The 144,179-nt window shown below is 36.0% G+C and overlaps 1 protein-coding gene across 3 annotated transcripts; it reads right to left on the reverse strand.

Moving 5' to 3' along the window:
* Positions 1 to 7,706: 7,706 nt before the first annotated feature.
* LOC142342794 (uncharacterized) lies at positions 7,707 to 77,556 on the reverse strand. Of its 3 annotated transcripts, XM_075394372.1 has the most exons (19): positions 77,259 to 77,556; positions 76,872 to 77,002; positions 76,404 to 76,531; positions 75,742 to 75,907; positions 74,317 to 74,461; positions 73,804 to 73,878; positions 73,277 to 73,356; positions 65,880 to 65,894; positions 64,936 to 65,279; positions 64,330 to 64,661; positions 58,624 to 58,906; positions 54,657 to 54,873; positions 54,092 to 54,148; positions 53,174 to 53,261; positions 52,664 to 52,735; positions 32,094 to 32,243; positions 28,982 to 29,407; positions 15,827 to 15,925; positions 7,707 to 8,052 (listed from the first exon to the last, which is right to left on the reverse strand). In XM_075394372.1, exons 1-19 carry the CDS (start codon positions 77,523 to 77,525, stop codon positions 7,744 to 7,746), a joined length of 3,384 nt encoding a protein of 1,127 aa, XP_075250487.1. In that variant the 5' UTR covers positions 77,526 to 77,556; the 3' UTR covers positions 7,707 to 7,743. The 3 variants fall into 3 exon arrangements, with proteins under 3 accessions (XP_075250487.1, XP_075250495.1, XP_075250503.1); XM_075394380.1 differs by lacking the exon at positions 65,880 to 65,894; XM_075394388.1 differs by lacking the exon at positions 32,094 to 32,243.
* Between the last annotated feature and the right edge of the window lie 66,623 nt (positions 77,557 to 144,179).

Here is a 144,179-nt window from a genome sequence, read left to right on the forward strand (position 1 = left end):
GGTGTTTTTGCTTGACTTCATAAATTTGTTTTGCGATTTGTTCAAGCGACTTGACGAACTCGGACATCACATTAGGCCCACTTTTGATATCGAAGAAGTAAGGTTCGACTTCATTGAGTGCAACAAAAAGCAAAGCATAGCTACAGGGTTTGTGTTCTTCGATTGCGCGTGTTACCGTGTTCTGAGTATTGGTTCTGTTTTCCGCAACTGGTTCAATTATTGACTCCAGATCAAAAAATCCTACTATCGGCGCAAACCAACGAGCTTGCAAGTTTTTAAATTCAAAGTTTTGCTGCTCGGCTTTTGGCATTTTGATAATTGCTTGACAATTTTCATGACAAATTTGCTCAAGCTTCTCAAGTCGGCTCAAAGTTGAGCTCACGTGAAAACAGTTGCGGCACAAATGGTTGTCCATGCGGAGTTTTATCTGTTTATATTTGTGCACTAATCCTTTAATGTTGGTAATTAGCACATAGTGATGCATCGATCCATCACTTAGCATTAGTAGGTCAAGGTTGAAGTCTGACTTCTGATTTTTTGATATACGGAACGGTATCAGTTTACCGTTTGAATGTCTAAAAACATTTACACGAACCTGATTTAGTTGCTCGAATTTTTCGAATTGGTGAAAAGACATCGGCATTAGAAATTCGCCAACTGGTTGTTTGGCTGCCGGGTTTTCTGGACTGTACATGATGGGGTTTGTTTTTTGCCTCCATGACGCATTTTCGGGTACGAGTGGTGGTCCAAAGCTTTTGTGGCACTGAGCTGTGAAGCAGTACAGGAAACATTTTTCATCTGATCGGTTACGGATATTCAGCAGGTATTGACATCTAGCTAGCTCAGTGGGCAAGGCTAAATAGGAGGAAGCAGCTATTGGTTTCGACCTTACCAAACGAATCTCAACGTTTTCAATATTGTCAACGGTCCATCCACTCCCATGCGATGCAAAGTTGTTGAGTGAGATCAACATTTGCTCAACCATTTCTGCGAACGAGTTGTTGGTCAATCCGACGAAACCTATGCGTTGCATTTTTGAGTTGATGTAAATTTTTATTCGATCTGGTCGACTATTTATGTTTTCATCGCTCGATGGTTTAGTCAGTTGAACCATGACGCAAAATTGAATTTTTTGAGCATGGTTCTGAGTGTTCAGTTCCACGATGTTGTCTATTTCTGCGCGCTTGCTGCGCATAAAGCTCAGGAGATCAATTTCGTTTGCACCGACTGGAAAATCATATGTTTTCAGCACTCCACTGAAGGTAGTAAACCAGAACTTTGGTTGTTTTCTAATTCTGCGTCCCACACCGGAAGTCCGTGAGTTTTGGTCATATGTTCCATGTACTTTAGATTGTTTTCGAAAAAATTTTTGCAGTACAAGCAATACCGGGGCCTGGTTGAGTTATGTTGCTGTCTCATGTGGGTTTCAAGTTCGACAACTTTTTCATTTGTGAAACCGCATTCATCGCAAATAAACGAATTTGTAACTACATACTGTTTGTGTACTGTTTTCATATGTCTTCTTAGGCTACGTTTATCTGAAAGCGTTCGATGACAGATTTTACAATCGATGGGATTCATTTTTATTGGTCAAAATTCAAAAGTTTTTGGAAACACTAGCCAAAGGGTAAAAACTGTGGACCAAGCCTGAAGTTTTAAAAGTTTTAAGATATTTGAAACAAAAGCTGATGGAATTAATTTAGTCGTCTGTTAACAAAGTTAAGGATAAAAGCAAATGACAAAACTGAATGTTGGGGTGGCACTCAATTTTACAACTCTCTCATCCAATCAGAGTGCGCGTATTGTTTATTTACTTTTGCTGCTGAAAACTACTGCTCGGCAAACGTTTTGTTTATATTTGCAACTGAAAGCTACTTTTGAGTAAACAGTGGGCCTCTAGTCTCGCAGACCGTCGTGCCAATAACAGAGAGTCAACTGTTTACCTGGTTTTTGTTTGCTCAGTGAAGGTAATTCAATCTGCGGGGTTATTTGTTTACCCCAGTTTTCTTTTATCACTAGTACCGCGTACTAGTATCTGCTGGAAATTGTTTACTGATTGTTTGTCAAGATATGAAAATACCCAAGCGTCAGCTGGGTTCAATTCTACCCCCCTTTTTACTTTTGTTTATTTGCTTAATACATTGTTTCACCTACTCAATTTCAATGTCTGAATTTTTCTGCAACGCTTAATTCCTTCTCTCAAACATTCATGTTGTCTAATGTTGAGATGAATCATTAGTGAATATTAAATTAAGAACTAGTTTAATGAAGTAAACACAAAGTTCATACGTTGAACCTCAATAAACAGCCAAAAGAAAAAGTTCAATATGTACAATGAGTTCGACAAAAGTTTGTTTTGTTTAGAGTCGAGATAACTTGATCACCTTTTTGACTGAGCGTAACATTGATTCAACGGAGGAGTTTTCTCGACGCTGACGTCATCCGAAAAATTATTGGAAAGTAAAGGAAGACTTTTTTCCGGAGTTTTTATGTCACTAGGCGATTGAGATTGATCGAAATTCCAAAAATCTGATATCTGCTCAACTTCTTCCACGGATTCCAGAATCTGATTGAAAAATTTTGATTCTCTCACTTTTTTCAACTCCTCTGTCTGCAAATTTACGTAGTGGTTTCTCGAACTTTTTTAATGCAACTTTATTGATTGGTACAACTCCAGAGAGTACGTTCATTGCACAGTCACTCAAAAACCAAATGAAATCGCCCTCATGTAATGTTTTCATTCGAGCAGTGTTCTCATTCCTTTTATTTACCCATTGCTTGAGCATACGCAAATGTTTCTTTTTCATTTGTAATTGTTGTAATGACTGCTTCAGGGGACGAAATGTAAAAAATTGAAGGATCCGGTCCAATAAGTTGCGATGAAAAGCGTAAACCCTGGCTGGTTTTTGGGTCGAGATCAATTATCAAATGTCCAAAGAGCTCCGCGGTTGCTAGTTTATATGCTTCTTTTATAAGTTCGAGACTATTCAACTGTTTTTGCAAGATACTCAATTTGTTGAATGTCACGTAGAGACTTGAATAATATTATGTGTGTTGTATTCTGATCAATTGTTCTGGACCATTTGCTTTGATGGAACAAATTACGTTTGATGTATACAACATGTAATTTACGATGACGTCCTGAGGGGGCTATTTTTACAAATTCTTTGTCGTTGAAGATTTCTTCACATGAATCGTCATATATAAGCAGACAATGCGATAGATTTTTTGTTATATCCAAGCCTGAGTAATTTAGAAACTCAATCCCTGGTATAACTCGTTGCATATCTTTGAAAAGTGGTTGGAACTCTTTGTAAAAATAAAAATTTTCTCAAAGCGTGGATAAAAGGTTGAACCTTTTAGCATTCGAAACAAGTTATGTTTTACCACAACCACTCGGTCCTACAACTGACATGAATACCCTGTCATGTGTGAGAATAACTTTGTTCATAGTTTGGGATTAGGTAAAATGTAACCAACTAAACTTGATAAGAGAGCAATCCAAATTGATTTCTCTTCACAGCTTTCTGATAATAGAAAGAGCATAGAGAAGCAAAGAACGATCATAAAGACAATGATACTCACTTGAACAAAAAATATTACTTCGGACCTAGGCACTGTTGAATTTGAACAACAACGCCATGGGGGCCTCTCCTTGTTGTTTACATCAAAAACTAAATTACTGATACCGGTGTCCGCCTCGTCTCTTTGATTCATTAGAGCGAAATAATTGAAAAATGAATTGAAACAAGAATGATATAAAATGATAAATGTTACAATATACCAGAACTCAAACAAATTGAAACCTTTTATACGACTTTTTATCTCCCGTTTATAACAAACAGTTGATGAGTCATTTTCCTCGAACGATGGTTGATTGAAGACTTTTTCAACTTCGGGGTGTTCCGAGACATATAACCGCAACTCATTCGGCATCTCATTAAGTGATAGCTCACGTTCTGGTGGTGTTTTTTTCAATCTAAATGGAGGAACTTTTTTGTCCGCCCATTGCTTCCAACGTGGGATTCGCTGCTGTTTGAGGGACTGCATAGGCTTCTGGTTTGTTTTGTTCATAGCCATAATTGAACTGATTCCGATGTTCTCGAGCTCTCTGTTTATTTTTTACGTACAGTTGGAAGTGATAGAAATTATCTATCACGGGAAGGAAAGCTGTAAAGCTATCTAGCTCGTCGGGAGAGAGTAATAGTTGCAAAATAACGTTTTGCTGCTGTGCTATAACGCGAGTTGTAACGAGGTTGTTGTGCAGCGTTTGGCCTATTGTTGAAATAATTCACTCGGTGCTGTTGATCACTTGAAATATTATTCTGTATTGGTGGAGAGGGATCCTGAACTCTGTTGAATATCACTATAGGCTGATCGTCAAGTGGAGTAAAGCAAGTGAATATCTTCAAGTTGTCTGAGAGATAGGTTGTTAAAGTTGCCGTGTCTTCTCTGTGCATCACATTGTGTCCACTGTGAAAATATTCTTGCTTTACGTTCTGCGCAGTGATTTGATAATTTTTCGTTTGTTGAACGAATGTTTGAACGAAGATAACAGGAGGGAACTTGTTCTTCTAATTTTATTTCTGAGATTCGGGGACAATTTAGATCCTCCAGATTATAAACAGTTTTTTGTAGAAGCTTACTGAGGAGCTCACACTTTTCAATACCTTTGGCAAAAAAGTTTTTCCTGGTGAACCGGAAACTAAAACTCAGACAGATTGTTTTCAAATCACAGTATGGTATATCACCTTCGTCCCAATCAAGACCATGTAGGTTGTTGGTCAGCGAAATAACAGTTTGTCTATCGTGTGCGGGTAAATCGGCGAATTTAAGTTGGGGTTCGAAAAATATTGTATCGTTGTAACTGGAACACAAACTGAGTTCTTTTATAATGAATCCAAGTGACTTGAGTTTGAAACCTTCGAGATCGAGGACAATTATATTTGTGGTTTTGCTGCCAAAATTTTCTAGCATTCCAATTCACGAAACGAATGTGAATAAAAAATTTTCACTGATAGAATGAATAATATTCCTGTCAAGTGTCCAAAAAGACAATTGTTTACTGATGAGTAACGGAAAGCGTAAACGTATCCAGGGCCATTGTTTCTGCAATCTTTTATAAATCCAGCGGCGTCATGCAATGCTGCATGAAGTCGTAACACTTTGCTGCGTTTCAGTAAAGGATCTAGTCTTGAATTATCAATTCCAATAAAACCACCATAGGGTCTAAATTTAAGTGCTATTTCTCCGTCAACTTCCGGATCTATCAAAGAACATGCTGCTACGAAATATAAGTGTCGATAAGATATATGAGTATAATTTATGTTACCTCTCAGTGATAAAACTTTATCATGAATGAGCTTAATGTCTTTTATTCCTATTGTATTCATTATTTACTGTTTACTGAATGTATGCGCTTCGAGTTTTCATTAATAAATCTTTCAATTCTGATTGGTTGTTAACTCGAATAACAAATCCAGCACTGTGATTGGTCAGTTTAGTTTGTTAAGTGCTGTGACCCTGAACATGTTTGGGCATGATCCGTTGACTCTCTACTTAATGTATCATTTATGATTTCATACATCTATTAACAGGTTAGCCATTTTATTGTTGTTTTCGCCAATTTATGTATGCATTTATGGACATAAGTGATTATGACCATAATTGTGTACATACTTAAGTGAAAACTTGTTTCCTTGTACAAATCTGGTTTTTTTAATCAATGTGTATGTATGTATGTATGTATGTATGTATGTATGTATGTATGTATGTATGTACGTATGTATGTATGTATGTATGTACGTACGTATGTATGTATGTATGTATGTATGTATGTATGTATGTGTGTGTGTATGTATGTATGTATGTATGTATGTATGTATGTATGTATGTATGTATGTATGTATGTGTGTGTGTATGTATGTATGTATGTATGTATGTATGTATGTATGTATGTATGTATGTGTGTGTGTATGTATGTATGTATGTATGTATGTATGTACTTATATATATATATATATATATATATATATATATATATATATATATATATATATATAATATCAAAAGTTTCCATTTTTGGTCAAAAAATCATTGGGGACATTTTTTGCAACGAGTTCGAAAACCAAAGTGTCCCACCCCGTTGTAGATGTGCATTGCAAAAATTGTCCGTCCCCCCCCCCGTTGAGGTTCTAGTCACTTTCCTTTACTACTAAGATGGCTCACTCAAAACTCTTGAGAGATTTGGAGGCAATCAAAATTTCCGAGAAAAAAAGATGTTCTAATATTGGAGTGGACTCTGACAACAACCCCTCCCTAAAAGCAAATCAAGGAATAAGTAGTCTTTGAAAATTCTAGAGACCAAAGATGTTGTCAGAGTCCACATTTCTTTCCCGTTGTGGGAGGAAAATAAGCACAGCATGCAATGCAACTAACAGGGATGACAAGCTATACCCTCTAAATTTATCAAGTGCCATACTCTAGTTTCAAATGCATCTATAGCAGGGCTCTCAAAAGTCGAAGTAAAAGGGGCAGCCATGCACCTTGTTTTGTAAAACGTACCCTCTTCTTCATCAGTTAATTAATCCTGCACTACGGACTATCAGTTAAACTAAATGTTTAATTGCAGACCACCCTAATACTTCGACTACTTCCAAATATAGTCACTGATGAAATTCACGTTGTTGAACAAATTTCTAATTTAAACTCGCCGCAGCAAGTCTGTGATTTCAGTTACCTGATATTTCAAATTGCGTCGGCAGGATTATAAGCTCCCCATCTTAAACAACCAGCCAAAAACAAAAACAATTTTCATCGGGTTAAACAAAAAAGAGGTTCAAGCGATAGAAAAGCGGCATTTTTCTGCAATTTCATTCTGCGATGTTCCTTCAATTTCAGTTATCCTTGTTTAAGAAAATTTTGGGTCAGGTTTGCTTCGATGCCACAGAAAAAAAAACAAATCGAACAATGTCAACAAAACAATATTGATCGAACACAATCTTTCCTTGCAATCATATACTATGGTCATAATAGAAAAACCCAAAACCAACCAGGAAAGAGGGGGAGGGATGAGGGGTGCTTATAGTTCTGCAATCTCAAGGAGAAGTCCCAGCATCAAATGGGTTTTAATGTCAAAATGTAAAAAATATCTTTATCCAAAAGTAAAACACGCCTTAAGGCGTCAATTGTGATTGAAATAAGGCAATTGCGATGATAATGATTATGAAGGAGAAAAGACTCCACAGATAGAATTCAGTCATCAACTTCCAAAGACCAAACATTAGTTTCTATACACTACAACTGAGTTCCTTTAACCGAATTTCTGCTGGACTATAATGGACTAACTTGTGAATGATCCGCATAGTTTGCAAACCGCTGATAGCTTAGTACCTTAGTTGAGATGTTTTTTATAGATCCAATTTAGATTAGACGAAAAAGGGAAGTCCTTAAAAGTACATCCCTATGAATAAATTGAGTTGAACATGATCTCTGCTTCAATCAGTACATTCAATTGCTTTTTGGCTAGCATCAATCACTAACTTCGAAGTAGAATTTTATATTAAAGATTTGTAGTTCACTATCACATTCGTTGTTGATTTTCAAGGAAAACTGACAAATACTTTTCGCTTGAAGGTCATTGGTCGACCAGATAAAGAATTTGATAGCACAAAGCTGCCCAAATCTACTCAAAAATGAAAGTCGGTAGTGGACCTCAGTTGTAATGCAGGCAACAGAGTGCCATTAAGTGTGAGAAGCACGATGATTTGTCAGGCGAGTTTCTGGTGGAGCTGAAGAGGGATGGCTAGGCGAGACACTGGCCGTGCTGCCAGTCGCGCCAAGGGTCGCACTAGTATCCAGTGTACTGGTTGAACCGCTTGGCCGAGGCGTGCGCCCTGATGGTATATTGTACTCTGATCTCACAAAATTGGCAAGTAGTCGAATAAGGGAGGCGTTCTCGGCGCGCACTTTGTGGTAGTTGCGCGATACTGTCTCGTAATCAGCTAACTGGACCTCTAGAGTCGACACTCTCTCACTCAGATCCACACGATCCTGCAAAATATGAACGAATGCTTGCTGACTCAAAATCTATTTGATGCTAAATCGAAATTCATCTCATCTAAAAATTTCTATGAAATCAACGATGTGAATAAACAAACAATCAACTTATAAAATTCGAGCCTACGATGAATTATCAATTGAAATAATGTTTACTTTATTAATTTTGTTTGCTAAAAAAAACTTTCATCAATTTGAACAGGGAAAAATTTGCTCTCAAGCGATAAATGTTTGCTAAACAAAAATCAATTATAACCGACAAACCTCCGACGAAGTCCTGTTGAAAAAATAAGGTTGGCACTTACCAACAGCCGGCTTCTGCCGGCTCGTTAGGTTAACTAAAGGTCTTCAAATGATGTGAATGGTGTTTATATAGGCCAATAGTAACTTTTAGGCCAAAACACAATTTATCAATAGAATATCACACAATTAAGGATTCATAATTTGAATGACCAAGAATTAGTTAAACATAATTTTAAAGTCTAGGAATTGAGAAAATTGTTACCATTGAATAATAGCTAAAAGAGTACCCAAAATTAGTAGGCTTGCTGATGTCACCAAATAAAATATCCCTTTTTTGGCATATTTTGTAAAAATTTAGATTTCAGTGGAAAGTCGATCCGTGGAAACTTAAAAAACTGAAAAATATAAAGTTGTTGCCACTGCGTATTCCTGTTAAACCTGCTGATGGAATATAGTTTGTCTTAATCAGAGGTCAAAATAAAAGAAACCATCAAAAAACTTCGAAAAACTAATTATTTGATGTTTTGCTTTCCACATTTCGTGCTATGATTGAGGGTTTGCGAGTTAAGAAAATGTTACCTGATTGTGCATTTTTTTATTTCTCTGTTTGTTTTCTGAGTTTCTCATTTCCATCTATCATGTAGAAAATTCTTTCAAATTCTGATTTTTGAATAATTCTTGATTTCTTTTTCATATGAAACGTTTGATGTTGTGTAATTTTTTGAGCGAGCAACATGCAGCGGTTTAAGTCAGGCGTTCATACAAGTTTTCCAATAACTAAGCTCTTTCAAAGCGCGATAAACAAGCAAATGCGCATAAAGTTGCAATGAAGTACTAATCTTTCTGTAGTGGTCTTCTTAAGTGCTAAACGTACTAAACCAAAAACCAGAAAAAAGTTTTCATCTTTTTCTCCGTTTTCTGAGATTCTTTGTTAAATGGCTCTTCATTTGGTGTTGCTCATAGTGGTGTTTTGCAAGCACAATGTTCCTGTATGGCCCAGTTGAAATTAGAGAACTTGATTGATTTTACGGGCCCATTTAAACCTTTTAAAAGCCTTCCCTACAGGTTTAAGTGCTGACTGTAGAAAACTGTGGCGATTTTCGTTGTTTTGTAAAAACTGTAAATATTCTGATTTATTGATTTTAAGGACCCATTTAAACTTTTTAAAGTCTTCCCTACAGGTTTATGTGCTGACTATAGCAGCAAAATAAGCTTTTGAAGACATTAACGTCAGAAACTGTGGATCCGTCTAGTAATTTTTGCACGTTTCGTAATTGTCGACACTTTTTGCATTTTCCCATGAAAAACTGATCAATTTTGGTTATTGATATTTGCGATCCAAAACAGAATGGTTAACTGAGTTATTAGTTAGAGTGTCTAATCTCCAAAAAAGTTTCGGAGTTTCTTCTGAACAAAATAAAGATGACTGAATCATTCGTCTCTGTGATTACCCAGCCTGACTTTTAAATCGCGTTATTATCCACGTCAAAAAATTCCGGCTTCGTTTCTGCTGATTACAATTCTTTCTCTTTTGCTAACGCTTGAAGCACATTGGGATTGAAACCGAGAGAAAAAAGAAGAGATAGAAATTGGCCGAGCATTCTATGATTCTTTTAGTGTCAAAAATTGTTCTAATTTGGTATGCAATTTCAATTAGATTCTAAAAGTACACTTAATTCAGGTCCTGAACTAAAAACACTCAAGCTTAAAACTGATGTCAGCAAGCAACCGCTCTAATGAACTTTGATAATCTAATGCACCATGACTTAATGACCAGGCTTTATCGATTGATGCCATTTGCTTTGATTTTCCTCCATTGACTCTGACCGTATACACTACATTGCTTAATTCAATTAGAAAGAAAATTTAAAAATCAATACAATTGAAACAGCGAGTGAGGTAAATCAGAAATCAAGCGTGAAAATCGTCACTTGTGTAAAACAAACAACGTCATCAAAAGTTGAAGCGAAATAAAAAAACATAGCAGGACAAGTTCTGACCTACAATTCAATTAATTTCAAACCTTTTAAAAGCTTCGCAACAAGTTTATGTGCTGACTATAGCAACAAAATAGCCTTTTCAAGACATTAACTTCAGAAACTGTAATTACATCTAGTAATTTTTGCACGGTTCGCAAATGTCGACACTTTTTGCATTTTCCCATGAAAATCTGATCAATTTTGGTTATTGATATTTGCGATCAAGAAAAGAAAGGTGACTGAGTTAATAATTAGAGTGTCTTATCTTCAAAAGTGTTTCGGAGTTTCTTCTGAACAGAATAAAAATGACAATCATTCGTCTCTGTGATTATCCAGCCGGACTTTTATTTCATCGCGTTATTATACGCGTCACTTTAAATTGCCGTCTTGGTTTCTGCTGATTCCAAGTCTTTTTCTGTTGCTAACACTTGATGCAAATTGGGATTGAAAGAGAAAGAAGAAAAAAGAAGATAGAAATTGACCGAACTTTCTTGATTTTTTAGTGTCAAAAATTGTTCAAATTTGGCGTGAAATTTCAATTAAATTCTAAACTATACTTAATTCAGCTTCAGAACTGAAAACTAGCAATCTTAATACTGATGTCAGCAAGCAACTCCTCTAATGAATTTTGATAACATAATGCACTATGACTTAATGACCTGGCTTTATCGATTTATGCCTTTTCTTTTGATTTTGCTCTTTTCACCGTATTCACATTGCTTAATCAATGCGAAAGAAAATTAGGAAACCAATCCATTGAAACAGCGAGTGTGGTAAGTCAGAAGTCAAGCGTGAAGATCGTGACTTGTGTAAAACGAAAAATAAAAATGTGATCGAAAGGTAGAGCGAATTGAAAAACATACGAGGACAAGTCCTGAACTAAAACTCAAACAAATTTGCATTGAATAAACAACACTAGAGTGCGAATGGAATATGAATGCATTGAAAAACCAACTAGAATAAAAAACAGGTGAAAAATATCGAAAAACAGTAAAAAATAAATGTCAAAAAGCTGCATGTGAGCAAAAAGACAAGCTAGAGATCAAATTTTGTTCAAACACCGAATTCTCACTCTACTTTAAAGTTTAAGTGAAAAATTTTCACACCGCAAAACCACTTGTTTTTTCACTCCACTTCCTGTTTCGGCGTGACCAAAAGCACTACTCTATTTTGACTTCAAAATCATAAAAATCTGAGCACAGATCATAGCCAGAAGACTCCGGAATGCACTCGAAGTATAACTTAACTTACGTCCCTGCTGGCCACTAACAAAAACCACTAGCAAAACCATTTACTTCATTAAGTCAATCAATTTGAAAAAGAAAAAACCAAATGGAAAGGAAAGAAAAGTGAAAACGTATTTTTAGCAATTTTTCACGTTACGACTCCACTAGGTTCTCTTTTACAGATTGTCAAATATAACTATTTCGTTTTTTGAACTCCATATGTTTAAAAACATACCCGGCAGATTGCTGGAAAATAGGCGCCAGTGAATCCCATAAACCGATTGCGATTGAAAAAAAAAGAAATTGAATTTGGTGCAAAAACAATGTAAAGTGTGTACTATGTTGACGTCATTCCGAAATTATGTTGGCCTACTTCTGAAGAAGGTGATACAAAGGCTATTATCAATGCCAAAAAGCATTAACATAGCCGGCAAATAGCCTCCGTTCACCAACTTGACGCACATTGGGATCGAAACAGAAGAAAAAAAGTAAGATAAACTGACAGAATTTTTCTGGTCGAAGCGTTCTTATTTTGTGTGTAAATTCTACATATTCGTTTATATTCTAAAAGTAAACTTTATTCAGCTTCTATACTGAAGTCAATTAAGCATAAAACTAATGCCATCTAGCAAACGCTTTAATGAACTTTGATAACCTAATGCATTATGACTTAATGGCCGCGCTTTATATGTTTCAATTGATTCTTCTCATTTTGCTCTTCTGACCTGGACCGTATTCACTACATTACGTAATTCAATACGTGAAAGAATTTAAAATGCATTCATTTGAAATAGTGAGTGAAATAAGTCAGCAGTCAAGCGTGAAAATCGTGACTTATTTCAAACAAAAACCGTGATCAGAAGGTAAAGCGAATTAAAACGGAGAGCGCCTAAATAATAGCCGTTGAGGCTGACGGCAACTATAAAAAATTGGTAACTAAGAAGTATATGAACAAAGTTCGAGTAGCGGGCATCTAAAATGGGGTTCAATGGGATTATCACCTTTCTATTTTTGATTTGGTTTTCAATTCTGAATATGTTTATTCTAGATATTGCAGCTCACAACACTTTAAACCGAATGAGAGAAAAAGAATAGCCTAGAGAAGTTTCAAAATGTAACGCAAATTATTGAAAAAGCTCTGACTTAAGGTAAATCAAAACAAATTGTATTCGACGAAGTAGAAAAAGTCCGCAAAATAAGCCGGCTAAGAAGATGATGGAGGATATCTAAAACCTAGTGATGCTTTTCGAAACTGAAAACAAAAGAAGATCAAGCCGAAAAGTACAAAATCTAAGAAAACTATTAACTTTTTCAATAATATTCTTTGAAACTTGTAGAGAATCAACACACCTTAGGAAGCAGTTCCTGCTTATTGGCTTCCTAAAATTTTTAAGAAAAAGTAGTAAACATAACCGACTAACGTCGGGCGAATTGCTCTCAAACGACCGGCGGGCGGTTGTCAGCACCTAGCCACTGTTTAGTGAGGTTAGCTTTCGCTTGATTGAAGAGGCGTGAGGCTAGGGTAATAGACGATATTATCACGCCACATAACAGCCGCTGAAGTCAACAAAAGAGTTAAGGAGAGAGAGAGAGACTGCGAGGTAAAACGTGAGCGAGAAAGAGAAGGAAAGAAACGCCAACCAACACACACACAGAGAGAAAGAGAGAGAGCTAGAAATTTTTTCCATGAGATTCTAGCCTTGTTAGTAACTAAATCATATAAACTGAAAGTGCAAAATTCAGAAGAAAACTTTCCACATTTCGCAGTGACGAAAATGTTCAAAGAACATTTTTTGCCTCTGGATTTTTGTCACGTAACCCATCTGCAAGACTTAAAAAGCTTCGTTGGCCAGTATTAATCGCTAAACTCAAAAAAGGACTCAAAAACTGAAAATAAAATGACAAAAATTTCAAAAAAATTGAAATAATCATAAGTTTTATTAAAAAATCGATAAAATTTGTGATATTAAAAAGTTCAAAACTATTCTATCGCAATAAAAATTGTTCAGTAACCTATTATCAAAGCCTATACGAGGTTTCTTGGGCTGGAAGAACTTAGATAATGACAAATTTTGAAAAATTTGAAAAAAAAATTCAAGTTTTATCCAACAATTGCTAAAAATCGTGATGTTCAAATGTTGAAAAACATTCTATTACCACTAGAAACTATGCAGCAACGTATTATCAAACCCTTCAGGAGGTTGTCTGAACCCTGAGGCTGAAAAATCTTGAATAATGAAAATATATGTCAAAAAAATTTAAAAATATAGCAATTTTTGTCAAAAAATGCTAAAATTCGTGATGTTTAAATCTTGAAAATGATTCCATTACTTCTAGAAACTACATAGTGACCTATTATTAAACCCTCGAGGAAGTTCCTTGGCTCTTGAGGCTGGATAAACCTAAAAAACGACAAAACCTTTTAAAAACATTGAAAAAATTTGCAAAATTTATCAAAAAGGCAAAAAATTCGCAAGGTTGAAATGTTGAAACCATTCTATTACCACTAGAAACTATTCAATAACCTATTATCAAATCCTAGAGTGGATTCCTTGACACCTAGGGCTGCTAGGGCTGAAAAAACTTAAAAAACTGACAAAAATTTTCAAAAATCTTGAAAAAAAATTGTGAAAATTAGTAAAAATTTGCGTTTTTAGCTAGCGGTTGTTCGTCAGTAGCTAGCCACGGGTGGGGGGAGGGTGCACGGGGGTGCCAATAGTGGGGGTGCCGGCGGTGGGGGGCAATAGTGGGGGAGGGGGTCAGCAGTGGGGGGGGTGGGGTCTTCAACCTCTAAGAACCGCTGTTCACACCATAAGTATAAGACTCCAAAACTGTTTGAGCTGAAACAGAGCTAAAAGGCTCTAAGAACACTTAATGCCCGCTGGGCGCTACCTGTTTATCCCGTTTTTGAGGACGAAAAGTCAAAAGCGTCAGACGAAAAATTGGTCAAGCGAAAAGTCGCATAAAAAAAAAGACCGACAGGACTAATATAATTGCTACAAACTTCGTTTGAGAGCAATTAAAAACTACAAAAAATAGCAATTTAATCATTTACTTTAGTGAAATAAAAATAAAACTTTAATTTTTTTTCATTACGCGACAATAAAATTATAACCAACCTTAATTAATTAATTGACTAATAAAAAAATTACACTGAAATGCAAAAAACAGTAAGCAGGCAAAAATACTTAAACAGAAAAATTGAGCAAAAAAACTGTCAAAAATCGCTGTTTTCAACTAAAATGAGCCTCAAATGATAATCACAATATCAAAAATGCATAAAAATCCACAAGAAAACCAAATCCAACCTAAACAAGTTCTCCGGACGCTCAGATTTGAAAAAAAAAAAGATTTAAAAAACGCTTAAAAATTGTCCAAAACAATTTCACAAAACTATCTTAAGATTGCATTAGAACTCTAATATGACGATTGACATGATCATAATAGCTCGCAAACAAACAATTATTTGTTAATATGGTTTAGAACAACCATTTTAGACAAAAAAGTAAAGTAAAAACTGTAAAAACTTCTTCAAAAAAGCCGAACGTGCTCAAATATTTCGCATCCTTAACAAAAACGTTTTTCACACCTACTTTTCTCGCAAAAATACAACATGAACTGAAAATCACTCTCTCTTCTCTCTGCTCTTTAATTCGTTCACCTGTTTGACCTAAACACTTAATTTTCACGTGCAAATTGAGTTTTAAATCATGTTTTAAATAGACTTCAAAAAAAATTATCGATCAAAAAAGACGCTCCATCAATACTCCTCTTCGAGCCGTAAAAAAGACAGCGCTCGATTCAATTCATATTCTTTGAATTGTATGAAAGGAGAGCACCTAAAAAATAGCCGATAAGAGGCTGTCGGCGGCTATTAACAAGGAGTACCAACAACAAATGCTTCCACTTTTTGAAATAATTGAAGTTCCAGTTTTATTCTATACAGGAGCAGCTCTACCACGTACTGCGATATTCGCAAAAATTGCACTGTTAAATGTAGATCACATGTAACACTAGTGTTAAAAATTCGAACTCACTTGTAAAATCTAAAAGGCAAATTCAATGGTGGATTAATGAAGACTTGCCAAAAGATCCTAATAATCAATTGGGAAAATTTCCAGAAGCTAACTACTGTTTCCGTTTTTCCTTCCATGTCACACCCGTTACTTCTGTGTTAGGCACGAAAAAATTTCTCATCTATTTGGAGAGTTCACTCTTGATAAATGAAATTATTTTCACCTTAATGAATTATTTTCTTTATTCCTTAATGAATTCTTAACACCTTAATGAATTAATTACACCATAAATGAATTTATTTACCTTCCTTTCCTTCTGCACCTCGTCCCATCTCGGCGAAGATCTGAAGAGACTCAGCTCATTGTTAAGGCGTTTCACCTCCGCCTCCAGGTAGGCCACGTGCTGAAAGGCACAAAGAGACATAAAATTACGCCAAAGCATTAGAAATATAAGCAGTTCAGGGGCCGATCAAATGGACGAGAGTATTGCTTCATCTCGAAAGATGCACGCACGACTATATAGTCTGTCCCAAAAGGTTGCAACGCAACCGATCATTCGAAAAACTAAAGACATGCAAATTAATATCAATGTACCGATTTATTTACGCTTTAAATATGACCTTTGAGCTCTTTCTAGAAGGATTGAAACGTCCGCTTGCAGTGCAATTTTATTACCCAATAAACTTTTGCGAAGAGAGAAATCCGTTTCAGTTGATCAATTAGTGCAAAGGTCTACCTCAAAAATAAAACTGGTGTGATCAAAATTGGCATGTGAGTACCGCTCCTATTATACATCTTCTCCGCAACACCCTATAAGTTTCAATCCGTTTCTACTAAATGAGACGAAGCAGGAAAAAAGCTGGAGAATCCAGATCATTATGTTGAGGGCCCTGACCGCACCTTTAAAACATTTAAGGCCTAATAAAGCAGCGCCATTTACATAATTTCCTTATAGTTAAGATATCCGCATCAATAAATTCCGCAAAAAATCAAAGATTCTGAGCAAAAATTCAAAGATTTTGAGCAAAAGTTCAAAGATTTTGAGCAAAAATTCAAAGATTTTGAGCAAAAATTCAAAGACTTTGAGCAAAAACTCAAAGATTTCGAGCAAAGATTCAAGATATGCAGAAAGCGGTTACATGCTAATTTTGTTACCTCGGATACCATAAAACTTTACCTCTGAACAGACAACATACAATTTTCGTAATTATGATAACCGATGTAGCAAAATGTCTATTGGAACACATCTACAGTTTGCAATAAACGAATGCATATCAAAAAAAGTTTTTCCCGATGTACTTAAAAAAGCTTATGTAACTCCAATTTACAAAAAAGTGATCCACTGGAAGCAGAGAACTACCGACCAATTTCAGTTACACCGACTCTTGCAAAAAATTTTGAAAGACTTTTGCTCCAGCAAAAGCTAGAACATGTTGAAAAGTATGAAATAATCAATAAAAATCAGTTTGGGTTTCTGAAAATAAAATCTTCGAATGATACAGTAATATCGTTGACAGAAACAGTGAACAGTTTGTTAGAAGAAAACGAAACCGTTGTCAGTATATTCTTGGATTTGACCAAAGCTTTTAACTCAATATCTCACAAAATTTTTCTCGAAAAAATAGCAAAATATGGATTTAGTACGGAATCAATTGCAATGCCAGAATCGTTTTTATCTAACAGAAAACAATGCGTAAAGAACAGAATTGAATATTCGAACTCGGTGACAATCAATCACGGAGTACCTCAAGGAACAGTTCTAGGACCTTTAATTTTTATGTATATCAACAATTTCCCAGAAAAAAAATGAAAAAAAGAGAGGACGTTTTACAGTTTGCAGATGACACATGCATTATTTGTCATTCCAAATCCAATGAAAATCTTTTATGCGAAATTAACAGTGTATTTGAAAATACTGACAGTTATATGAGGCAAAATAAGCTAACTTTAAACCGAGATAAAACAGAAATTGTGGTTTTTTCAAAAAATGGTGAATCAAAAATTGAACAATTTCATTATAATGGAATTTCCATAGAGCCAAAAACAAGTTTTCGTTATTTAGGTATATTGATTGATAACAATTTAAATTTTGATATTCAGCTAAACAAAACGTTAACAAAAATGGCAAATGCTATTAGGTCAATTTACTTAGTAAGACATTTTCTACCATTAAAAGCAAGAATCGGGCTTTTTAAATCACTTGTTTTGTCCCATCTCAATTTCAGTGCCATTTTCTTTCAATCGTTGTCGGTTATGTCACTTCAGAGAGTTAATAGACAAATAAATTGGGGAATAAAGGTTTGCCACCTGCGCAAAAAGTTTGACAGTGCAAGAGATCTATTATTGAAAGACAAAATATTACCAGCAGAGCTTTTCATTAAAACGTTTGTCTTCTTAAATTTTTTGACCTCCTCTCACAAAATAAAGAGAGCAGAGACCAAAAACTCCTCATTCAGGATTTTTGAAAAGTACGAATTGACCAAAAACTCCAGAACTCTCCAGTACTTTCCAAAAAATAAGTGCCATTCCAAATGGAGTGACAGGTCACTGATTAGAAATTTTTCTAGGAAGTGGAATAAATTGCCAATTGAAATCCGAAAAGAGAAAACTTAAAATAAATTTAAGGAAAAACTAAGCAGCGAAATGGTCAAACTGCATAAACGTGTTCCAATAGATAGACAAGTAAGAGGCTTTAGAAATTTGTTCTACTGAAGTATAAAGACCAAACTATTCATATATTTACGAGGCGATTTTGAAAATGTAAATATTTAACCAAACGTTTTTGTTGTGGTTATAACTTTAAATTTACATTTTTGAAGATTAAAAAAAATTATAAATACCCCCTTTGGTTTGGGAAAGAAATGAGAAATTTTGCGAAACAATTTAAGGTTTTCGTTTTTGCCATTTACACGGAAACGGGGAACATTGATACCTGAACAGTCAGCACAGTAGATCACATAATAGCGCAGACGCTATCAGAGAACTGCTTAGTCAGAACAATCTGTGAAAACAAATAAATTAGAAAACAAAAACTTTTTCCAAGTTTTTTTTTCGAAAAAAGTGACAAATTAAGCCTCGAGCAGTATTTTTTTGTAATTTTAAGCATGGCAGCACTTTTTACAAAAAGTAATGATTCATTTGCTTATATATCTATTCCTTATTTTTTAACCGCAGGGTGACATCGAAAGGACCTCTTGGCTTTAAAAAAAAATCCGGAAAAAATTGACTACATGTCAGCAAAAAGGGATTCGCTCGACTTCGATTCCCAGCTTTTACAAACTTCATTAGACTGTCCCTAAGATCAGAGCCACAGAATAGAGAACCAGCGAGAAGACTCAAGTTCAACCCTTCAGAACAAATTAGGACGATGGACTCTATCAACAAAACATTGGATGCACCAGCTCACATTTCTACGTGATTTCAATCTGACCATAGAGTTGCTCGCACCCAAAGAGCGGACTTAAGGGTAATATCATGACAGTTTCCAGGTCCGCTTGTCGTCATCAAAATAGACAAGAGTTGTTATCAAAAAAAGACGACTTTCTCAAGAGTAATAGTTTTGAAAGCTGATGTTTTTTGGTGCCTCTAACTCTTCAACACCTTATCAGGTGGTAGGATTTTGAGCCGAAGGGGCACAGAATCAAATGGGAGAAAACGAAAGATTTGCCTAAAACTGAATGGCCAAACAATCTGACCGGCTGAAATAATAAGTTACCCCCAAAAATGGAAAAGTTGGAAGGCGAATTAAGTCAGTTGGCGTCTTTTTGTTTATCTATGGCGTGCAATCGAGTTGCGCTCCCCCGCACCCCCTTACGGTGGGCATCTGTCGCGCGAAACCACGGACAGACATTTGTTAGACACGGACAGACTCTATTCAATAAACGCCTTTGCTCTAAACTGTGATCATAATAGAGAAACCAAAGAGCGGAATTCTGCTCTATTTCACATTTTGCAATCATTCTGCGGGACGCCCATTCTGTTAGAAACGCGTCTTCCTCATTTTATTCAAACTGAATAAATACGCTTTATGCTGTGCGTTACATGAAGTTGGTGGCTCTTGAAAGAATTCAGTGGTAATTTCCAAGAATTGTTACATTAGCCGTCAGCGCTGCTAACCTATAATGACAAGCGAGGTATAAATTGAGAGTTACCATGCATAAATGCAAAACAATGAACATAGACAGTAGCAATCTATATTATAAATTTCGGCTTATATTTATTTCCACTTTAAACTTGTTTTTTTTTAGTTGGGCAGTGAATAAAGAATGTTTATCTGGTAGTTTAGTATTTCAATGAAGTTATTTCGCTTTAAGCAACATTCGGCTTAAAGTTGGCAGTCGCAGTTATGGTACATTAAACGCATTGTAACACACCATCGAAAAATATTCTAGTAAGTATATTCAGAAGTGTATTATAGTTAAGTCTAGTATAGTAACAACTTGCGCATGCAAACAAGAGCACATTCTGGAACATTCGTACACGTTTGTTCTAGAATAATCTGAGTCGAATAGTATTTAAACCGACGACTTTCTTCTGCTTGTATTAACCACAATTTCAAACAATAACTACAATTTTATATTGCTTCACTCTGTCTCTTGTATTTGATCGTGAACCTCTTCAATCGAAAATCTATATTCATAATCGTATATCCAAAAATGTTATTGAGTAACATCTCAAACTCCGACTTACTCCCTCTGTTCTGGCAGCCACCAACAAATAGATGTCGACCAGCACTCGCAATTTATCGACCTCAATGCAGACCTTCCTTCGACGAATTATTGAAACCATATTTTCTGTCTATCGGTTGCAATTACAACGATTCCGACCTCTTTCAGTTATCAAAACCTCCTCAGCAAAACTTGGACACAGATGACTTGCACCTCCTGGGGCTCCGTGCGGCGAACAACCATTGGATTTCGGTTATCAACAGTCTAAACTTGGAGCCCGACAATCTCAAGGTTACACTAGACGAGGAAAAACGGGCTGTGACTGTTCAAGGCTCTGCAAAATGGCACAATCGAAACGGCTCACAGATGACCATGCGATCATTCCACAAACGATTCAAGATTCCCGAGAAAGTTGATATGCATACTCTGCGATCCAAAATGCTTCCAAATGGAAAAATTATTCTCATCGCTGATAAACAAAACAATCGGGATAACGACTTCATCGAAACATCTGTAGGGACGCGAAAAGAGCCCGAAAAAGTTTCATCGCAGAGTAACGCAAATTCAAGTACCGACAGAAAAGACCTTCAAGTTACAAGAAACGAAGAAGACACTAAATCTGCTCAGCAGCACCAGATCGACCAAGAGAGGGATAGCCATGAAGAGAACATGGAAATCGTAACAACACAAGACCCAAAAAACTCTGAAGAACAAATACAGCAAATTACTGACGTCGATCAAGGCGACTATGAAGCAAATATTCACACAACTGAGAACAAAGGAAAAGAAATGGAGTTTCCGCAATCAATACAATCAGTAGAGAATCTGCTGAAGCAGCCGATTGGTACCGAGTGGCCCAATATCGACTAAACTTTCTAATAAATTTCATTATAATTTTTTAATTAGTTCGTTGATATAATTCGTAGAATTTATATTCATTATTTATTAATTGAAATTTTTTTCTCAACTTTAATTTTTATAACAAACAGTAACATATAAAACAGGAAGAACAGCTGAAATAGTTCAAAAATACTCTCTTAAATACCTCACGTTGAAATACCTAATTTGAGTTTTGTTTTAAAGTACTAAGGCTCCACATATTTCACAAAACTATAGACTTAACTGACTTTGTGTTTGGATAGTTAAAGTGAATAGAGCAGTCAGACTTCCTTCTCACAAACTTCTAAGAATTCCTGGCCACAAAAGTGGTGCGGGTTGTTCGTTGGAGGAAGTCTGTCAACGTTACATGGATCTTGGGTTTTGGATTCTTGACACTTGGGTGTCAGAACCTAACCTTGATCAATGTAACGTACCACTTCCCTAAAACTAATCATGCAACACTTTTCGAAGCCTCTCAGTATGCTCTACATCAGTCAGGTAGATAAAATGCAAAACAATTTCAATATTTTTAGTTACTCTTTTTTTAATGTTTCGTTAAAAAAAGGTTTAGTTTTTTACTTGCTTTGTTGAGATTGGGATACTTAAATGGACTTAGTTGACTATTATTCATTTTCTGTAAAACAATGTTATTGGGGCAGCTTCAAGTGAACCAATTGGTTCCGTCTGCTGTCCTCTCTGTGCTTAATATATATATTAGACTTTGTGTTGCTAGTATTATTATTTTGCATCCGAGAAATAAATTCTTCTTCTTCTAAAACAATAATAGTAGACAAAGCTGATCGAGAAATCCGATTTCTCAAAACATCAATAAAATCTTGATCTAGCATTTAAAAAAATGCGTCGTTACTTTTTCCCACCTTGGGGGGATCGGGATGAGCTTCCACTTTATGTAACTATCAAAAAACAAAATAGAAAAGAAAACAAACTTTCTCAAAATAATGAATTTAAACTGGTGTTAAAAAATTAATTTTATTAATAAGATGCCTCCCTTCATCCACCAATGGGTAAAAGCTCTCAAATAACAGTTTAATTGTTTTCAAAGCCCTTACAGGGTAAAAAGGCATCACAGTAGGGAATCACATAACTGAGACCGTGCCTCAACGTGTACTTTTAATTTAATTCATAAGGCAAAAAAAAACATTTTTTGAGTAACGTATTTTCCATAACACATTTAACATTACCGTCCATGAAAAAAATAATAGTTACAAATAACAAAACGCAAGCAAATTAGCTTCGAAGAGGCAAAAATAAAAAAAATTCTGAGGTAAGACATTTTTTGAAATCTACATTTGACGATCACTCAACGAATACCTAAAAGAGTGCACTGCGACTGAATGCGAAGCACGAGACAGTACTGCAATTGACTGGCTGCATTAAACATAAACCGACAAATGTCGGAAGAATTGCTGTTGAACGATAGGCGAGGCAATTTAATTCATGGTCTTTAGTATAGATCAATATTTCTTTATGGGTGCAAAAAACCTCGACCCAACCCGGATGCGAACCACTGACCTCCCTATCCATAGCCACCCTCACTAACCACTGCACTACGAGTCAATTAATTTTCCTCTGCTGCAACCGATTTTATATTAGCAACAAGCTTTACTTCGGAGCACTAGTGATCACGCTTTCGATCATCATTTTTGAGTGAGTCGGTTTTTTTTTGTGCTTTTTTAAATGTTTTTCTTCAGTATTTTGCAAGTTCATATTACCCGACTCTTGGAGTTGTTTTTAGTATTCTACCGGTTGTTTTTAATTGCTCTTGAACGCAGCTCATAGCAATTATTGTAAACGTGTGTGTCTTTTTATGCAAATTTTTCGATTGACAATTTTGTGCTTTTCTTCTAGAACATTCTTTGACTTCTCAAGTGACTTTTTCACGCTTTCGATCATCATTTTTGAGTGAAAAAGTCACTTGAGAAGTCAAAGAATGTTCTAGAAGAAAAGCACAAAATTGTCAATCGAAAAATTTGCATAAAAAGACACACACGTTTACAATAATTGCTATGAGCTGCGTTCAAGAGCAATTAAAAACAACCGGTAGAATACTAAAAACAACTCCAAGAGTCGGGTAATATGAACTTGCAAAATACTGAAGAAAAACATTTAAAAAAGCACAAAAAAAACCGACTAACGTCGAGGGAATCGCTCGCAAACGACCGGCGAGCCGTTGGCTTTGGCATTAACCAGCCGGACTAAAAATACAACAGAACTAATTTGTTTGCTAGAAACTTCCTTTAAGAACAATTGAACAGAAATTTAATAACTTAATAAATACAGAGGGTTTTTAAATAATAGATACTTTTAGGTGGGGGATATGCTTCGCGTGAGTGTGAATGTGCGGTTGATGTGACTGGTTGGGTGAGGGCGGCTGGCGTGGGAGGGAGATAGGTTGGGCGCAGGTAGGTGGTTTGATGGGGTGAAGTAAATCTAAGGGTTGGTGTTGAGGGGTTGGGGACAAGAAGGGTGAACGAAGTTCGAAAATGGGGGGCGGGGGGGGGTACGACAGAGGTAGTGCGCGCTGAAGAGGTCACAACTTTATATGGCCATTTTACCCACAAAATGAACTTTCCACCTGGAATATAGCCAGCAGTTTCTAATTTATATGCACTAGAAACAAAGCTACTGTTAGTCAAATGTTGGAGAATAAACATAAGCCGACTAATGTCGGAAAAATTGCTGTCGAACGACAGGCGGGTGCAAAAACATTAGACCCCACCGGGATTCGAACCATTGCCCTCCCGCTTTAAAACCATTTGCACTACCGACTGTGATATTTGGCCCTGACTATTTCTCCGCTGCAACCAAATTTATTTTTAGCAACAAGAGTGAGAGCAATGAGATCCCTCAAAAATGAGGAACGAAAGCGTGAAAAGTCACTTGAGAAGTCAAAAAACGTTCTAGAAGAAAAGTGCAAAATGGTCAAGCGAAAAAATTGCACAAAAAAAGACCAACACGTTTACAATAAATGCTATGAACTTTGTTCAAGAGCAATTAAAAATTGTTGTCCGAAAGCAGAAGCGAACTTGCGAAGTGAACCAGGTCAAAGTTCAAGTCATGAACAAAATATGCTTCAGCTAAAGAAAAAACGTGTAGACTACCAATAATCTTTTTCTACTCATGAAAAGCTACAATCCTTAACAAAAATTTCTTTAAACTTAGATCGAGAGCAACAATAAACTTTTAAATAAACTGCTATTAACATAGCCGGCAGATTGCCGGAATAGCTGCGAAAGAATATACCTACGTGCCATATAATAGAGATAGAAACAGATACAGATCTAAATTGAAAAAAAAAATCGACGCCGCTCAAAAAACTAGGTAAAAAAATTTAGCGATAAATTAATAAAGCTTGCTAAAATTCATTCCGCAGAAGCCTCTTATTAGGGACCTTTACTGCACATATGAGTTCCTTCGACCTTAAACAAATTCAAATTAAACTTAAGTTTTAAAGCGCAAAAGTCATTTTATTGAGTGAGGAAAGTCACTTGTGATCAAAATCTAATCACGCAAAAAACGTTTGCTAAAGAGAGTGAGAAATGACGTCACGCGCGCAAACGCCGTTAGTGAGAGGAGGAAGTAATTCAGAAAATTTGACTTTTTCAGCTGCGCTGTGTGAACAAATGTAAAACGAAAAAAGCGTCAGACGACGAAACAAAAAAACATAGGACAAGTGCTGACGTACAATTCAAAGAATTTTCATTGACTAAACAAAAAAACTAGACCTTGAATGAACTTTGAATGGATTGGGAAAACCATTTAGAAAAAAATCCGATCCAAAAAATTGAAAAAACAGTAAAAACCAAAGTAAAAATGCCGCATGTGAACAAAAAACCACTAGCGAGAAAGCGAATTTTTGTTCAAACACCAATTCTCACTCTACTTTAAAATTAGAGCGAAAAAATTTCACGCCGCAAAACCACTCCCTTTTTCGCTCCATTTCGTGTTTCGGCGTGACCAAAATCACTACTCCAATTTGACTTCAAAAATCATGAAAATGTGTGAACAGATCTTAAAAAAAAACATAGCAGGACAAGTCCTGACGTACAATTCAAAGAATTTTCATTGACTAAACAGAAAACTATACCTAGAAAAAAAAGTAAAAATTAAAGTGAAAACTAGACCAAGAACGGACTATGAATGGATTGGGAAAACCATTTAGAAAATCCGAACCAAAAAATCGAAAAAGTTGTAAACATACCCGGCAGATTGCCGGAAAATAGCCGCCGTTGATTCCAATAAGCATGATTGGGATTGAAATAACAGAAGATATTGAAAAAGATTTTTGTACAAAAACATTTTTTTAAGTCCGATTTATTTTGATGGCATTTCGTAGTTGAACATACTTCTGTTTCTTAGAGAGAGGCTACAGGGGCTACTATCAATAACAATAAGCATTAGAGAGAGGTAACTAATACTTATAGGAACGACGTTCAAATAGCGGGCATCTAAAATTGGGCTTTATGGGTTTATCCCGTTTCTATTTCTGACTTCAATTTTTTATACTGACTCTGTTCATTTTGAATTGCTTTGCTGAGCAACTGATGTTCAAAATCACTTTTAGCAGAATGAGAGAAGAGAGAAACTAGCCTAGAGAAGTCAAAAAGATTTCACGCAAAATGTTGAAAAGGCGGCAAAATGAGGTAAAGCGAAAATTTTTTTATTCGACGAAGTAAAAAAAAATAGGAGCGCTATAATTGCCGGCTGAGAAGATGAGGGCGGCTATTAAAAATCAAAGTGAAATTGCCGCATGTGAACAAAAAACCACTAGCGAGAAAGCGATTTTTTGTTCAAACCCCGTTTTCTCACTCTACTTTAAATTTAGAGCGAAAAAATTTCACGCCGCAAAACCACTCGCTTTTTCGCTCCACTTCCTGTTTCGGCGTGACCAAAATCACTACTCCAATTTGACTTCAAAAATCATGAAAATGTGTGAACAGATCTTAAAAAAAAAGACAGCGCCCCAATACAATTCAAATTCTTTGAATTGTAAAAAGACAGCGCCCCAATACAATTCAAATTCTTTGAATTGTAAAAACCAAGAGCACCGCAATATAGCTACGCTCAGCTTACAGCTTCGCAGCTATAAAAACAATAAACTCTTTCCAAAAGTTGCCTTTTAACAATTGGTCAACTTCTGTCAAAATTAAAGTTGGAAATATTGCCAATTTAAATTGAATAACGTAGCGCAGAAGTCAGTTTCCGACAGATGCAAGTCTACATGAACATAAATATGACACACGATCAACCTAAAAACTCAGCTCCCAGAGAGTATGCAACAAATGAGTTCATCGTACATGTTCAGCCAGAAGTGGTAAGAGTTGTAGGTGCCCTACAATAGCCAGCTTAAACATTAATGGAAAATGTAGCATCTCGAAGAGCGTGGCGGTGGAAATTAAAATGATTTAAATTGTGCAGCGAACGACATTCGGCTAAATTTTGATTTGACATTTTCCACTAGCTTCAAACACCAATAAAATCAAACGAGTAGAGGTGGCTCAAAATCGAGGAAGAAAAAGCAGGAAAGCATAGCTGGCCAATCAAAAATAGCCGGCATTGGTATTGACCCCACTGACCGGCGTTGGAATTGAAACAGTAAAAAGAAAAATGAAGGGAGCCGAATTTTTAGTGTGCGGAAAGTGTCCAATATTGTTCTAATTTTGTCCGAAGTATCATTATATTCGATGAAATAATTGTATTCAGTCACTGGTTTTCAGAAGAGTAAAATTAATACTAAACATAGCTGGCAGATTGCCAGAAAATAGCCGCAATAGCTTTGTAGATCTGCAGTCTCAAAAAAACAGTAAAATAGACAGACCAAAAAAATTCGACTTTTCCTTGAAGGCTGATGTTATATTTTGATTAAAAATCTGTATAATTTTTTGCTGCCTCTATTAGCTGCTCTCTAATAACCTTCATTTAGAAAAACACACACCCATTTGACCTTATCTCTTTGAATTAAAGTAAATAAAAGTCAATTTCAAAGTGAGGAAGTCATTTTTGTGAGTGAGGTAAGTCAAGTGTGACCAAAAATTTAATCACGCATATGAACAAAAACACTCGCTCCGCGAAAAGCGAAAAAAGACGTCACGCACGCACTTCAGTTGAAATTGCATGAACGAATGAACAAAAAGCAGATTTAAATTGGTTGTGACGTCATATGGTCGTAACAAAAATCGTGACGACGAAATGAAAAAAAACATAGCAGGACAAGTCCTGACGTACAATTCAAAGAATTTTCATTGACTAAACAGAAAAACTAGACCTAGAATGGACTATGAGTTAATTGAGAACACTATTTTTTAAAAAATCAGATCAAAAAATTAATAAAAAAAAACAAGATCATTGTCAAAATGCCGCATGTGAACAAAAAAACCACTAGCGAGAAATGAAAATTTAATTCAAACAAAAAACTAAGCCTAGAATGAGCTGTGAATGGATTGGGAAAACCATCTAGAAAAAAATCCGATCCAAAAAATCGAAAAAACAGTAAAAATCAGAGTGAAATTGCCGCATGTGAACACAAAAACCACTACCGAGAAACCAAATTTTTGTTCAAACACCGTTTTCTCAATCTACTTTAAAATTAGAGCGAAAAAGGTTCACGCCGAAAAACCATTCGTTTTTTCGCTTCATTTCCTGTTTCAGCGGGACCAAAATCACTACTCCAATTTGATTTCAAAAATCATGAAAATGTGTGAACAGATCAAAAAAAAGACAGCGCCCCAATACAATTCAAATTCTTTGAATTGTAAAAAAACCCAGAGAAGGCCAATATTGCCCCAGCTATCGCTGTGCGGCTATTAATAAAAGATAGCAGTATACTCGAAAGAATTCTGATAACTCAATGCAAAAAATTAAACAACACAAGGCATTTGAACCCTGAGGGTAATCGCTTTATATTACTGGATGAAATCTAAATTCCATTCGGTTGAAAAAGTGATTGAAGGAAGTCAGAAATTAAATCTGAAAGTTTTGAGGAAGAAGCTGATAAAAAAGAAACCAATTAAAAAAACAGCCGGAGAAGTCATGACCAACAATTCATAAAATGTTCACTGACTAAATAAAAATAGACGTTAGGAGGAGGGATGAAGCTTGTCTTTAAAAACAGAAATATAGCCGGCAGATTGCCGGAAAATAGCCGCGATAGACGCTTGTGGTCTTCCATAAATTGAAACAACTAAAGAAAAAAGATGGACAGATCGACCAACAGTCCTTTAATAGACCATTAGACTTTTTGGGTTAGATTCGGACTGTCAATTTTCTGACACATACGGTCTATAAAGAAAAAGCCCTACAAAAGCTTTTTCAAAATTGTTATTCCAAATCAAAACTCAAGACTAATACTCAAGAATTAGGGCATATAAGTATGGCACTACTCAGATGCGCACTATTATCTTTAACTAGTAAATGTTCATAAAATTTAAATTTCCATACGTGAGAGGTCATTTTTTAGTGAGGTAAGTCACGCAATTGACCTAAAAGCAGAAATAATGTCACGCACACACTACTCAGATGCGCACTATTATCTTTAACAAGTAAATGTTCATAAAATTTAAATTTCCATACGTGAGAGGTCATTTTTTAGTGAGGTAAGTCACGCAATTGACCTAAAAGCAGAACAAATGACGTCACGCACACAAATGTTAACTGCAAAGAAGTAGACGTCACTGAAATTGAAAAAGTCAATGGTCGCAAAAACCATCGACGGAGAGGACGAATTAAAAAACCACGATGTCCCCAATAATAGCCGCTATCGCTCCGCGGATATTAAAAACAGTTTCAGACAGTCTTATACTTAGAGACTAGTAAGACGTACGCGGCTATTAGAAAATGTCTATTAGAAAATATAAAAATTCAGAAAATGTCTAAGCGCAGTATTTGATACACACCTGATGGCAATTTGGACAAGAAGGCGTCTGACTTATCGGACTGCGGGTTAATCCACCTCTGTCTAAACTGTGATACTCAGTATGCTCCTGGTCTGTACCTCCTCCATTTGCTGTCGGTGCAACTTTTACATTTGCATAACTACTTCTTGTGGGAAGACTACCAAACTGGACAGAGTTCATCTTCCTGAGACTGTTCGACTTCAACAGCGCCGCTGCAGATGGAGTGTTCAGAGAACTGATTCTGGCCATCCTAGCGCTGTAATCAGACATGTCATCTCGACTTTCATTAACATCACTCGGATTTGCTCCCAAGGTCGAGGAGATGGATCTGGCTGCGTTCGGGGTATCTGGACTGTCCAAAATGACGCCGTGGCGATTGAAGTAGGATTCACGAGCTCTGAAGTTGCGAGTTGAGGTTGGCGTTTCCTAAAATGACACACGTCAGTTGGTAGACATAACTACACATCGTTAGTACGTTAATTAACTAGCATGAGATTTAAGTGGTGTTGTAGTTAATTTTATATAAAGTTGTACTCAATCGTCTTTGAATTGCAGTGAACAACTTTAAAGTGCAACAGAAGTAAAATAACAGTGCTTTAAATTCATATACTGAGCAAATTGCACATAGGTGGGATTTCAACACATGTACTGGTGATTTAGTTAAGTTAGTTTTAGTTAATAAATATTATTCCAAATCTCCAAACTGGGCTCAAAATTGTTCTTCATGCAACTTACCCAATTGCATGAAGAGATAACATCCTCACAAACATGAGGAATATTGTGAACTTCGCAATAAACGAGAATCATGGTAATATTGGTGGTTTAAGAATAGCTAAAATTATCAACAGCGAATAATTACATTTTCTTTCTCAACTAGTCCGTGAGATACGAAATTGCCTCGAAACTATTGTGATCAACTGAAACTGACGGGATTCCGAGTTGAATCCACAAAAGACATACTTATCAAAGAGCTGATTTAAGACTTCATCCTACCAGCAATAAAAATGTGTGTGATCAGAAAGTGTTTTAAATTAAAGAATGAACCATTATGACAAATTTGTAGCAATTGTTGTCAGATTAATTGATTGTTTACATCATTTATGTATGCATTAACTCGGATGTATGGATGGATAGATTTACAGTAACTCAAGTCTGAGCGGGGTGGTAGTAGGTACATAATAAAAGTGAAACAAGGCTAACAATATCCGATGGAGGAGTAATATGTAATACAATGAGAATTGAATCTTGTAAAATATCATCTAATCTATTAGTAGTGGTATCTCGTATTATCATGCCCTTTGTTAATTATCAAAATCATTCTGTGTCAAGTCAATTTTTTCACCGCAAATATCCATCGCATGCTCCGTCTTTCCTTCATTCTTCGCCTTTTTCTACTCGTTTCGCTTTCCCCGTGTTTTTCACGTATTTGCAAATTCTCACAGAACACGCTTCGAGTAATCTTCGGAACACAGTAAAATAAATGTGAAACAGACCAAATGTAACCAAAAACTCCACAACTTTTTTGTGTAACAAGCTGCGAAGAAACATAACTTTTCACCACATGAGGTATTTACACTCGATGGAAAAATACGGATCAATATTACGCTGATATTGTTTTTTCTTAAGTAAACAAAGTTAAATATGAGTAAGCAAACTAAGTCTTCAAAGATTCTTCATCCGACTTGTTTTTAGTTATGGCAAAGTCCACTTACAAATACGCATGAATGAGGTGTCAGTACTTGTTGTAAGTAGAATGGTGCACAGATGAATGCGGTCTGTCCTTAAGACTCGATGTCCGCAGCAAGCCCTTCGGATCAGCGGGGGGCGACCTGAATCCAGACGCTGACGGTGGCAGAGCCCTCGCGGATCCAGACATAATCACCGGATGTGTGAACTGGTAAGACTGGTTTCCTCCTAAGGGAAGATTCATCGAGGTACCACTTCCCCCGCCATATTTTGGGGCGTACGAACTTTCAATCGATGGTGGCGAGAAACTGTATCTAGCAGATCCCTCTTTGAAATAAGCGTCTAAGGATCGGTCACTGTAACTTTTATGGTAAGGATCCGACGATGATGTCCCGTAACTCGTTTTCTCGCTCACTGGAGCTACGGAAGGAGTGTACCGGACATAGCCAGTTCTCGAGGCCATCGGAGGTGTAGCCGACGGGTGATGATGATGTGGATGATATCCGACATCACGTCTCTGATGACCAATATCACTCGAGGTATTGCTGTACACCTTTGGGGGCATGGCTCCACTTGAAGGTTTTGAGGACATTATCGCGGATTTTGGGGGCTTTGCCGAGTCGAATGATATAGATCGCATTTCGAAAAAATCACCAGGCGAATCTCCACGCAAATTGCTAGATGTGTATCCGGGATACATGGCTCCACCGCTACTTGTTGGTTTCGGAAAAGTATCTCGGTGCTGCCCCGTTGTACTAAAGGGAACAGATACTGCGACATACTCAGTTGGTTTCTTTCTTGGTCCAGGAATTGGTGGTGTTGATGAAATGGGCTTCGTTTGCGTGAATACCATCGGCTTATATGGTTTTGGAACCGCGACAGAAGACTGAATAGAGCTAGCTGCCGGCATCTGGACGTTCGCGTACTCTGGCCCGCTTCTGTTATTACTTCCACCGATATTAACTACTGTATAGTTCTTGTAATTATCTGCTGCTTGTGTCGGTGTGAAAGCCGATTTGTAGTCACCTTCTGAAGTTTTCATCCGCAAACCATCAAAATGGTCCACAGTTGGCTTCTGCGAAGCAATTTTAGGCGCGGAAGAATTGTAGTGCGACATCGTGTACAGCGAAGGGTTAGTAGTGGTTAGTGGTCTGTTAGTAGAAGGGTTACTATTGAAATTATAATAACTAGAAGAGTTTAAGTTCACAGCAACTGGAGAAGTAGATAGAGAAGTTTGAGTCACATAATTAGACGGCTGACCTGAACCTACAGGAATAACAGTTTGAGATCTGTTTTGATTATTAGCATTTATTTGAGGCACTCCCACTTTTGAAGTATTAGCCTGTGGGGGAGGCTGTCGGGTTAACGCATCGTCAACGTCCCTGGACGTGAGACGAGCGTATCGCGAAGACCTCTGGAAGCCTACCTCAAGTTGGTTGGGTGGCTGTTGCTGGCTGTGAGGTCTCAGTTGAGAGGGGTTTGCACCCGGCGGCAAGATTGTTGATCCTTGAGGTGTAGGTGATACTACTGCAGGCGAAGATGGCATGAATTTGCTCTCTATTCGCTCTCGCTCCTCCTGTAGTAAATTGAATTAAGACCCAAAATACTCTGATCTTTACAACACTGCCACCACCAAAACGACTCAAAACTGATCAGGAAAAAAATACTGTCTATTCTTCGACTAATGAGGTAGGAAACTCTAAGCCTGGTTTTCATTCAGAAAATTTCTAGCGTTTTCATTCTGAAAATTTCCGACACTATCCAGTCTTAAACTTTTTCTAAGGTAAGCGTCCAGAACAACAATTTAAATTTGCATTAAATTCAATTATTTTTAAATTTGCCCGGAATTCAATTATTTGCATCTGTCTCGAAGCATGTGGTGTTCTTAGTGGAAAACTTAAGCAATAGCAAATAAAACTATTATAAAATTAACCGCTCTAAAAATTTGTTTGCTCCGTACTTATATCAAGCGACCACTCCTATTTTCTTGTTGGATCGTAATCGATTGCAGGAAAGCTACCCAGGAGCTCCTATATCTAGTACTCAAACTAAAATCGGATTTTTATAGAAGCGCATCAAAATATACTACTTTGGCGCCAAATTACAAATCTTCTTTGGCAACGTAAACTTTGATATCACTTCCACAATCAACAGTACGTTTAGTAGCTTTACAAAGGCAGAAATAGAACTGAACTTTCACAACACAAGCAGCTGCTCGTATAAAGATGAATACAAAAAATCGGAATTTTACAGATCAAAGCCGGAAGCTCAATTAAGTAATAGAAACCTCAAAAAGTAAAGGAGCTCGAAGTTAGAGCACTCCATTAACTTCAAGTACAGAAGTTGTACTATTTATTGAATGAAGGTCAAATGGTCACAAGAATCATTGATAGACGACATATTACAAAATATTAACAGCTAACGTAAGATGAATTGCTTTCAAACAACAGGAGGAGCAATTGAAATTACAGGGTTGAAGATAAGAAATATGAGAGCGTGAAAGACCTTTCCAGAAGCGAAGATATTTATTTCAAATACATTTCTTCGGGAATACCATTTGGTAAACTGGTTACATCGAAACCATTGTTAAAATCCCGTGGCCTATTCTCACCTACACTGAGTCTATCAGGTTTACTCGAAATGAAATGAAGGGAAGCGAAAAATCTCACATCATAATGCTCAAAGTTTGCTCAACTCAAACTACAAAATTTTGATTCACGAAAAAAAAGCTTAGCAAACATGATGACATAAATGTGCTCAATCCTCTCAAGGAATAGTATTGCTGTTCCAGAAAAGATCATAGTGCACCTTTAGGGAAACATAGCCGGTAGACTGCCGGAAAACAGCCGCGATACACGCTTGGGGCCTTCCATGAATTGAAACAATGAAAAGATTAGATAGACAGATCGACCATCAGTCCTTTAATAGACCACTAGACGTTTTGGGTTAGTTTTGGATTGTCATTTCTATGAGACACATAAGCTCTATAAGTAGAACGCCCTAATAGGGCTTGCTTTTCAAAATTAGGATCTTTTCCGTTTGCGCCCCCTCAGCTTAGTGGGCGCATATTATTTGCACCCCTCAAATGCACGTGCAAAATTTTTTACATAATGACTTACTATGTAATGGCACGTGCTCTGTATCTGGGGGGCGCATAACGTACTGGGGGCAAAACAAACGGAGAAGATCCCAAAATTAAAATTCGAAATCAAAAACTCAAAGACTCTAATAATCAAGAATTGGGGCATAAATGTTTGGCACTACTTAGATGCACACTATTGACCTTTAACAAGTAAAGGTTCAAAAAATTTAAAGTTCCATAAGTGAGTTCAGAAGTCATTTTTTTGAGTGAGGTAAGTCATTGAAAAAGTCAATTCCAAGAAGTCAGGGTAAGACGAAACAAAAATCTGTTAGACGAAGTAACAAAACATAACAGGACAAGTCCTGACATACAATTCAAAGAATTTTCATTGACTAAACAGAAAAACTAGACCTAGAATGGACTATGAGTGAATTGAGAAAACCATTTAAAAAAATTAGATAAAAAAACAGAAAATCAATGTCAAAATGCCGCATGTGAACAAAAAAGCACTAAAGAAAACTGAAAATTTAATTCAAACAAAAAATCTAGGCCTAGAATGAGCTGTGAATGGATTGGGAAAATCAATAAGAAAAAAATCCGATCCAAAAAATCTAAAAAACAGTAAAAATCAAAGTTAAATTCCCGCATGTGAACAAAAAAAACCACTAGCGAGAAAAAGAATTTTTGTTCAAACACCGCTTCTCACTCTATTTTAAACTTTCACGCCGAAAAAAACCACTCACTTTTTCGCTCCACTTCCTGTTTCGGCATGACCAAAATCACTACTCCAATTTGACTTCAAAAATCATGAAAATGTGTGAACAGATCTTTAAAAAGACAGCGCCCCAACACAATTCAAATTCTTTGAATTGTAAAAAAAAATAGGAGCACTATAATAGCCGCCTGGAATTGAGGACGCGGCTATTGAAAAACACAAGGGAGATGGGGTAAATAATTTAGTGCTTAAAATACTTTCGATGAAAACTCTAACAATCTCAACCTCTTAACAGATAAATTTGAGAGCCTTTGTGTCAAAATGATCACCAATAAGCGTTTCTCTGCTTTTTAGTTTAACAGGTGATCATAATTAGCAAAAGAGCAGGGCATTCCTTGAAGAACTTGCTTTTAAAATTGATAATTCAAAATCAGAACTAAAAATAGGTGTTTACATAAACTTTATGAACAGCATAGAGGGAGTTTAACTCGAATCAGTTACAATGCCATCCGACTTGCATGTCAAAAACCAAATTATACCCACTTGCATCAGTAGAACCAATAAAAGAATACTTATTAATATTATGTCTGACCGTTGAAGCATAAGCGAGTATAGAATTTTATCGATTGATAATTGGAATGAGACCGGATCAAAAAGTATTTTATGGAAGAATGTTCTTGAAAAATAAATGACTTAAATTTTTCAGAAAAAAAATTGGCACAAAATGTACATCCAGTTTCAACAAGACTTTTTACTATACTGCACATCAGAAATACAATAGATATAAAGCTGCTCTTCTTGATCTCTAGAAAACATTTGATGCCAAAAACTACGAAAAAATGGACAAATTAAGCGAAAACACGTTTTTCTAGAAAAACTAATCAAAGTTTTCCTTAAAAACCGAAGGTAATTTTTTGTCCTCCAGGACTTAAATCCGATGAATTAATACAGTTCTTGGGCCAGATGTATTAAATTTATACATGAGCGATATGTCAACAACTGTCAATCAAAAAACCGAAATCATTCAATAAGCCGAGGGTACAGTAATTTTAAGTCTTGCAGAAATAAGATACCACTAATTGCAGAAGTAAGGAAACACTGAAGAACACAAGAAACTAATTGGGTACTTCAACAAACATCTTATTGTTAATCCATTGAAAATTTAAATTCGAAATTTGGTAGCTGCAAAAGAATATAGGTGATGTACAATTTGTTTTGAATTCGAATCCTATAACTGAAAAATCTGAGGCCAAATGTTTAGGTGTACACCAAGACAACAACTACATAAATTTCCCAATTTCCCTTTAAAGTAAAGAACATTCTGACAAAAATATCCATGGAAATCAAGACAATCTGCAATACGAAAATCTATTCCACAAACGTTTCCAAAACTTAAGCAAGTTAAATACCCTGGTGTTCAGTCACCTAAATAACTCCGCTGTCATAATTGAAGCCATTGAACAAACATTCATTATCTCGTTGGAAAAAAAAAACTATTTCAATTGAACACCGAGGGCAACATTTTGACGTCGAAAATACACAAATGTTCGAGATATTGAGTGCGTTCAAAATACTTCCCATTAGTTTATTCTTGCAGATAAAAATATTACAACATTTATGGAAGACAAACAAAGGAGTGGGGCAGGCGTTTAAGCCATTATCTGGACGACAATAAAGTACTCAGAACTTTCGCGAATCAGTAAGATTCAAACAATGCCATGCTATTGAAATGAGTATTTATTGGTTCTACTCGGAACTCACCAACCTGGAAGAGGTTTGGACCCGCGACCATGGATGGAGATCTCAGATCTTAACCACTATGCTATAGCTGCTTTGTTTCCTCCTAGCATTCAACCGCTTTTATGTAATTAACAAACTTAAATTAGGAATGAGAGCAAAATAAATCACACAAAAATTAAGAAGACAAGAGTGAAAATGCAATCGCTAAAACGTTCAAACAAAAATTTTGCATAAAAAAGAGGCACTTTTAAAATGATTGCTGCAAACGTTGTTCCAGAGCAACAAAAAACACAACCGGAAAATAAAAAGCTAATAACCTAATAAACTATTTTTTTTTCAAAAAATGCTAACAATAATTTTCCAGCTTGGTGTGCGAGTAGGTGAGAGGGGCTCAGCTGTTGGGTGCGGGAGGTTGTATTTGGAGGACAGTTGGGAGATAGTAGTGGTGAGTACGAGGCGGTAGGTAGGTGAAGTGGTAGGAAAGCAGGTTGGCGGGTAGGAAGATAGCTGCAGAGGTGAGGGGGTCTGCATTTTGAAAGCGGAGGCTATATAAAATAGCCGGAATAGCAGCGAAATTGATTTTCGCGCCGTATAAAAGAGATCAACAGAAACAGATATAAATTGAAAAAGTTATCTACACCGCTCAAAAAACTATGTAAATAACATGCAGAAAAAATTTTATAAATTTGAGCTACAATTCATTCTCCAGAGCTAATTCAAATTAAACTGAAATTTTAAAAAGCAAAAGTCAATTTTATTGAGTATGATCCAAAACAAATAACGTAAATGACCTAAAAACGTTTGCGAGCGAGAGTGAGAAACGACGTCACGCGCACAAACGCCGATAGAGAGAGGAAGAAGTCATTCAGAAAACTTGACTTTTTCAGCTTTGCTGTGTGAACAAACCTAAAACGAAAAAAGCGTAAGAACACGAAACAAAAAACCTAGCAGCACAAGTCCTGAATTGCGATCCAAAGAACTAAATTAACTATTGACCTACCAATTAACATTTTAACAGCAAAATTAAACTAAATCAGGCAAAAAACCATTATGCTATATGCGCAACATTAAAGAAAAAACTTGGATACAAGTACAAAATTTCATTTTCCAAGATTTTAACACACAATGAAAACACTTACCCTACACATCCTTGGAAGGAGTACAAAATATAACATCTTGGTATGAATCGATGGCAGACAACTCAAAACTGAGGCAAAAACTAAAGAAAGTGGACAAAATTAGAAAGTTCATAAATTCACGTAAACAATTCGAAAACAACCGGTGTCTCAATCAACAAAAAAGTTGGCTGCAGTCTGAAGCAAAAATATTAACCAAAATCACACCGCACTAAAAGAAACAAGAAAATTTTTTTTGAGTTAGCGACACACCAAACACATTTTTTCAAGTGTCAAAATCAGAAAATCGATTCGCATGAACTAGAGCATTTAATTAGATGAATTTTGTCTTCATTAGCCAACAATGCAACTTGTCATAAATGAGACCCAATAATGAGAAAAAAAGACAATCAAATTTCGCAAAATTCAAACAACTGGCTTCTACTCTTTGATCATTAACATCATACTAACCAAGGAGAGGTGTCGTTATTGAAAAGAAGTGATCAGACAGCAAAAAGTACAACATATACATGCAAAACTCTAAAACTTCACCTTTTTTGAAAACAAAGGGCGTATTATTAGAAAGCAATTGCGATGACCTCTAACGATTACCTCGATTCATTCATGCGTACTTAGCAACTGAAGAGACTTATAATTAAGGAAACTAAGAGATAAAACAAATAGACAAAAACTAGGAACCTCTATTAAGAACCTATGAGACATGTACCTAATGCGATTAAATGAGAAGAAAACAAATAGACGAAAAACTCAAAAAATCAGAAATTTTTTGAGAACAAACAGCGTCAAAGTCATGAAAACCGCTAGCAATGAAATCAAACTCATTAATTAGGTTAATTTATGACTACTTAGCAGCCAACAACACCTGTCATTAATGATGCTAGGTGATATGATATGAAATGAGCAAAATTCAAATATACACTTATATTTTTTTTACTACAAATCGTGTCAAAATCATAAAAAGCTATAGCTGCCCATTGATGATTTCAAGCAAATGCAAATAAAGTCAGTTAGAGCACATATGTATCACGTCAATAGCATTCAAGAGACGAAACACTGAAAACAAAAATTGACGCACATGAAAAAAGATTCCCACTGAAAATATGATAAATTAATCAAACAACAATTTCCAACTCCTCTTTAAAGCAAGTTTGGCATAAATCAAGCCTCAATCGAATTCGATTTTTTGCTCCCTTTAATAATTCAGCGAGACCAAAATAACCACTCTAATTTGACTTTGCATTGACGCGAAGAAGCCGATAAACGTTTGAACAGAACACAAATAAGTGAACAGAGCACAAAAAGACAGCACACCAATACAATCCAAACACTTTAGATTGTAACAACAATGAACACCGCAAAAAAATTCTGCTCAACTCATAGATTCGCAGTTATCAGAAAAAGCTATGCTACTGTTAAAGTCCAATGTCCGTAGTTAGACAGTCTACTGTGTCTTAAAGAGTGAATACAGGAAAGAGGCTAGTATCAATACCAATAAGAATTACAGATGGTAACTAAGGCTTATAACAACACAATCCTTATGTGTTGATCCCATTTCTAGTTTTGATTCCATTTCTCGATACTGATTCTGTTCATTTTAGATTGCTTTGCTGAGCAACTGCTTTTTAAAAGCATTTCGAGCAGAATGAGCGAAGAATGAATATCTACTACAGAATTCGAAAAGATTTCACGCAATATTTTAACGTGCTGTGACTTACGGTGAAGCGGCAGAAATTTTTCGACGAGGTAAAAATACATTAATCATAAGACTGCTACAATAGCCAACTGAGGAGATGACAGCACTATTCAATGTAGTCTGAAAGATAGAACAATTGGGCAAAAAACTTCACATAAAGAAAAAAAATTAATTATATTTAGCATAATTTCAATTAAAACGAACTTAAAGTAATATCAACGAAATTAATAGGCCACGAAAACCAACAAATACCCAATTTTAACTGAAAAATCCCAGACATTGGAAAACATGAAATAGAGTACAAAAACCGCTAAAAAGTCTAAAGTAGCGAAACCACAAAATTATCTCTAGATTGCATATTTAACTCTAATATATGAATGAAATAGTCAAAAAACGCTCCCAATCGTACAGCTAATTGTTCACATGCTTTGGAAAAGCCACTTTAGACCAAAAAGTACAGATTAGAATTTCAAAAAGCAGCACATGATCAGAAAAATTTTCTTACATCTACTTTTCGAACTAACTCTCAAAAACGCAGCATGAAACATAAACCGACTAATGTCGGAAGAATTCCCCTCGAACGATAGACGGGTGGAAAAACAGTTGACCCCACCGAGCTTCCAACCATTGACCTTCCGATCCCTCAACAGAAGCACTGCCCATTTGGCTGTCAGGCCCTTTTTGCTATGCTGCAATCGATTTCATATTAGCAACAAGCCTTACTTCAGAGTGAGAACAATAGAGATCACTGAAAAAAAAGAAAGCGTGAATCAGTCACTAGAGAAGTCAAAGCTCTTCTATAAGAGCGCAAAAACGATCAAGCAAAAAATTTACACAAAGACCAACACGTTTACAATATTTGCTAAGAACTTCGTTTAAGAGCAATTAACAATAAAAATTACGCTCTTCTCTCTATTCTTCAAACAGTTCAGCTCCTTGACATAAACAATGAGCTTTCAGGTGCAGCATTCACATATGCCTCCTCTTGTATATACACTCCAGTAAAATTATCAATAAAAACATTGCAGGGCAAGTCCTGAAGCACAATCCAAAGAAAGAATAGACTAATTACCTGAACATCACCCTTTTTCAAGCAACATCAAATTTTTGTCAGAAAACAAGGCACGTGACTTTGTGAGCTAACTTGGTATAAAATCCGAAAATAAATAATCGATGAATATAGTAGCATCACTTTTCACTATTCACACTATAGATCCTTACACAGAGTACAACATACAACAAAGTTGCCGAAATCAACGAGAGACAGTAAAAAAAAGCGCAGAAGACAAAATTGACAAAAACAAGAATCTTACAAAATCGGTGGCTTCAAAGCAAAAAAAATAAAAAATGAGATCAGTAACCAGAGAACAGAATACAAGTTTACAGTCACAACAAATTCTTATAGTCCGTTAGATGAAAAGATGACAAAAACACCAAATAAATGAAAAATTCACAACTTACTAACACATTTGAAAAAAATGAGAGGTCTAAGTCATCAAAAATATCAGCCAAAAAATGAATCCAAAAAAATGAAAAAAAGACGCAATAGAAGGTCAATAACTGTCATTGAGACCAAGTGACAAAACGACAAGCAACGCCACAAAAACGGGCAGACCATAAAATTCCAACAAAAGTCTTTGAAAATAAACAGTGTCCACGTCATGAAAGCCACTGTTATCAATTCTTTAGAAAAATTAGACTCGTTTACGCCTTAGGAGCAACCAATTAGAGGCGTCATTAATAGAATTATTAGCTAGAACAAAATACACAAAAAATAGACAAGACAAAACATTCGAATTTTTTTTTTTTGAAAATCAGTAGTCTCAAAGTTATAAAAAGGTAATAGCAACCACTGGACCTGTCCTCGATAAGACAACAAAATGTACCAAGCATACAGACAAATATCAAAAATTCGCAAATAATTTTTTAAAACAACAATTGTCAAAGTGGAAAAAACATTTAGCAAAGTACAGAAACAATTATTTTGATTCAGTTATGCATCACTAGCAACCAATGAGACCAAGCCTTATTGCCACCAAGACATAAGAAACAAAAAGCACGTGCAAGAAAATCAATAAACATTTATTTTATGACAACAAATGGTTTCGAAGTTATGAAGGTACTGGTTCGGGCATAATAGCAACAGCAAATAGGCAAACTTATAGCATATGTGCAAGACATCAGAGAAATTACCCTGACAACAGAAATCAAATTGCTGCATGTGACAAAAACAATGGTTCGAAAATCTAGTAAACACCAAATTCTCACACCAATTTGAAAGAAGTTTTGAAAAAAAATCGCACTTTAGACATTTTAGCCTCTTCTAATTTAATACATCGGCATTACCAGAATCACCACTATAATTTGACTTCTCATTGGCATTAAAAATTCAAAAAATGTGAAAAGATCTTAAAACATAGCCTGAAACATTCTGGAATGGACTTGACTATGCTCACTCACATAAATGAACTCTTACTTAATCATACTAATCATTATAGAACAGAAAATAATCCCAAAGTAACTGACAAAAACTCATAAAACATCTGATAAAAATTTTATTACAAGTTGCGACTTCAAAACAACTATTGGCAATAGATCTTGTGATATGGTTAGGTTTAATTCATTAAACGAAATGTCAACTGACAGAAAAAAAAAACAAGAAAACCGGTTCATATAGAAAACATAGCCTACAGATTGCCGGAAAACAGCCGGCGTTGACGCGCTTGATGCACAATGGGATTGAAACAGAACAAGAAAATTGACCAAAATTTTTTCGATATTTTTAGAAACAAAAAGTGTTCTAATTCGGCGTGGTTTTGATTCAAATCTAAAACTATACTTAATTCAGCTTCTAAAGTGAAAGCTAATAAGCTTAAAACCAATGTCAGCTAGCAAACACTCTAATGAACTTTGATAACCTAATTCTCATTGACTTAATGACCGGCGTTTATCCCGTCTCTTTTGATTTTGCTCTTTTGACCTTGACTGTATTCAATACATTGCGTACATCATGGAGTGAATGGATTTACAAACCATTCAGTTGAAACAGTGAGTGAGGTAAGTCAGAAGTCAAACGTGAAAGTTGTGACTTATGTAAGCAAGGAGAGCTCCTTAATAACAGCCGTTTGAGAGGTTGACGGCGGACAATAAAAACTGAGGAATTAGAAAAGAAATGAAGAACAGTCATATTACAGAAATCTCTAACACTTGAACAAAATTATCCATCAAAAGCCAAAAAGCTACTTCACAGCCATTTCTGTAAGAAAAAACGTTAATCAATTCTTCTGCTCGAGCAATCAATCACCCGACACCTGGAAGAAATGTTGAGCAAAAAATGAAAACAAGAACGGAAAACACCTTCATTAATTCAGTGAAAAAGGCTTTCACGTTCGTTCACAGTCGCTTTTAGCTACGATCTTCATCATTACAGAAAAATTCAACCAAGAAGTCAAACAATGTTCTAAAAAATAACGCACAAGTTTCACATAAAGAAGACACATATTTACAAAAATTGCTTAGATTTTGTTTTAGAGCAATTAAAAATTTAAAGAACAGGCCGAGAAAAAATTTGTTACAAAAAACTTAATTGTCTTGAACAACAACACCTCAACTAATTTCTGATTACAAATGAGATGTGACCCCATTAATTTAATATGGTGCCTTGCTATATTGTTGCTGTAAGTACACAGCGATTCTACCGATCTACATTTTGCAGCAAAACAAAATTAAAGTAAAATATTTTTAGATGAAAGGCGATCTCTGCGACGATATATTTGTGAGGCACTCGTAATTGACCATCTACGAGCTACACATAAGAATTAATCAAATTTGTTCTCGAATCAATCAATGGTATAAAACAGCAAGATTTTTCCACGACTTAACTCTTGAGGTGATAAACTGTAAAACAAATTGAAGATATATGGGAATCATTCCCCCTTATTTAAACAATGGTACCGACACTGAAGTCAAAAAGTGAATGAGGTAAGCCAGAAGTCGAACGTGAAAGTTGTGACTTATATAAAACGAAAGACGTGATCAAAAGGTAAACCGAATTAAAAACAGGAGAGCTCCTAAATAATAGCCGTTTGAGACGCTGGCAGCGGCTAATAAAGACTTAGGAATGAGAAAAGAAATGAAGAACGAAGTCAAATTAGAGAAATCTCTACAACCATCGAACAAAATTATCCATCAAAAGCTAAAAAGCTACTTCACAGCCATTATTGTGAGAAAAAACGCTCATCAATTCTTCTGCTCGAGCAATCAATCACCGTCCACCTGAAGAAATGTCAAGCAAAAAAATGAAAACAAGAACGGAAAACACCTTCATTAATTCAGTGAAAAAAGCTTTCACGTTCGTTCACAGTCGCTTTTAGCTACGATCTTCATCATTACAGAAAAATTCAACCAAGAAGTCAAACAAGGTTCTAAAAAATCACGCAAATATTTCACATAAAGAAGACACATATTTACAATAATTGCTTAGAAATTGTTTTAGAGCAATTAAAAAATTAAAGAACAGACGCCGAGAAAAAATTTGCTACAAAAAACTTATTTGTCTTGAACAACAACACCTCAACTAATTTCTGATTACAAATGAGATGTGACACCATTAATTTAATATGGTGCCTTGCTATATTGTTGCTGTAAGTACACAGCGATTCTACCGATCTACATTTTGCAGCAAAATGTAATTAAAGTAAAATATTTTTAGATGAAAGGCGATCTCTGCGACTATATATTTGTGAGGCACTCGTAATTGACCATCTACGAGCTACACATAAAAATTAATCAAATTTGTTCTCGAATCAATCAATGATATAAAACAGCAAGATTTTTCCACGACTTAACTCTTGAGGTGATAAACTGTATAACAAATTGAAGATATATGGGAATCATTCCCACTTATTTAAACAATGGTAACGACACTGAAGTCAAAAAGTGAGTGAGGTAAGCCAGAAGTCGAACGTGAAAGTTGTGACTTATGTAAAACGAAAGACGTGATCAAAAGGTAACCCGAATTAAAAAAGGAGAGCTCCTAAATAATAGCCGTTTGAGACGCTGGCAGCGGCTAATAAAGACTTAGGAATGAGAAAAGAAATGAAGAACGAAGTCAAATTAGAGAAATCTCTACAACCATCGAACAAAATTATCCATCAAAAAGCTAAAAAGCTACTTTACAGCCATTATTGTGAGAAAAAACGCTCATCAATTCTTCTGCTCGAGCAATCAATCACCGTACACCTGAAGAAATGTCAAGCAAAAAAATGAAAACAAGAACGGAAAACACCTTCATTAATTCAGTGAAAAAGGCTTTCACGTTCGTTCACAGTCGCTTTTAGCTACGATCTTCATCATTACAGAACAATTCAACCAAGAAGTCAAACAAGGTTCTAAAAAATCAAGCAAAAATTTCACATAAAGAAGACACATATTTACAATAATTGCTTAGATTTTGTTTTAGAGCAATTAAAAATTTAAAGAACAGACGCCCAGAAAAAAATTGCTACAAAAAACTAAATTGTCTTGAACAACAACACCTCAACTGATTTCTGATTACAAATAAGATGTGACACCATTAATTTAATATGGTGCCTTGCTATATTGTTGCTGTAAGTACACAGCGATTCTACCGATCTACATTTTGCAGCAAAACAAAATTAAAGTAAAATATTTTTAGATGAAAGGCGATCTCTGCGACGATATATTTGTGAGGCACTCGTAATTGACCATCTACGAGCTACACATAAGAATTAATCAAATTTGTTCTCGAATCAATCAATGGTGTAAAACAGCAAGATTTTTCCACGACTTAACTCTTGAGGTGATAAACTGTAAAACAAATTGAAGATATATGGGAATCATTCCCACTTATTTAAACAATGGTACCGACACTGAAGTCAAAATTGAATGAGGTAAGCCAGAAGTCGAACGTGAAAGTTGTGACTTATATAAAACGAAAGACGTGATCAAAAGGTTAACCGAATTAAAAACAGGAGAGCTCCTAAATAATAGCCGTTTGAGACGCTGGCAGCGGCTAATAAAGACTTAGGAATGAGAAAAGAAATGAAGAACGAAGTCAAATTAGAGAAATCTCTCTAACCATCGAACAAAATTATCCATCAAAAGCTAAAAAGCTACTTCACAGCCATTATTGTGAGAAAAAACGTTCATCAATTCTTCTGCTCGAGCAATCAATCACCGTACACCTGAAGAAATGTCAAGCAAAAAAAACAAGAACGGAAAACAATTACATTAATTCAGTGAAAAAAGCTTTCACGTTCGTTCAAAGTCGCTTTTAGCTACAATCTTCATCAAAACAGAAAAATTCAACCAAGAAGTCAATGTTCTAAAAAATCAAGCAAAAATTTCACATAATGAAGACGCATATTTACAATAATTGCTTAGATTTTGTATTAGAGCAATTAAAAATTTAAAGAACAGACGCCGAGAAAAAATTTGCCACAAAAAACTTAATTGTCTTGAACAACAACACCTCAACTAATTTCTGATTACAAATGAGATGTGACACCATTAATTTAATATGGTGACTTGCTATATTGTTGCTGAAAGTACACAGCGATTCTACCAATCTACCTTTAGCAGCAAAATAAAATTAAAGTAAAATATTTTTAGATGAAAGGCGATCTCTGCGACGATATATTTATAAGGCACTCGTAATTGACCATCTACGAGCTACACATAAGAATTAATCAAATTTGTTCTCGAATCAATCAATGGTATAAAACAGCAAGACTTTTCCACGACTTAACTCTTGAGGTGATAAACTGTATAACAAATTGAAGATATATGGGAAGATACAATGGTACCGACACTGAAGTCACAAAGTGAGTGAGGTAAGCCAGAAGTCGAACGTGAAAGTTGTGACTTATGTAAAACGAAAGACGTGATCAAAAGGTAAACCGAATTAAAAAACGAGAGCTCCTAAATAATAGCCGTTTGGGAAGCTGACAGCGGCTAATAAAAACTGAGGAATTAGAAAAGAAATGAAGAACAGTCATATTACAGAAATCTCTAAAACTTGAACAAAATTATCCATCAAAAGCCAAAAAGCTACTTCACAGCCATTTCTGTAAGAAAAAACGTTCATCAATTCTTCTGCTCGAGCAATCAATCACCAGACACCTGGAAGAAATGTTGAGCAAAAAAATGAAAACAAGAACGGAAAACACCTTCATTAATTCAGTGAAAAAGGCTTTCACGTTCGTTCACAGTCGCTTTTAGCTACGATATTCATCATTACAGAAAAATTCAACCAAGAAGTCAAACAATGTTCTAAAAAATAACGCAAAAGTTTCACATAAAGAAGACACATTTACAATAATTGCTTAGATTTTGTATTAGAGCAATTAAAAATTTAAAGAACAGACGCCGAGAAAAAATTTGCTACAAAAAAACTTAATTGTCTTGAACAACAACACCTCAACTAATTTCTGATTACAAATGAGATGTGACACCATTAATTTAATATGGTGCCTTGCTACATTGTTGCTGAAAGTACACAGCGATTCTACCGATCTACCTTTTGCAGCAAAATAAAATTAAAGTAAAATATATTTAGATGAAAGGCGATCTCTGCGACGATATAATTGTGAGGCACTCGTAATTGACCATCTACGAGCTACACATAAGAATTAATCAAATTTGTTCTCCAATCAATCAATGGTATAAAACAGCGAGATTTTTCCACGACTTAACTCTTGAGGTGATAAACTGTATAACAAATTGAAGATATATGGGAATCATTTCCACTTATTTAAACAATGGTACCGACACTGAAGTCACAAGGTGAGAGAGGTAAGTCAAACTTGAAAGTCGCGACTTATGTAAAACGAAAAACGTGATCAAAAGGTAAAGCGAATAAAAAAGGAGAGCGCCTATAAATAGCCGTTGAGAGTCTGACGGAGGCTATTAATAAGTACAGCTAATTTGAGCAAGCGAACTCCCCAAATGCGAAATAAATTTGAAAATTCAAAAAGTGCTGAAAAAGCGTGCGACACGGCAAAAATGGTTAAAATAGCTGGAAATGGAATCAAAAACTCTTATTTTCTTCAGATGGTCATAAACTTCCAAATTTAATATCAGCAGTTTAGAATTTTGAGATAAACACCTTTAATTGAAAAATTGGAATATTAACTAAAAAACTACTTTCAGAACCGCAGGTGATCAAAACATTTTGACCTAAACTCTTTGTTCTCACGCATTTCACTTCCTGTCTTAATTACACTCCAACAAAATTACCGATCAAAAAGACGCTCCACCAACACTCCTCCTCTTCGAGTTGTAAAAATTAGGGCGCCTAAAATAGCCGGCTAAGAAGATGAGGGTGGCTATTAAACAGAATTTAATGTTCCAAAAGAAAAAATCGAAGTTAACTTCATAAACCAACTTGCTTCAACTTAAAAACTTTTAAAACATCAATTCTCTTCTCCGATTCGCAAAACCTACGATGAGATCAATAAGCCTCGCTATTTCTTCTCGCCAATTGGAAAGAATTTCACAATTAAGTTTTTGTTCTCCTATTCGCTGCATAAACACCGACATTAATAAGAACCTTCAATATATTCTTGTTAGTTGAAGGTCGGTACTAGCTGTGCGAAGCAGATGCGTGAACTTACCTGTTGTTTTAACACCTAAGCTCAAACAATAGTATCACCTCCTGGTTTTGTGAGAAGTTCTACGTTGAACATTACTTCTTCTATGTCTTTAATTCGCACAACTGAGCTCTGTTCAATTGCAACTAAAAATCTCACAATGAACGTGTTTGCCGAAATGATCCATCAAATGATCTCAAGTAATGCAAAATTCCAGCATTCTCTTGGGAAAGAAATGGTGTAGGAAATACACTCATGAAGACACAAAATTCAAGAAACAGGACTGACAGCGTTTGTAATAGAAATTACTGATTCAAATAAGGGATATCTGAAGAAATGGACATATTAAAAAAAATTCTTTGATGTGATAACCACATTATTCGCAAAAATGGAAAAGTTTGCATCAAAGGCAATATTACAATATTATCTTAGGTCCAGATCAAAATAAACATGACCAACAAGATGATGATAAATTTCGATTGAATCTAATCTATAGTTTGCTTCTTCCAACTGTATTAAATTTTTGAGATCACATTTAGATCATTTTTCTTTCCCGGTGAACAGTTCCTCTTCTTGATTTTTGGAATGAAATATCAGATTCACTATCAACATTTTTAAAAGATGTTTAAAGCAATTTAAAAAATAGGTGAGACGGACGTTGACGCGCTAGACGCACATCGGAATTGAAACAGAAATAGAAAAACCAAGAGAAAAAAAATTGAAAATTTTTCCTAATTTTCGAAAATTGTTCAAATTCAATGTGCAGTTTCAGGTAGATTCTAAAACCTATACTTATTGCTGCTTCTATTCTCTGCTCTCAAATAACCTTCACTTAGAGTGACACAAACTCACCTCAACTCATCTCTTTGAAAAAAGCCAATTTCAGAGTGAGAAAGTCAATTTGAGAGTGAGGTAAGTCAAGTGTGATCAAAAAATTGATCACAGGAATGAACAACAAACTCCCAGCACTAAGAATGAAAAATGACCCCACGCACGGAATTCAGTTGAAAATGCATGAAAGAATGAACAAGAAGCAGATTTGAAGAAAATGTGACGTGATATGGCCGTAACAAAAACCTTCACGAAATTAAAAAATTCAGATAAGGACAACAATAGCCCTAGCTATCGCTTTGCGGCTAATAAGACATGAACCGGTCACCGTCGGAAAAATAGCTCTCTAATTCAGGGGCTGTAGCCTCGATAAATTTTTATGGGTGCAAAAACATCAGCCGACGGTAGGATTCGAACCCCGACCTGAGTTCAATTCCATTGGCACGATCGAGGTATAAACCACTCGCCTATCAGGGACTTGTCATCAAGTCTCTAACAATCGCTTTTGTTTGAACAGCAAACTTTATTTCGGAGTGAGCGCAATTGAAATTGCTCGCAAGTCAAGAAAAGCGAAGTCAATATTAATCTAGAAGAAAAGCAAAACGTTCAAGCAAAAAATATGCACAAAAAAGACATACACGCCTACAATAATTGTTTCTCTTTCTCAAATAAATTCAATTAGATTGAAACACATTCACTTGACCTTATCTCTGAACTCGAGTAAAAAAAGTCAATTTCACAGTGAGGAAATCTTTTTTGAGAGTTAAGTCACGTGTGACCAAAAATTTATCACGCGAATGAACAAAAAATCTCACTGCACTAAGAGCAAAAAATGACGTCACGCACGCACTTCAGTTGAAATTGCATGATCGAATGACCAAAAAGCAGATATTAATTGGCTGAGACGTCGTTTGGTCGTAACAAAAATCTTGAAATAAAAAAAGAAGGCCGGAACAATTCCGGAAGCGACTTGAAGCGTCAGAACTTCACCAGCAAAACCGTAACTACAGCCGAAAACATAATGTTTTGTCTTAAAACAATTATTCTTTACCTCACCAGATTTTAAAAATTGGTAAAAATTTATACCATAACGGGAATAATTTGAGCATTGACATCATTGAAACTATCTAATAAAAAAACAAGTAAATGATTAGAGGTCATATCATAACGAAAAAACTCAAGAAAAAAAATCGAAAAACACATTGACAGAAGAAACTCACTGTGTTATCTTGATACCGCAACCCTTTACTTACTAAAAAGATCTCTAATGTTGAAAATTGGCCAAAATTCATGGAATGGAAAAATATTGATAGGCTCAAAAAAACTAACCGGGATAAAAAATTGTCACGAAGCAACTAATATTTTTCGAAAGAAAACAGAGCTCCACAATTAACTTTGCGACCCAAAAGACTAACATTGCCTTTCTCAAAAAAAACTAAAATTATGACTCGAGAAAACATTTTCTTTTGTCGTCACAGCACTTGAAGATAAATTGAAATAAGAAAATTTCTTTCTTGGAGGTAGCAGATACCATCGCGAAATTTGGATCTATTCTGTTTTGACCCCCCTCCCGCAGCTTAGTGGGTATATCTTGCACGCCCCCAGCCGCACGTGCTATTTTTTACATAGTAGCGTGCTATATAACATAGTTTGTAACTGGGGGCGTAAAACACGGGGTGTGCAAAAACATAATAGATCCCAAAATTTAAATAATCTTGAAAAAACAGAAGGAACAGAGTAACACCCAAAAGCAAAAAATAGTTTATTACGAATTTAGCCAAAAAAAAATTAGCAAAAACTAAATGTCAGCCAAATTTTCTAAAACTAATTCTAGCAAAGCCTAAGTGGTACATTATATATGAAATCAATTGCAAAACAAAAAACTTTGTGAAATTTTTAACGAATGAAAGATCAGTAAAATAAAAACATTCTATGTCTGAGGAGAATGCTAGAATGATAAATGCTAGTATGTATAATACAAAAAAATTACTAAATAAAGAACAAAGAAACAAAGACTATTTCGTAAATTTGGAAAATTAAAAAAAAAAGAAAAATGAATTAGAAAACAAAAGATTTTACATAACATTCATGGCTGAGAAGATTACATGCCCATCTCTTGTCTATATAAAGAAAAGTCAAACAGCTCAAATATTTAAAACAAACATTTTGCAAAAAATATCAAATATTGTTAAAACTACGTTTATGAAAAAAAATTTCACTGAATTTCTAAGACAACGCCAAAAACTAAATCAGTTCTTCTCAACACAAAAACAAAAACCATGCCTGTTCACAAAAAGACTTTCTACTAATTAAAACAAAAAACCAAAAAACAGACAAGTTGGACAAAATCGCAAAAATCGGATTAGTATACGTAAAAATCTTTAAAACAAAATGAATAAGCTATAGAGAAGCGCCTGATGTAATAACTGTAAAGAGGACGTTGCCAAATACACATATTTTCTGGAAAATGTCCTTTCAAAGATTCAAAAATAAAGAAATCAAAGAAAAAATCCAATAATTAAAAAAAATAGAGAAATATGTGCCTATTTTGCACTGAAAACGCATTATTGCGCTCTCAAAAATTTTGTATCAACTTTAAAGATATCAACTTCAACTACATATTAATGCAGAGTTGTTCAAAATTTTTATACAAAAAATCAAATTACAAGCAAAGAAATTGAGTCAAATTGACGAAAAAACGGTCAAAAATAGTTATCTATATGCACCATTCTCTCACTATTCATGATCGCAAATTTTCTCGCTCAGAAAAAATTAGTTCATAAGACAACTTTACTCTCTTCCGCTTTAAGGTCAAAAGGCCATCTGAACGAATAGTACTTTCGGTTAAAAAACCATAAAACCAATACTCCTCTTCGCGTCGTAAAAACCTAGAGAAGGCCAATAATATCCCCATCTATCGCTGTGCGGCTATTAAAAAACAAGCGTGCAAGACTCAAAAGTCAGGTCAAAAAGGAAACAAGATTAACCTGGCTTATGACACTGCAGCAAAAAAATCAATTAAGAAAGCAACGGAAACCGAAGGAAGATATAAATTCTCACGCTTATACATTTTAACTATTGGTCGAGTAAAAGAGGAAACTCTTTTTGATTTTCGTCTAATCCCTTGCTTAATTTTGACAAACTTAAGTTTCTTCTTACCCACAATTTTCAACCACATTTTTTACCACAATAATTTCACCAAATAATGGCCCAAACGATTAACAGAATACACATAATAGAATTTACAGTAATAGGTTTCGGATAATCAAAAAATTGGACTAATACAACTCTCATAAGGCATTAAAATGATGCTGCTAATAATGGGCGACAATGCAAAGAAGAATCAGAAAACTGGCTTGAAAGATTAGAACCTATTAACATTGTACAAATTGCGTCAAAAATAGGTATTAAATACTGATCACATACAGCTCACTCCAAATTATGCAAGTGTATTTACACTTTAGCTTGGAATACGGTTAAAATATAACCAAATAATGTCGGACAAATAGCTTTCAAACAACGGGTCAGCGGTAGGGTTCGTCAGTACCCAGCTGGGTCTTTGGAAGATAGTTTAACTGAAAGAGGAGGGACAGTTAAAATGGGTTCATTAATGGCGGGTTGAAGTTAGCGGATTGGAGTAAAGAGCGCTGGGGGGTCTAAACCGTTAAACAGCTAAACCTACGAATCAAACTCATTACGTAAGAAAAATGAAAACTAACGATAGGTTTCTTTGTTGATCCGACTGAACTTGGTGCAGGGAGGTACAATATGCTCAGCTGACCTTTTTGTTCAGTTAGCTTTGGCCGATAAAAATATTTCGCGAACAAATTTATGATTATCATCATTCGAAAACCCGTCAAGCATAGAATATTTCTACAGGAGAGTTTTCGGCTCCCTTCAGAGTTCAAACTTTTTAGCTATCTAAGAGTGGACTGAGACAAATCCTTTACGCAGGTCGAATCAATAAGAGCGAAGATAAAAACTGTAGTCGCATTTGCTTTATTTGAATTTGCCTAACGTTTTCTGTGCCAGATGTCATCTCCGGTCTAATATTGGATAGTTTTAATGGACAGCTGAAATATCGGACAATTTTATTCGTACCCCTTGTATTATTGGGCACAGACAAGTACGTCCGTAAATTGAAGGATGTTGCACTTCTATTGTGCAGCACAATGAAGATATTTAACCTTTTTGTCTTCTCTGATTGCATGCGAGTGTGGACTAGCTAGGGCACTTTCCAAGTCAGCAGCCGACACACCCTAAAGCAGAGCATCACAACATCAAGAGTGTTCATCAACAATGCTTGATTCTCATATTTGTTCCTTGAATTTTCTCTTCTGTATGGTTACTCGGTGGTTAAAGTCTAGTTTCAGAACTTCATCTGGCTAGAGACTATATTCTACAACACAATTTTATTCAGTACTATTTTAACAAAAAAAGTTTTATCTTTTACTCTAACTGATTTATCCTTTACTCTAATTTTTCAACTCAAACAAACAGCAGCTTACAACAAATCAATATCAGTAATGCTATTTTATTAAAGAACTCATTGTTTAATTTGAGAGTTATACAACTTTTACAGCAAAATTTAACCAATCAGATTTACTCGCGTGAAAGTGAGTAAAATCATCATCTTTTGTCTTGAAATTGATCCTTCAGATTTTGTATAATCATGTTGAAATTAATATTTTATTTACCTGAGTAGATCTACGAGTGCTTCGTTCGAAACGAGCTCTTTGCTTCCTTGTGATTTCCTTCTCTTCACTTTTCGGCAACAGTATTGCACTGAAACATGCATACATATAAACATGGTAAGCAGAAATCTTGAACTCAGAATCTGCAACCGATCTCATTACTAGTCGAACAGTGATAGAAAAGCCTCAAAATCATACGCTAAATATGCTAATTTCAGCTTTAGTGCTGCATTGAAGTAATGCCATTTCAATAGAGTCTGTTCTAGTAATCTAAGGCGCTTTTCGTCCAACATTCAAAGGTCTCGCTATAACATCAACTGAGAGAGACATCAAGAGCGATCAGTATTGTTCGCATGTTCTCAAACAGTTGCACATGGCAAAGGTCAACAAATATGTAACTTGGTACTACATGAACAGTATAGAGGAACATAAGAGATCGAGAGGGTGAGAGAACAGTCAATCAAAAGAGAAAAGGCAGGATTTAATGACATAATAATCAATGTAACATTGATCCGACATCCATCACGACCACTATACGTAGCGGGTACTTGGTGCAGTTGCCAATTGTGTAAGCTATATGTATTGAGACAGACAGTGTATAGAGATACAATATTGAACCTCACCTGTTTTCGGAACTTCTGCAATAAAAAAGAACTTTTACATGTTAAGTTGATTCTGCAATAAGAGCGCGGCTATTGTCCCATAAGTATGTTAAGAAGCCTTTAATTTATAATCATCCAAAAAAAATGTCAACTGCTCATGATAAGCATACCAGCTCTGTAGGTCCAATTTGAGGAAATACTTTCCAAAGCCAATGCGAAGGATTACACTTAAATCATCTCAAATCATCTACCATACTTAAATTGATTGCGAAAGTCAACTTTTTTCTGTTTCAGAATTACAGATGAAATGGGTACTCACTTGGGTGTAACTTGGTCACTCTCCGATTCCTCTACCTTGGAAGTAGGCGGAGTAGCTCTGAAATTGAAAAATTTTGCGAATAAGAGCATGTACATCTACTATACATATATACACTATTAAAACAATTTAAAATGTCATGTTTGAAGCTTGTTGCCAAACATCTAACTGTTATACGAAAGTTCTTCACTAATTACTGCATTTTGAAAGTCCTGGTAACCCTTTTTCGTCAAAGAAACGTCATTTTTTTAGTTACATGTTGGGCTATAACTATATATAGAAGCTCCAAGATCGTCTTATTCCATCTACAGAAGCCCAAGTCTTGCCCCATATCTATTTATTAATACGCCCACCCCCTAAAAAATGTTCGGATCTTTTCCGTTTCTGCCCCCAGTACGTTATGCTCCCCCGGTTATAGCGCACGTGCCAACACATAGTTAAAGCATTATGTAAAAATATGGCACGTGCGTCTGGGGGGTGCAAATAATATGCACCCACTAAGCTGGGGGGGGGGGGGGGGGGGGGCACAAACGGAAAAGATCCAAATTTTCTTTATAGGTCTACTTACTGGGTGGTGTCTGTAATGGTAACAGTGGATACTGCACTGGGTGGCATAGCTTCACTTTCACTCTTCTCAACCTCTTCTTTCTCTTCTACAACTGTATCAGCTGCGGTCTCTTCCACTTTCGCCTCCGTAGGTGGCTTTTCGACCTCCTTCTCCTTAGAGGACTCCTTTTCTTTTCCTTTCTTCACCCTCCATGACGCTGTGCGTTTGAGACCTCCTCCTAAAAGAAACATAACCGACTAAACGTCGGAAGAATTGCTCTCGAACGACTAGTGGGAGCTCTGATCAATTGCAGCCTTTTCCAGTCGGGGGGGGGGGGGGGGGGGGGCTAAATGGGACTAAGAAGTTCAATACTGCGCCTCAAATAACCACATTAGAGGTTAACATACACCACTATTAAGATTTAAAGTTTAAAAAAATGACACCAGTTTCGGCGCACTTTTCATTTGACTTTTAGTATTAAATTGCCGCCAATTGAGTTGAGCTGCTTGAAATTGCGATTGAGATAGAATTTTAGATCACGCGAAATGCAAAAAGTCAAGCGCGTAAAAGTCACTTGAAAATTGTCAAGCGAACATTTTGCATAAAAAAGAGACACACGTTTACAGTAATTGCTATGAACCTCGTTCAAGAGCAATTAAAAATACTAACAAAATGCTACATCTCATTTCTATTTTTGATTTCTTTTTTACGACTCCTTTCATTTTAGATTGCTTTGCTTAGCAACTACTGCCTAAAATTACTTTGAGCAGAATGAGCGAAGAATGAAACTAGCCTAGAGAAGTCAAAAAGATTTCATGCAAAATGCCGAAATTAATATCAATCAAAATAAAAGACAAACAAAACAACTGATATCAGCCACAAAACTCTACGAATTCTATAAATTGAAGATGAAAAAAAACTGCAAAAAAGCTTGAAAGAAGCCAAAATGGTAACTGATGACAATTGAATCTAAAAGCGTAATATTTGCTTCAGATGATCAAAAATTTAAACGCACTATTACTAGAGATTTGATAACTGAGAGAAGCGTCTTTGACTGAAAAGGTTGAATTTTAAACCAAAACATAGCGGCCAAACTTCCGGAAAATAGCCACCGTTGACCCGCTTGACGCACATTGGTTGCGCAAATTTTGCATATTTGATTAGATTCTAAAATAACGCATAATTCAGCTTCCAAACTTAACGGTATAAAGCATCATACCAACTCCAGCAAGCTATCGCTTTAATGAACTTTGATAACCTAATGCACTATGACTTAAAGACCTCGCATAATAAGTTTATCATGTTTCTTTTGATCTTTTAATTTTGTTCACTAAAAAGCAAAATTCAATACGTGAAAGAATTTAAAATGCATTCAATTGAAACAGCGAGTGAGGTAAGTCAAAAGTCAAAGGTGAAAATCGTGACTTATGTAACACGAAAAACGTGATAAAAAGGTAAAGAGAATTAAAAAACACAGCAGGACAAGTCCTGGCGTACAAATAAAAAAATTTTGATCGACTAAACAAAAAACTAGACCTAGAACGGACTATGAGTGAACTCGAAAAACCATTTCTAAAAAATCAGATTAAAGAATGAAAAAAACAAAAAAACCAATGTCAAAATGGCACATGTGAAAAAAATCAATAGCGAGAAAAGGACATGTGCTTGAAACAAGAAACTACGCCTTGAATGAACTATGAATGGAAGGAGAAACCTTTTAAAAAACCGATCCAAAAATTGAACATTTCAATGCAAAGTGAAATTGGCGCATGTGAACAAAAAACCACTAGCGAGACCGTAAATTTTTGTTCAAACACCATTTTCTCACTCTACTTTACAGTAAGAGCAAAAATATTTCACGCCGCAAAACCACTCGCTTTTTCGCTTCACTTCCTGTTCCGGCGTGATCAAAATCACTATTCCGATTTGACTTCAAAAATCATGAAAATGTGTCAACACATCTAAAAAAAGACAACGCCAAAATTCAAATTCTTTATATTGTAAAAAGGAGAGCGCCTAAATAAAAGCCGTTGAGAGGCTGACGGCGTGTAATAAAAACTGTATTGAAAAAAAACGCTCATGAACAAAAAATTTTCTCGCTTAGCGAGTTTTTTGACGCCTGTTCTCGCTATCTCTAACATAGCCGGCAGATTGTCGGAAAATAGCCCCGATAGACGTTTGTGGCCTTCCATGAAATGAAACAACTAAAAGAATAAGATAGACAGAAGATCGACCACCTGTCATTTAATAGACCACCACTTTTTAGGTTAGATTCGGACTCTCATCTTTGATATATACGGTCTATAAGGAAAACCCTAAAATAGTGTTTTCAAGGTTGATATTCGAAATCAAAAACTCAAGACTAATACTCAAGAATGAGGGCATATAAGTTTGGAACTACTTAGATGCACACTATTGATCTTAAACTAGTAAATATTCATAAAATTTAAAGTTCCATAAGTGAGTTCAGAAGTCATTTTTATCAGTGAGGTAAGTCATGCAATTGACCTAAAAGCAGAAAGAACGTCATGTCACGCACACATATTTTAACTGCAAAGCAGTAGAAGTCTGAAGTCATTGAAAAAGTTAATTCTAAAAAGTCAGGTCGTAAGAATCATCGATGAAGAGGATAAATTAAAACATAGCCGGTAGAATACCGGAAAGGACTCGAATCGTCGTGCATCATAATCTCTAACCTAACCTTACCAAAATTAGAACATCAAAATAGACAAGAGAAAAAACAAAAGTAGCACAACAAACCATATTAAAGTGTTTTAAAAATGCCGACAATTTTTTAGGTGCGGTGGCAGCTAGGTGGGGTGGGTGGGCAGATAGGTTGGGGAGGTGGGTAGTGCTAGGGTAGTTGGGCGGGGGTAGCTGGGGGTAGTTAGGTGAAGGGAGGGGGTAGTTTGAGGGGGTAGGGGTAGGTGGGGAAAGTTAGGTGGAGGGAGGGGGTAGGGTAGGTGGGGTAAGTGTGGGCGGGGGGTAGGTAGGTGGTTGGGGGGTAGATAGATTGGAGAGGTGGGTAGTGCTGGGGTAGTTGGGGGGGGGGGTAGGTGGGGGTAGCTAAGTGAAGGGAGGGGGTAGGGGTAGGTGGGGGGTGGTGGGGGGGGGGGGGGTTGTGCGGTGTAGTTTAGATAATTAGGGGTGATTTATATAGGAACAAAAAAACTCAAAATGACCTCTTCACCTTAACATTACCGGCAGTTCCTAATTACTATACATTACAAACGAAGCTACTGTTAAAGTCCAATGTTCGAAAACAGAAGTCAACAATCAAAAACGGAGGTAAATGCTCGAACAGAAAGAAGTCAAAATTCAAGTCATGAACAAACTTGCTTTCTGCTAAAACAAAAATCTGTAGAATCTCAATATTCCTCTTCCAGTCGTAAAATCCTGTAGACTCCTCTTCGAGTTGTAAAAACCACGATGTCCCCATTAATAGCCGCTATCGCTTCGCGGCTATGAAAAAAAAAACGACAGAAAAGCACTCTTCTCTCTGCTCTTCAGCAACTTGACCTAAAAACTTTTTGTTTTCACGCATTTCAATTTCAGTTTCAAATACACTCCAACATTACCGATTATAAAAATACGCTCAACCAACACTTCTCTTGGAGTCGTAAAAAATACAGTACCCCAATACAATTAAAATTGAATTTGGTGATATAGATCATTTAGAAAATACCATTATCACCAAGGATCCGCAAGCTCACTCGAACTCATATACAGCGGACCCTAATAAGAAAAGTAAAATGCTTCAGGACAGAAGAGGAGTTTCTAAAAAAAACGTCGTAGAATCTCTATGAACGTCGTAGAATCTCTATGATGAACGTCGTAGAATCTCTATTTTGGTATCCACAATGTAGTACATCTTAAATCAATCTTGTCCAGATATTTCTTTAAGGGAAAAACTAGACAAGGTTTCAAGGTTCTGAGGTATACGGCCGTTTGATTGCAAAAAGTTATAACATTATAACGATATTTTCACCTGTTGAAGTTTCATCCTCGTTCACGGTAGAAATTGGATCCCTCTTAGCATCTTTGTTTTGTTCATTTTCTTTATTGTTTGTTATGGAATCTGCATCTTCAATACTAAGCAAGTTGACTCCTGTTAGCGGTGGCTTCTTCGGCCGCTCCTCAACCTGTTTGATGACATCTGGCGTTGGGTCCAACTTGTCTGGATTGGAGATTGTCTCAATGCTGTCAGTCTTGACAACTTCCACAATTGGGGGCGGAGGAACAACAACTGCCACTGGCTTCTCTTCTGGTTCCTATAATATATCACACCATAGTTCAGTAAGCTTATATTAAAGCATCATAATGTTCCACTGTTGAAAATGCGTTGCAACCTAGGAGAGAAAACGTTCTTATAAAAAGTTATTTGCTTTATTTATTTGAGCATTGACTAAACAGAAAATAATCATGATCGCTGTTAAGGGATTTAAAACATAACTGTCAGAACAAGGACACTCGGTAATCTCTGTTCGCTCATGCTCCGACCCCTCTCAGCCGCAAAATTTGCTCGACTCTTTACCTTCTAGAGCTAAGACAATTTTTTTGAAGCAAAATATATTTGCAAACTATATGACATCTTAAAAACTAATTACAGAGTCCGGAGATTTTCGACAATTTCTATTGCTAAGTCAAGCAGAAGCAGCGAGAAAGTCAAATTTGAAAGCGACTTGAAAAAATTAAAGGAGGGCTCGCCTAGTACTGAGCCCTGCACGAAGTTCCAATATTAATCTTGGAGGTCACTGTAGTACTATCAGCCCAGAACAATTTAAATTTGCATTGCAATTATGGCAAAAAGTCAGAATTGTTTCATGGATTTTTTTTAAATTTCCTGTTTTCCTATTCTTTCCGTGAATAGTTGTTAAATACAGAATAGTTGCTAAATACAACTGAAACACTATCTACTGTTTGATTAAAAAAATTTCTCGTTTACTCGAAAAGCAGAGGTCATATTCACTTTGAGCCCAACAATGATAAATAATCAATGGACCAAAATTCTAAACATACCCGGCAGATTGCCGGAAAATAGCCGCCGTTGATTCCAATAAGCATGATTGGGATTGAATTAACAGATATTGAAAAAAAAAAGATTTTTGTACAAAAACATTTTTTAAAGTCCAATTTATTTTGATGGCATTTCGTGGTTGAGCATACTTCTGTTTTAGAGAGAGAGAGGCTACAGGGGCTACTAACAATAAGCATTAGAGATGGTAAATAAGACTTATAGGCACGACGTTCAAATAGCGGGCATCTAAAATTGGGTTTTATGAGTTTATCCCGTTTCTATTTCTGACATCCATTTTTGTACTAACTCTGTTCAATTTGAATTGCTTTGCTGAGCAACTGATGTTCAAAATCACTTTTAGCAGAATGAGAGAAGAGAGAAACTAGCCTAGAGAAGTCAAAAAGATTTCACGCAAAATGTTGAAAAGGCGGCAAAATGAGGTAAAGCGAAACATTTTTTTATTCGACGAAAAAAAAAACATAGCAGGACAAGTCCTGAAATAAAATTCAAAGAATTGAATGAAAAACTCAGAAGTACTCTATCTGACCAGCATATCAATTGAACAATGCTAGCCTCGAACAAACACAAACAAAATTATCTCAAAAAATTGAGAAACAAACCATCAAACAAACTAAACAAAAATATACTCATTGCTAAAACTGAAGCTTTTCAATCTAAGGCAAAATTTATTCCCGTTAAAAATACTTATCTAAAAATACGTTTAAAACCAATTTTTGTTTCTGAAACTGGTCCAGTAGTATATCTGCAAGACCTGAAAAAAATTCATTGGCCCTTGAAGATCGATTAACGCGAAAATGACCAAAAAAAATTTCAGACAAAACAAATCAATTGTAAACTATAAAGAAAGGTTGCTAAAAATTATGAAATTAATATCTCCAGAATCACTTCTGTGTATCTAGAGCTATCCAGTAACCAAATTCTAAGCCTTAAAAAATTCATTAGCTCAAAGATCGATAGGCAATAGTTTTTAAAAAAAATTTCAAAATTCAAAAAATAGAAATTCGCTCTGTTAAACTGTTGAAAGCCATTCAATTGCCCCTAAGCAACTATTTAATAACAAACTATCAAACCATAGATGAAGTATCCTGGCTACTGAGGCAAGAACAACTACATAAAATACAAATGTTTTGAGAAAACTTGAAAAAAAATTCAAATTTTATCAAAAAACTTCTAAAAGTCGAAAGGTTAAATTGTTGAAAACAAACCCATTGAAACTAAGAACCATGCAGTAACTTTTTACCAGAACCTGGAAAATGTTTTCTTGCACTTGAGAAAGGACAAACATCGAAAACTGACAAAACAAATTAGGAAAATTTAAAAAAAAATACAGATTTTATCAAAAAAAATGCTTAAATTCGAGACATTAAGATGCTAAAAACCAGCCCGTTGTTACTAGAAACTATGCAGTGCCCTATTATCAAACCATAAAGGAGAATGCCTGGTCCCTTAAGCAGGGAAAACTCAAAACATGACACATTTTCAAGAAAAACCTGAAAAAAATGCGAGTTTTGTCAAAAAAATTACCAAAAATTTGTGCTATTCAAAAAATGAAACCTATTCCATGGCCGCTGAAAATTTTCCAGTTACTTATTATCCAGCCCCTAATGATGTTTTCTGGCCCCTGTGACTCAAAAAACTTGAATAATGACAATAAATATCGAAAAATACGAAAAAAAAAAGCAATTTTTGTCAAAAAATGTTAAAATCCGTGATGGCAAAAAGTTGAAAAACCATTCCATTACTACTAGGAACTATGCAGTATTCTATTATCAAAACTTAGAGGAGGTTTCGTGACACCTAGGGCTGAAAAAACTCAAAAATTAACAAAAATTTTCAAAAAACCTGAAAAAATTGCAAAAATTAGCATCATTTTGCGTGTTTTTGATTGTAGTACCAAAACATTTAGTTCATAAAATGGTCATAACAAGTATTTTTGTCTCGCAAAAAGCCTTCATCAACTTTTAAAAACTTCAACCTAAGACTAAACAAACAAAAAAACTGAAAAAAATCACAAAAAACATGAAAAATGGCGCCATTTTGAGCCCAAAAACTCCTAAAAAATGACCTTTTAACCTTAAATTAAGGCCATAACAGCAGCTGCACCACTCTAAGCACTTGAAAGACTTCTAACGACCACTTTGGGCCTCTAATGGAACTTAATGCCCGCTGGGCTTTACCTGTTTATCCCGTTTTGAAAGATCAAGTTCATTGAAAAATGTGTGAACACATCTTAAAAAAAAAAACACAGCGCACCAATACAATTCAAATTCTTTGAATTGTAAAAAAATAGGAGCGCTATAATAGCCGGCTGAGAAGATGAGGGCGGCTATTAATTAAGCCATTTTAATTGACGAAGTTGAGCGATTGAGTGTTTGAAAAGTATTTCCTATGCTTTAGTAAAAAAAAAAGCTAGTAAGACACAGCAGCTAGTTGACCACAACAGAAGATCAAAAAATTTAACTGACGTTGAACGAGGACAAAAAATGCTTCATTTTTTTCGACTAAACCATTTTTCCCTCTGAATTTTGGTTTTCATTTTTCCTATTACTGTCGTCTATTGTCACATATCAATTTTTCTTCAGGTCGTTTTGCAAATAAAGACGTTCTCGTCTCTTTTCTGACATTAATCAGAAATATTGAATCTAAAGACAAATTTTGAAAAATGAACTCAATCTTTTTTTTTTCAAAATTTCAGCTCGTGTAAGCTCTATGCCTACTCTTACGCTACCCCAATCAGGCACTTAGCCAATTGTATTTATTATGTAAAACTACTGGAGAGGCAAAAATTATGATTAAGAAAGAAATGTGAAACAGCAATATGCAGCTTACTAATATCAGCATATTACGACCACGAGGAAATGTCATCGGTACCAGTAAGAAAATTGTCGGAGAAGTGTTGGACTCAAAAACCTCTCTCAAAATTAGAAAAATACGTAATGAGAAGAAAGGGGCGTCAATTCCAACCCCTTACTGATAATGATAATAGTTTTCAATTGTGTAAATTTGGGTCAAATTGCTTTCAAAAAATTTAACTAAACTTTGATTTCTAAAAGCGCTTACTTTTTTGTTGTGTTGCCCTTGAACTTACTAAAGTCTTCATAAGTCGATAGTGAGTCAAATTTTAATCTAAAGTTCTTCAATTGATAGCTAAAGATAGATATAAATTGCACTTATTGAATTCTTTTGAAATTTTTTTCAGTTAATATTTTGATTTTACTTCAGATCTTTTCTGTCGGTTTCACAGTAAACCGAAACCAATGAATGAACAGAGTTAACACTATTTGTATGACATGCCAAGGTTTTTACCAAAAAATCTGACCGTTTTCGTTTTTTTCTATTTAATGGCTGACCATCAATCTTTTTAGCTTAAGTTCTATGAGTCAACAATAAGGCATAGCTGAATCTGGATTTCCCTTTAAACTAAAGGCTGTTTAAATTCACAATAATTAATTTTATAAAAATAGATTTTTTGTTTGATCTATACTTGGTTTTTTCGTTTTTTTTTCGGTTCTTTTGTTAACATTTGAACTCATCAACTAATTTGATTTCGGATACTTGTAATTGTTCTTCTGAATAGGCATAATTGACACTTATTAATGTGTCCATTTGACCACGAATATTTTTAAATATACACTTCAAAAACAAAAACAGTTTGAAAAAACCGCCGTTAAAATTTATATGGTCAATTCCTTAATTAATCTCCTTAACAAGAGGTCCTCTCTGATAAATACTCATTCCTAGGTGTGTTCTATGGTCTTTATTCCGGGCCTGTTCAGTTTCTTGATTCCGCATAACTCTGTTTATATCAATCAGCAATCAGTTCGCTAGAGCAACCTTTTGACAAGTTCCAAGGGCAAACGCAACTCACTTCAATTGTGACATACCTCGTGATTATATAGCTTGGGTAACCTATTCGAATCTGTTCTGATTTTTTATTCTCAATTAAATTGATGTGAGTACAGAGAATTTAAAGTCAAATTGAGAACTTAAAACCCAATCGAAATTATATAGAGGCAATTTGTTTCTTAAAAGACACAGTTTGAAATTTAGTTTGACAACTGTTAATTTTTTGCTCTAATTTTCTGTTTTTCGGTGAAACTAGTTGTTCACTTGAAAAATTGCTTTGAGAAATTACTTGAGAAATTACATTAGAATTGATTTCGTTTGTCGTTTCGTTTGTTCGAGGGTTCATTCTAGTGAAAAAGAAAATTTATCTCTGGTATGAACCATTTTTTTAAAAGACTGTGCATTTTTAAGAATTTATCAAAGTTTGAATAAAATTCGAATAATTCTATAAGAGGCAGGCTATCTTTGCTTAAATTGGTAGACAACTGAGAAAAGATTGTGGGTGAGCGGCGTCGGAACATTGTGCCATCGCACATTAGCGCGCTTCGTTGTTGCTACAAAATTTGTTTGAGAGAAATTAAAAACCTACATCAGTCATTGTTTGAAATAGACATCCACAGAGAGAGCTGAACACAATAAAACCGGGGCATTGCAGATAAAACTATTAACACCGGAGGAAGACTTGTATAGATTGGGAATAAAATGCAGTGCTGCCCTTCAAATTGAAATAACTCTGCCAGCAAATCTCATCACTATCATGCCATGCATATAAGTGTCCCGCCAGTATAAAAAACTGAGCGAGATTTTTACCTTCGGTCTTCTCGAAACGGTAGTTTTTGGTTGAGGCAAAGGCACTGAATCTGAAGACTGTAAGGCACGATTGAAAGGCATCTGCAACTTGACAGAGGCACCCCTGAGAGGCACGGTCTCTATTCTGTCCACTCTACTCTTCACTTTCGGAGCTTCTTCCACTTTCTCTTCAGCTGGCACAGAAGTCTCACTAGCACTCCGATCTGATTGCTCAAGTTCTTTCACGATTTCATCAAATGCTCCGACACCAGAAATTTTCTCATCATCAGCGGGCTTTCCATCAATCGGTACGGTGACTTCTGAGGACTCAGGCGCGGGTTCTCTAACTGACGCTGAAACAAACATTAAAATCATTTTCTTCATTTATTTTCAAACCATGTGAGCATTTCGAAATTCCATGTTAATCTGACCAAACTCACCAATTACAAATACATTTAAAAAGTCTTGAAACTTCACTGAAAGTCTAGGTTCCGATTTTGCTCTAAAAACTGTCTCAAAATATCTTATCAACGACAAGAATCAGATTTACTATCAGCATATTTATATCTATCCACATTTGACGCAAGAAATCTAGACAAGAAAACAACCATTGTTGCAACAACTTACATGATATAGAACTGATCATACTGCCAGTGTCATCATTATCAGCAGTGATGTCATTTGTAGTCAATTCATCATCACCTTCTTCCGAGGACACAGAAGCAACTTCTGCATCTTTTGTGGTCACTACAAGATTCTCATCATTCGCTAACCCTCTCGAAGGCTCTGGATCTCTGGTCGGGATAATTTCTGAGGGCATGATACGATTGTCATCAGGTGGTGTAACTGGCGTGGGTGGGATTGTCGGCAAGGGATCCGAAGCTTGCTTTCTAATCTCTATCTTCTCAAGTTCCTTGTCCTTTTGCTTCATATTTCCACTGTCAATCATGCTGCTGCGAACGACGGAGCTCCTTAAACCACATCAAACAATCGTTATCATTCTTTCGAAGCATTTGGAATTTTGGCACATGGTTAGGATTCCCGCACCTATATATTTCGATACTACCTATCATTTTTGGTGAATAGACAAAACAGTCCCAGAAAAATAACCGGGGCCAATACAGTTCCAAATAGCTAAAATACTCCTAAAAGATAGTTCAACAAAGGCAGACAAAACAGTCCCAACTAACCATTGGACTAAAATCAGGCACACCAATTAACAACTATTTTGTCTGGCAAGGTTTTGTCCGGATACATTTTCACCAAGTCCCATTAACTATCGTCAAATTTTAGAAAGAAACCCAGTATCTACAAATCTTTGATTTCATTATAGCAGCTGAAATTTCTACCTACAAATAGCCTGAATAAACTATAATCTGCACCAATGCAATGAACTGATACACGCAAACTAAACACAAGTAACGTAAAACGTAGAGATGATGTTTGGTTGGTTGTTTTCCTTGGCCGTGTGAATTTGTTGCCACAACCACGTTAAGTCAATCGATTAGGCTGATGGAATTCATATGGAGTGTTAGGACATGGAGCGAGAGAGAAGAAATGTGGTTAGTTACCTGTCTATTCTGCTGCTGTATAAAGACGCACATGGTCAGTGATTAATGATGCGGTGCTGCATTTAAAATGCTCGTTACGATTCCTTTTCGCTTAAAAGTCGGTAACATAATTCTCGAAATATAAGTTTACGCGCTTAGAATCTCAACTGCATTTCACAAATCACAAAGTATATTGTAAAACTGCCAACACCCACCCAATTCATCAGCTAAAATGTAGGTGTACAGACCCAAGACTGGTCACCAGTCAAATTTTTGACCCAGGTTTTCAAGCTTCAGACGAGGCCTCTAAACATCAGTCTACAGAAGTACCAGCCTTGTGTCTGAACACCTAGGTTTTAGTTTACATTGTGGTCGAATCTACCCAGTTTTACAATCTCTTTACCAATATCAGAGTGCCGTAAAGTTCTGCAAAAGCGGAGATGCCATGCAAAGAGGGAGTTATTTATGTTCAAAATAATGAATCTTGACTCAATTAACTACCAGCGAAATTTGAAGTTGTATCTTGCAGGTCATAAAAGTTTAGTCGAGAGACTTAACAAAGCGGGTTCTCTATTCAAAAACCTTGAGCAACATTAACAAAACAATAAGTTCTCAAATGAATATAGGATACTTTTTAGGTTGGTGCTAGTCAAAGTATTAATAAAAAAGCCATTCTGCTTATCAAAACCGGACTAAGCTCAACAAAATATGTAAGTGATAAACATTAAGCGAGGTAACGCTTTAAGCTTCAGCTTGCAAAAAAATGGCCAAACAAGTGTTCAAAAAAATACAGAGCCTGAAGAAATGAATTTGCAAAACAACAAATAACATCAAACGTAGACCTTTCCATGGATAATCAAATCAAACGAAATCAAAGGAAACGATTAATCGGTAGCAATAAAATCTGAAGTTATTAGGTTTGTACCACCTACTAGTGATGCAGATCTACTGGAGATTGAACGGATTTCTGATATACTAGCCCGGCTATTCGGTTTTGCTTCGAAAAAAGTAACATAGCGGCAACTAACATCACCGGTGACCGATTACGTAAAAAGCGTGCTGTCGAAAAAAACTGACTCCAAATTCTATCCCAATTTTCAAATCAAATTTCTAGCACAAATGTCCTTCAAGTTAAGATTTTTATAATAATATAGTTCGCTTGGCCACGATTCAATCTCAATTATAGTTTACATTCCAGTTTCGTTGTAATAAGTGAGTGCAAAAGTCATTTTGTGTGAGGCAGGACATGTACGGTTTAAAACACAAGTGACCCAAAAACTCATACCAAAAGAGTAAAAAAATTACAGCTGCAGAAGCGTACTAGACAATAAGAATGTCTACCTTTGGAAACTTGGCGCGTGATCCAATGCATGCTACAAAAAAAACAGGAACGACAAAATATAAGAACATAACTTACTAACGTCGCGCAATTTGCTCTCAAACGGCCGGTGAGCGTTTAACATTGTCAATAGCTAGATACCCTCTAGTGAGGCTAGCTTTAGCTTAATCGAAGGGGCGTGAGGTAAACGCAGCGGGGGTGCATCCGGGGGTGCCAATGGGGGGGGGCAACAGTGGGGGGAGGGGGGTCTCTGGCTGCACGGGGCCCTTGCGACCTGAATGCTGTGCAGGGGTGTGGAATAGGGGGCTCAGTAAGGGGGCTGATGTGGGAGGGCAGTGTAGGGGTCAGCCTCTAATAACCGCCTTTTACACCATAAGTATGAGTCTTCAAAACAGTTTCTGTGAATCGCATACTTGGAGTAGCGAGCTGAAGGGCTCTATGAGCATTAACGCCCTCTGGGCGCTATCTGTTAATCCCGTTTTCGAGGAAAAAGTAAAAAGGGTCAACAAATCGCATAAAAACGCAGGACTAATATATGTGCTACAAACTTCGTTTGAGATCAATTAAAAATCCTAAACTACCAGGTGCAGACTGGACTATCAAGTTCAATGGAAGAAAGGCGTTGATAGTCCACAAAATATATAAAATGCATATAGAAAAAACAAAAATCTAAAAAGTCAAAAACAATCAATATGAAATTTAGACCTAATAACAAAATGTTAGATAACGATTCACAGGCTACACAGGGTACGGAACGTTATACAGGCTACACCAAAATGAAGAACGCAACTCAAGACAATGCGAACAAGACAATCCATCGTTAGAAAACATATATTAACTGAAGGGAATCAAGTATTAAAATTAACAATTAACTAGAAAATTAAACCATTAAAAATATTCAATTTTTCCCAGACAGAAAGTTGATTAGAGCCCTATTTACTAAGACCAATCAAAAAGCAACAAAAGACTCGATGTAAACGGCAGAAAATTATTGATAGACTTGGTAAACAAACAATGCCAAGGTCGCTAAAACCGTTAGATTTGAATATAAAACACTAAACTAAAAAATGTCAAATCCGTTAAAAAATGAAATATTAATCGAAGACATTAAACGAATAGATTCATATATATAGCCACATAAACAAATCAATAACATAACCGACTAACGTCGGGCGAATTGCTCTCAAACGACCGGCGAGCGGTTGGCTTTGTCAGTAGCTAGCCAAGTTTTATTGAAGCTAGCGCTAGCTTGACTCGACTCTTAAACTTTTGGTTTTCTAGCTTTGTTAGTAAACAAATCAAATAGAAAACTGATATTTAAAACAATCGCAAATATTGCAAAATTTAAATAAAAAAACTTCCAGATTTTGCAGTGAAAATGTTCAAAATTATTTTTTCTCTCCTGAGTTATGTCAAGTAACCCATCTGCAAGACTAGAAAAAAATCGCTGGCCAGTAATGATAGTTAAACTGAGAAAAGGACAAAAACACTCAAAAATTTTGAAAACAATTGCAAATTTTAACAAAATCTTGCCAAAATTCAACACATTAAAATCTTCAAAACCATTCCGTTGTTTTAAGAGACTATCCAAACTCACTATTTCAAGCTTTAATTAGTTTTAATGGCTCAAAAACATCCATAAACTTGGAACATGATAATAATTTTTGGAAAATTTAAAAAATTATATTTTATCAAAAAAGTGCTAAAGCTGGAGTCATTAAAATATTGATAACAATTCCATGAATCTAGTAACTATCCGACAGCTGTTCATGAAGCTTTGGAGCAGGTCTCTAGGATCCTGGTGCCGGAAAAACATGATTCAAAAAAATTGAAAAAATTGAAAATAATTTAAAAAATTGCTGATCTTAAAATCTTGAAAACCCATCCACTACATCTAGAAGCTATGCAGTAACCTATGCTCAAACTCTAGAGGAGGTTTTGTATTTATGTGGCTGTTGAGGTTGGAGAAACCAAGAAAATGACAAAAAATTTCAAAAAACTTGAAAATTAGAAGTTGAAAAAAAAAACTGCTAAAATTTGTGATAAAAGTATCAACTTATCCATGACCAACATACATTTTTCAGTAACTCATTATCAAACCCTAACGGAAAATTTTTGTTAGGCTAAAAACCTGAATAAATGACAATAATGGCAAATAAACTGACAATAGCGATAATAAACTGACAATAAATTCAAAAATTTGCAAGTTTTGTAAAAAAAATGCTGAAATACGTGGTGCTGAAATCTGGAAACACATTTCATTACATATAGAAGTTATACAGTAACTATTTTTGAACCCTAGAGGAGGTTTCTCGAGTCTTGAGGCTGGAGAAACCTAAAAACCAACAAAAACCTGAAAAAATAGCAAAATTTATCAAAAAAAAATGATAAAAAATGTCATATTAAAAAACTGAAAGCTATTCCATTGCAAATAAAATTGTTTGATAACTTAACTTATTATCAAATCTCTAAGGACGTTTTCTGGCCCCTGCTTCCGGAAAGAAGTGGATAATAAAATATAAATTTCGAAAAAATTTGCACGTTTTGTCAAAAAAAAAGGCTAAAATTCGGGATGTTAAAATGTTGAAACCATTCCACTACCACTAGAAACTATGCAGTAACGTAATATAAAACGCTTGAGGAGGTTTCTTGACACCTAGGGCTGAAAAAAACGCAAAAAATGACAAAAATTTTTAAAAAACTTGAAAAAATTTGTGAAAATTAGTATAAAATTCCGTGTTTTTAGCGATCGGTTGTTCGTCAGTAGCCACGGCAGGCGCGGGGGCGGGGGGGGGGGGTGTACACCGGGGATCTGATGGCGAGGGGGGCGTGCAACAGTGGGCTGAGGGCAACAGCGCCGTGGGGGGGGGTGGGGGCAATAGGGGGGGGGGGGGTCAACAGTGGGGGTGTCGTCAACCTCTAAGAACAGCCCTTCACAACATAAGTATTAAGTCTCCCAAACAGTTTGAGCTGAAACAGAGCTGAAAGGCTCTAAGAGCACTTAATGCCCGCTGGGCGCTACCTATTTATCCCGTTTTTGAGGACGAAAAGTCAAAAGCGTCAGACGAAAAATCGGTCAAGCGAAAAAACGCATAAAAAAAGACCGACAGGACTAATATAATTGCTACAAACTTCGTTTGAGAGCAATTAAAAATGACTAAATGACAGCACAATAAAAAAAATAAGAACGAGAAAGTCAAAAAATTTCAAATATTACAAAAAAGTGCCATGGAAAGAAAAATTTAAATCAATAAAAGGATGAGCAAAATTATATCTAGCTGCCATTAGGAACTGTCATTACTAAGACTAGGTGACATGACAACAAACGGAAATACAAATCCGACTGAAACTCCAAAAATATTAAAATACATATCATTTCAAAAGCATTCGTGAAAACAGATGTTAAAAATGAGCATTGATTCAAACACTATTTTCTCTCTTTCACGCTCTACAATTCACGCTTAGCGTTATTCCCTTTTAGCTCTTTCAAGTACTTCTGCATAAAAAAACAGACCGACGATTTGATTTCACTTATCACTGACCAAAAAAGTGTGCACAGATCTTTAAAAACCAAAGCAGGATGAAATCCGGAAACAAATTGAAGTAGGAAAAATACCACATTACCTGATTACAACCGCTTTTACAAAAACACAGATCACAGACAGTATACACAATGAGTTCATCACGGCAACCCTTTCATCACATACCGAAATATAAAACGACCAAACTTCCCAAAGAAACATTCCATAGTAGTTAAAGTAAACTTTGAAAATGATCTTAGTCAAGCATCGGCTGTAGAACCCTACAGATAAGTCAAATTTCATAACCTAAAGCCGGTTTACGGTACTAACTTCAATCCATTCTCGCATCGAAGATTAATCAATAAAAAATAGAAAAAATGTAAAATTCGCAATCTTTAGTTTTGAGCTCACACAGGTGTGCAACGCATGATAATGCTAACCAAAGCAAAAGATGATGTTAACTTAATCTAGAGCAAGAAAATGTTAACTGGAAAAAAGGAAGAACAAAGACAAATTCATTATTTCTCCAGATTTAAATCAGAGTAACATAGTCGGCAGATTGCCGGAATAGCTGCGAAATAGAGTTGCGTGCCGTAAAATACAGATTGAAAAAGATACAGAAGTGAGTTGATAATAGTTATCGCCGCCGCCTATAAAACTTACAAGTTTATTTCAAAGGTTGTTTTTGGGTGCAAAAAAAGTTTCACTGTCGCGTCTCGAACCGGCGATCTCCGGATTAACAGCCAGTCGCCTTAACCACTTGGCTGTCGGACCATACAATCTGTTTTCTTACAATCAACTTTGTTTTAGGAACAGCAATTTAGGTCACGCAGAAAGCGCGAAATCAAGCGCGAAAAAGCCATTTAAGCAGTGACGAGACAGAATGTTCTAGAACAAATGTAAAACGAAAATGAAGCGTCAGACGACGAAACAAAAAAAAACCAAGAGCACCGCAATATAGCTACGCTCAGCTTACAGCTTCGCAGCTATAAAAAAAAACATTGTCTTAGCTCTCTCAACAAAGCTCCTTCAAGAGAAATTACCAATTCCGGTGCAAAAAGCTTTCCTTTCGTTTAATGCTCCAGAGTAGGCTTTGATCCACATACAGCAAATATCAAAAAAACCATAAAAAAGCATAACGCACAAAATTTGCCAAAAATTGATTATAAAAACGCGTCAAACTCAGCATTGTAGTCGAAAAAGCATCTAGGTCTTCTAAAAAAAGTCATGAAACTTTTTCATGCAGCCTACTGAAACAATTTCGGTAGGGATTATTGAGCTAAAACAAAAAAACTATCTGAGTTTTAAATAAAATTTCTCGCTAAGCGGAAACTTATTTACCCCTATTTTTTAAACTCGATTTTTTAAACCTATTTTTCAAAACCTATTTTTCCTCTACACCTATTTTCTTATAGACCACGCTCTCTTCTCTTCAATTTCGGTCGACAATTTGACCCAAAAACAATTTGACCCAATTGCAGCTCTTAAATAAACTTTAGAGTGACACATGCTCCATTGACCTCCTCTCTTTGCATTTAACAGAAAAAAAGTCAATTCGAGAGAGCGGAATTCATGTTTGAGAGAGGTTAAGTGAGGTGTGACCAAAAACTTTGTCACTCGAATTAACAAAAAATTCACTCCAATTAGATTGAAAAATGACGTCACACGCGCAAATTAGTCGAAATTGCATGAACGAACAAACAGAAAGCAGATTTATTGATTGTGGCGTCATATTGTCATAAGAAAACTCTTAACGGCGAAATAAACATATAGCAGGACAAGTCCTGACCTACAATTCAAAGAATTTTCATTGATTAAACATAAATCGATTAACGTCGGACAAATGGCTCCCGAACAACAGACGGGGAAAATTAAATCTGAGTCTAAATAATTTTTTATGGGTGCAAAAACATCCAACCAGTGACGTATGTGAACCTCCGAGTACTCAACAGAAGCGTTAACCACTCGGCTACCAGACCTGTGATTTCCTATGCTGCAAGCCCTTTTATTCTCGCAACAAACTTTACTCTGGAATGAGAGCAATTGAGATCACTCAAAAATGAAGACAAGCGTGAGAAAGTCACTTGAGAAGTCAAGAATGGGCTAGTACAAAAGTGCAAAAACGGTCAAATAAAAATTGTGCATAAAAGACATATGTTTACAATAATTGCGTCAAACTTCGTTCGAGAGCAATTAACAACGAACTAGACCCAGCATGGAAACAGGCACGACAAAAAAGATCAATTCAATCTGAAAGCAGCACGCATCGTATCATTAAAAACTGAACGGCATCGCGGGCCATACAGAATCCACATTTTCCATAAAAATTTTTGATAATCTCGAGGGAAATGGTCAGCATGGCATAATCGGCTTGCGGATTCTATGAAGCAGTTAATGATCAGTGCTCAGCCAGTCACAGAGATCGTGATAGTAAATATGCACTGCGCAAAAAATGGAAATAAAAAAATTCACCACTTTGGGCAGCACTTAACTTATGATTGCATAGGCTAGTGTAACAAGGATTTGAATTCACAACGCGATTAATAAATTTGCGCTACCTTCTAGTCGGATTGGGGTTGATTGGTCGGCTGAGGCTATCTTCGATCTCATCAGAATTGCACTTGCGAGCTTCGATTAGCTGAAAATCAGAAAGAATAACATAGGATATTCAGCTCAAAATTCCACATGCTATGTATCATCCTCACATAAATGTACATAACAAATACCGGAGCATGTTTTCTCATTTCGGTTTTCATTTATCATTAGACAGAAACGCTGGAGCGGGATTTAAAAAATCTTTAAAGTCACGACAAAAATCATTCTACTAGACAAAGAAACAGCCGATATTCATAACGAAATTTGGATCAATTTTTGAGAAAATATAGATCCCAAACTTTGTCTGAGTCACTGTCTGAATTTCGAATCATTCTCAAACGATGAAATTTCTTTGCATCAAAATTATCAGCAGTAACCTTAGCTAATGAAAATGAGATGCAAAACGTTCTCGAAGTTGAGATTACACAGCATAGTTCACGGCAATTTTGATCTTACTCCTCTCGATCCTGACAATTTAATTCCTACTCACATCTTGCTGTTGCTGCTCCAACTGTTGCAATATAGTCAACATGTCATTCTCTGCCAGGTCTTTTGCAGTATGCCCCTGTTAACAAATTAACGCATTATTCCACTAGAAAGTTTTGATGTTAAACAGTTGATCCAAAATTAGTTGTAACATAAGGATGTGAAAAAGTAGAATATCGCTGACGCACTCAACTTTGTCGAGCTAGCAAAAAGATCCCGCTTCTATATCATTTCACTAACAGCTTGGTTTTTAGGTTTCGCGAATCAGAAAAAAATTGTATAATAATTCTCAAAGTCGTGTAGCAACTTAAAATTAACTTCAACTTCATCTTAGTCACAACATAAGGTGCCCTCACATTATTTATATTAATATGGAAGTATTTTAAATTTGAACCAAAATTAGCTGTTCATTCACGCAAATGAACTGGAGTGGATCTAGTGAAAACAAAAACAGGTCATGCACTAAATTCAGTTAAAGACCGCATCAATAAAATTCTGATGAATAAAATGGACTCACATTTTTGTTTTCAAGGCCGAAGTTTGCACCATATTCCGTCAAGACTTTTGCAGCATCCGCCAGACTCCAATGAGCAGCTGCATGCAAAGGTGTCCACTTGTCATTGTCCATGGCATCCGGATCAGCACCCGAACGCAACAGAATCCTGAAATCACAAAACAAAACTGACAGATAGCCGGAATAGTTGCTAAAGAAGACTTGCGTGCCGTATAATATTGATAAAAACAGATACAGATTAAGAAAAAGTCAAAAAGCTATGTAAAAAATAGCGATAAATTAATAAAGCTTGTTAAAATTCATTCATCAAAAGGTCAAGCCATTTCATTAGGGACCTTTATTATACATGAGTTCCTTTGACCTTAAACTAATTCAATACAAACTTTTAAAGTTGTAAAGTGCAAAAGTCATTTTATTGAGTGAGGTAAGTCACTTATGATCAAAATCTAATCACGCAAAAAACTTTTGCTAGAGAGGGAGAGAAATGACATCACGCGCGCAAAAACTGTGTGTAGGGGGGGGGGTAGTTGGGGGTGGGTGTGGGAGGTAGGTGTGTGTTTGTGGGTTGAGGTGTGAGGGGGCTAGTTGGGTGGAGGGGTAGGCTAGATAGGTTGGAGGGGCGGGACTTATATGGGATCGAAAATTCTCGAAATGACATTTCACTTTGAATATCACCATAAGTTCTTAATTACTATACATTACAATATAAGCTACTTTTAAATTCCATTGTTCGAAAACAGAAATCAACGTTCTAAAACAAGTCAATGTTCGAAGACAAAAGTCAAATTTCAAGTCTAAAAAAACCTGCAGAATCTCAATACCCCTCTTCGAGTCGTAAAAAACCAAGAACACCGCAATATAGCTCCACTCAGCTCACAGCTTCGCGTTAGTTCTCGATTACGGGCTCCATTTAACTGTATCCGATTGACCGAGAAACCCTTTCGCCTAATTTTTCATTTGACTTTCAGTTGGCAACTTTCGCCCCTTGAGTTCAAGGTGTTTAAAATTCTGATTGAGAGAGCAACTTAAATCACACAAAACTCAAGTCAAGTTTTTAAAAAATAACTTGAAAGGTCAAGTCGCTCAAGCGAATTTTTTCCATGCAGTTATCCACATGTGTATTTAGCATAATCATTCAAACGCAAGACAATTTTTTGTATTTATCCCACTACAATCCCCAGTGCGCAGTGGGGCTTGATATGATAGAATACAAAGCTTGAGAGCAGTTAACCGAGTAAACATCGTGATTATGAAAATCTGCTAGAACGACCAACAAATACTTAGTAATCGTACCGCTGCACGTAAAATCAAGCTGAATCAATTTACTTGAGTATTATGTAGTTGGTAATTTTGGTTTTGCGTAGTTTGGTCTTGTGTTAAAATTTTTGAGAGGAATTGACATTTAGACGTTTTGCTTAAAAAGCTCACCTCATCACATCCACAAAATTCTTAGAAGCAGCAACATGCAACGGTGTCGCTCCCGTTTCAGGGTGTCTCTGGTTGGCCTTAGCTCTGTCTCTTTCCTTCAGCCATTTAGTAGCATCATCTCTCATCTGATTCTCTTCCGCTTGCTTCCACTCTAACAGGTCTATTCCTGAAAGTAACTGCACAATTAAGAACTCAATACAAATGACAGCTGACGACGAACAATGAACATTTCGGATACCACAACTTTTCCACACTCGGAATGACTGGCTAAATCAATATTGCCGTTGATGATGGTGATACCTAAATTTTAGTCAAAACGAAATCTCGCAGCAAGCGCAAGGTGGTGCAATCATGTGTAACTTTTTTTTGCAAATCAATTTCATAAATTAGTTCGTGCCAAATTTTTAACGCTGTGAAAACTTTTGATCCACAACTACCAGATCAAATTTCTTTACCTCCACATTTGGGATTGTTCATTGGTATTCACAAACTTTCACTCGCCAATACTAAATAAAATACTTTCACGATAACCTATACAAAAATGTACTGCAACAGGCTACAGCCATAATTTATTTCAAAAATTTTATTAACTAGACAATTGATGTTTAGTGCTGATAAAAATTGGTTAGAACGAGAGGCTCTCGGTAATAGCATTCATTAACCTGCATCCTCGATGACCTGTTGCAGGTATTCTCTCACGCCACTATCTCCATCAGACTTGACCAGATCAAACGGAGTGTCCCCGTCGTGATTTACAGCCACTGGATTAGCACCTTTCGCAATCAACAACCTAAAAAGATTTCACAACGGTCATGATGTATCTTGACACACTGCCACTACTCAGCACTTATTATCAGCGCAAATGATTTTGATTACGCATACTTGCAGCTTAGAGCAACCAGTATCGCAGATATTATCCATCGTCTTTCAATTTCAGCGGGTTTCCTTCAAAAAAGGAGTCGATGCACCGTTTAGGTTTTCATTATCAACTACTCCAGATCTGTGATAAAGAAAGAAAATTATTTTGATTTTACTATTTCAATATCACTCCAGATTTAAAAACTTATTTTAAACTGATCAGCCTAGTCCGTAAGCCTGTATGGTGCCATGACATGTAAAAATCAACTTACTCAACAAATGTGATGGATCCAACAGAGGCAGCTGCGTGCAGAGGCGTCCAACCTTCATTGTCAAAAATGTCCAAGTCAGCGTCATTTTCAATTAAAAACTGCATCATATCTTCATCAGTATTAACTGTGGCCTAAAAAATGAGAACATTAGTAGCTGACTGAATTTTGTTATTTAAAAAAAGTAGTAAAATACTGTTAGAAAATATTGTCGAAAGTTTGTTGCTCACATCTAATGAATAGAAGAGGTATTAGTGGCGCAAACGAAAAAGATGCCTCAAAATCTAAAGTCAAACTAAACAGCGCAATAATTTCATTCAATTAATGTGACCAGCGTTCAGAGCACAAAGATGGCTACATAATCATCGGAACTTGATTTGAAATACAAACCTGATGCAAAGCAGCCAATCCGTCACAATTTTTGGCATTGATGTTCACTCCCATGTGAAGAAGCTCCCGTGCATACTCAACATCACCACCTTCACAAGCAGATAGAAATAGAAGCTCCAGAGGGAATTGAACAGCCCATCTCTTGCTTTTAATGTCTGGGCTCACTGTTGCTGTCTCAGATGCCTCCCATTTTTTCAGTTGCTCTTTACGAAAAGCCTCACTTTGCTTCGCAGGAGGTTTAACAGGCAAAGCGTCGAGATCACTCATAATCTTCAGGTTACCATAAGTTACTCATTAATCAACTGAAAGAACATTTGTTGGAATGTTGAAGTAGTTTACGTCTACACAAACTTTAAGAAATGCTTTAAATGCGAACGAGCGCTGCAAAAATAATGCTTTCCATTTGGCAGTACTGGAGTATCTAGAGAATGGTCGTTTATATAGGGGATCATAAGGGATGTCTGATTTGCAATTCAATTGGCAGTTTTCAAATGTGGTTTTAGTGGTTACTTGCTGCCACAGTTCTTAAGTTTTGTACATAAGCTATGTTCTTTTGAATCTTTTCCGTTTGTGCCCCCCCCCCCCCCCCCAGGTTAGTGGGTGCATATTATTTGCACCCCCTGAAGCACGTGCCTCTGGGGGTTATTTATTATGTAATTGCACGTGCTGTGTAAATGGGGGGCGCATAACGTACTGGGGGGCACAAGCGGAAAAGGTTCAAACACTGGGGACCTCAACTTTTGTTTGTTTGTTTTGAGGATTTCAGTTATCAATGAGAGAACTATTTCCTAGAATTACACATTAAATTTTTTTCCAATTCTCTCTGCACGTTCCGCAGTCGCAATGAAGCTGCCCTGTGCAGATATTTTGATCGCAAAAACTTTCATTAACAAATTTCCACATTTCCTTACATACAGCCATCCCACATAATCGTTTTAGCTTAGCAACAGACTTAATTTCCGATTGCGCGCAATCTAAATTACACAAAAAACAAAAAGCGTGAAAAAGTCACTCAAGAGTTAAAATCGAAAAAACGTTCCAGGAAGAAAACGGTCAAGCAAAAATTGGCTCTTTTCTGTTATTGCCCCCCCCCCCCCAGCCTTATATAGCCAGTCCATTTGCACCCCCCAAATATGTACTTTTTGGTCCTTAGAGATACCTTAATTTAGTCATAATAAATTGCCGGTACCGGTAGACGAATGGATGAAATTTTGTTTGCGATGGTCAAAAAATCAGTGCCATAAAGCTATTCCTGTGAAAGAAAAGCGCAAAAATATTAAAAACACGCATTATTCTTTGTCTGCTTACATTATAAGCAAAGTTCAATTACCATATAGGTCTTAATTTCAAAACTTAGCTGCATAATTATATTGTAAATGCCGTTTGTATATAATTGTATATGTAATTGTATGAAATGAAACCAATATGCTATAACATGTATAAGTGGGGGGTGCAAATGGACGTGGGGGGGGGGGGGCAATAACAGAAAAGAGCCCAAAAATTTTGCATAAAATGTTTACAAAATTTCAAATAAAAATAAACATACAATTACAACAATTGCTTCAGACTTCCCTCGACGGCAATTAAAAACTGACATTTTACTCCAGACAGAATCGACAAACAGGGAAACTCCTACATCTAAAACTTAAAGTTAATATTTAGAGAAAATTACGCCCCATTGCCATCAAAACCCAAGATATCTTAACTCTTTGTAGCTGCGCACAGTGATTTGGAAAAATTAATTGCAATTAATTGGCTAGAGCAAAAAGTTACAATCAATTAATTTAATTGGCAGAACGTAACAATCAATTATTGCAATAATTGCAATTATTGATCAATTAAAGTTTACTTTCTATCAATAATTGTTTTCTCAATTTTTTGTTAAATATTAGTCATGACTGTACCCAAAATTGTACGCATATGGTTATACTCTTGCAGACATTCATTTTCTTCATCAAGAAAAACATTTCACACCAAAATCTCAAATTACTTTGCGACAAAAATCTGTAGTCTGGAAATTTTTTCTCTAGTTCCAGGTTTCAGACGTGGGAGTATGCTGTTTCAAATTTCTCCAATTATTGTGCAATTAATTGGGTCATTCCAACCAATTATTCCAATTAAATCTGAGTCAGCAATCAATAATTGCAAACAATTATTTGCCAATTATTGCAATTCCAATTAATTTTTCCAAATCCCTGGCTGCGCACCATTTCAATATAAGACAAATGTAACCCAAGGAAAGATTCATGGAAAATTCGAAGCAACCATTAATTGGGCTGCCTTGATCAGACACTTTCTAAGAACCAAAGATAATGGTTTTTCTCAATCAGTATCTAGTTGAGTGGCCATCAATAATTGTTAGAGATTTCAATTAAAATACGGGTTTCCGCCATTATAGCTGAGTGATCATACAACGTATCGCGCCCAATTATATAGTAAATGCACCATCTAATTTTTTAAAACGAAAAAGGTAAATTAAGATAGGCCCTCCCCAACACTGGTTGATTATTGGCTGGTACGGGGCCCTCCCAGCACTACGTCTTCACAAAGCATTTCGTATTTTTTAAATCTATCAATAAAATGTTAACATATACAAACATCAGCTGAGAAAGTAAAAGAAAAGACAGACAACATTAGAACATAGCTGGCAGATTGCCAGAAAATAGCCGCAATAGATTCGTAGATCGGCAGTCTAAGAAAACAGTAAAAAAGACAGACCAAAAAAATTCGTCTTTTCATTGAAGGCTGATATGTTATATTTTGATTAAAAATCTGTATAAAGTTATTGCTGCCTCTATTAGCTGATCTCAAATAACCTTCATTTTAGAGTGACACACACCCATTTGACCTTATCTCTTTGAATTAAAGTAAATAAAAGTCAATTTCAAAGTGAGGAAGTCATTTTTGAGAGTGAGGTAAGTCAAGTGTGACCAAAAATTTAATCACACGCCTGAACAAAAAAACTCGCTCCACTAAGAGCGAAAAATGACGTCACACGTGCAATTCAGTTAAAATTGCATGAACGAATGAACAAAAAGTGGCTATGACGTCATATGGTCGTAACAAAAATCATGACGACGAAATAAAAAAAAAACCAAGAGAAGGCCAATAATAGCCCCAGCTATCGCTGTGCGGCTATTAAAAACAAACAACTAATGACGAAAGTAGATGAGTCAAACTAACAGCCTCCCTTCTTCAACCACAGCTCCCATTGAAGCATCATTTTGCGCCACCTAAGCGTCCTTGGATGGGCTATCTAATGGGAAAGACGTCAAAACCATTTCAGTTGTGGTCCACAAAACAAAAGGGTTGAAAGAACAGGCTCTACAGATAGTAATGGAAAGCCGAGCCAAACTTGATCTTGTATTAAGGAGGGAGCCTTAAGCAAGACTCCAACAGCCTTAAGAATTCCAATCCTCAAGCCATTCGCTGCTTTAAAAAAATTTGTGAACTTTATGACAAAACCTTTATGGACTTTAACTTGTTTGGACCGAAATTGAAACTTGTTCACAAATCAGGCTGGGGAAACTATATATCCAATTACTTAGTGCTGCGTGAGTACCGTTTTACTCATTCCATAATAGTACTTACGGTAACTTTGAGGAACCAAAACCTTTTGAATCGTGAATTTTTTGTGTTTTATTTAACTGAAAGTTTAAGCCATAGTTGAGGATTCAGAACAACCATTAAAAGTCTTCCAACCCGTTCGTCGATCCAGTTCAAGTTTTACTTATTTTACTGTAGAATTCCCCATGTGCAAAGAAAAAACAAACTAGGGAAAAACAGAAGTGCATGCCCGCATTTTCATGTTCAATTACTTTTTTGGGAGCCAAACTTCAGTTAAACAAGCTCTTTGACAACCTTTGATATCAGACTTTCTGACTTTTTAGACTTTTCAGACTTTTTAGATCTGACTTTCTGTTTATTCAACATCAATTTAATGTCTGTGTAACATAGTTTTTCTTCATATATATATTTTCTTTTCATTCAATACACATCCTCATTGTCTAAGATTTCATCACTTTCGCGCTGAGCCTGAGTTTTTCCACTCATCAGTGCATGGAGCTAACACAAACTAAGGACACAATTTTTTGTATTCGTTTTATATTGCTTCTCTTCCTTGTTCTATTTTCTCTGCCCCCTCAATTGGTCAAAATCTTGCCGTCGAAGGGATGAAAATTGTCAAATGCATGCAGTCAATACCTTGCAGATAGATCTTGGACAGATTGATTACAAATCTGCTTTATTAAAAACAAATATCCTCCCCGCACCATATTATTTACAGCTACAAGACATTTTATTTCTTGCAAAGGTACAATTTGTTTCCTACGATTACTCTTCTGTTAACATGAAATCTCTTGAGTCCTTCTGTTAACACGAAATCTCTAGAAACTGCTCTTTTGCTCGATTGGCCTCAAACCGAACATACCAATGCCACAGATCAGTGCTCGCTGTTGCAGAGCGTAACTTTGAACTAGCTTCGAAACGATCACTGATCAACTACACGACATTCAGCATGTTTAAAGCGCACTATCTTGGAACCTTAGAAACTGCCAACCCGACCAACTACTGAGATGCACTAGAGAACTGAGCAAAAATAAATGTCAGTAACCGAAGCGACCGTGAAATCAAAAATTCAAGGATACTCGAGACTCCTACAGGAAAATCAGGCAATCCTAAAAAGAACAATATCTTTGATCACAGAAAAACCAAATTAACTGAAAATGTAAATAAATTAGGTAATTATCATTGCAAACCTGTAACGTTTCGTCGACTTGCAGCTTTTATCAAGGCTACAGTTAGACCAAGAGCACTACTCGTTGGGCTCAAAAAGGAGCTGGATCTATGGAGACTGTTAGCTTGTGCCTAAAGGCTCATAGATCTCCAAAAGAACCAGCTTCACATGATATACGTTTTGAATGGTCTTTAAGTAAGGAAGAACAGGAGATTCAAAACAATCTCTTGTTCCGAAGAATCTCATGCACAAGTTTATTACATCAATTTGTTTAAACTATAGAAATAAACTAAATTTGTACAAGAGCAAGAAACTGCCATTATCACTTCGGTTGTCATCACCGCAAAATTGAAGCGTTTCGTCAAATTGGAGCCTTTAAACATGTTAATGCAAAACCAAGAGCAATGCTCTTGAGGCTCAAAAATTTGTTTCCACTAAGACTGTTAGCTTGTGCCTCAAAGCTGAACAAGGATTTTCAAGATATTATAATTATTGATCGGTTATTAATTAATAAGATCAAGCATTTTAAAACAAAGCGCTGTTTTTGTCACGGGTTTTGTTGTGCTTATATGCTAAAACCAACGTCTTCGAAAGTACTTATTACTTCTATTTATCTTCCATCTACAAACAGACTTTTTCTAAAAAACGACTCTGAACAAAGAGAACTTCTTGAGTTTTTAAACATTTTTAACTATGACGAAACTTTTTATCTGTTATTATTTTAACTTAAGTTGAAATGATTGGAAGAATCACAGTTTTCCAAAACTTTCCTATTCATTGGTCATTGTTATCACGTACACCTCGCAACTCGAGCAGAAGGTCAACAATCATTCTACAAACTCAAACATGCTTCACCTCATCTACACTTCATGAGCAAGTGATATTCAAAATTTTATAGGCGCCTATAAAATACTTAAGCTAAAGTTCAATCATAAGCCCATTCTAAACTCAATACCGATCAAACACAAAACTCTATTCGCTTTCCACTGAAATTGGCAACGTATTTTCATTATTTGCAGCAATTATTCTTTGCTTCTCAATGACCTTGTCAAAATCTAATCCTACCATTCTGTTCTGTTGAACCAACAGATTTTATGGTTGAAAAGATGTAAGGTTTGATAAAAACAAAACAGAAAGCCTATTTCTTTGCTGGATAAACTCTTCCACGCCAAATTTACTGAACAAATTAATCACTGTCTGACACAAACTGTCCATCAATCACGTTAGAGTTTAATGACTCAGAAATTGACAAGTTTAATGACTCAGAAATGACTTCAGAAATTATTAATTATGCAATTTCAATTGACATTGCTATCTGCGAATAGAACCTAGCAGCACACCGATCAATCAGAACGCTCTGCAAATACTTCTTTTTCAATCAATTTGCATTACATCAACAATGACCCTTAAAGGGTCAAGCGCAGGCGGCAATGCATTTTTTCGAAACCTTTTTCTCATCTGTTTTTTATCTAATCCACATACTTCTTGTCCTCAGATCTGCTAACGAAGTCATGTTTTTTTTACTTTAATCAATTTTTCATTACAATGAATTACAGAGGGGTTATCACAGAAGGGTTTGAAGTAAGTTAATTTGTAAGAACTAACAGACTACTTCTACTACTTTCTTTTCCAAATATATGCGCCATCTTTAACCAGGTCGTTCTATTCAAAAATAATATCTCTAGTGTTATTCCAACTTTTAAAAAGGGAAATGAGACCAATGTCGAAAAACACCGACCGGTTTTCTTTTTGCTGAAAAAAATGAAATAGATTACACTGAGTTCGAAAAAGCCTTCGATCGTGTCCATCATGGGTTTTTCCTCACAAAACATCATCAAACAGAAATTTGGGGAATTTTTATAAAACTACCCGAGTGTTACTTCTCAAATAGATCTCAATGTGTCAATGTAAAAAACTGCGATTTTTCTTCCTATACTTCTAGCAATGGCGTTCCTCATGGGGCTATTTCATCTCCGTTAGTTTTCAAAATAAATTTTTTATTTACTTACTCTTTGTTTCCTACCTGAAGTCCTACGCTTTGCAGATGACAATCAAATGTCTTGAAATCAATTTGAAAATCAATCTTCTTAAAAACAGCGGATAAGTTTTGCAGGATGAACTAATTGACATCCTTCAATGGAGAGTTGATAACAGAGTGATTTTTATCTTGACAAATGTGCAGTTAGCAATCATAGCACGAGCAATGCAATCTATAAAATTGTAGGTCGAAACCTAAAAACTTCGAACCAAGAAAAAACCTTGGCGTCTTCGTTAGCATTAGTCTTAACTGGTTCCCTCATTTAAAGCAAGCAGCCCCGAAAGACTTGAATGTTCCTTGCATGCTCAAATTTTTCCACGCCAAACTCTTCCACGCCAAATTTCCTGAACAAATTAATCACTGTCTGACACAAACTGTCCATCAATCACGTTAGAGTTTAATGACTCAGGGGGGAATTATTAATTATGCAATTTCAATTGACCTTGCTATCTGCGAATAGAACCTAGCAGCACACAGATCAATCAGGACGCTCTGCAAATACTTTTTTTTCAATCAATTTGCAGTTAGACTAAGAGCACTACTCGTTGGGCTCAAAAAGGAGCTGGATCTATGGAGGCTATTAGCTTGTGCCTAAAGGCTCATAGATCTCCAAAAGAACCAGCTTCACATGATATACGTTTTAAATGGTCTTTAAGTAAGGAAGAACAGGAGATTCAAAGCAATCTCTTGTTCCGAAGAATCTCATGCACAAGTTTGTTACATCAATTTGTTTAAACTATAGAAATAAACTAAATTTGTACAAGAGCAAGAAACTGCCATTATCACATCGGTTGTCATCACCGCAAAATTGAAGCGTTTCGTCAAATTGGAGCCTTTAAACATGTTAATGCAAAACCAAGAGCAATGCTCGTGAAGGTCAAAAATGATTTGTTTCCACGAAGACTGTTAGCTTTTGCCTCAAAGCTGAACAAGGATTTTCAAGATATTATAATTATTGATCGGTTATTAAATAATAAGTTCAAGAATTTTAAAATAGAAAGCTGAAAAAGCGACGAGAACTCCTAGACCATGAATGCACCTAAAAAATTCGTAATCGCTAGCTCTACTTGAAAGATTCAGTAGACCTAACATTTTGACTCGCCTGTAATTAGTCTTCACTTCAATTCAAGAGTTATTTTAAACGAAAGCTGTTCCCGTTTGCTATGGCGAACAGTATCGATGTTCTGGTTCTATACGAAACAGGACTTACTGATCAAATATTGGTTCCAGAACTTGTTCCAAGCTACTGCTCAATTTACTGATGAGACAAATCCTCCAATGCTCAAAATGGTACAAATTATAGAGAGATTTTACTTGCTTTCATCCTACTCATCTTCCCAAAATTTTTTTTTGCTTTCTAAGTTTGACGGGTTTTGTTGTGCTTATATGCTAAAACCAACGTCTTCGAAAGTACTTATTACCTTTATTTATCTTCCATCTACAAACAGACTTTTTCTAAAAAACGACTCTGAACAAAGAGAACTTCTTGAGTTTTTAAACATTTTTAACTATGACGAAACTTTTTATCTGTGATTATTTTAACTTAAGTTGAAATGATTGGAAGAATCACAGTTTTCCAAAACTTTCCTATTCATTGGTCATTGTTATCACGTACACCTCGCAACTCAAACAGAAGGTCAACAATCATTCTACAAACTCAAACATGCTTCATCTCATCTACACTTCACGAGCAAGTGATATTCAAAATTTTATAGGCGCCTATAAAATACTTAAGCAAAAGTTCAATCATAAGCCCATTCTAAACTCAATACCGATCAAACACAAAACTCTATTCGCTTTCCACTGAAATTGGCAACGTATTTTCATTATTTGCAGCAATTATTCTTTGGTTCTCGATGACTTTGTCAAAATCTAATCCTACCATTCTGTTCTGTTGAACCAACTGATTTTATGGTTGAAAAGATATAAAGTTTGATAAAAACAAAACAGAAAGCCTATTTCTTTACTGGATAAACTCTTCCACGCCAAATTTACTGAACAAATTAATCACTGTCTGACACAAACTGTCCATCAATCACGTTAAAGTTTAATGACTCAGGGGGAAATAAATAATTATGCAATTTCAATTGACCTTGCTATCTGCGAATAGAACCTAGCAGCACACAGATCAATCAAGAAGCTCTGCAAATACTTCTTCTTCAATCAATTTGCATTACATCAACAATGACCCTTAAAGGGTCAAGCGCAGGCGGCAATGCATTTTTTTCGAAACTTTTTTCTCATCTGTTTTTTATCTAATCCACATACTTCTTGTCCTCAGATCTGCTAACGAAGTCATGTTTTTTTACTTTAATCAATTTTTCATTACAATGAATTACAGAGGGGTTATCACAGAAGGGTTTGAAGTAAGTTAATTTATAAGAACTGACAGATTACTTCTACTACTTTCTTTTCCAAATATATGCGCCATCTTTAACCAGGTCGTTCTATTCAAAAATAATATCTCTAGTGTTATTCCAACTTTTAAAAAGTAAAATGAGACCAATGTCAAAAAGTACCGACCGTTTTTTTTGCCTAAAAAAATGAAATAGATTACACTGAGTTCGATCGTGTCCATCATGGGTTTTTCCTCACGAAACATCATCAAACAGAAATTTGGGGAATTTTTATAAAACTACCCGAGTGTTACTTCACAAATAGATCTCAATGTGTCAATGTAAAAAACTGGGTTTTTTCTTCCTATACTTCTAGGAATGGCGTTCCTCATGGGGCTATTTCATCTCCGTTAGTATTCAAAATATATTTTTTATTTACTTACTCTTTGTTTCCTACCTGAAGTCCTACGCTTTGCAGATGACAATCAATTTTCTTGAAATCAATTTGAAAATCAATCTTCTTAAAAACAGCGGATAAGTTTTCCAGGATGAACTAATTGACATCCTTCAATGGAGAGTTGATAACAGAGTGATTTTTATCTTGACAAATGTGCAGTTAGCAATCATAGCACGAGCAATGCAATCTATAAAATTGTAGGTCGAAACCTAAAAACTTCGAACCAAGAAAAAACCTTGGCGTATTCGTTAGCATTAGTCTTAACTGGTTCCCTCATTTAAAGCAAGCAGCCCCGAAAGACTTGAATGTTCCTTGCATGCTCAAATTTTTCCACGCCAAACTCTTCCACGCCAAATTTACTGAACAAATTAATCACTGTCTGACACAAACTGTCCATCAGTCACGTTAGAGTTTAATGACTCAGGGGGAAATTATTAATTATGCAATTTCAATTGACCTTGCTATCTGCGAATAGAACCTGGCAGCACACAGATCAATCAGGACGCTCTGCAAATACTTTTTTTTTCAATCAATTTGCAGTTAGGCCAAGAGCACTACTCGTTGGGCTCAAAAAGGAGCTGGATCTATGGAGGCTGTTAGCTTGTGCCTAAAGGCTCATAGATCTCCAAAAGAACCAGCTTCACATGATATACGTTTTAAATGGTCTTTAAGTAAGGAAGAACAGGAGATTCAAAGCAATCTCTTGTTCCGAAGAATCTCATGCTCAAATTTATTACTCCAATTTGTCAACATTATTGAACTAAACAAATTTGTACAAGAGAATGAATCTGCCCGTTATCACTTAGGATGTCTTTGCCCTAAAATTGAAGCGTTTCGTCGACTCGGAGACGTTAATATTTCTACTGCAAGACCAAGAGCAATACTCGTTAGGTTCAAAAATTATGTGATTCCAAGGAGACTGTTAGCTTGCACTTGAAAGCTGAACAAGGGTTTTCAAGATATTGTATTTATTGAACGGTTAAAAATTAAAGAAGAAGAGGAATTTATAAACAAAGCGCTGAAGAAGCGAGGAAATTTTCTGGATCATGGTTGTAGCTGTAAAATACGCAATCTCGAGCACTACCTGGAAGATTCAGAAGACCTAAATTTTTGACTCGCCTGTAATTAGTCTTCACTTCAATTCAAGAGTTATTTTAAATGAAAGCTGTTCCCGTTTGCTTTGGCGAACAGTATCGATGTTCTGGTTCTCTGCAAAACATGACATGCTGATAAAAAATGGGATAACTCACGGAGAGTATTCACTTAATCATCCTACTCATCTTCACAGCCTATTTTGCCTTCCACAATTGACGGATTTTGTTGTGCTGATTTGTTACAACAATCGCCTTCAAAAGAATTATTGGCTGCATTCACCTTCCATCTACAAGCTGTCGGAATGCAACAATCGACTCAAAACGAAGGATATGTCATGAGCTTGTAACCAGTTTTGTATGTGACAAAACTTGTCTGCATCAAATATAAAACTGCATTAAACTGAAATTGGGGAACTTAAAATTAATCGATTGTTACCTCCCATATCGACATCAATATGTCAAAGTAGAAAACTGTTCTTCATCTTCTTTTAATTCTAGCAGTGGCGGTCCTCATTGGGCTATTTCATCTTCGTTAGTGCTCAATATATTTATTAACGATTTACCTACTCTTTGTTGCTTGTCTGAAGTCCTTCTCTTCGCCGATGAAACAAAATTCTATTTTTTTAGAACTAGCGGAATTAGATTCCAGCATGAGTTGATTGAAATCTGCCAGTGGAGCCTGAAGACAGAATCAGCTTCCAAACAATCGAACCAGTATAAAGACTTAGGCGTAATTGTTAGCAACAATTTTTGTTGGAGCGATCATTTAGAGCAAAGGGCCTCGAAGGACTTTGATGGTCTTTGCCTGCTCAAGTACGATGCACCAGTATGTTTAAACTACATAACTATGATTACTTTGTACAGGAGCATGAAACTGCCCATTATTGCTTATACGTCGGTTGATTACTACCTTAACGTTGAAAGGATGAGAATTGTCCGGCGTATACAGTGAAAAACTTGCACACAGATTCTTGGAGAAATTGACTAGATCAATCAGCAAGCTCTAAAAAATTCCGCTTTTTCAATCAATGTGCATTACAACAATGATGGCTTTTAAAAGGGACAAGCGCAAACGCCAACGGATAAAACCAGTTTTTCTTTGCAACTTATTCTAATCTGTTTTTATTTAACCCAAATATTCTTTTCCTCAGATCTGCCATTGGAATCATGTTTTTTGTTACTCCTATCAATTTTTATGACAGAAAATTCTATAGGGGTTATCACAGAGGGGCTGGATGTTGGTGTCGACCAAAGACTTCTCATCAAAAAACAGCATCAAACGGAGATTTGGGGAAATTTCTTTAAAACTATTACCTCTCAAAATGATCTCAATTATTTAAAGAAGAAAACTGTATTTCATTTTCCTTCACTTCTAGCAGTGGCGTTTCTAAAGGTCTATTTCATCACCATTAGTGTTAAATTTTTTTATTAATGATTTTCCTACTCTTTGTTGCCTATCTGAAGTCCTACCCTTCGCCGATGAAGCAAAATTCAATTTTCTTAGAAATAGCTGATAAAATTTGCAGGATGAATTAATTGACATCTATCAATGGAGCGTTGACAGCAGAATGATCATCCAGCTTGACAAATGTGATGTTACCAATCCGTAGCACGAGCAATGAAATCTGTAAAATTGTTGGTCGAAACCTAAAAACTTCGAACCAGGAAAAGACATTGGCGAATTCGTTAGCATTAGTCTTAACTGGGTCCCTCATTTAAAGCAAGGAGACTTGAATGTGCCTTGCATGCTCAAATTCATTACAACAACTTGTCAACACTAGTGAACTAAATAAATTTGTACCTATAAAGTATTAACGTATTACTTATTATTATATGTTACACCAATTTTTTTATATTATACAACTAATTTAATTGTTTTCAAGAGCATCAAACTACCCATTATTAATTGGACAAGGGTTGCTTACTTCTTTGATGTTGAAGAGATGATAATTGCGGTTTGCATAAAGCGAAAAGCTTGCTGATAGATTCATGGAAAACAGATTCATTCACATTTACTTTCGATATGTTAAGGTTAAATATGTACCATATCATTCAGAACTAATAAAACCTTTATTTCTCGTAAAATTACAATTTGGTTATTATTATTCTTTATACTACATTATTATTTTTGAATATTATACAATTATTCTTTTGTTAACATGAAGTACCTTGATGCCGGATTCATTAATAGAATAGCCTCAAACGGTACCTACGAATTCCACGGATCATCTCTCGTTTTTGCTGAGCTTAACTTTGAACTAGCTTTGAAATGATCTCTGGGCAACTAAACGACATTCAGCATGAGGTTGAACGCACTTTCTTTGAAGCACCAGAAACTCCAATCCCGACCAAGTACAGAGATGCCCTAGTAATCGCATCAAATGTAAATGTCAGTAATTAAAACAACCGTGAGTTTGAAATCAAAGTTTCTGGGATGCCCAAATTTCATACAACAAAATCAGCAAAACAAAGAAAGAGTGATATCATTGATCACAAGGAAACCAAATTTATTGAAATTGTAATTCACTTAGGTTGTCATCATCGCAAAATTGAAGCGTTTCGTCAACTTGGAGTCCTAACAATGCTACCCCAAGAACAAGAGCAAAACGCGTTACATCAATTTGTTTAAACTATAGAAATAAACTAAATTTCTACAAGAGCAAGAAACTGCCATTATCACTTCGGTTGTCATCACCGCAAAATTGAAGCGTTTCGTCAAATTGGAGCCTTTAAACATGCTAATGCGAAACCAAGAGCAATTCTTAAAAATGATTTGTTTCCACGAAAACTGTTAGCTTGTGCCTCAAAGCTAAGCAAGGACTTTCAAGATGTTATAATTATTGATCGGTTATTAATTATTAAGATCAATTTTTTTGAAACAAAGCGCTGAAAAAGCGAGGAGAACTTCTAAACCATGAATGTACCTGTAAAACTCGCAATCTCTAGCTCTACTTGAAAGATTCAGTAGAGCTAACATTTTGCTTCGCCTGTAATTATTCTTCACTTCAATTCAAGAGTTATTTTAAACGAAAGCTGTTCCCGTTTGCTTTGGCGAACAGTATCGATGTTCTGGTTCTCTACGAAACAGGACTTACTGATCAAATATTGATTCCAGAACTTGTTCCAAGCCACTGTTCGATTTACTGATGAGACCAATCCTCCAATGCTCAAAATGGTTCAAGTTATGGAGAGGTTTTTCTTGCTTTCATCCTACTCATCTTCCCAATTTTTTTTTGCTTTCTAAGTTTGACGGGTTTTGTTGTGCTTATATGCTAAAACCAACGACTTCGACAGTACTTATTACCTCTATTTATCTTCCATCTACAAAAAGGTTTTTTCTAAAAAACGACTCTGAACAAAGAGAACTTCTTGAGTTTTTAAACATTTTTAACTATGACGAAACTTTTTATCTGTGATTATTTTATCTTAAGTCGAAATGATTGGGAGAATCACAGTTTTCCAAAACTTTCCTATTCATTGGTCATTGTTATCACGTACACCTCGCAACTCGAGCAGAAGGTCAACAATCATTCTACAAACTCAAACATGCTTCATCTCATCTACACTTCATGAGCAAGTGATATTCAAAATTTTATAGGCGCCTATAAAATACTTAGGCTAAAGTTCAATCATAAGCCCATTCTAAACTCAATACCGATCAAACACAAAACTCTATTCGCTTTCCACTGAAATTGGCAACGTATTTTCATTATTTGCAGCAATTATTCTTTGCTTCTCAATGACCTTGTCAAAATCTAATCCTACCATTCTGTTCAGTTGAACCAACAGATTTTATGGTTGAAAAGATGTAAGGTTTGATAAAAACAAAACAGAAAGCCTATTTCTTTGCTGGATAAACTCTTCCACGCCAAATTTACTGAACAAATTAATCACTGTCTGACAAAAACTGTCCATCAATCACGTTAGAGTTTAATGACTCAGGGGGAAATTATTAATTATGCAATTTCAATTGACATTGCTATCTGCGAATAGAACCTAGCAGCACACAGATCAATCAGAACGCTCTGCAAATACTTCTTTTTCAATCAATTTGCATTACATCAACGATGACCCTTAAAGGGTCAAGCGCAGGCGGCAATGCATTTTTTCGAAACCTTTTTCTCATCTGTTTTTTATCTAATCCACATACTTCTTGTCCTCAGATCTGCTAACAAAGTCATGTTGTTTTGCTTTAATCAATTTTTCATTACAATGAATTACAGAGGGGTTATCAGAGAAGGGTTAGAAGTAAATTAATTTATAAGAACTGACAGACTACTTCTACTACTTTCTTTTCCAAATATATGCGCCATCTTTAACCAGGTCGTTCTATTCAAAAATAATTTCTCTAGTGTTGTTCCAACTTTTAAAAAGGGAAATGAGACCAATTTTGCAAAAAAAAGGACCGGTTTTCGTTTTGCTGAAAAAAATGAAATAGATTACACTGAGTTCGAAAAAGCCTTCGATCGTGTCCATCCAAAAATTATTTGATTCCAAGGAGACTGTTAGCTTGCACTTGAAAGCTGAACAAGGGTTTTCAAGATGTTGTATTTATTGAACGGTTAAAAATTAAAGAAAAACAGGAATTTAAAAACAAAGCGTTGAAGAATTGAGGAAATGTTCTTGATCATGGTTGTAGCTGTAAAATCCGCAATCTCGAGCGCTACCTGGAAGATTCAGAAGACCTAAATTTTGACTCAGCTATAAATAGTCTTCATTTCAACTCTGAAGTATTTTAAATAAAACAAAATTTAAGAAGCTGTTCCAGTCTGCACTGGCGAACTGTATCGGTGTTCTAGTTCTCTGCGAAACATGACTTACTGATAAAATATTGGACTCAGAATTTCTTCTAGGTTGCTGTTCGATTTATTGATGAGACCAAATCGCCAACGCTCAAGGCGGTACAACTCATGGAGTGGTTTTACTTGCATTCATCTTACTCATTTTCAGCATTTATATTGCTTTCCAAGTTTGACGGGTTTTGTTTTGCTTATATGTTGCAACAAACGTCTTCAAAAGTACCTATTGCCTCTATTTATCTTCCATCTACAAACAGACTGTTTGCAAAAAAAATAATTCCGAACAAAGAAAATTTCTTGAGCATATGAACAATTTTAAATTTGACGGAACTTTTATCTGCATAGATTTTAACTGAAGATGAACTGATTGGAAGAATCACAGTTCTCGAAAACGTTTTTCTTCATCATTCATTGATATCATGTAAAGCTCGCGCCTCGAAGAGAAGATATACTTTAATCTACAAACCCAAACATGCTTAATGTCATCTAAACCTCAAGAGCAAATGACAGCCAAAATTTTATAGATGCCCCTAATATAGGTAACCTAAAGTCCAATCATAAGCCCGTTCTAGACTCAATACTGATCAAACACAACAAACTAATTGCCTTCCACTAAGCTTCGCAGCGTATCTTCAGCAATTGCAACGATTTATTTTTTCTTCTCGATGAAGTTATGATCTATTCCTACACTCCCTTCTTACCATAATGTTGAACGAACATTGATCTTTTGCTTGAAAATGGGTTACAGTACCTGAAGAAAAGATTTATGTTCGACACAAAACTAAACAAAAATAAAAGCCTCAATTCTTTACTGCATGATCTCTTCCAAGCTAAACTTACTGAACAAATAAATACTGTCTGACTCAAACTGTCCATCACTCACGTTAAAGTTTAATGACTTATTGGGGAATTATTAATCATGCAATTTCAAATTACCTAATTAATTACACAGAGAACCTAGCAACAACCAGATCAATCAGCAAGCTCTACAAAAAAATCCGCTTTTTCAATCAATGTGAATTACAACAATGATGACTTTTAAGTGGGACAAGCGCAAACGCCAATGGATAAAACCAGTTTTTTTTGCAACTTATTCTAATCTGTTTTTATTCAATCCAAATTTTCTTGTCCTCAGATCTGCCATTGGAATCATGTTTTTTATTACTCCTATCAATTTTTATGACAGAAAATTCTATAGGGGTTATCACAGAGGGGCTAGATGTTGATGAAAATATGGGAGTTCCATCACTTTTCCAAAAATGTGCGCCCTTTTTAGGCCGGTCAAAATATTCAAAATATTTACTTTTTTGTCAATCCAATTTTAAGAAAGGGAATTGAAACCAACGTTGAATTTTACCGACAGGTTTCCTTATTACAGAAAAAATGAAATAGTGTGCACTGATTTCGATAAGGCCTTCGATCGTTTCGATCAAAGACTTCTCCTCAAAAAACTGTATCAAACGGAGATTTTGGGGAAATTTCTTTAAAACTGCCTGAATGTTACCTCTCAAATTGATCTCAATGATTCAAAGAAGAAAACTGTTTTTTATTTTCCTTTACTTCTAGCAGTGGCGTTCCTCAAGGGTCTATTTCATCACCATTAGTGTTAAATTTATTTATTAATGATTTACCTACTCTTTGTTGCCTATCTGAAGTCCTACTCTTCGCCGATGAAGCAAAATTCAATTTTCTTAGAAATAGCTGATAAAATTTGCAGGATGAAATATTTGACATCTATCAATGGAGCGTTGATAGCAGAATGATCATCCAGCTTGACAAATGTGATGTTGCCAATCCGTAGCATGAGCAATGAAATCTATAAAATTGTTGGTCGAAAACTAAAAACTTCGAACCAGGAAAAGACCTAGGCGTATTCGTTAGCATTAGTCTTAACTGGATCCCTCAATTAAAGCAAGGAGCCGCAAAAGACTTGAATGTGCCTTGCATGCTCAAATTTGTTACCACAACTTGTCAACACTAGTGAACTAAATAAATTTGTATCTATAACGTATTAACGTATTACTTATTATTATATGTTACACCAATTTTTTAAAATTAATTTACAACTAATTTAATTGTTTTCACGAGCATCAAACTACCCATTATTAATTGGACAAGGGTTGCTTACTTCTTTGATGTTGAAGAGATGATAATTGCGGTTTGCATACAGTGAAAAGCTTGCAGATAGATTCATGGAAAATAGATTCATTCACATTTACCTTCGATATATTAAGGTTAAATATGTACCATATCATTCAGAACTAATAAAACCTTTATTTCTCATAAAATTACAATTTGGTTATTATTATTCTTTATACTACATTATTATTTTTGAATATTATACAATTATTCTTTTGTTAACATGAAGTACCTTGATGCCGGATCCATTAATAGAATAGCCTCAAACGGTACCTACAAATTCCACGGATCATCTCTCGTTTTTGCTGAGCTTAACTTTGAACTAGCTTTGAAATGATCTCTGGGCAACTAAACGACATTCAGCATGAGGTTGAACGCACATTCTTTGAAGCACCAGAAACTCCAATCCCGACCAAGTACAGAGATGCCCTAGTAATCGCATCAAATGTAAATGTCAGTAATTAAAACAACCGAGAGTTTGAAATCAAAGTTTCTGGGATGCCCAAATTTCATACAACAAAATCAGCAAAACAAAGAAAGAGTGATATCATTGATCACAAGGAAACCAAATTTATTGAAATTGTAAATCACTTAGGTTGTCATCATCGCAAAATTGAAGCGTTTCGTCAACTTGGAGCCCTAACAATGCTACTCCAAGAACAAGAGCAAAACGCGTTACATCAATTTGTTTAAACTATAGAAATAAACTAAACTTGTACAAGAGCAAGAAACTGCCATTATCACTTCGGTTGTCATCACCGCAAAATTGAAGCGTTTCGTCAAATTGGAGCCTTTAAACATGCTAATGCAAAACCAAGAGCAAGGCTCGTGAGGCTCAAAAGTGATTTGTTTCCACGAAGACTGTTAGCTTGCGCCTCAAAGCTGAACAAGGATTTTCAAGATGTTATAATTATTGATCGGTTATTAATTAATAAGATCAAGAATTTTAAAACAAAATGCTGAAAAAGCAAGGAGAACTTCTAGATCATGAATGTACCAGTAAAATTCGCAATCTCGAGCTCTACTTGAAAGACTCAGTAGACCTAAATAATTTTTTGACTCACCTGTAATTAATCTTCACTTTAAATCAAGAACTATTTTAAATGAAACAAAACGTAAAAAGCTGTTCCCGTTTGCTTTGGCGAACAGTATTGATGTTCTGGTTCTCTGCAAAACATGACATTCTGATAAAAAATGGGACAACTCACGGAGAGTATTTACTTAATCATCCTACTCATCTTCAGAACCTATTTTGCCTTCCACAATTGACGGATTTTGTTGTGCTGATATGATACAACAATCGTCTTCAAAAGATTTATTGGCTGCATTCACCTTCCATCTACAAGCTGTCGGAATGCAACAATCGACTCAAAACGAAGGATATGTCTTGAGCTTGTAACCAGTTTTGTATGTGACAAAACTTGTCTTCATCAAATACAAAACTGCATCAAACTGAAATTGGGGAGCTTAAAATTAATCGATTGTTACCTCTCATATCAACATCAATATGTCAAAGTAGAAAACTGTTCTTCATCTTCTTTTAATTCTAGCAGTGGCGGTCCTCATTGGGCTATTTCATCTTCGTTAGTGCTCAATATTTTTATTAACGATTTACCTACTCTTTGTTGCTTGTCTGAAGTCCTTCTCTTTGCCGATGAAACTAAATTCTATTTTTTTTTAGAACTAGTTGATTAAAATTCCAGGATGAGTTGATTGACATCTGCCAGTGGAGCGCTGATGACAGAATGAGCTTCCAAACAATCGAACCAGTAAAAAGACCTAGGCGTAATTGTTAGCAACAATTTTTGTTGGATCGATCATTTAGAGCAAAGGGCCTCGAAAGACTTTGATAGTTTTTGCCTTCTCAAGTACGATGCACCAGTATGTTTAAACTACATAACTAAGTCTACTTTGTCCAGGAGCATGAAACTGCCCAATATTGCTTACACGTCGGTTGATTACTGCCTTAACGTTGAAAAGATGAGAATTGTCCGGCGTATACAGTGAAAAATTTGCACACAGACTCTTTGAGAAATTGACTATAAATCTGCGTTAATAAAGTTATATGTCCTCCCAGTACCATAATATTCTTTTTTACTAGAACTTTTTTTTCTAGGAAAAGTACAATTTGGTTACCAGGATTACTCTTTCGCTAATCTGAAGTATCTTGAAGCGGGCTCTATTCCCGTAAGTACGAATGCCACAGACCAGTGCTAATTGTTGCGGATCAAATTGTTATGTTCTCAACAAAGAGCGAAACGATTACTCAACTTCATCACGATAGCCGATATAGACGCGAAAAGAAAAATGTTCCAATGTATGTGGAGACACTTCGAGCAGTGCTACAATGAATCAAACTCATGTACATGGCGAATGGCCTGTGAATCCAATCTCAAGAACTGTTGACTTTTGAATGCCTGATGTAAATTTAACTGAAACAAACGGTGTCATTAATGACTTTCAGGTCAACAAAGTTTTATAATAATATTTTTTCTTATAGTAATTATAGTTTAATGTAAATAACTTCCAGATTTTTCCGTTTCTGCCCTCCATCATAGTAGGCGCATAATATTTAAAACACACTATCTTTGCATAATGACTTACTGGACGTGTTAAATAACTAGGGATTTTATTACTTATTGGGGGAAGGAAAAGATCAGAAGTACTATTTTAGTTCCGTTAGGGATGAATTGGTCATTCAAATTTTAATTTTTCTGTTTACATCAGTTCGAAACCGCTATTGGTTAGTCCAAGGTAGTTGTTGTCCGTTTTTATAAGTCTCAGTTGCAGTATTCCTAACTCTTCGCTTATTGCTTGTCGAGTATTTGTCGAGACAGGAGGTTAGTTTTCTGCGCTCATGAGACTATAGCAGTGCTCTCCTTTCAAGAGAAATAGTCGATACCGCAGGTTATGGATCTCACAGAAGAGATTTTGTGAGATGACCATCAACCCTTTTAGGCTATCAATGGCAGTCGCTCGTGTGCAGCACTTTTTATGTTCAGTTTGCTGAGAGTGTTCATTGTAAAAATAAAAAGGTGAATAAACTTTTAGGTTCAACGGAAGATCAAAAAGTTAAGTTAAGTCTAGATTGAATAGAATGGATAGCTTGGATGGAAAGATTGGCGCTCAAATATTATTTGGTCAGTACGAAATATCGGCTCAATCACCGTGGTAATTTAAAGAAGTCAACAATGATGTCAGTTCTGTTGATAGTGCTCGCAGTCGAGTTGTCTAATTAAATGACTATTTAGTTTTCTTGACACCTATCAACCTTGTGTCAGCCAGAAACTGGGTAATAAGATATCTTTAAACTGAATTGTTGACCTCGAAGCCCAACATTTTAAGTATTCTTTTTGTATATGTGTGACACTCACACTTCCACACCCCTCTTAAAAAGAATAGAGTGCGCCATTCACTCAAAAAATAAACAAACTAAAATTTTATATTCAACTCCTCTTATATAAACTTCTTACAATATGAAAAAATTAGCAGTTTTCAATAAACATTTTGAATATTAGTTTTCATTGTTCAAAAAATTCTCTGCCTTTTCAAGTCCAAAAAATTCACGCTTCCCGCGCTGCATCATTGGTCAGGATTTTGTGTCTCCGATTGATGGTCTTGAAGAAATTTTCATCATGGTGGGTAAAGAGGTTCATTTGATTGTAAAACTTCTTGATTTTTTCTTTAAGAGCAGAACTTTAAGAATCTGCGAAAAAGATCTCATACAGCGTAGCAGATCTATTCTTTATATTTGGTTTGGAAACAAAAATTCTGAGTGGGCTTTGTAATGGCTTTATTGTGTTTCTGTGAAGTCTTTTGTCTATCAATGGCATCGTATTTTCTTCGACATTCTTTAGCCAATTACTGACGGCAATGTTCTAATTGCCGAAGATCTGATAGTATTTGACAATATTATTTCTCAAATTTTTCTGTTGCTTCTGATTTTTTTAGCAGCATTGAATTCAAAATTGGCCAATTGTTGTTTCAGTACATCAATTGATTTCTGTTGTTTGCCATTTTTTGCTGCCGCTGACATTAGATTATCCCCTAGCGCTTCAAATTTGGCGCTCAGTTTGCTCATTCCTTCTTTCTTTGCTTTCTCTTGTCCTTTAGGGGTTGCTTGCTATGATTTCTCAGCTTCAGTTTCAATGGTGTGAATTGTATAATTTATTGGACTGTTAGCATTCTCAGCTTTAGTTTGGTCTTCTGATTAATGATTGCCTTCACTGTTTGTGATTGATTCTACCCCATTTACATAATTATTGTCCAAATGAATAGTTTCCCCATTTTAACTATCGTCTTTTTTGTTTTACCTAATACTCAGGTTTAAGTGGTCTCTCTCGGGTTTTTCAAGTGCTCAAAATTGACTTTATTAACTCTCTTTGGTTTTCATCTTCAGCCTTGCAGTGCAAATCGGTTATGACTTGGACAATTTTGTCTTGCGCTCTACAGGGAAAAAGTAACTTTTTGTGTCTCTCTCTCTTTTGCCATTAGTTTAAAACTTTCACTTCTTCTATTTTGTAGCTGCGTCCATATTTAATGCGGTCATAAATAGTTTTATGGCGTTCTTGTTTGACATCCCTAGCTTCATGCATTGACCGACGAGGTTCCTGCAATTTTTTTGTTGCATTGTGAAAACATTATCACCGTGGTTTGCATGTTTTGCGATCTGTGGTTGGTGTGCTATAGATGCAGTCTACAGGTACTAACATTAAAAATCCCGATAACACAGACGCTTGCTGTATTATGTTACACAATGGATTGATGAGTGTAAGGCTTTTTTTGCTAAAGGTAAAAAATTTGTCCAATCTTGTTAGTTTAGGCCTATGTACTTGGAGAGGCATTCTTCTAATGTTCGGTTTGTTCACTGAATCACCATTTTTCCCTGTGAATGGTACAATGTTGTGGATATCCTGTTTTTTTGCTGGCGCGGAACAATTTTAACGTAAACATTGACCTCTGATTACTGTGTCGGATGACTGGACAGCCGATCCCATCAATGCAGTGTTTAATAAAGGCTCCTGCCACAGTTTTTGCCTTTGAATTGGATGAAACTACGGCTTCATACCATATAATGATTCAATCCCCAATAAGCAATATGTTTGTGTTTAACTTGGAGAGTGGGCACATTACTGAGACCTGGAGAGTGGGCACATTATATCAAGAGATACTTGCAATTGTTGAGGTTTCTGCTTGATGCCTATCTTTTTTAGGCTCTTAATATGGCTTTCAATCCAATTCCTTACTTCCGTTTTCAAGCACGGCCAAAATTCATCAGCCGTTTGGTATGTTTTTTCTATTCCAAGTTATCCTGTGGTAGAATAGTCATGCAACAGTACAAGCACGTTTGACACTCTGTCCCATGGTATTAGCATATCGGAAAAAGGTTCACATTTAAATTCAGTTTGATGTTTTCGATACAAAATTGTTTTACAGGACTAAAATTTTTATACTAAATTAAATTTTTTCCGTAACTCCATCGAGGCTCCCTTTTTCAATTGTTTTGGATCACGTCTAGTTTTGTTTATTACTCATGAGTTTACTTCTCTCGGTAGGATAGCCCTTTGCTGCAAGGCTTTCTTTTTCACTCTATGCAGTTTGTAAATTTGTCAATTTCTACTCTAACAGTTGATATTTTGTTGCTTTGCCTCCATTGCAAAGGCGTTAAACAAAACGTTTTCCTAAGCTTTTGTGTTCATGCGATAAAGACAGTAGGCGTGTGTAATTTTCGTTCTTCCTCTATGCTTAATGTCAAAATTAATATGTCCAAGTTTCTATCTCTATCTTGCGATCATCTTCTCCATCGCTATACTTATAGATCTTCTACTCAATAGTATCAGCAATTCCTGTTCAATTAACTTGATGAGGTCGCAGTGCCAATATTGCGTCAAGTTGTCAAGAATTTTCCAATATTGTTGATAATTTTTATACTCTTCCTTCAAATGTTATCAGAAATAAACGTGAATCTAGAATTTATCAGAAACATTCTTGAAGTGAATCAGAGTTAAATTTGTATTCTATTTTCATGAGGTTTTCAATGGAGTCATTAGTAAAATTCTAAATTACTGTCAATCTTACATTTTCAAATTTTGATGCGCTCTTTCAATTTAACCCGTGGTTTACTGAGCCTCATGTGGAAACCGGTGATAAGGACTCCATATCAGGTGCTCCATTGGGAAAACTGTTCATTTTTTGTGATCGTGGTATTCAATCTGTTATGTCTGAGAAACATTTTTGTACTGTTTTTAACTTTATTCGCTTTGTTAAAGCTGGTCCGCCGTGTGCAAATTCACAATCCCAAGACTGTATCAAATATTACATTGCACAAGCTTCACACTTCCTATGCCAACACGCACTTTGAGTGCACAGTGTTATGACTTTTACGACAGGACCGTCCTTGGTCTTGGGTTGGGAGGCATGTGATAAAGCAGATATTAAAGGCGCTCAAAAAACCTTACAATACTATGGAAATGGATTAAGAAAATCCGCATATAAAAGGTTGCTTCAATTCAAAGTCCCCGTGGTGCAGTTGGGTGGGCAATAAAGTGTAATACTTTGTCAAAAAACTCTAGCGGAATTACAGAACATTTAGTTTCACTTAATCATTGCATTCAACCAATTCTAATAACTAATGCATCCAGTAAATGTGGGCGGCCAAGTGGTCCTTCTAAACAAAGGAAAAGAAATTTTAGGCTCTCCAAGCAACAACTGTGTCTTTAAGAGATGACGAAGCAAGAAATTGTAATAAATGTATCAAGGAGGGAGTAATGTTCAGCAATCGACATTGACTGAAAAAGGTTTTAAAAAATTTCAAAAAGTATTTTAACCTCCGTAGCATGAGCAATGAAATCTATAAAATTGTTGTCCGAAACCTAAAAACTTCGAATCAGGAAAAGACCTTGGCGTATTCGTTAGCATTAGTCTTAACTGGGTCCCTCATTTAAAGCAAGGAGACTTGAATGTGCCTTGCATGCTCAAATTTATTACAACAACTTGTCAACACTAGTGAACTAAATAAATTTGTATCTATAACGTATTAACGTATTACTTATTAAAATCTGTTACACCAATTTTCTTAAATTATACAACTAATTTAATTGTTTTCAAGAGCATCAAACTACCCATTATTAATAAGACAAGGGTTGCTTACTTCTTTGATGTTGAAGAGATGATAATTGCGGGTTGCATACAGTGAAAAGCTTGCAGATAGATTCATGGAAAATAGATTCATTCACATTTACCTTCGATATGTTAAGGTTAAATATGTACCATATCATTCAGAACTAATAAAACCTTTATTTCTCGTAAAATTACAATTTAGTTATTATTATTCTTTATACTACATTATTATTTTTAAATATTATACAATTATTCTTTTGTTAACATGAAGTACCTTGATGCCGGCTCCATTACTAGAATAGCCTCAAACGGTACGTACGAATGCCACGGATCATTTCTCGTTTTTGCTGAGCTTAACTTTGAACTAGCTTTGAAATGATCTCTGGGCAACTAAGCGACATTCAGCATGAGGTTAAATGCACTTTCTTGGAAGCACCAGAAACTCCAATCCCGATCAAGTACAGAGATGCCCTAGTAATCGCATCAAATGTAAATGTCAGTAACTAAAACGACCGTGAGTTTGAAATCAAAGTTTCTGGGATGCCCAAATTTCCTACAACAAAATCAGCAAAAACAAGGAAAGAGTGATATCATTGATCACAAGGAAACCAAATTTATTGAAATTGTAAATCACTTAGGTTGTCATCATCGCAAAATTGATGCCTTTCGTCAACTTGGAGCCCTAACAATGCTACTCCAAGACCGAGAGCAAAACTCGTTACATCAATTTGTTCAAACTATAGAAATAAACTAAATTTGTACAAGAGCAAGAAACTGCCATTATCACTTCGGTTGTCATCAACGCAAAATTGAAGCGTTTCGTCAAATTGGAGCCGTTAAACATGCTAATGCAAAACCAAGAGCAAGGCTCGTGAGGCTCAAAATTGATTTGTTTATACGAAGACTGTTAGCTTGTGCCTCATAGCTGAACAAGGATTTTCAAGATGTTATAATTATTGATCGGTTATTAATTAATAAGATCAAGAATTTTAAAACAAAATGCTGAAAAAGCGAGGAGAACTTCTAGATCATGAATGTACCAGTAAAATCCGCAATCTCGAGCTCTACTTGAAAGACTCAGTAGACCTAAATAATTTTTTGACTCACCTGTAATTAATCTTCACTTCAAATCACGAACTATTTTAAATGAAACATCTTGTTATATAATAATTAAATTTTTTCTTATAGTAATTATAGTTTAATGCAAATAACTTCCGGATTTTTCCGTTTGTGCCCTCCAACTTAGTTGGCGCATAATATTTAAAACACACTAACTTTGCTTAATGACTTACTGGACGTGTTAAATAACTAGGGATTGTATTACCTATTGGGGGAAGGAAAAGATCAGAAGTACTATTTTAGTTTCGATAGGGATGAATTGGTCATTCAAACGTTAATTTTTCTGTTTACATCAGTTTGAAACCGGTCTTGGTTAGTCCAAGGTAGTTGTTGTCCGTTTTTATAAGTCTCAGTTGCAGTATTTCTAACTCTTCGCTTACTGCTTGTCGAGTATTTGTCGAGACAGGAGGTTAGTTTTCTGCGCTCATGAGACTATAACAGTGCTCTCCTTTCAAGAGAAATAGTCGATACCGCAGGTTATGGATCTCACAGGAGAGATTTTGTGAGATGACCTTTAACAGTTTTAGGCTATCAATGGCAGTCGCTCGTGTGCAGCACTTTTTATGTTCAGTTTGCTGAGCGCATCATTGATCAAGATTTTGTGTCTCCGATTGATGGTCTTGAAGAAATTTTCATCATGGTGGGTAAAGAGGTTCATTTGATTGTAAAACTTCTTGATTTTTTCTTTAAAAGCAGAACTTTAAGAATCTGCGAAAAAGATCTCATAGAGCGTAGCAGATCTATTCATTATATTTGGTTTCGAAACAAAAATTCTGAGTGGGCTTTGTAATGGCTTTATTGTGTTTCTGTGAAGTCTTTTGTCTATCAATGGCATCGTATTTTCTTCGACATTCTTTAGCCGATTACTGACGGCAATGTTCTAATTGCCGAAGATCTGATAGTATTTGACAATATTATTTCTCAAAGTTTTCTGTTGCTTCTGATTTTTTTTAGCAGCATTGAATTCAAAATTGGCCAATTGTTGTTTCAGTACATCAATTGATTTTTGTTGTTTGCCATTTTTTGCTGCCGCTGACATTAGATTATCCCTTAGCGCTTCAAATTCGGCGCTCAGTTTGCTCATTCCTTCTTTCTTTGCCTTCTCTTGTCCTTTAGGGGTTGCTTGCTATGATTTCTCAGCTTCAGTTGCAATGTTGTGAATTGTATAATTTATTGGATTGTTAGCATTCTCAGCTTTAGGTTGGTCTTCTGATTAATGATTGCCTTCACTGTCTGTGATTGATTCTAACCCACTTACATAATTATTGTCCAAATGAATAGTTTCCCCATTTTAACTATCGTCTTTTTTGTTTTACCTAATACTCAGGTGTAAGTGGTCTCTCTCGGGTTTTTCAAGTGGTCAAAATTGACTTTATTAACTCTCTTTGGTTTTCATCTTCAGCCTTGCAGTGTAAATTGGTTATGACTTGGACAATTTTGTCTTGCGCTCTACAGGGAAAAAGTAACTTTTTGTGTCTCTCTCTTTTGCCATTAGTTTAAAACTTTCACTTCTTCTATTTTGTAGCTCCGTCCATATTTATGGCAGTCATAAATAGTTTTATGGCGTTCTTGTTTGACATCCGTAGCTTCATGCATTGACCGACGATGTTCCTGCAATTTTTTTGTTGCATTGTGAAAACATTATCACCGTGGTTTGCATGTTTTGCGATCTGTGGCTGGTGTGCTATAGATGCAGTCTACAGGTACTAACATTAAAAATCCCGATAACACAGACGCTTGCTGTATTATGTTACACAATGGATTGATGAGTGTAAGTACGAATGCCACAGACCAGAGCTAAATGCTGCGGATCAAATTTTTATGTTCTCAACAAAGAGCGAACCGATTACTCAACTTCATCACGATAGCCGATATAGACGCGAAAAGAAAAATGTTCCAATGTATGTGGAGACACTTCGAGCAGTGCTACAATGAATCAAACTCATGTAAATGGCGAATGGCTTGTGAATCCAATCTCAAGAACTGTTGACTTTTGAATGCCTGATGTAAATTTAACTGAAACGGGACGGTGTCATTAATGATTTTCAGGTCAATAAAGTTTTATAATAATATTTTTTCTTATAGTAATTATAGTTTAATGCAAATAACTTCCGGATTTTTCCCTTTGTGCCCTCCATCTTAGTTGGCGCATAATATTTAAAACACACTAACTTTGCATAATGACTTACTGGACGTGTTAAATAACTAGGGATTGTATTACTTATTGGGGGAAGGAAAAGATCAGAAGTACTATTTTAGTTTTGTTAGGGATGAATTGGTCATTCAAACGTTAATTTTTCTGTTTACATCAGTTTGAAACCGGTCTTGGTTAGTCCAAGGTAGTTGTTGTCCGTTTTTATAAGTCTCAGTTGCAGTATTCCTAACTCTTCGCTTACTGCTTGTCGAGTATTTGTCGAGACAGGAGGTTAGTTTTCTGCGCTCATGAGACTATAACAGTGCTCTCCTTTCAAGAGAAATAGTCGATACCGCAGGTTATGGATCTCACAGAAGAGATGACCTTGAACCGTTTTAGGCTATCAATGGCAGTCGCTCGTGTGCAGCACTTTTTATGTTCAGTTTGCTGAGAGTGGTCATTGTAAAAATAAAAAGGTGAATAAACGTTTAGGTTCAACGGAAGATCAAAAATTTAAGTTAAGTCTAGATTAAATAGATTGGTTAGCTTGGATGGAAAGATTGGCGCTCAAAGATTATTTGGTCAGTACGAAATATCGGCTCAATCACCGTGGTAATTTAAAGAAGTCAACAATGATGTCAGTTCTGTTGATAGTGCTCGCAGTCGATTTGTCAAATTAAATGACTATTTTGTTTTCTTGACACCTATCAACCTTGTGTCAGCCAGAAACTGGGTAATAAGATATCTTTAAACTGAATTGTTGACCTCGAAGCCCAACATTTTTTTTAGTATTCTTTATGTATATGTGTGACACTCACACTTCCACACCCCTCTTAAAAAGAATAGAGTGCGCCATTCACTCAAAAAATAAACAAACTAAAATTTTATATTCAACTCCTCTTATATAAACGTCTTACAATATGAAAAAATTAGCAGTTTTCAATAAACATTTTGAATATTAGTTTTCATTGTTCAAAACTTTCTCTGTCTCTTCAAGTCCAAAAAATTCACGCTTTCACGCTTCCCGCGCTGCATCATTGGTCAAGATTTTGTGTCTCCGATTGATGGTCTTGAAGAAATTTTCATCATGGTGGGTAAAGAGGTTCATTTGATTGTAAAACTTCTTGATTTTTTCTTTAAAAGCAGAACTTTAAGAATCTGCGAAAAAGATCTCATAGAGCGTAGCAGATCTATTCATTATATTTGGTTTCGAAACAAAAATTCTGAGTGGGCTTTGTAATGGCTTTATTGTGTTTCTGTGAAGTCTTTTGTCTATCAATGGCATCGTATTTTCTTCGACATTCTTTAGCCGATTACTGACGGCAATGTTCTAATTGCCGAAGATCTGATAGTATTTGACAATATTATTTCTCAAATTTTTCTGTTGCTTCTGATTTTTTTTAGCAGCATTGAATTCAAAATTGGCCAATTGTTGTGTCAGTACATCAATTGATTTCTGTTGTTTGCCATTTTTTGCTGCCGCTGACATTAGATTATCCCTTAGCGCTTCAAATTCGGCGCTCAGTTTGCTCATTCCTTCTTTCTTTGCCTTCTCTTGTCCTTTAGGGGTTGCTTGCTATGATTTCTCAGCTTCAGTTGCAATGGCGTGAATTGTTTAATTTATTGGACTGTTAGCATTCTCAGCTTTAGGCTGGTCTTCTAATTAATGATTGCCTTCACTGTCTGTGATTGATTCTACCCCACTTACATAATTGTTGTCCAAATGAATAGTTTCCCCATTTTGACTATCGTCTTTTTTGTTTTACCTAATCCTCAGGTGTAAGTGGTCTCTCTCGGGTTTTTCAAGTGGTCAAAATTGACTTTATTAACTCTCTTTGGTTTTCATCTTCAGCCTTGCAGTGCAAACCGGTTATGACTTGGACAATTTTGTCTTGCGCTCTACAGGGAAAAAGAAACTTTTTGTGTCTCTCTCTTTTGCCATTAGTTTAAAACTTTCACTTCTTCTATTTTGTAGCTCCGTCCATATTCAATGCGGTCATAAATAGTTTTATGGCGTTTTTGTTTGACATCCATAGCTTCATGCATTGACCGACGAGGTTCCTGCATTTTTTTTGTTGCATTGTGAAAACATTATCACCGTGGTTTGCATGTTTTGCGATCTGTGGCTGGTGTGCTATAGATGCAGTCTACAGGTACTAACATTAAAAATCCCGATAACACAGACGATTGCTGTATTATGTTACACAATGGATTGATGAGTGTAAGGCTTTTATTGCTAAAGGTAAAAAATTTGTCCAATCTTGTTAGTTTAGGCCTATGTACTTGGAGAGGCATTCTTCTAATGTTCGGTTTGTTCACTGAATCACCATTTTTCCCTGTGAATGGTACAATGTTGTGGATATCCTGTTTTTTGCTGGCGCGGAACAATTTTAACGTAAACATTGACCTCTGATTACTGTGTCGGGTGACTGGACAGCCGAACCCATCAATGCAGTGTTTAATAAAGGCTCCTGCCACAGTTTTTGCCTTTGAATTGGGTGAAACTACGGCTTAATACCATATAATGATTCAATCCCCAATAAGCAATCTGTTGAGGTTTGGTTGTTCAGAGAAGGCCAAAATTACATCTCAAAATTTTACTGCAAAATTTTTAAATTGTAGTTGTTCGCTGAGAAAATTTTGAGTGTTTTTGAATGGGTTTAAAATGTTCAAAACATTGTCTTTGTTCTACTACTTCTTTTCAGTTGAGTAGTACGCCTCTTCGGCAGAGTAAATATTTGGCAAGATTAGATACTCTATTTTTGTCCTTTTCCTTCAGAGTTATTTCTTTTACGTGAAACGAATGCCTTGGATAAATGGCGAACCGCAGGCTTTTGCGACTTTTTTTTGCCAACGTTTGTTTCTACTGTAATATTTGTTAATTGTTGTTGTTTGTTGAGAAAAACCTTTGTGTGTTCCTCAATGGGTTTGAAATGTTCGAAAGTTTGTCTTTTGTCTACTAATGCTTTTTGATTGAGTAGTACTGCTTTTCGGTAGAGTAAGAATTTGACTTTTGATGTGCTGCTTGACAGATCCAATGTGTTGAAAATGATTCTGTATATTCTGGACGCATTTTGTGGATGCAAACTTTTATTTTGATAGTTGTGCAGACATTCGGTACTGCATTATTGTCCTTTTCCTTCAGAGGCACTTTCAGTAATTGAAAGAATTGCCTTTGAAAGATACCTTCCTTCTTAATTTTGCGATATAATCTGCCTACGTTTGTTTCGATTCAGGCATTCGCAAGCTGTTGCAGTTCAATAGGAAAAATATATGAAAGTTCTTAATTGAGTTTAATGTGTTCAAAACCTTGTCGTGGGTCTGCTACTGTTTTGTGTTGAATAGTTCCTGCTGTGAATTTTTGACCTTGTTCTGCGGTGCTCCTGCTGGCCGTACAAAATTTTTGTGCCCTGCAATCGACATGTGTTGAGGGTAGTGTGACCGTTAGTGGTTGGGTTGCAGCTCTGCTTGATACAGCGTAGCTTGATCGAATCAGGCCTTCCAATTGTGACAACTGATGGTTTGCTTGATAAACCTAATGTGTTGAATGTGGTTTTTGCTGCTCACTGCAATTGTTTCAAGTTTGTTTTTACTGCAATATTTGCAAATTGTAGTTGTTTGCTGAGAATAAATTTTGAGTGTTCTTACATGGGTTTAAAATATTCGAAACAATGTCTTTGTTCTAATACTTTTTTTCGGTTGTGTAGTACTCCTCTTCGGCATAGTAAAAATTTGTCAACTGACCTGTAGCTTGACGCATTCAGTGTGTTGAATTTGGTTCTGGATGTTCTGAATGCACTTAGTTGATGCATATTCTTCTGCTGATAGATGCACAGAGCTTAGATACTGTATTTTTGTCCTTTTCCTTCAGAAGTACTCCTCTTACATGAAACGAACGCCTTTGATAAATGGCAAACCTCAAAGTTTCGCGACTGTTTTTGCCAAAGTTTGTTTCTACGACAATATTTTCCAATCTTTGTTGTTTGGTGAGAAAAACTTTTGAGTGTTCTTCAATGGGTATGAAATGTTCAAAAGTTTGTCTTTGGTCTACTATTGCAATTCGGTTGAGTAGTACTGCTCTTCGGTTGAGTAAAGATTTGACAATTGATGTGTTGATTGACAGATTCAGTGCGTTGAATCTGGTTCTGTATATTTTGGTTGCATTTTGTTCATGCAAACTTTTCTTTTGACAGTTGTGCAGATTTTCGATACTGCATTGTTGTCCTTTTCCTTCAGAGGCAATTTCCATAAATGAAAGAATTGCCTGGGATAGATGCATTACTGCTTAGTTTTACGATAAATTTTGCTCACGGTTGTTTCTAATTAGACATTTGCAAGCTGTTGGAGTTCAATGAGAAAAATATATGATTGTTCTTCAATGAGTTAAAAGTGCTCAAAACATTGTTTTGGGTCTGCTACTGTTTTTGGGTTAATTACTTGCTGTGAATTATTAACCTTGTTCGGCGGTGCTCCTGCTGGTAGTACAAAATTTTTATGCCCTGCAAACAACATGTTTTGGCGGTCCTGTGTTCGTTAGTGGTTGGTTTTAGCTATGCTTGAGCGATATAATTTTGCGATATAATCTGCCTACGTTTGTTTTGATTCAGGCATTTGTCGGAAAGACCACCGAAGTTCTTGTACATAATTTTAGCTGAATACGTTGAATTTATAGACATAAATTCAGGGTGTTCAACGCAAGCAAATTTGTGGAAGAGAAATGCCGTGTGAGAATTTTCCGACTTGTCAACGCTAGTTACCAAATTTCTTACATAATTTTGCGTCCAATTTAGCGTTGCTCTTAAATAAAATTAACGCATAGGCCTCTAGGCATCTGACTCGAACCACTAACCTGCTGTTTACTTTTCGCTCTTAGGACTCTAAAACAGTAGCTTAACTCTAGCTTCCATCCTCCAACGTACCAAAACTCCCCCCCCCCCCACGTGCAAAAAAATCCCCCCACAACTAACCACTATACACAACTAACCCCCAACTGCTTCCCCAAGTACCCCCCTGCCTATCGATTGCCAAAACCCCATTCCCAGAGGAAGCGAAAGCTGATCTTATAAAATTTTTGTGCTGATTTTGGCGTAGATCTTACAAAAATTTGCGCAGAATTTAGCTTAGATATTATATAAATTCAATCCATTCAACAAAAACTGTACATAATTTTGCGTTTCTGAGCTTAAATCTAACATAACTTAGTTGAATTTAGCGTTTATCTTGCATAATTGTTAGTTGTACGCAGCCTAGATTTTATTCCATTTTCTCTTGTTAATATTTTCTCAACTTTACTCTCCCTTCAACTCTTATCCATTTCTTTTGCACGCATCCAATTATTGATTTTTGATAAACCTGCAAAGATATTGTACCTACGTACCTCATACCATCATCCAATTATCCCCTCGCACGTGCCCCCCCCCCACGCCCCTCACGTATCCTCATAAAAAAATTCAACTCTTTCTATGTTCTCTTGTACACAAGCGATTCTTTTGAGACCCACCCTCACACACACACACCTACACACACACTAACACACACACACACACACACACACACACACACACGCATGTCCCCCTTAACCCTTCCCCACCACGTACCACCCACGCAAAATAAGAAAGCAAAATTATATAAGATCAACACCCAATAAACAAGATCTACGCAAAGTTCAACGCAAAATTATGTAGGATCTACGCTTAAATCAACGTGAAATTATGCAAAATCAAAATTAAATTCCACGTAAATATACGTAAGATCTACGCAAAATTCAACGCAAAGTTTCGAAGGATCTACGCCCAAAAACTTAAAAAATTTTCAAACTGGCGTTGAATGCCTTGTGTTTATGTAAGATCTACGCTAAGTTCAACGTAAAATTATGTTAAATCTACTCTAATTTCGAAATTTGATTAGGCAAGATCTACGCTAAGTTCAACGTAAAACTATGTAAGATTGGTTTTGAATGCGTTGTATTCTACGTTGATTTCAACACAAATTAAGTTTTGGGCTAAATTCAACGCAAAGTTATATAGAATTGGCTAAACAACTTTTAATCCATGATGTAACAGTGTTTTTTGTCAACTATAACTAATGCTTCACGTTTCCCTAAATGCATGCAGTTTGTAAATTTGTCAATTTCTACTCTAATAATTGATATTTTGTTGCTTTGCCTCCATTGCAAAGGCGTTAAACAAAGCGTTTTCCTAATCCTTTGTGTTCATGCGATAAAGACAGTAGGCGTGTGGAATTTTCGTTCTTGCTCTATGCTTAATGTCAAAAGTAAAATGTCCAAGTTTCTATCTCTATCCTGCGATCATCTTGTCCATCCCTATACTTTTAGATCTTCTACTCAATAGTATCAACAATTCTTTTTCAATAAACTTGATGAGGTCGCAGTGCCAATATTGCGTCAAGTTGTCAAGAATTTTCCAATATTGTTGATAATTTTTATACTCTTCCTTCAAATGTTATCAGAAATAAACGTGAATCTAGAATTTATCAGAAACATTCTTGAAGTGAATCAGAGTTAAATTTGTATTCTATTTTCATGAGGTTTTCAATGGAGTCATTAGTAAAATTCAAAATTACTGTTAATCTTACATTTTCAAATTTTGATGCGCTCTTTCAATTTAACCCGTGGTTTACTGAGCCTCATGTGGAAACCGGTGATAAGGACTCCATATCAGGTACTCCATTGGGAAAACTGTTCATTTTTTGTGATCGTGGTATTCAATCTGTTATGTCTGAGAAACATTTTCGTACTGTTTTTAACTTTATTCGCTTTGTTAAAGCTGGTCCGCCGTGTGCAAATTCACAATCCCAAGACTGCATCAAATATTACATTGCACAAGCTTCACACTTCCTATGCCAACACGCACTTTGAGTGCACAGTGTTATGACTTTTACGACAGGAGCGTCCTTGGTCTTGGGTTGGGAGGCATGTGATAAAGCAGATATTAAAGGCGCTCAAAAAAACCTTACAATACTATGGAAATGGATTAAGAAAATCCGCATATGAAAAGTTGCTTCAATTCAAAGTCCCCGTGGTGCAGTTGGGTGGGCAATAAAGGTAATACTTTTTCAAAAACCTCTAGCGGAATTACAGAACATTTAGTTTCACTTAATCATTGCATTCAACCAATTCTAATAACTAATGTATCCAGTAAATGTGGGCGGCCAAGTGGTCCTTCTAAACAAAGGAAAAGGAATTTTAGGCTCTCCAAGCAACAACTGATGACGAAGCAAGAAATTGTAATAAATGTTTTAAGGAGGGAGTAATGTTCAGCAATCCACATTGACTGAAAAAGGTTTAAAAAAATTTCAAAAAGTATTTTAACCTCCATAGCATGAGCAATGAAATCTATAAAATTGTTGTCCAAAACCTAAAAACTTCGAATCAAGAAAAGACCTTGGCGTATTCGTTAGCATTAGTCTTAACTGGGTCCCTCATTTAAAGCAAGGAGACTTGAATGTGCCTTGCATGCTCAAATTTATTACAACAACTTGTCAACACTAGTGAACTAAATAAATTTGTATCTATAACGTATTAACGTATTACTTATTATTATATGTTACAATAATTTTTTTAAATTATACAACTAATTTAATTGTTTTCAAGAGAATCAAACTACCCATTATTAATTGGACAAGGGTTGCTTACTTCTTTGTTGTTGAAGAGATGATAATTGCGGTTTGCATACAGTGAAAAGCTTGCAGATAGATTCATGGAAAAAAGATTCATTCACATTTACTTTCGATATGTTAAGGTTAAATAAGTACCATATCATTCAGAACTAATAAAACCTTTATTTCTCGTAAAATTACAATTTGGTTATTATTATTCTTTATACTACATTATTATTTTTGAATATTATACAATTATTCTTTTGTTAACATGAAGTACCTTGATGCCGGCGCCATTACTAGAATAGCCTCAACCAGTACGTACGAATGCCACGGATCATTTCTCGTTTTTGCTGAGCTTAACTTTGAACTAGCTTTGAAATGATCTCTGGGCAACTAAACGACATTCAGCATGAGGTTAAACGCACTTTCTTGGAAGCACCAGAAACTCCAATCCCGATCAAGTACAGAGATGCCCTAGTAATCGCATCAAATGTAAATGTCAGTAACTAAAGCGACCGTGAGTTTGAAATCAAAGTTTCTGGGATGCCCAAATTTCCTACAACAAAATCAGCAAAAACAAAGAAAGAGTGATATCATTGATCACAAGGAAACCAAATTTATTGATATTGTAAATCACTTAGGTTGTCATCATCGCAAAATTGAAGCGTTTCGTCAACTTGGAGCCCTAACAATGCTACTCCAAGACCAAGAGCAAAACTCGTTACATCAATTTGTTCAAACTATAGAAATAAACTAAATTTGTACAAGAGCAAGAAACTGCCATTATCACTTCGGTTGTCATCATCGCAATAATGAAGCGTTTCGTCAAATTGGAGCCTTTGAACATGCTAATGCAAAACCAAGAGCAAGGCTCAAGAGGCTCAAAAATGATTTGTTTCCACGAAGACTGTTAGCTTGTGCCTCAAAGCTGAACAAGGATTTTCAAGATGTTATAATTATTGATCGGTTATTAAATAATAAGATCAAGAATTTTAAAACAAAATGCTGAAAAAGCAAGGAGAACTTCTAGATCATGAATGTACCAGTAAAATTCGCAATCTCGAGCTCTACTTGAAAGACTCAGTAGACCTAAATAATTTTTTGACTCACCTGTAATTAATCTTCACTTCAAATCAAGAACTATTGTAAATGAAACAAAACGTAAAAAGTTGTTCCCGTTTGCTTTGGCGAACAGTATCGATGTTCTGGTTCTCTGCAAAACATGACATGCTGCTAAAAAATGGGAAAACTTACGGATAGTATTTACTTAATCATCCTACTCATCTTCACAGCCTATTTTGCCTTCCACAATTGACGGATTTTGTTGTGCTGATATGTTACAGCAATCGTCTTCAAAAGATTTATTGGCTGCATTCACTTTCCATCTACAAGCTGTCGGAATGCAACAATCGACTCAGAACGAAGGATATGTCTTGAGCTTGTAACCAGTTTTGTATGTGACAAAACTTGTCTGCATCAAATATAAAACTGCATCAAACTGAAATTGGGGAACTTAAAATTAATCGATTGTTACCTCTCATATCAACATCAATATGTCACAGTAGAAAACTGTTCTTCATCTTCTTTTAATTCTAGCAGTGGCGGTCCTCATTGGGCTATTTCATCTTCGTTAGTGCTCAATATTTTTATTAGCGATTTACCTACTCTTTGTTGCTTGTCTGAAGTCCTTCTCTTTGCCGATGAAACTAAATTCTATTTTTTTAGAACTAGTTGATTAAAATTCCAGGATGAGTTGATTGACATCTGCCAGTGGAGCGCTGATGACAGAATAAGCTTCCAAACAATCGAACCAGTAAAAAGACCTAGGCGTAATTGTTAGCAACAATTTTTGTTGGATCGATCATTTAGAACAAAGGGCCTCGAAAGACTTTGATGGTTTTTGCCTGCTCAAGTACGATGCACCAGTATGTTTAAACTACATATCTAAGTTTACTTTGTCCAGGAGCATGAAACTGCCCAATACTGCTTACACGTCGGTTGATTACTACCTTAACGTTGAAAGTATGAGAATTGTCCGGCGTATACAGTGAAAAACTTGCACACAGACTCTTGGAGAAATTGACTATAAATCTGCGTTAATAAAGTTATATGTCCTCCCAGTACCATAATATTCTTTTTTACTAGAACTTTTTTTTCTAGGAAAAGTACAATTTGGTTACCAGGATTACTCTTTCGCTAATCTGAAGTATCTTGAAGCGGGCTCTATTCCCGTAAGTACGAATGCCACAGACCAGTGCTAATTGTTGCGGATCAAATTGTTATGTTCTCAACAAAGAGCGAAACGATTACTCAACTTCATCACGATAGCCGATATAGACGCGAAAAGAAAAATGTTCCAATGTATGTGGAGACACTTCGAGCAGTGCTACAATGAATCAAACTCATGTACATGGCGAATGGCCTGTGAATCCAATCTCAAGAACTGTTGACTTTTGAATGCCTGATGTAAATTTAACTGAAACGGGACGGTGTCATTAATGACTTTCAGGTCAACAAAGTTTTATAATAATATTTTTTCTTATAGTAATTATAGTTTAATGCAAATAACTTCCAGATTTTTCCCTCCATCTTAGTTGGCGCATAATAGTTAAAACACACTATCTTTGCATAATGACTTACTGGCCGTGTTAAATAACTATGGATTGTATTACTTATTGGGGGAAGGAAAAGATCAGAAGTACTATTTTAGTTTCGTTAGGGATGAATTGGTCATTCAAATTTTAATTTTTCTGTTTACATCAGTTCGAAACCGCTCTTGGTTAGTCCAAGGTAGTTGTTGTCCGTTTTTATAAGTCTCAGTTGCAGTATTCCTAACTCTTCGCTTATTGCTTGTCGAGTATTTGTCGAGACAGGAGGTTAGTTTTCTGCGCTCATGAGACTATAACAGTGCTCTCCTTTCAAGAGAAATAGTCGATACCGCAGGTTATGGATCTCACAGAAGAGATTTTGTGAGATGACCTTGAACCGTTTTAGGCTATCAATGGCACTCGCTCGTGTGCAGCACTTTTTATGTTCAGTTTGCTGAGAGTGGTCATTGTAAAAATAAAAAGGTGAATAAACGTTTAGGTTCAACGGAAGATCAAAAAGTTAAGTTAAGTCTAGATTAAATAGAATGGTTAGCTTGGATGGAAAGATTGGCGCTCAAAGATTATTTGGTCAGTACGAAATATCGGCTCAATCACCGTGGTAATTTAAAGAAGTCAACAATGATGTCAGTTCTGTTGATAGTGCTCGCAGTCGATTTGTCTAATTAAATGACTATTTTGTTTTCTTGACACCTATCGACCTTGTGTCAGCCAGAAACTGGGTAATAAGATATCTTTAAACTGAATTGTTGACCTCGAAGCCCAACATTTTAAGTATTCTTTTTGTATATGTGTGACACTCACACTTCCACACCCCTCTTAAAAAGAATAGAGTGCGCCATTCACTCAAAAAATAAACAAACTAAAATTTTATATTCAACTCCTCTTATATAAACGTCTTACAATATGAAAAACTAGTAGTTTTCAATAAACGTTTTGAATATTAGTTTTCATTGTTCAAAACTTTCTCTGCCTCTTCAAGTCCAAAAAATTCACGCTTCCCGCGCTGCACCATTGGTCAGGATTTTGTGTCACCGATTGATGGTCTTGAAGAAATTTTCATCATGGTGGGTAAAGAGGTTCATTTGATTGTAAAACTTCTTGATTTTTTCTTTAAGAGCAGAACTTTAAGAATCTGCGAAAAAGATCTCATACAGCGTAGCAGATCTATTCATTATAATTGGTTTCGAAACAAAAATTCTGAGTGGGCTTTGTAATGGCTTTATTGTGTTTCTGTGAAGTCTTTTGTCTATCAATGGCATCGTATTTTCTTCCACATTCTTTAGCCAATTACTGACGGCAATGTTCTAATTGCCGAAGATCTGATAGAATTTGACAATATTATTTCTCAAATTTTTCTGTTGCTTCTGTTTTTTTAGCAGCATTGAATTCAAAATTGGTCAATTGTTGTTTCAGTACATCAATTGATTTCTGTTGTTTGCCATTTTTTGCTGCCGCTGACATTAGATTATCCCTTAGCGCTTCAAATTCGGCGCTCAGTTTGCTCATTCCTTCTTTCTTTGCCTTCTTTTGTCCTTTAGGGGTTGCTTGCTATGATTTCTCAGCTTCAGTTGCAATGGTGTGGATTGTATAATTTATTGGACTGTTAGCATTCTCAGCTTTAGGTTGGTCTTCTAATTAATGATTGCCTTCACTGTCTGTGATTGATTCTACCCCACTTACATAATTATTGTCCAAATGAATAGTTTCCCCATTTTATCTATCGTCTTTTTTGTTTTACCTAATACTCAGGTGTAAGTGGTCTCTCTCGGGTTTTTCAAGTGGTCAAAATTGACTTTAATAACTCTCTTTGGTTTTCATCTTCAGCCTTGCAGTGCAAATCGGTTATGACTTGGACAATTTTGTCTTGCGCTCTACAGGGAAAAAGTAACTTTTTGTGTCTCTCTCTTTTGCCATTAGTTTAAAACTTTCACTTCTTCTATTTTGTAGCTCCGTCCATATTTATGGCAGTCATAAATAGTTTTATGGCGTTCTTGTTTGACATCCGTAGCTTCATGCATTGACCGACGAGGTTCCTGCAATTTTTTTGTTAAAGGTAAAAAATTTGTCCAATCATGTTAGTTTAGGCCTATGTACCTGGAGAGGCATTCTTCTAATATTCGGTTTGTTCACTGAATCACCATGTTTCCCTGTGAATGGTACAATGTTGTGGATATCCTGTTTTTTTGCTGGCGCGGAACAATTTTAACGTAAACATTGACCTCTGATTACTGTGTCGGATGACTGGACAGCCGATCCCATCAATGCAGTGTTTAATAAAGGCTCCTGCCACAGTTTTTGCCTTTGAATTGGGCGAAACTGCGGCTTCATACCATATAATGATTCAATCCCCAATAAGCAATCTGTTGAGGTTAGGTTGTTCAGAGAAGGCCAAAATTACATCTCCTAAAATTTTGACAACTGATGTTTGCTTGACAAACATAGTGTGTTGAATGTGGTTTTTGATGCTCACTGCAATTGTTTCAAGTTTGTTTTTACTGCAATATTTGCAAATTGTAGTTGTTTGCTGAGAATAAATTTTGAGTGTTCTTAAATGGGTTTAAAATATTCGAAGCAATGTCTTTGTTCTACTACTTTTTTTCGGTTGTGTAGTACTCCTCTTCGGCATAGTAAAAATTTGTCAACTGATCTGTAGCTTGACGCATTCAGTGTGTTGAATTTGGTTCTGGATGTTCTGAATGCACTTAGTTGATGCATATCCTTCTGCTGATAGATGCAGAGAGCTTAGATACAGTATTTTTGTCCTTTTCCTTCAGAAGTACTCCTCTTACATGAAACGAACGCCTCAGAGTTTCGCGACTGTTTTTGCCAAAGTTTGTTTCTATGACAATATTTTCCAATTTTTGTTGTTTGGTGAGAAAAACTTTTGAGTGTTCTTCAATGGGTGTGAAATGTTCAAAAGTTTGTCTTTGGTCTACTATTGCAATTCGGTTGAGTAGTAATGCTCTTCGGTTGAGTAAAGATTGACAATTGATGTGTTGATTGACAGATTCAGTGCGTTGAATGTGGTTCTGTATATTTTGGTTGCATTTTGTTCATGCAAACTTTTCTTTTGATAGTTGTGCAGATATTCGATACTGCATTGTTGTCCTTTTCCTTCAGAGGCAATTTCCATAAAAGAAAGGATTGCCTAGGATAGATGATTACTGCTTAGTCTTACGATAAAGTTCAATGAGAAAAATATATGATTGTTCTTCAATGAGTTTAAAGTGTTCAAAACATTGTTTTGAGTCTGCTACTGTTTTTGGGTTAATTACTTGCAGTGAATTATTAACCTTGTTCTGCGGTGCTCCTGCTGGTTGTACAAAACTTGTATCACCTGCAAACAACATGTTTTGGCGGCCCGGTGTTCGTTAGTGGTTGGTTTTAGCTATGCTTGAGCGATAAAATTTTGCGATATAATCTGCCTACGTTTGTTTCGATTCAGGCATTTGTCGCAAAAACCACCGCAGTTCTTATACATAATTTTAGCTGAATACGTTGAATTAATAGACATAAATTAAGGGTGTTCAACCAAATTTATGGAAGAGAAATGCCGTGTGAGAGTTTTCCGACTTGTCAAAGCTAGTTACCAAATTTTTTAATAATTTTGCGTCCAATTTAGCGTTGCTCTTAAATAAAAATAACGCATAGGCCTCTAGGCATCTGACTCGAACCACTAACCTGCTGTTTACTTTTCGCTCTTGGGACTCTAAATCAGTAACCTAACTCTAGCTTCCATCCTCCAACGTACCAAACTCCCCCCACGTGCAAAACAATCCCCCTACGTACACAACTAACACCCAACTGCTTCCCCAAGTACCCCCCTGCCTACCGATTGCCAAACCCCATTCCCAGAGGAAGCGAAAGCTGATCTTATAAAATTTTGTGCTGATTTTGGCGTAGATCTTACAAAAATTTGCGTAGAATTCAGCTTAGATATTATATAAATTCAATCCATTCAACAAAAATTTTACATAATTTTGCGTTTCTGAGCTTAAATCTAACATAACTTAGTTGAATTTAGCGTTTATCTTGCATAATTGTTAGTTGTACGCAGCATAGATTTTATTCCATTTTCTGTTGTTAATATTTTCTCAACTTTACTCTCCCTTCAACTCTTATCCATTTCTTTTGCACGCATCCAATTATTGATTTTTGATAAACCTGCAAAAATATTGTACCTACGTACCTCATACCATCATCCAATTATCCCCTCGCATGTGCCCCCCCCCCACTCACGTATCCTCAAAAAAAATTTTCAACTCTTTCTATGTTCTCTTGTACACAAGCGATTCTTTTGAGACCCACCCTCACACACACACACACCTACACACACACACTAACACACACACACACACACACACACACACACACACACGCATGTCCCCCTTAACCCTTCCCCACCACGTACCAACCACGCAAAATAAGAAAGCAAAATTATATAAGATCAACACCCAATAAACAAGATCTACGCAAAGTTCAACGCAAAATTATGTAGGATCTACGCTTAAATCGACGTGAAATTATGCAAAATCAAAATTAAATTCCACGTAAATATACGTAAGATCTACGCAAAATTCAACGCAAAGTTTCGAAGGATCTACGCCCAAAAACTTAAAAAATTTTCAAACTGGCGTTGAATGCCTTGTGTTTATGTAAGATCTACGCTAAGTTCAACGTAAAATTATGTTAAATCTACTCTAATTTCGAAATTTGATTAGGCAGGATCTACGCTAAGTTCAACGTAAAACTATGTAAGATTGGTTTTGAATGCGTTGAATTCTACGCTGATTGCAACACAAATTAAGTTTTGGGCTAAATTCAACGCAAAATTATATAGGGTTGGCTAAACAACTTTTAATCCATGATGTAACAGTGTTTTTTGTCAACTATAACTAATGCTTCACGTTTCCCTAAATGTATGTCTCTACAATGAAGCTTGAGCTTAAATAAATCTTAAATCTTAGTTTTGAAAAATTTTCAAGACTTCGCTAGCAAAGATATCATTTTTGTGAATCAACAGAAAAGAAATATTTAAACTTTAGATGGTAAATCTGAAGAAGCAAAAATTAATGATTTTTAAAATGAAGTCGCGTTCTCAGCTTTTTGTCCATTTTTGTTTTTTTTTCATTTTTTGTTCTTTTAAAGAAAACGCGCTGTGAAAACATCGATGTTTTCAGGGTTGTAGACATTGTTGACTTTGTTGACTTTGTTGAATTTGTTGACATTGTTGACATTCTTTGATTTTCTTTTATTTCCTCTGTTTTATTAAGAATTATGTATTTCTCATTTCCAGGTGAGTCCATCTTCAACATGATGGGATGGTCAGATGGTGCAAGTGGGGATGCAGTGCTGACTCTCTCACTGCTATCTCTCTGTAAATGTCTGGTGCTGCTTGTGAAAGTGTTGCGCAAACTCTTCTCAGAATACATTGCAGTTATTATAAAGAACACTGTCAACTCTCAGCTCTCATGCCCATTTGGGTTCCTCACAGGTAAAGCTTGTTATGGTTTTGATATATTATTATGTTGTTTTTACTATTCAACGAGTCACCTGGTCGCCATATGCTTTGTCAAGTTTCATATGCATCCGATGTTAATACACAACCCAGGATGAAGTCCGCGAACCAAGACAGTAATGGCCAGACCGCTTGGGTCGCGGACAGGGGGTTCCGGTGCCACCATCCACAATGGTCTGGAAAAAATTTGGGTCGGGCCTTCCGTCGGGCCAATGGGAATTTCGGTCTGTTCTGTCTGGCCAATACCCATATTTCGGTCTGTTCGGTCTGGCCAATACCCATATTTCGGTCTGTTCGGTCTGGCCAATACCCAAATTTCGGTCGGTTCTGTCTGGCCAATACCCATATTTCGGTCTGTTCGGTCTGGCCAATACCCATATTTCGGCCTGTTCGGTCTGGCCAATACACAAATTTCGGTCTGTTCGGTCTGGCCAATACCCAAATTTCGGTCGGTTCTGTCTGGCCAATACCCATATTTCGGTCTGTTCGGTCTGGCCATTACCCATATTTCGGCCTGTTCGGTCTGGCCAATACCCAAGTTTCAGTCTGTTCGGTCTGGCCAAAACCCAAATTTCGGTCGGTTCGGTCTGGCCAATACCCATATTTCGATCTGTTCGGTCTGGCCAATGCCCATATTTCGGTCTGTTCGGTCTGGCCAATACCCATATTTCAGTTTGTTCGGTCTGGCCAATGCCCATATCTCGGTCTGTTCGGTCTGGCCAATACCCATATTTCGGTCTGTTCGGTCTGGCCAATACCCATATTTCGGCCTGTTCGGTCTGGCCAATACCCAAATTTCGGTCTGTTCGGTCTGGCCAATACCCAAATTTCGGTCGGTTCTGTCTGGCCAATACCCATATTTCGGTCTGTTCGGTCTGGCCAATACCCATATTTCGGCCTGTTCGGTCTGGCCAATACCCAAATTTCGGTCTGTTCGGTCTGGCCAATACCCAAATTTCGGTCGGTTCTGTCTGGCCAATACCCATATTTCGGTCTGTTCGGTCTGGCCATTACCCATATTTCGGCCTGTTTGGTCTGGCCAATACCCAAGTTTCAGTCTGTTCGGTCTGGCCAAAACCCAAATTTCGGTCGGTTCGGTCTGGCCAATACCCATATTTCGATCTGTTCGGTCTGGCCAATGCCCATATTTCGGTCTGTTCGGTCTGGCCAATACCCATATTTCAGTTTGTTCGGTCTGGCCAATGCCCATATCTTGGTCTGTTCGGTCTGGCCAATAACCATATTTCGGTCTGTTCGGTCTGGCCAATACCCATATTTCGGTCTGTTCAATTTTTGTTGGATCGATCATTTAGAGCAAAGGGCCTCGAAAGACTTTGATGCTTTTGCCTGCTCAAGAACGATGCACCAGTATGTTTAAACTAAATAACTAAGTTTACTTTGTCCAGGAGCATGAAACTGCCCAAAATTGCTTACACGTCGGTTGATTACTACCTTAACGTTGAAAGTATGAGAATTGTCCGGCGTATACAGTGAAAAACTTGCACACAGACTCTTTGAGAAATTGACTATAAATCTGCGTTATTAAAGCTATATGTCCTCCCAGTACCATAATATTCTTTTTTACTAGAACTTTTTTTTCTAGGAAAAGTACAATTTGGTTACCAGGATTACTCTTTCGCTAATCTGAAGTATCTTGAAGCGGGCTCTATTCCCGTAAGTACGAATGCCACAGACCAGTGCTAATTGTTGCGGATCAAATTGTTATGTTCTCAACAAAGAGCGAAACGATTACTCAACTTCATCACGATAGCCGATATAGACGCGAAAAGAAAAATGTTCCAATGTATGTGGAGACACTTCGAGCAGTGCTACAATGAATCAAACTCATGTACATGGCGAATGGCCTGTGAATCCAATCTCAAGAACTGTTGACTTTTGAATGCCTGATGTAAATTTAACTGAAACGGGACGGTTTCATTAATGACTTTCAGGTCAACAAAGTTTTATAATAATATTTTTTCTTATAGTAATTATAGTTTAATGCAAATAACTTCCAGATTTTTCCCTCCATCTTAGTTGGCGCATAATATTTAAAACACACTATCTTTGCATAATGACTTACTGGCCGTGTTAAATAACTAGGGATTGTATTACTTATTGGGGGAAGGAAAAGATCAGAAGTACTATTTTAGTTTCGTTAGGGATGAATTGGTCATTCAAATTTTAATTTTTCTGTTTACATCAGTTCGAAATCGCTCTTGGTTAGTCCAAGGTAGTTGTTGTCCGTTTTTATAAGTCTCAGTTGCAGTATTCCTAACTCTTCGCTTACTGCTTGTCGAGTATTTGTCGAGACAGGAGGTTAGTTTTCTGCGCTCATGAGACTATAACAGTGCTCTCCTTTCAAGAGAAATAGTCGATACCACAGGCTATGGATCTCACAGAAGAGATTTTGTGAGATGACCTTGAACCGTTTTAGGCTATCAATGGCAGTTGCTCGTGTGCAGCAATTTTTATGTTCAAATTGCTGAGAGTGTTCATTGTAAAAAATGAAAAGGTGAATAAATTTTAGGTTCAACAGAAGATCAAAAAGTTAAGTTAAGTCTAGATTAAATAGAATGGTTAGCTTGGATGGAAAGGTTGGCGCTCAAAGATTATTTGGTCAGTACGAAATATCGGCTCAATCACCGTGGTAATTTAAAGAAGTCAACAATGATGTCAGTTCTGTTGATAGTGCTCGCAGTCGATTTGTCTAATTAAATGAATATTTTGTTTTCTTGACACCTATCAACCTTGTGTCAGCCAGAAACTGGGTAATAAGATATCTTTAAACTGAATTGTTGACCTCGAAGCCCAACATTTTAAGTATTCTTTTTGTATATGTGTGACACTCACACTTCCACACTCCTCTTAAAAAGAATAGAGTGCGCCATTCACTCAAAAAATAATAAACAAACTAAAATTTTATATTCAACTCCTCTTATATAAACGTCTTACAATATGAAAAAATTAGTAGTTTTCAATAAACGTTTTGAATATTAGTTTTCATTGTTCAAAACTTTCTCTGCCTCTTCAAGTCCAAAAAATTCACGCTTCCCGCGCTGCACCATTGGTCAGGATTTTGTGTCACCGATTGATGGTCTTGAAGAAATTTTCATCATAGTGGGTAAAGAGGATCATTTGATTGTAAAACTTCTTGATTTTTTCTTTAAGAGCAGAACTTTGAGAATCTGCGAAAAAGATCTCATACAGCGTAGCAGATCTATTCATTATGATTGGTTTCGAAACAAAAATTCTGAGTGGGCTTTGTAATGGCTTTATTGTGTTTCTGTGAAGTCTTTTGTCTATCAATGGCATCGTATTTTCTTCGACATTCTTTAGCCAATTATTGACGGCAATGTTCTAATTGCCGAAGATCTGATAGTATTTGACAATATTATTTCTCAAATTTTTCTGTTGCTTCTGTTTTTTTTAGCAGCATTGAATTCAAAATTGGCCAATTGTTGTTTCAGTACATCAATTGATTTCTGTTGTTTGCCATTTTTTGCTGCCGCTGACATTAGATTATCCCTTAGCGCTTCAAATTCGGCGCTCAGTTTGCTCATTCCTTCTTTCTTTGCCTTCTTTTGTCCTTTAGGGGTTGCTTGCTATGATTTCTCAGCTTCAGTTGCAATGGTGTGAATTGTATAATTTATTGGACTGTTAGCATTCTCAGCTTTAGATTGGTCTTCTAATTAATGATTGCCTTCACTGTCTGTGATTGATTCTACCCCACTTACATAATTATTGTCCACATGAATAGTTTCCCCATTTTATCCATCGTCTTTTTTGTTTTACCTAATACTCAGGTGTAAGTGGTCTCTCTCGGGTTTTTCAAGTGGTAAAAATTGACTTTAATAACTCTCTTTGGTTTTCATCTTCAGCCTTGCAGTGCAAATCGGTTATGACTTGGACAATTTTGTCTTGCGCTCTACAGGGAAAAAGTAACTTTTTGTGTCTCTCTCTTTTGCCATTAGTTTAAATCTTTCACTTCTTCTATTTTGTAGCTCCGTCCATATTTATTGCGGTCATAAATAGTTTTATGGCGTTCTTGTTTGACATCCATAGCTTCATGCATTGACCGACGAGGTTCCTGCAATTTTTTTGTTGCATTGTGAAAACATTATCACCGTGGTTTGCATGTTTTGCGATCTGTGGCTGGTGTGCTATAGATGCAGTCTACAGATACTAACATTAAAAATCCCGATAACACAGACGCTTGATGTATTATGTTACACAATGGATTGATGAGTGTAAGGCTTTTATTGCTAAAGGTCAAAAATTTGTCCACTCATGTTAGTTTAGGCCTATGTACCTGGAGAGGCATTCTTCTAATGTTCGGTTTGTTCACTGAATCACCATGTTTCCCTGTGAATGGTACAATGTTGTGGATATCCTGTTTTTTTGCTGGCGCGGAACAATTTTAACGTAAACATTGACCTCTGATTACTGTGTCGGATGACTGGACAGCCGAAACCATCAATGCAGTGTTTAATAAAGGCTCCTGCCACAGTTTTTGCCTTTAAATTGGGTGAAACTGCGGCTTCATACCATACAATGATTCAATCCCCAATAAGCAATCTGTTGAGGTTAGGTTGTTCAGAGAAGGCCAAAATTACATCTCCTAAAATTTTGACAGCTGATGTTTGCTTGACAAACATAGTGTGTTGAATGTGGTTTTTGATGCTCACTGCAATTGTTTCAAGTTTGTTTTTACTGCAATATTCGCAAATTGTAGTTGTTTGCTGAGAATAAATTTTGAGTGTTCTTAAATGGGTTTAAAATATTAGAAGCAATGTCTTTGTTCTACTACTTTTTTCGGTTGTGTAGTACTCCTCTTCGGCATAGTAAAAATTTGTCAACTGATCTGTAGCTTGACGCATTCAGTGTGTTGAATTTGGTTCTGGATGTTCTGAATGCACTTAGTTGATGCATATTCTTCTGCTGATAGATGCACAGAGCTTAGATACAGTATTTTTGTCCTTTTCCTTCAGAAGTACTCCTCTTACATGAAACGAACGCCTTTGATAAATGGCAAACCTCAGAGTTTCCCGACTGTTTTTGCCAAAGTTTGTTTCTACGACAATATTTTCCAATTTTTGTTGTTTGGTGAGAAAAACTTTTGAGTGTTCTTCAATGGGTGTGAAATGTTCAAAAGTTTGTCTTTGGTCTACTATTGCAATTCGGTTGAGTAGTACTGCTCTTCGGTTGAGTAAAGATTTGACAATTGATGTGTTGATTGACAGATTCAGTGCGTTGAATGTTGTTCTGTATATTTTGGTTGCATTTTGTTCATGCAAACTTTTCTTTTGATAGTTGTGCAGATATTCGATACTGCATTGTTGTCCTTTTCCTTCAGAGGCAATTTCCATAAAAGAAAGGATTGCCTGGGATAGATGATTACTGCTTAGTTTTACGATAAATTTTGCTCACGGTTGTTTCTAATTAGACATTTGCAAGCTGTTGGAGTTCAATGAGAAAAATATATGATTGTTCTTCAATGAGTTAAAAGTGTTCAAAACATTGTTTTGAGTCTGCTACTGTTTTTGGGTTAATTACTTGCAGTGAATTATTAACCTTGTTCTGCGGTGCTCCTGCTGGTTGTACAAAATTAGTAGTTAGTGGTTCGTTAGTGGTTGGTTTTAGCTATGCTTGAGCGATATAATTTTGCGATATAATCTGCCTACGTTTGTTTCGATTCAGGCATTTGTCGGAAAAACCACCGCAGTTCTTATACAAAATTTTACCTGAATACGTTAAATTTATAGACATAAATTCAGGGTGTTCAACGCAAATTTATGGAAGAGAAATGCCGTGTGGGAGTTTTCCGACTTGTCAAAGCTAGTTACCAAATTTCTTTCATAATTTTGCGTCCAATTTAGCGTTGCTCTTAAATAAAAATAACGCATAGGCCTCTAGGCATCTGACTCGAACCACTAACCTGCTGTTTACTTTTCGCTCTTGGGACTCTAAATCAGTAACCTAACTCTAGCTTCCATCCTCCAACGTACCAAACTCCCCCCACGTGCAAAACAATCCCCCCACGTACACAACTAACCCCCAACTGCTTCCCCAAGTACCCCCCTGCCTACCGATTGCCAAAACCCCATTCCCAGAGGAAGCGCAAGCTGATCTTATAAAATTTTTGTGCTGATTTTGGCGTAGATCTTACAAAAATTTGCGTAGAATTCAGCTTAGATATTATATAAATTCAATCCATTCAACAAAAATTGTACATAATTTTGCGTTTCTGAGCTTAAATCTAACATAACTTAGTTGAATTTAGCGTTTATCTTGCATAATTGTTAGTTGTACGCAGCATAGATTTTATTCCATTTTCTCTTGTTAATTTTTTCTCAACTTTACTCTCTCTTCAACTCTTATCCATTTCTTTTGCACGCATCCAATTACTGATTTTTGATAAACCTGCAAAGATATTGTACCTACGTACCTAATACCATCATCCAATTATCCCCTCGCACGTGCCCCCCCCCCCCCACTCACGTATCCTCATAAAAAAATTTTCAACTCTTTCTATGTTCTCTTGTACACAAGCGATTCTTTTGAGACCCACCCTCACACACACACACACACACACACCTACACACACACACACACACACACACACACAAACACACACGCATGTCCCCCTTAACCCTTCCCCACCACGTACCACCCACGCAAAATAAGAAAGCAAAATTATATAAGATCAACACCCAATAAACAAGATCTACGCTAAGTTCAACGTAAAACTATGTAAGATTGGTTTTGAATGCGTTGTATTCTACGCTGATTGCAACACAAATTAAGTTTTGGGCTAAATTCAACGCAAAATTATATAGGATTGGCTAAACAACTTTTAATCCATGATGTAACAGTGTTTTTGTCAACTATAACTAATGCTTCACGTTTCCCTAAATGTATGTCTCTACAATGAAGCTTGAGCTTAAATAAATCTTAAATCTTAATTTTGAAAAATTTTCAAGACTTCGCTAGCAAAGATATCATTTTTGTGAATCAACAGAAAAGAAATATTTAAACTTTAGATGGTAAATCTGAAGAAGCAAAAATTAATGATTTTTAAAATGAAGTCGCGTTCTCAGCTTTTTGTCCATTTTTGTTTTTTTTTCATTTTTTGTTCTTTTAAAGAAAACGCGCTGTGAAAACATCGATGTTTTCAGGGTTGTTGACATTGTTGACTTTGTTGACTTTGTTGAATTTGTTGACATTGTTGACATTCTTTGATTTTCTTTTATTTCCTCTGTTTTATTAAGAATTATGTATTTCTCATTTCCAGGTGAGTCCATCTTCAACATGATGGGATGGTCAGATGGTGCAAGTGGGGCTGCAGTGCTGACTCTCTCACTGCTATCTCTCTTTATATGTCTGGTGCTGCTTGTGAAAGTGTTGCGCAAACTCTTCTCAGAATACATTGCAGATATTATAAAGAACACTGTCAACTCTCAGCTCTCATACCCATTTGGGTTCCTCACAGGTAAAGCTTGTTATGGTTTTGATATATTATTATGTTGTTTTTACTACTAATAAGATTCAACAAGTCACCTGGTCGCCATATGCTTTGTCAAGTTTCATATGCATCCGATGTTAATACACAACCCAGGATGAAGTCCGCGAACCAAGACAGTAATGGCCAGACCGACTTGGGTCGCGGACAGGGGGGTCCGGTGCCGCCGTCCACAATGGTCTGGAAAAAATTTGGGTCGGGCCTTCCGTCGGGCCAATGGCAATTTTGGTCTGTTTGGTATGGCCAATACCCATATTTCGGTCTGTTCGGTCTGGCCAAAACCCATATTTCGGTCTGTTCGGTCTGGCGAATACCCATATTTCGGTCGGTTCGATCTGGCCAATACCCAAATTTCGGTCTGTTTGGTCTGGCCAATACCCAAATTTCGGTCGGTTCTGTCTGGCCAATACCCATATTTCGGTCTGTTCGGTCTTGCCAATACCCATATTTCGGTCTGTTCGGTCTGGCCAATGCCCATATTTCGGTCTGTTTGGTCTGGCCAATACCCATATTTCGGTCTGTTCGGTCTGGTCAATGCCCATCTTTCGGTCTGTTCGGTCTGGCCAATACCCATATTTCAGTTTGTTCGGTCTGGCCAATGCCCATATTTCGGTCTGTTCGGTCTGGCCAATAACCATATTTCGGTCTGTTCGGTCTGGCCAATACCCATATTTCGGTCTGTTCGGTCTGGCCAATACCCATGTTTCGGTCTGTTTGGTCTGGCCAATACCCATATTTCGGTCTGTTCGGTCTGGCCAATACCCAAATTTCCGTCTGTTCGGTCTGGCCAATACCCAAATTTCGGTCGGTTCTGTCTGGCAAATACCCATATTTCGGTCTGTTCGGTCTGGCCAATGCCCATATTTCGGTCTCTTTGGTCTGGCCAATACCCATATTTCGGTCTGTTCGGTCTGGCCATTACCCATATTTCGGTCTGTTCGGTCTGTCCAAAACCCATATTTCGGTCTGTTCGGTCTGGCCAATACCCATATTTCGGTCTGTTCGGTCTGGTCAATGCCCATCTTTCGGTCTGTTCGGTCTGGCCAATACCCATATTTCAGTTTGTTCGGTCTGGCCAATGCCCATATTTCGGTTTGTTCGGTCTGGCCAATAACCATATTTCGGTCTGTTCGGTCTGGCCAATACCCATATTTCGGTCTGTTCGGTCTGGCCAATACCCATGTTTCGGTCTGTTTGGTCTGGCCAATACCCATATTTCGGTCTGTTCGGTCTGGCCAATACCCAAATTTCCGTCTGTTCGGTCTGGCCAATACCCAAATTTCGGTCGGTTCTGTCTGGCAAATACCCAAATTTCGGTCTGTTCGGTCTGGCCAATACCCAAATTTCGGTCGGTTCTGTTTGGCCAATACCCGTATTTCGGTCTGTTCGGTCTGGCCATTACCCATATTTCGGTCTGTTCGGTCTGGCCAAAACCCATATTTCGGTCTGTTCGGTCTGGCGAATACCCATATTTCGGTCTGTTCGGTCTGGCCAATACCCAAATTTCGGTCTGTTTGGTCTGGCCAATACCCAAATTTCGGTCGGTTCTGTCTGGCCAATACCCATATTTCGGTCTGTTCGGTCTTGCCAATACCCATATTTCGGTCTGTTCGGTCTGGCCAATGCCCATATTTCGGTCTGTTTGGTCTGGCCAATACCCATATTTCGGTCTGTTCGGTCTGGTCAATGCCCATCTTTCGGTCTGTTCGGTCTGGCCAATACCCATATTTCAGTTTGTTCGGTCTGGCCAATGCCCATATTTCGGTCTGTTCGGTCTGGCCAATAACCATATTTCGGTCTGTTCGGTCTGGCCAATACCCATATTTCGGTCTGTTCGGTCTGGCCAATACCCATGTTTCGGTCTGTTTGGTCTGGCCAATACCCATATTTCGGTCTGTTCGGTCTGGCCAATACCCAAATTTCCGTCTGTTCGGTCTGGCCAATACCCAAATTTCGGTCGGTTCTGTCTGGCAAATACCCATATTTCGGTCTGTTCGGTCTGGCCAATGCCCATATTTCGGTCTCTTTGGTCTGGCCAATACCCATATTTTGGTCTGTTCGCTCTGGCCAATACACATATTTTGGTATGTTCGGTCTGGCTAATACCCATATTTTGGTCTGTTCCGTCTGGCCAATACCCATATTTCGGTCTGTTTGGTCTAAAGTCTGTTCATGGCTGATTGTGGTCTGGATGGGTCTTATCATGGCAACAGAAAATACGAGTTAAAAACGAGCACCTATGAGAAACGATCTAAAGTCTGATCATGGCCGATTATTGTCTCGATGGGTCTGATCATGACCGATTTTAGTCTGGATGGGTTTGATCATTAACGCACACCTCAACTTAGGGACGGTCTGTTCTGTTCAGTCTAGCCAATGGTCTGGAAAACGGTCTGGCCTACGGTATGGACAATGGTCTGGCCTATGGTCTGTTCGGTCTGGCCATTAGTCTGGACAACGGTCTGGCAGATGGTCTGGCATTGGTCTGGACAACGATCTGGCAGATGGCCTGGCCTACGGTCTGGACAATGGTCTGGCCTAGGGTCTGTTCGGTCTGGCCATCGGTCTGGACAACGGTCTGGCGGATGGTCTGGCCTACGGTCTGGACCATGGTCTGGCCTAGGGTCTGTTCGGTCTGGCCATTGGTCTGGACAACGAACTGGCCAATGGTCTGGACAACGGTCTGGCCTAGGGTCTGTTCGGTCTGCCCAATGGTCTGGACAATGTCTGGTCAGTCTGGCCAATGGTGGCCAAAGTCTGTTCAGTCTGGCCAATGGTGGCCAAAGTCTATTCGGTCTGGCCAATACCTATCTTTGGGTATTGTCGGTCTGGCCATGCCTGTCTTGGGTCGCGGACTTCATCCTGGGAGTGAATGGGTTGAATTTATGTACTCATGTATGCAACACATTCACTGCCAATCTTACATAATTTCTCATCGATGACACTTCGGCCCGGATATGACCGTTTAGATGGGAGTAGGGTCGCTATAACGGCGAGACCCAAATTTTATTTCTTCAAAAGTCAGAAAACAAATGTTAGAGGAATTAAGTATAAAATATGTAACATTATATTGTTACACTCAATTATATGGCAATATAGGTCAACCATAAACATAATGTAAATCAGGACACAAACATTTTCAACGTCACATATTCCACGTTCGACTACCAAACAAAGTCAACTAGCGCAATGAAGTAAAAAATATTAATAATACATCAAAAAATGTTTTGGTTGAGCATGCAGATGGGTTCATTTTTCTGTCAGAACTCGTAATTGTTCAGGATACAATCTCTTCTGATATTCCTGTTTTGTTGTGGTTTGACTACATTGAAAAAATTAATTCAATTTTTAATCACATAATAGTGTGCAATAAGAAAATGGAGCAGAATATTAAAAAGAGTTTTTACTTGCAGTGCCTACAATATTTAACGTTCTAAAACAACTTCAAAAGACAATGTTGAAAAATGTTCAGGTACAAAAACATCTCTAGTTTAAACATACTCTTGCAAACAAAATATTGTAAACGAATTTTGCACAAACTCTCCCCTCAAATAAAATTGAGTTGAAATAGTATGGTCATAGTATTTTTTTAAAGCTTGACAAAGTTTTGAGACACATAGAAAATCTTGGAAAATTTGTTATACAGAAAAGAGTAATTTGTTTTTGATATTGGAAAACTGCAGATTTTTCGAAATATATTTTCACCACTACTTTTTTACCGTTTCTCGAGATACACAAATTAATATTGATCCCATCGCCTAGCTCCTAGATTTCCCGTAATTCATTTTTTAGATGAATACAATGAAGATGAAGAGAAAAAAGACCAACAATGCCCAGTGCAATTACCTCGGAAAATGTAGATTTCTGGAAATCTCAAATTCAAACTTGGAGGTACTATTGTGAATACAGAACATTTAATTTTTGGAAAACTTTTTTCAACACTATTTCTTTTTACCATTTCTCGAGATACACAAATTAGCGCTAATCTCAATAAACAACTCCTGCAGTTCCCGAAATTCAATTTTTAGCTTAATACAAAAAAAACTAAGAAAAAATGAAAACAATAAAGCTGAACTCAGGGAAAAATTACCACTTAAAACAACAACGGAAAAACATCTTTTTTACCGGACATGAACAGCAATTATAATCGGCAAAAGTAGAGGAAACTAATACAGCAGAGCTCACATTGAGGAGTCAACTCCTACATTCAATAGCTTGGTGTTGCTCTAACTGGTGAGTTGGACAATTTGAACGATAACAAAAAAAGAAGTCAAGATGCTATAGACACGTGAGCGGTTACGATAACAATTAGAGACAGCTTAGGTTGAAAACATTACGTTTTAAAACAATATTCACAACGATTGAAAACATTACGCAGGCGCAAGCATGTCTTTTAATACCAAAACTAAGAAAAAATATGGAGCATAACCATTTGATGACGATGCCAGTAGTATATATATATATCTGCCATGTTACTGGAGGGGGGGGGGGGGGGTCCGGACCCCCACTACAAGAACTCTCACCACCGAAAAACTGATTTTCTTTTAGTGAAAGCAAGTTTTTTGGTTAAGTTTCGCCAGCCTGAGAGAAGTTCTTGGGTTAAGTTGACTGGCGAAACTTAAACAAAAAACCAGCTTTCACTAAGAGAAAATCAGTTTTTCGGTGGTGAGAGTTCTTGTAGGGGGGGGTATCCGGACCCCCCGCCCTCCAGTAACATGGCAGATATCCGCTGTTGAAATGTTCGCTGTATATAGAATTAGGTGTTACCTAAGTTTTGAACCCTCACTAAATCTTTTTGGTGAAAACATAAAAAACCTAATATAAGACACCAGAAGCCTAAAATTTTTCAGAAAATTTCAAAAATTTTTTCGAAAATTTTTCAAAGTTTTTCAAAGTCCTAAAACGGTCTGAAATGGATTTTGCGCTATGAAAGAGCACTCAAAAATGATTTTTTTGTTGACTTCACTTTTTTCACCTAAGTAGTATAGGGGTCGAAACATATAAAAGTTTCGAATTTTTTGAAAAAAATTTTAAAAATTTTTTGGAGTCCTAAAATGGTCTTAAATGGATTTTGCGCTATGAAAGAGCACTCAAAAGTGATTTTTTGTTGACTTCACTTTTTTCACCTAAGTAGTATAGGGGTCGAAACATATAAAAGTTTCGAATTTTTTGAACAAAAATTTTAAAAATTTTTCAAAGTCCTAAAATGGTCTGAAATGGATTTTGCGTTATAAAAGAGCACTCAAAAGTGATTTTTTGTTGACTTCACTTTATTCAGCTATGAAGTATGGGGGGTCGAAACATACAAAAATTTCGTTATTTTTCTGAAAAAAATTTCAAAAATTTTTTGAAGCCCTAAAATGGCATGAAATGGATTTTTCGCAATGAAGGAGCTTTCAAAAATGATTTTTGGGGACTTCATTTTGTTCAACCAAATAGGACATGAAAAACTCAGTTTTTGAAGTAGTCTGAAAGAAGTCAAAGAGCAGTCAGAAGCAGTTTTTGCTGACAATACTTTTGCAAATGTTCAGTGTGATGTGGAAAGCTTGGCTTTATTTTTTTTATATACATGTGTAACTATGTATATTTCTATCAAAACAAGTACGTATATTTGCTTACATGTGTTCAAAATTGTAATGTTTGTGTAGGAATGAACAATTAAAAAAACGAAAGAATGAGAGTTTTATTTATATAATTATGCGTATTCATGTGTATAATGAAAGTATATATGAAAGTGTATATCTGTTTATAAGTAAATATAACTGTGCTTAAGTTTAGTAATATGTTTCTATGAGTATAAGCTGAAGTGTATGTCTGTGGGTAGAAATTGTAAATGTGTGTATATGTCAAGACGTTCTTGGTTTTATGTGTGTATGTTTTTCTATATCTATACAGTGAAATGTATGTATATATGTCTGAATGTTTTTATGTATTTATGTATTTACATGTTTGCAATCCGATGAGAGAGAGATAGAGAGAGGGAGAGAGATAGAGAAAGGGGGGAGATAAGTTCCTCGAGGGCAATTTAATTGCCTTGAAGAATGTTGTTATTTGTCTCACGATCCAATAATATTATATCTTGCACACGGATTTTGACTTTCAGCGTAGCTAAACTCTGTCCCATTAAGCATTGGCAAGCAAAATGTCACAAACGAAGACGACAACAAGTTTTTGATGTTCTGAGCATGCTTTGTTGAAAACTGAACTTTCTACACCTATCTAGCTACCATATTAAAAACTATCAAGATTTTTTACGAAAAAAAAATGCTCTTTGTCTTTTAATCCTAGGCAAGAAAATGATAAAATGTTGCAACACAGAAGACAAAAACAACGTTTTGATGTTCTGAGCATGCTTTGTTAAAAACTGAAATTTCTTCTCCTATCTAGCTACCATAATAAAAAACTATTAAGATTTTTCTTAAAAAAACAAATTCATGCTCTTTGTCATTTACTCCTTGGCAAGAAAATGATAAAATGTTGCAACACAGAAGACAAAAACAACTTTTTGATGTTCTGGGCATGCTTTTTTGAAAACAAATTTCTCTATACGCATTCAGCTACCCTTCTAGGATTGAGCGAGATTATTTACAGGAAAAAATTATTTGAGATAAATTGTTGAGAGATAAACAATAAATTGAGCAAAGTAAAAAGATTAAATTCTGTAAAAAACCGAAAAATTTGGTGGAAAAACTATGATATGCAGGAGCAGCTGAACGTGTTATTTAAATAAAGTAGAATGATAGGAATTCGTCAAGAGCTTGAATCAAACAAATAATGTAATGATGTACAAGAAGAGTAGTTTCCACTGGATCTGTAAAAATTGCTAAATTTTCAAAAGTTAATTAGCCACTTGATCAATTAAGCAAGAAAGAACACAAGCTTTGTATCTGCGGGGGGTTGCTAGAAACAGCTTCAGTAGCGAATAAGTCTTGTTTGCGTATTGGGAATAACACTAACGGATAATGCGTGCTTTGACTGAAATCTTAAACAAAAGCGAATCGCTTCTTCAGTAAATGGTTCCAGCATACTGAATATACATATACTCAACTATTAAACACTGGAAGTAAAATATCAGAGCACCTCAAGCCAATAAAAATCAAATGAGTTCATTATTGTTCTTTCTTGAATCAAACTTTCTGTGCATTCAGTAACCCTGTGTTAAAATTTTGGATTACTTATTGTTCTGTCGACGTTTTAAAATAACATCACCGTAACGATATTTGATAGAGCATCGGAAAGAATAACATCCAAAGGAATTTGAAATTTAAAGCGACAGAGTCTGTTTAACATATTGGGTTATGAAGCCTGGCGAACATTTCGGAATTGAACACAACACTACTGCTACCTACTACTGTTACTGCCTACTACTACTATCTACAACCACTATCTACAATTAGTACCTACTACAACTACTGCTACCTACTAGTACTACCTACAACTACTACTAGATACTATTAATATCTACTACAACTACTTATTGGTTCTAAGTTACACTAGTACCTTCTACTACTTCCTTTTAATACCTTCAAATGTTACCATTTGTTTACTAACTATCTACAAAAAGCTGTTTCTGTTTCTCTAAAAAATGAAAACAATTTTTATCTCTAAAGGAAACTCGCTGAGCATAAACAACAGAAGCTTTTCTCTATCTCAAGGTAATGTGTCCTGACTGACACAGACCGATAGAATTTAGCCGCTAATATTTTCAACAATTCATTAAGTGTTTGAAAGTTTTTCGAAGATATAAAAAACGCTGAAGCTATGTTGTATACGTTAACTCAGTAATTTTCAACTCAATGTTAATTTCTTAATTAACAATTAAGAAATCCATGGTATGGTATATCAAGTGGTACTTAATTAAATAAATCAATGTAGGGTTTTACTGTTTAGCGAACCAGTCCAATTTTTAGGAGTTTTTTTGATATGTTCTTTTTTTGAAGTGCAACTTTTTTTATACTTTATTCAAAAATCGCTTGCTTCAAAAATTCTGTAGTGTGTACCTTAATGGAAACAAACACTTTACAACGTACCTACATTATCAAAAAAAAACAGGTTTTACACTATATAGTTGTTTTCGTATGTTTATTCAGAGCCACCTGTTGTTTCAGTTGTCAGAAATTACGCAAATTTTCCGAATCCCTACGTTTCAAAAACTTGTATAGACAGAAAACTGCTGGGATAGCTTGCCAGAAGGACAATGCGTTTGTTGAGTTCCATATTAACCTTAGCTTCGGCTCAGGATGTGTTCAAAGCTGAGACTGTAATTGTGAACTTGCTATGCATCAAAAGTTTAGCGCTACATGATCTTGCAATTTTTGTTATATTAACTTCTTCCTAATTTGTTAAATTTCTTTTGGTCATTGTTTATGTGAAGAAAATTAAAAACGAATCAACCTCATGAAACATTCTTGCACAAACTCGTTGCGCAGTCTTGTTGCATTCTTGCACAGTCTTGTCGCATTTGAGAGCTCAAACAAAAACATTAAATTTAGGTGTTTAGCTGAACAAATTTTGTTTGTCTTCAGCGTCTGTTTACACTCAATGGGCACCAAATGGTTCCAGAGAAGTACTTCTCGCGGAATTTGAAACAAAATTCTTCTTTTTTAGTGTTCAAAACACAACCGGAGACAGTATGGCTTTGGATAAGCAAGTAGATTAAAAATGTGAAATATGGTCGATCACTTTACCTAAAATTTGAACCATTGTGTTCGATTTCGAGTTTGTGATCTAAACAGTATTCAAGGATAATTGACTTTTAAGAAAAAGGCTTCTTTTTTAATATTCAAAACTCAGATGCGGCATAGATTTCGATAAGCACGTTTATTAAAATGGTGATTTTGGTCGATTGCTCTACAGAAAAATGGAAGTCTTGAGTTTGTGTTTGAATTTTTGATCTAAAAACACTATTCAAGGATAATTGACTTTGAAGAAAGACTACTTTTAGTATTAAAAACACAATAATCGGTGACCGCTTAACTTTGAATTACCAAATATAATAAAATGTGAAAACTTGGCCTATCCCTCTAATTTAAAGTCAAAGTTTGAGTTTGAGTTTGAGTTTGTGATCTAAAAATAGTATTCAAGGGATAATTACGTCATAATAGTTAGTATGTTATATAGTTGTGAACGCAAAACATTTGAAATACGTTCTCACAATCTATTTAGACTACAGCTATATATGTGTCAAAAAAGTGAAGGAGACCTTCTGGTTTTACTAAGCTTTTTGATATAATTTACTATTTTATATAGACTATATTCACGTGGTCTATTATGCAATCTTTACTGCACGACTTCTGCAAGAATTCTAAGCTGAAGAGTATAATTTTGCATTGTTTTATAGAAAAAAAAACAGAAAAAACACATGATTTTCCTGGTGCTAGGAAAATTGGCGGACAGGTCGTTTAGCCGACAAGGAAAAAATGAGAAATTTAGACGACAGTTTTTATCATAATTGGTAATAAAAGTCTAATTTGTTTATAAATCAGTAGTTCGGTTGTGATAGATTCATATCAACTCCCACAGACCGTTGAGGCATGACCATGGCCCGCGAGGCATGGCCAGATGCGGTTAAATGCAGTATAACCACGTAAAGCCCTCCGTTACACTAGTTGATGAAAAAACTAAGGTATACTTGTCAGCTTACAGAATAGTGTTTTAAATTGGCCAATCACAGCTTCAGAATAAGATTTATTGCTCATTTTACTTAAATTGTCGGTAAAAATGTTCATTTTTTTGGTGTGTTGACATATTTTACCAGTAATTTTTGAAAAGATAGGTCTGTGCAACTCTTTAAATGATTAAATTTCTCTGAAGAATATTCGGCTATTGAACATTAAATATTGTTAAATAACTAATGTGGAGATACCTTTAAGTCATGGCCACATTAGGTAACAGTTAACACAACTAATTTTGATTTTTGCTACCATAAAAACCGACAACACAGACAGTAGAAATCAGATTAGGAGCTTCGATACCATTGTCAAAGTGACAAGTATACTTCTACATTCATTTGGCCGATTTGGAAAATTTCCAGTGTTAAAACCCTGTAACCCATAGTGCATCAAGTTCAAAGTTTAAGGTATTCAAAATTTTTGGAAATTAGTGTTTCACTTTTCTATGTGGTAATATTGTATTATAATACTAGTATTCTTGGCTTTGTGAACTTCGTTTCGATGTTATCTTTCCGAAATGGTTTCTATGTTTTCAAACATTTGTTTGTTATGGATCCTATGAAGAGTCGATTTGAGTTCTTTCAACTGAGTCAAAGACAAAAAACAACTGTCAAATGGCAAATCCTGATTATAGAGGCAATTGAGCTAATAAGATTTCCAGATTTTTTAATGCAGCATTTTAATTTTTTCTGAGCTTAAAAAGTGTGAGAAATAAGTAAAAATGTCTCTGGGAAAAAATCTCCAGGTGGAATTTTACTACTGCGTGTTTTGCTTATTGCCACTATTGTCAATAGAGACCGTTGTAATTTAACATGATTTTTATCCTCATGAAAATTTGTGGCCTCTATAACAATTGCAAAACCTTAATTTTCAATAAAGCTTTATTGATCGGCAATTTACGCTATGAAAATGAATCAGCTGTCTCACAGGAAGTAAGAAAATTTTTTTTTCATGGCGCTAAAAAAAAGGAAACCTCTAACAGAACTGCAAAATTAACAACGGTAAGAAAAGAAACGCTTTTTAATATCAACTTTGCTTTTAATTTGAAAGACTTAATATAAAACAATGCCTAGCTGAAATAAAAAAAACTTAGATTGTGCAAAGCAAAAATTTATAAGATATCCTTGTCAAACAAATATTTATGTACAAGCTGATTTTTCATTACTCCTTTTACAAATTTGTTTTTTTACGACCTCAATAGTTTGCCTTGAGAAAACTCATAGGAGAACGGAGAAGTATTCACTTCTTGCATCTATTGGAAATTTCGTTCTGATACGTTAAATGCTTACTATTCATGATACCATAGCTTTGAAGGCATTCTGTGAAAACCAAATGTTCTAAGACAAACACAAGTTGTTGCACATGTATACAGAAAACAGTAGTGCACACTTACGTCTATGGTTCAAATTGAGCCTTTGAGCAAAACATGTTTGTTATCTACTAACGTTAGCAGGGAACTTCTTATCGTTCCTTACAATAAACCACGTCAATACTATGCAAAAACAAAAGTATTATACAAATAACTTAATACCAAACGTACGACATAGAACCAGTTACTATATAAACTAGAAGCAATTGTAATCGTGAAAATCAAACAATAAGCCCAACAGTTGAGTTTAAATGTAACTGATTTGTCCATTGCTTTTTCCATTGCTTTATATAAGTTAACGTTATTTTTTTTAAATTCAGCACAGTGGGGGGTCGAAATGTACTCCCAAATAAAGAATTGCAGGCCTATGTACTCACTCTCTATTTATCACAAGTTTTGCTGCAACACAGTAGAGTACATGTATATATACGCCTTCTTGATCAGAGACAAGAGAATACTTAAGCAAACTAATAAAAGTGCTTTTAGCCGAAAATTTTATGCAACAATTTTGCAGAGAGGACTGAACTTCTCATACGCACAATTCAATTCTTCAGCTTTATACGTAGCAATCAGATCAAAACCTTGAAATGTTAATGTCTGAGGTACTTAGGAGAAACTTCAATTCTTTTTACAACTGAAAAGGAATAACAATTAGTCTAACTGATTTAACAACTGAGTTCTCCTCGAAATGTTATAGGTCTTCATTGGAAACTATTTGGCTAATTAGGCTAATAGAACGAGTGCTAATATCCCAGCAAACGGCTTATATTTACTTTTAACTGAATGAATTGCTTCTCAAATTAAAATTTTAGCGTTTTCATTCTTGACTTGTATTTCATTCAGTTAGTGTATGCCAAAACCCAAACTCAACTGCCGGTTTATAACCTATAATGTATCATATCCTAACGCAATTTGAAGGCTCATTTCAGCGCACAATTGTCTATCAAACTCGTTATGAAAACAATATTGCCTTTATACAACAAAGGAGGGGCAGCTCAATTTCAAGCTGGACTACCTTCGATCATTGTCTCATACCCAAAAAATTTATTGACTTTGTTACTACATTACCTAATACAACCGAAGAGGAAGACTTTATCAACAACTCAACCCCCTCAGAAACGGGAGTAACTTCTCAAAATATACCTAATCCTTTGACTTCTGACATATGGTCACTTCCTATGGACATAAAAAGGATCTTGCGTAGTTATGATTTCGAAAGTATGCCACTCTTCAGGAGCCATGAAGAATATTTCTCTGCTTTAGAAGGTTTGGAAAATATGTGGAAAAAGCTCGAATCATCCAGAATTGAAACAAAACTAACCACCATTCACGATAAAATTGATCATACAACATCATCCACACCCGATGATAACAGAAAGACTGTGATATCTTCCATCTTAGAACGATTCTTTAGTCTTCTTGAAGAAAACTCGAAAATTGAAGAAAACTTTCAAAAACTTAGCACTGAGCTATCGGCTAACAATGCTCTACGAAAGAGGAGCCAATCTCGTGTTGTTGGAGGATGTGTAATTCACAGTGGAAATTTTCCAAAAAGAATGAGATTCGATGAAAATGTGAGTTGTTCATGCGACAATAACAACTAGAACTGAAAAATTTTTGTCGATTAAAGCTTATGAAGTAGACGTTGGTATCCAGTATTTTCCATTTATAACCTGTTAGTTTGAAATGCTATGCTTTATTAAAATCGGTTGTGTATGCTTATTATCCAAATTTTAGTAGTTGAAAAACCACTCCTTTAAATTAAGTATGTTGGTTGAACATTATCCACGTCAGAGAAACAGGAAACAGGCTTCGACTTGTTTAAAGAACTAGAAAGTCAGAAATTTGTTGTAGAGTAGGATCCCCAAACCGTAGATTATCGTTCTGAAATGTTGAAATGGATACGCGCAAGATTCGACGTTATAAGAGCTGACGTTAGAATACGCCGCAACTTGTTTTGATTTAAGTAGAGCCGAAACCAAAAAGTTGCCCTGAATTACCCTAAATTGTTAGTTGATTACTAAAAAAGTACCTGAGTGGGTTAATTGGTCTCATGTTTGGTTATGATGGTTTCATATCAAGTCCCAACAGCCGCTGAGGCATGGCCATGGTCCGCGATGATTTCAAGATAATTATTTTTTAATTTGCTTTCAGTGTCTTATACTAGAAGATACTAAATATTATTTTTTCCAATACTCGAATGTAGTAGTCTCATTTAAGAGCCAAATTAATTTGTCGCAAAATTTACCGTAAATTATCAACTTATAATTTAAATAAAATGTCGGTTCTCTTGAATCGGCTCTTTTCACTTCGGCTCTCTTACAAGTCACGGGTTGAAACAAAAAATTCAACCTGACCACTTGCTTTTTATGAATAAAAAACCTATATTGTGAGAAGTTCAGTCTTCTCTGCAAAATTGTTGCATAATATTTTCGGCTAAAAGCACTTTTATTAGTTTGCTTAAGTATTCTATTGTCTCTGATCAAGAAGGCGTATATATACATGTACTCTACTGTGTTGCAGCAAAACTTCTGATAAATAGAGAGTGAGTACATAGGCCTGCAATTCTTTATTTGGGAGTACATTTCGACCCCCCACTGTGCTGAATTTAAACAAAATAACGTTAACTTATATAAAGCAATGGAAAAAGCAATGGACAAATCAAATACATTTAAACTCAACTATTGGCCTTATTGTTTGATTTTCACGGTTACAATTGCTTCTAGTTTATATAGTAACTGGTTCTATGTCGTACGTTTGGTATTAAGTTATTTGTATAATACTTTTGTTTTTGCATAGTATTGACGTGGTTTATTGTAAGGAACGATAAGAAGTTCCCTGCTAACGTTAGTAGATAACAAACATGTTTTGCTCAAAGGCTCAATTTGAACCATAGACGTAAGTGTGCACTACTGTTTTCTGTATACATGTGCAACAACTTGTGTTTGTCTTAGAACATTTGGTTTTCACAGAATTCCTTCAGTAGCTTTTAGAGCTATGTGTCAATTTGAAGTATTTCAGTATGTTATTCAAGTAACTCATATAAATTTAAAACCTAAGTATTCATTAACGCGAACTTAAAACTTCTTTAATCCATAAAGCTATGGTATCATGAATAGTAAGCATTTAACGTATCAGAACGAAATTTCCAATACATGCAAGAAGTGAATACTTCTCCGTTCTCCTATGAGTTTTCTCAAGGCAAACTATTGAGGTCGTAAAAAAACAAATTTGTTAAAGGAGTAATGAAAAATCAGCTTGTACATAAATATTTGTTTGACAAGGATATCTTACAAATTTTTGCTTTGCACAATCTAATACTTTTTTTATTTCAGCTAGGCATTGTTTTATATTAATTCTTTCAAATTAAAAGCAAAGTTGACATTAAAAAGCGTTTCTTTTACCGTTGTTAATTTTGCAGTTCTGTTAGAGGTTTCCTTTTTTAGCGCCATGAAAAAAAATATTTTCTTACTACCTGTGAGACCGCTGATTCATTTTCATAGCGTAAATTGCCGATCAATAAAGCTTTATTGAAAATTAAGGTTTTGCTATATGATTACTCGTGAAAAACAACTTTTTCATGTACATAATGATTCAACCATTTATTGTTATAGAGGCTACAAATTTTCATGAGGATAAAAATCATGTTAAATTACAATGGTCTCTATTGACAATAGTGGCAATAAGCAAAACACGCAGTAGTAAAATTCCACCTGGAGATTTTTTCTAAGAGACATTTTTCCTTATTTCTCACACTTTTTAAGCTCAGAGGAAATTAAAATACTGCATTAAAAAATCTGGAACTCTTATTAGCTCAACTGCCTCTATAATCAGGATTTGCCATTTGACAGTTGTTTTTTGTCTTTGACTCAGTTGAAAGAACTCAAATGGACTCTTCATAGGATCCATAACAAACAAACGTTTGAAAACATAGAAACCCTTTCGGAAAGATAACATCGAAACGAAGTACACAAAGCCAAGAATACTAGTATTATAATACAATATTACCACATAGAAAAGTGAAACACTAATTTCCAAAAATTTTGAATACCTTAAACTTTGAACTTGATGCACTATGGGTTACAGGGTTTTAACACTGGATATTTTCCAAATCGGCCAAATGAATGTAGAAGTAAACTTGTCAGTTTGACAATGGTATCGAAGCTCCTAATCTGATTTCTACTGTCTGTGTTGTCGGTTTTTATGGTAACAAAAATCAAAATTAGTTGTGTTAACTGTTACTTAATGTGGCCATGACTTAAAGGTATCTCCACAGTAGTTATTTTACAATATTTATTGTTCATTAGCCGAATATGTTTCAGAGAAATTTAATCATTTAAAGAGTTGCACTGACCTATCTCTTCAAAAATTACTGGTAAAATATGTCAACACACCAAAAAATGAACATTTTTACCAACAATTTAAGTAAAATGAGCAATAAATCTTATTCTGAAGCTGTGATTGGCCAATTTAAAACACTATTCTGTAAGCGGACAAGTATACCTTAGTTTTTTCATCAACTAGTGTAACGGAGGGCTTTACGTGGTTGGACTGTATTTAACCGCATCTGGCCATGCCTCGCGGGCCATGGTCATGCCTCAACGGTCTGTGGGAGTTGATATGAATCTATCACAACCGAACT

The sequence above is a fragment of the Convolutriloba macropyga genome, chromosome 1, assembly GCF_964194025.1.
Source record: "Convolutriloba macropyga chromosome 1, txConMacr16.3, whole genome shotgun sequence".
NCBI lineage: Eukaryota > Metazoa > Xenacoelomorpha > Acoela > Convolutidae > Convolutriloba > Convolutriloba macropyga.

Coding starts and splice junctions, on each gene's coding strand:
- LOC142342794 (XM_075394372.1), bottom strand. CDS start 77,525: ATGAGTGATCTCGACGCTTTGCCTGTTAAACCTCCTGCGAAGCAAAGT. Junction 73,357..73,803: donor TGGAGCAGCAACAGCAAGAT/GTGAGTAGGAAT, acceptor TCTGATTTTCAG/CTAATCGAAGCTCGCAAGTG. Junction 8,053..15,826: donor AGGTGCAGAAGGAAAGGAAG/GTAAATAAATTC, acceptor CATATTTTGCAG/GATCGTGTGGATCTGAGTGA.